This window comes from Quercus robur, chromosome 5, assembly GCF_932294415.1.
Source record: "Quercus robur chromosome 5, dhQueRobu3.1, whole genome shotgun sequence".
Lineage (NCBI taxonomy): Eukaryota > Viridiplantae > Streptophyta > Magnoliopsida > Fagales > Fagaceae > Quercus > Quercus robur.
The window spans coordinates 78,650,323-78,777,312 of record NC_065538.1 but is presented as its reverse complement, the minus strand read 5'-3'; the positions used below and the strand labels follow the sequence as shown (position 1 = coordinate 78,777,312).

The 126,990-nt window shown below is 33.8% G+C and overlaps 3 protein-coding genes across 21 annotated transcripts; all 3 read right to left on the bottom strand.

The window, feature by feature from the left end:
- Positions 1 to 13,527: 13,527 nt before the first annotated feature.
- LOC126727254 (cysteine-rich receptor-like protein kinase 44) lies at positions 13,528 to 90,601 on the bottom strand. Of its 19 annotated transcripts, none has more exons than XM_050432825.1 (8): positions 73,395 to 74,279; positions 18,660 to 18,702; positions 16,076 to 16,198; positions 15,221 to 15,342; positions 14,895 to 15,105; positions 14,533 to 14,770; positions 14,126 to 14,276; positions 13,528 to 13,995 (listed from the first exon to the last, which is right to left on the bottom strand). In XM_050432825.1, exons 1-8 carry the CDS (start codon positions 74,187 to 74,189, stop codon positions 13,690 to 13,692), a joined length of 1,989 nt encoding a protein of 662 aa, XP_050288782.1. In that variant the 5' UTR covers positions 74,190 to 74,279; the 3' UTR covers positions 13,528 to 13,689. The 19 variants fall into 19 exon arrangements, with proteins under 19 accessions (XP_050288782.1, XP_050288785.1, XP_050288780.1 ...); XM_050432828.1 differs by having other exon boundaries at positions 15,221 to 15,339; XM_050432823.1 differs by lacking the exons at positions 15,221 to 15,342; positions 16,076 to 16,198; positions 18,660 to 18,702; positions 73,395 to 74,279 and adding exons at positions 39,966 to 40,084; positions 88,292 to 88,414; positions 89,583 to 90,599.
- A 4,339-nt stretch (positions 90,602 to 94,940) lies between these two features.
- On the bottom strand, positions 94,941 to 95,866 carry LOC126728769 (uncharacterized). The gene is made up of 2 exons (XM_050434553.1): positions 95,567 to 95,866; positions 94,941 to 95,471 (listed from the first exon to the last, which is right to left on the bottom strand). Exons 1-2 carry the CDS (start codon positions 95,864 to 95,866, stop codon positions 94,941 to 94,943), a joined length of 831 nt encoding a protein of 276 aa, XP_050290510.1.
- Positions 95,867 to 98,939: 3,073 nt separating this feature from the next.
- Positions 98,940 to 99,943, bottom strand: LOC126728768 (uncharacterized). The gene is made up of 2 exons (XM_050434552.1): positions 99,521 to 99,943; positions 98,940 to 99,344 (listed from the first exon to the last, which is right to left on the bottom strand). The coding sequence occupies exons 1-2, from the start codon at positions 99,941 to 99,943 to the stop codon at positions 98,940 to 98,942; spliced, it is 828 nt and encodes a 275-aa protein (XP_050290509.1).
- Between the last annotated feature and the right edge of the window lie 27,047 nt (positions 99,944 to 126,990).

Genomic DNA, 126,990 nt, shown 5'->3' with positions numbered 1-126,990 from the left:
AAGTGCTTTTAGATTTTGTTGCATTATCTTTATTACTACACACTTGTGCCCTTGTTGGATCTTGTATCCTTGATGCAAATACTTCATGTATTTTGCATTGGTTGTGTGTTGGACATGTAATTGATTTTTGCGTTGCTCTTAATTGCATTGCGTGTCTAGACCATTTACTAGCTAAATGTTCATTGTAATCATCCTTTTATGACTGCTCTTGTTTGATCAAGCTATGCTTAAGTGTTTACATATTTTTTATTACCTTGATTGCACTTTACTTGCTCGTATACGTACCATGTATTCAACTTGTCATAAGCTTTTGTTTATGTGTGAATGTTTCAGGTTACAAGTGTATACGTGCAAGTGTTTCACAGCTTCTAGATTAGGTGTGAGTGAGTTTTTTCATTGTTCCCAAACTCACGTTTAAGTCTAGAGTCTATTTTAGGGGATTTGTCATGGAATAGCCAAAGGGTGAGATTGTAAAGTTGTGATTTACAACTAATTTGTGTTGGCTCTAATTCCATGCCAAATTTGATTGTAATTTTGGTCAATCTTTTGTATCCTGTATTTTATGTGGGATTTCATTGTAAGGGTTGTGTGTGAGAGAGAGTGTGAAGACTCAAAACTCATTGAAGATCAAAGGAGTTTTCACGGGTAGCTAGTGAGAAGCCTTCCCGCGAAGTGAAGTATGTGCTTAGCACATGACTGGAATGCAAAAAGTCATGACAGATGGTGATAGTTGGTTTTCGTGAGTGTCTTGCGGTTAAGGCCTTCCCACAAGATACTCACGAAACATTCTGTGATACACCAGGTTTCTACCCACACTATATATACCTACATTACCCACATTACCCACATATTGAGATGAGTACTTTTCAAAGAGAAAACTCTAGCCATTACCCTTGAAAGTGAGAGATTGCATTACCGACAATCTTCTACACAATCCATTATGGTTTTCCTCAACTCCTACCTCTCCATATCCAAATCCTTGAGAAGTTGATAGCCCAAACACTTACCACACCCATCCTAAGTGTAAAGTGAGGTTTTGGTACTACTAGGAAGCATTGGAAGAAGCAATTTGTTTGGTGGATGCAATTAGGCTTAATTGTGTGATCCGGAGAGCTTGGAGCTTGGAGGGCTCGAGTACATGAAGTAGACTAGGCTTGGAGGGTCTTTTGTTATTCATGTACTCCAACTTATTCTCTAGTGGATCGATTTACTACTTGGAGGGCAGCAATGAGGTTTTTCGCCGAATTCTTTAGTTTCCTCTTCGATAACACATCGATGTGTTATCTTGTGTTTGCATTCTTCTTCCCTACTCTTTTAACTTTCATTTTATTGTTGTGATTTGATGAATATGGCTTAGAGTAGTTATATTGTTTATCTACTCGCATTTACTCTATTCCACATTAAGTTTAAGTTAGAGTAAAATCAATTGAGCTGTAATTTTAATTTGGGGGTCTAAATAGTTCTTGTGTTTTCACACAAATTCAGGCTTTCAATATTCATTTCATATTCTATCTATCTATCTTTTAAGTTTTGTGAATTCAAGTTCAGGTTTTTTATTTATTGGATTTCTGCTGTATTTTCCACACATGCGTTTATGGTTTGTTTTTAGTGTTTCAAAAATTTACAGGTTAATTCTTTCAACAGTTACTGTCTATACTAGCAACTAATAGTTAGTAGTTGTGTTAGAATTGTATTAGGGTAATACCTTGTATTTGGGCTGATATTTGATTTAACCATCTCATTCTGTATGTTTGTTTTGTCACGGATTGCCAAAGGGGGAGATTGTTAGGTTCTAAAGATTTAGGATTAAATATTTAAAATCATATTTTATTTGTGTTGGCAAACCGAGAACAAAACATGTCTAGTTTACATGTTAGGCAATGCTTAAAGATGCAGGTTTCAAGCTTCAAGTTTGAGTTTACTGCAGAAAAGTGAAGTCACATTCTGCCAAACTCGATCGATCGAGAATTAGGCTCGACCGATCAAGAATCGCAGACATCAGATTCTACAGAATGTTTAAACAAGGCCTAAGCCCGTGAAAACATTAGAGTTTGATTCTAACTTGTCCACATATAAAAGGGAAACACTAGCTACGTTTTTGAGACTCTTGGAAGACTTGTGTGTTACTCTTTGTGAGATCTGAGAGGTTTTGTACCTTCTAACTACACAAGAATCTACTAGAGTAAGATCTACAATCAAGTGGTGGTAGAACATAGTTGCTGCTACAAGATCATTACTGATGGTGATCTAAAACCTTTGAGTGGGATTTTAAAGTCACAAATGTGGGTACTTGTGTTGCTATAAATCTAAGGAGAGAAGGAGTCCATGGATTTGGAGCTTGCACGTGATCATGTTAGTAAGTTACTACATGAGGTAGCAATAGATTTAAGGTTAAATCTGATTGTAAAAACTTCAATTATCTTGTAGTGGATTTGCTTTACCTTGAGGATAGTTAGGTCAAATCCTCCCTAGGTTTTTACCTTGAAATGGTTTGTTTCATTGGTTTTACTGGGTCATCATATTGTGGTGTTATTTACTTTTCCGTTACTGTGCATGATATGATATATGCTTGTTTAACCTAGATCTAAATAATAAACCTAATAATCAACTTGGTTAATAAATTAGGTTAAACAATCTGGTTTAAGGGGTCCAAATGAACAAACATGCTTGATTTTAAACCATGGGAGAACTTTGTAACTATCCTATATTTAAGGGAGGTGGGGGAGGGGGAGAAATTATGCAGTTCTCATGGAGGACCACATCAACAATACCTAGTAGTTCTCTACTCCACTAATATAATGTCATGTGTCCAATTTAATGAGTCATTATCTAATCACTCCCTTTCAAATAATAAATAAATAAAAACATCTCAATTATTTCCTGAGCCTCAAATATTCTGATCGGTCAACTTCAATCCATCGCATTCCTTCTATAATCGCCATGGCTATTTGGTACAATTTTTTATTATTATTTTTTTTATGGGAGGAATTATTTTGTATTAGTTCACTATATAAAAAAGTAAAAACTGAATACTTCTTCAGCTCAAGATACAGATAACAATAAGATAGGCCCTACGCACGTATGGCAAAAGGCTTTCTACCATGAACATATGTTTATGTTTATTTTTTATTTATTTTTTGATGAATAACGTATGGCTTCTATTTTGACTGATTATCCATAACACATAACGTGTTTGCAGGAAATTCTGGGCCGTGTGACAAGAAAAAATGAACAGCTTATAAACGATTTTGTTAACAAATATCTTAAGGGTATTCGTTTAGAAAATATTTTTAGAAACCTTTTATTGTAGTAAATAAAAATAAAAATAAAATAAATAAATAAATAAACTGATTTTTTTGACAATTTTTTTTATATTTCATAAAAGTTCTATAAATACCACCGCATACCCTTGGTGCAATGGTCATTCTACAAGTATAAATGTTTGTGGGGTGTGGGGGGAAAGGGTCGTGATTCAAGTCTCTAGAAGGGAACTTCACACATATACATACTTAGATTAAACTAGAGTAGAGATTCTATCTTGTATAAAAAAAAAAAAAAAAAAAAAAAGTTCTATAAATACTTCCCTAAAAATGTTCATTAAAAATATCTCAAGAGTACCTTTTAAATCGAACCCACTTGTAAAAGCCATAAGCTTTGTTGACTATAGATTTCCTTTTGTTTGCTATTGGCTTCCTTGCCTAAAGAGCCCTGGCCGTGCGTGCTAGCGTTATTATTAAATGGCAAGATAATTAAGTAACTTGGATGAAATTATTCAGTGCATAGCTTCCTCTACTTCACGTGTGAATCCTGTTTACATGAGATCTATATTTATGCTTTTGATAAATTGAAACTTTCGTTAACAGAACAAACTAAAAGCCCGTTTGGATAGATGTTTGTAGGGAGAAAATGCGTGTTTACAGAAGAAAAAACGAAACAATATGCGTTTGGCCTCGCATTTTCAAGGAAAATACGTTTTTCAAAATGGCAAGAAATTGTGTTTTAAAACTATTTCTCTGACTAGCTTTTTATGAGAACGCTAGTTCCAAGCTCATCACGTTTTTGCAACACAGATGTTTTAGAGGTTTCAATACCTAAAATACCCTTAGCCTATAAAATTCTCACTTGTGTATGATCTGACTCTCTAATGCCTACAACTTCTCGACACAAGCTGTTTTGTTGGAAAGAAGATCATGCAACACACACTAGAAGTTGCAAGAACGAGTACAATGGTGAACTCTACAAACTATTTGGTTGAAAAAGAGACCCATTTCTCTCTCTCTCTCTCTCTCTCTCTCTCTCTCTCTCTCTGATCTCTTCACTTTTTATCACGGTTTCGAAACTTAGACTGTTCAATGAACCGTAAAAGGGAGAGATTCAAGGTTTTTAAGGTTGGACTAGGGTTAAATCGAGGTCGAATTTTGATAACGTTATAATTATTTAGATTATAAATAAATATATTAAATTAGTAAAAATTGAAAATTTGACTAAAATAATCCAAAACAAATATAGATAGTATTTTTTAGAACATAACTTTCATAATACAAATAAGTGTTATTAAATTCTAAAAAAACATAAATAGCTATTGAGTTTCTAAATTATTTTTAAGTCAAGACAAAGCAAGTTTAGTACCCAATAATTTTCATTTATTTATTTATTTTATGAGACCCAGTAAAATAGTTAAGAGACAAATGAGTTTGTTTGCCCACGGCCAAGCCCATTTGACTACCGATCAATTTTTTCCCCAGCCCATTTGAATAGTCTATTGTTCACCATTTATTATGAATTAAAAAAAAAAAACAAAAAAAAAATCAAAAGCTAGAAGATTTGAATATGTCCGTGCATTTAAAAATTGATTAAAGTTAAATAAAGAACAAAACCCTAGAAGGAGGTGCTTGATAGCAAGCATTAAATGTTAGTAGTTGACAGCGAAGTAAATATCAGTGGTTGACAGTAAAGCAAGCAGCAGCAAAGAAGAAGACTTCATAAGCAGCGAAGAAGAAGACTGAATACTTTAGAGGCCAAAAATGCAGAAACAACATCAGCAAAAATGAAAAGTTCAGAGAGAGAAAGAGAACAAGCAAGACAGAGAATAAGAACAGAAAGATGGCGGTGTGATCTCATCTGATAGCATCTCATGTGGTTGAAGCTTCAGCCTTCAACAATGGCTGTAAATCTATAAGTATCCCAAAAAAACCTCTAACAGTCTGACTTGTGAAAACAGTTTACGGTTTTCAAACCCAGAAAGTTCAACCGCGGTCAGAACAATTCACTGACTTTCTCACGTAGGCCGGTTCTTGGGGTTTAGGAGTATTCTCAAATTTTTTTAAGTGTAAAAAACCATAAATTATTTATGCATAATAATTATTATTTTTTCCAGGTTAGGGTGGTCCTGTGACCACCCTGGCTTCAATGTGGAGTCGTCCCTAGGTCCATGGCCATGCACGATGATTTCAGCCTTTGTGGCCTAAACGCAGTCCCCCTCTGGATACACACCATTTCATGTTTAAATTGACACTTTGCTTATATGCAAACCCATAGTTACAGCATGTAATAAATTTACAGGTGCAATAAATGACAAAGTTTTAATAGCAGGCAAAAATGTTATCTTAGTAGGAGATGCAAATGAGACCTACTAATAACTTACAATTTAAGTTTTGTTGTGAAATTGTTGTGCTCATAGTACTACTCTTTTAACACTTTCACATGGGTTCACTAGGGATACTTGATCATGTTTTATTAAATTATGCACCAACCACAAATTAACTCTTAAGCAGTGTGTGGAATTAAGTGTAGAAAAAACTGTATCCCTAACATTGTTCAAACACATATTATTTTATTTTATTTCTAAATTGTACCAATCAAGTATTATTAATTAATTATGAATATCATATTGTCTAAATAAGTAGGAAAATGGAAATTTAAACTATGATTCTCACATATGAAAGTTCTACAATATCACTAAAATACAATATCACTATAATATCACTAAAATAAAATGCCTAAATATCTATATATTTCAATTTGTATGTGTTTGCTTACTCTGTTTCTTTTATTTTATTTGCTAACTGTTCTAACTAACAAAGTCAATAGTACTTTTTCTTTTGTTTTATTTGAGTTGATGTTTTTCTTTTTTCTTTTTTTAGAAGAAGGTTGTAAATTCATTAATTAAAAGTCAAATCGACTAGAATTGTAATAATGAAGTGTGGAGGAACATACTCTATCCACACCAAAAGAAAATCTAATAACAAAAAAAAGACTTTTACTAAAATTTTTGCTTTGTCGATCAAATGTCTAAAAGAAACAAAAGAAGATCATTCCTCTTTTATACAATTTATAATTACCTCCGAGTCACTTTTTTTTTTTTTCTTTTGAGTTTAAATTTTCGAATGAAATATGTTTGGTTCTAAATATTTAAGATTAAATGTTTAGGTTCTAATTGTATGTATGTTAGCAAACCAAGTACAAAAACATATTTAGTATAAGATATTTATGTCTTAGAACAGTTTTAGACATTACTTAAGTTTATTCAAGTCATGATTTAAGAACAATTAAGTTGCAGAAAGAAGAATTCAGAATCAGCCTTGCCTCGGCCGATCGAGAGAGAACTTCTCCCAATCATACTACGATTTCTACAGATTTTAAATAAAGCCTGAAAGCTTGCAAAACATTTAGGGTTTGTGTCCAAAACTGCTATGTATAAAAGCAAAACCCTAATACCTATTTTCAAAGATTTGTGAGTCACTCTTATGAGATCTGAGAGGTTCTGTAACTTTTTAACTCAACAAACATCTATATAAGATTAGATTGATATTGCTTGAACTAATGGAGATAAGTTGTAGCATGCAAGATCAACTACTGTTGATAATCTAAACCACTAAGTGGGATCTCAGAGTCACAAATTAGAGTGCTTGTGTGCAACAAATTCAAATAGAATAGTCCGTGGTTTCCACGTGTGGTCATGTGATTAAGTACTACAAGATGTAGCATTAGATTTAGGTGAAAAATCTATAGTAAACACTTTCGTTCTACTTAGTGAATTTGTTGCCTTACGAATTGTTTAAGTTAAATCCTCCCCAGATTTTTTACCTTAAAACTAGATGGTTTCATTAGTTATCCTAGATCATCGTATCGCTTATCTTCTTTACTTTTCCACTATTCTAATGTGATTGTTATTATTTAACCTAGATCTACATAATAAACCTAAGTAACAACTTGATCAATAAATTAGGTTAAACAACCCGAATTTATTGGGATCTAAATATAGAAACAAAATTTTAAAAGCTTGATTTTTTTTTTTAATTATATAGAAACACTGTATTAAATTATATTTTGTTTATACTTTTCTTAGAATGTTAGATATTCAAGTTAGACAAACAAATTAAACTGAGGCATTACATATATAAGGGAGTACAAGCGGCATATATAATTAATTGTGTACCCTTCAATGGTTAAAAAACGAACAAATTACTTTTGGAAAAATCAACCTCTTGATCTTCAAAATGTTTTTTTCTCCTTTTATGTAGTAAGCAAATGAAGACACTTTAGGGCCAGGGGGCCATGACCTGCCAGTATATTTTAAAATTTCTTACACAGAAATTGAATATATATATATATATATATATACATAATTTTATTAAATATTTATACTTATGGCCTCCAAAACCCAATTAAATTTTTATGTATCTATAAATAAATTATTTTGTTAAATTATATATTTTTATAAGAAATTATACGGTTTCTTGTTTTTCTTTTAGAATAGAGTTATTCCATTTATTTCTAGATAAGCAATAAAACATTAAATTGTTTTACAAGTACATTAAATTACTTATTTGACAGTAAATAAAATTTTCATATAAGTTAAAAAAAAAAAAAAAAAAACACTCATATAGATAACTAACTCAAGAAAGTTTAGTCAGTATCCAAGCTTGGGTGTGGTTGCAATTTTGAAAATGATCTAAAAAATATTTTTCTTCATTAATTTGACTCAAATGAAAAATGAAAAATCATTAATATTTCATGTATTTGCAATAGTGTCTAAGGTGGTGGTGGTGGTAATGATAATGCCATGAAGGTGGTGCCAGAGGTGGTGTGGCACTAGTAATAACAATGGTGCAATGGTAGTAACAAAGAAGTGGTGAACGGTGGTGACATTGTGACAAAGAAATTAAGGGGTTGACGACACTAAAATAGGGAAAACATTTTCCACCCCTTTTAGGTGTAAGCACAAACGGTACAATAATTAAACAAAACTAAAAATGTAGACCCACACGATGTGTGGGAATATATAATTATTTTGTGATAGTATAATGTATAATGTATTCTCTAAATTCTTTTGTAGATAATTTGTTCTTCCTAGGAATTAAACAGTTTCTGAAAGTAATTTTATCTCTCTATTTTGATGTTTTTGATTAATTTTATTCTTATTTGAAGTTTTCTATATTCTTCTAAATATGGTTATTACACACTATATTTTTCTAATTTCTTCTGGTATATTTAATTGATTACAACTAAAATTTTTAAGTTTCAAATTTCTTATTCTTCGAAGTGGATCAAAATAGACCAAATGAATCAACGTGGACTAAATGGACCCAATAGAACAAAATGGACCGAATCAGACTGAATAGACTGATTTAGATAGAAATAGACCAAATTGACTAAAATTAACTAAAATGGTACACTGATGTGGTTCTGTAAAAGCATATCAACACTATAATTTTTTGCATCTTTTAAAATTTATGACGAAGAATTGAAGAATTTGACCATAATTTAATACAATAAATGAATTAGGCGGAACTTATTGTGTGTGAATTTTCAAATTAGTTACAACATTTGAAGAGTGCGCACTTAATAGATTTACAAGTTCACCAGCAGAAAATTCTTTACTTTTTTTAATCTTAAATGATTTACGAGTTAATTTGCTATGTCGTACTAGTGTATAACTAGCTTGTAATCCCATGCATATGCATAGATACACTTAAATATATACAATAAGATGTATAATATAATTCTTTTATATATAATTTAAATATTATTGGTAGTCATTTTTATATTTTGTTAACTCTTTAAAAAATTTTGTAAGGATATTATTAGATATAAAATGTAAATTGTCCATATTTTTTTATTAAAAAAATTATTGTGAAGCATTTTTTTTTTTTATGATTCATTTATTCTAGATTCTTTAGTTTTTGTATTTAATAACTCACTTAGACTAATATTTATGACATGGTCCCACATTTTATTCTAAAATTAAGAAGTAAAATTCTTTAAGAATAAATGATTTAGGACACATAGCGCAAAATTAAAACTCTAATTTGGAATTCTAATTTAAGCTTTTCTCAGCTTCACCTATTATTATTACTAGTGTTTAGCCCGCGCAATGCGCGGGATCATTTTACATATTAATGATCTTTGCATCCAACATAAACTTAGTTCTCATAATTTAATATATTTAAGCATATAGTATCCAATATCCACTAAAATTTTTAAACATTACTCTCTTCAAATCACATCATGTATGTACTTCCATTCTCCAATAGACCACTTGGAGGAACATATAAAATGAGCAACCACTACTTGTATTACTTTCATTGCGTTCAAATGAGTTTGAATGAAGGAATTCTGTAGAGTGCTTCTCTATTTTGCATGCAAAAATGCAATATCTTCAAAACCATCCAATATCTTCAAAGCAATTAAAACTTGACTTACTTTGAGCAAGAATGACATAAAAATCTAAACTTGATGTACTTGTCGTAAACTTGGTGTACTTGTCATCAACTAACAGACATTATAACTTACTTAGAAATAAGAAGAAACAAATAATAACAATTTATTACAGTGGAAATCATTTAGAAAATAGTGCAAATATATCCAATGAATTGGTATAACATTGTTGTCTAAACATTTGGGACTAATCTTCAAAGTCGAGTTAGTACATTGAGGAGGATATTCATCAAGGGTTTGTTGTAAATGATAATTTGATGGGACATTTGTTCTTAATATCTGGGGGGCAATATCTAATAAGCTACCTACAAATTAAGCGAATTCAAAATATCACTGTAAGAAACAGATATAGCACCAAATTTGTCAAGAGTTTGATGAAACCTAACACAAAAAATGAACACAATAATTACATAATGGCAAGATAATAGGTCTATAACTTAGATAATATATAGACCATGAAGAAAATATATTAAAAGGCAACCTTTATAAAGAATAGTCCCTTTAACTCATCTTTATTCAGTATTAATAGTAACATTACAAACTCATATAATGTGTCCTCTCCTATAATTCCAATTCACATGAAAATTGCTCTAGGTATTATAAGTTCTATTGCAATTTGGTTACAAACCAATTTGGAAGCTGAATTATGGTGCCATGCATAACCGGTCGGCAAGTCCACATCAATTCACAACAAAAATGTACTCAATATCTAGTAGTATAGATAATTGTGAATTAAGTTCAATGCATAATTAACCATTATTCCTCACTAAAACAACCATAATAAAAAGGACCCAAAAAGATCTAACCTTGGCAGCTAAATCCAATACAATTGACACAAAAAAGTGTAGATAACATTAGATATCCATGCCCATCATTGTAAATTTAGTTCAATGTATAATTAAACAAACACCCATAAATCATTATTCCTCACATAAACAAACCCAACAAAATACAAAATACAAAAAAAAAAAAAAAAAAAAAAAAAAAAAAAAAACCCAAAAGCAGTACCAACTTCCCAAACTCCCCAAAAATTCAATACCTTTCACCTCAGTTCACCTTGGCCTCCTTCTTCCCAATCCCATTTGCTTCCACCTTCTCCCCTGAATATATTTTGATAGTTGATAATTTAAAAAAAAAAAAAATTAAAAGACCTTCACAAAACTTTTTTTTTTGTTTTTAAACAAAACAATAGTGGTATTTATTGAGAACTTATAAAACTTGTACATTAGTAGCTATTGAATCTGAAATACATTTACAAATCATTCAAATAATGGTTTTTGGTAGTAACAATTGTATCCTTCCAAGGTCCAATCCTAACCACATAGTTTTTCATGAAATCAAGATAACTATCTGAAGTAATATCATAGTATGTCTGCACAAAACATTTATTCAATCAAGAATGCAATTAGAAAAGTTACTGTATGGAACAGATAATTAAAAAAAAGTGACTGCATTAGAAGTACACTTTTGGAGTTAATAGATGATATGGAACAAAATTCTTTATTGTTCTGAAACTATATTGAAAAATATTTTCTATTATAGTACATATTAATGAATTTTGCATCTAACATAAACTTAGTGTATTTAAGCATATAGTGTCCAATATTCCCTAAAAATTTTAAAAATTAGTTTCTTCAAATCACTTCTTGTGTGTGCTTCCTTGCTATGAGAGACTAAAAACAAATTAGAATTTAAGCAATTAAAACTTACATGACAATTTCAAATAGCAAATCTGCTATTCCTAGGAATCCCAATAAATCACACCAGACTAAAACTTGCAAGACAATTTCAATTTTACTACCAAAATGTTTAAAAGGAAATAATGGCTACAGGTTTATGAAACCCATTCACCAAAACTAATGTCTAGAGTGAAGTTGCAATATCATAACCAACTAAAAATTTGTTTCTTCAAATCACTTCTTGTGTGTACTGCCCTGCTGTGAGAGACTAAAAAAAAAAATCTAACTTTAAGCAAGCAAAATTTACATGATAATTTCCAATAGCAAGTCAGAAAAATATTAGTAAAATAATAATGCATAATTAATAGTACTTGGGAATTTCAAATTGTAAAACCAAAGCAATACATAACCCTTAAAAGGGACATTGAATCCAACTTTTTAATCGTAAAAGAAAAAAAGAAAAAGCTGTAGTGAATTTAACGTTTATACCTATAGGCCATTGCAAACGTAGTAAATAAATCTTATATAGTAGAACTGTAGAAGGAATCAAGTTTGAGTAATATTACAATCAACCAAAAGCAACTATTATAGTTAAATAATTATAGTTCAATCAGGGCTAAACTCCAAATATAACAATTATGGACAAACATATATATATATATATATATATATATATATATAAGCCACCTTTGTAGAAAGTATTCACACAGTATATATAACTGCACTTCTGCAATATTGTTACTACAGTACACATCTGGCAATCAAAGAATTTTACACACTAAAAACTTTAAACTTAATAACGTTGTTACACCGAAACCCAATCACAACACTACCTAGTAATAGGAATCTTACCGATGCATTAGCCGCAACCATCATCAATATTAGCACTTACATCGGTTACCACAAACCGTAACAGGCAATACCATATTATCAGATATTAGTGTACTACTGCAAACATTAAAGTTCACATTACAATGCTAAGACGTTCATTCTATGTTGAACTTCATATTCCATTAAAGTTCAAAACCTAAATGCAATCCAATCCAATCGAATCAAAATACTCAGATCTAAATCATATTTAAACCCAGATTTAAAGAACCAAAAAACAGAGACTAACCAGTAGAGGATATGGATCTAATGGTGGCAGAGGCCTGACTTCTTCTCAGATTTTCTCTCTCTCTCTCTCTCTCTCTCTCTCTCTCTCTCTCTCTCTCTCCACTCTATGCTTGACCAAATCTCTCTCTATTGTTCTTTTTCTCCTCGTCTCTCTGTTTAATAATTCAACATTACATATCTCCTTGAAGGGCTGATTGAGGGCAAGATTCTCAAAATCCTTATAATGGTGTAATGATCGGGCTTTCAATCGGTGTATTAATCAAGCTTTTGGTTGGGTTTAACTAGAAACATGGCAGTTGTCAAAGTCCGGTGATGGAACAAACGGTGGTCTCTCTGTCATAATTTTTTTTTCCTCCTTCTCTATCTTAGTATTGTAGGTTTTTTATTTTCCTCCTATCGCAAGTTTTTCTCTTGGACCTTTCATTGTGACCCGTGGTGGTTCTCTCTATCTCCTCTGTATGGCATGCGTTTTTTCTTCTCCTTCCCCTTTTCTGTATTGCTAGGTTTTTTTTAGTTGCTAAGTCTTTTTTTTTAATATTTTATTTTATACACAACCACAATCAAACGGTGTTAACTTGGTAAAACAATATAATGTATCGCTTTTTAAAGTTACACATGTCTGAATTTTAAGTAGGGACTTTTCCTATTTGTCATTACCTCCTTAATTCTAGGAACTCATTTTCTCTCAGCTTCTGCTATTATATATATATAGATATAGATATAGATATAGATATAGATATATATTTAGATTATTACTATTTTTAGAATATGAATAATGCTTGATATAAAAAGTATTTTATAAAAAAATTTACAAACTGTTGATGTGGTGAGTGATTACTGGTAAATGATTATTAGTAAATGAAAAAGTGATATTAATGGTGGGTGTAAATGAAAACCAATAAGAGGTTAGCTACATCAACGTTTTGTAAAAATATTGTAAAATAGTTTGTGTCTGTAGTATATATTACTCTTAGAATATTTGGAGTATGTAAATCTTGAACACAATTGAATATACTCATCATAATGTGTTGCTGCATAACATCACGTAGTAGCAGCTCAGACCACCAAAAGAAAGGCTGGTAGTATAGGCCTCAAAATTATTCAACGTGGTTACTTCAATAAACAATCTTTTCTCAAAACTGATGTAAAGAACTCTAGTTACTTTGATCAAACCTTAGCGAGGATGTAATTCAGTAATTGAAGCATCATTTGTTGAGGCTAGCAGAAGAGATTGATCTGACTGCGAGTCTGGTTCAACGTTGCTGTGTATAAAAAATGCAGGTCGTGAAGGTACTGATAAGGTGATAGAGTTGCTATTAAGCATTAGAACGACTGAAGCCATGGTTAGTCTATCAGCAGCATTTTCTTGAACACATAATAATCCAATGTGAATGCATCGGATTATTTCGGTTGTTGAACCAACCCCCAATGTGGGGTCTATAATGTTTGAAGCTGTCATGTTCCTCCAATTTGTCCATGCCTGCAAAATGATTTAAATGCCACACACAAAAATACAGCATATAACTTCTTTTATTTTGTCAGTATCACTGTACAAGTAGAACCCAATCTAAGGTAAAAGGAAAATGTATATACGAAGATATTGTACTTACATAAGTAAGAAGATCCTCCCCATTTTCTTCGTTACGGAAGTAACCGTTTTTTTGTCCGCATATCATTTCAAGAACTAACACGCCAAAACTAAAGACATCAGATTTTACTGAGAAGTGTCCATGATATGCATACTCTGGAGCCATATACCCACTGCATGAGAAAATTAATGACATAACTTTATATACACACTGCATATGGAAATTAGTAACATTAGTCTAATTTAAATGACAACAGAGCTCTGAAGTCTTAACACTCATTTTTGAATAGTACTAATTTTCTCTAATTTATTGGAGATGGTTCAATATTTGTTGGGACTTGTTTTTACAATGCAACATAATTCTTGTAATTGACAATACAAACATGTAATATTACAGTAATTATAAATTTTACTTGCTAGGATACTTACTACGTCCCGACGATTCTATTTGTATTGATATGGGTCTGATCTAGTATAACCAATCTTGCCATGCCAAAATCTGCAATTTTGGGATTCATCTCATCATCTAGCAGAATGTTACTAGTTTTGAGATCACGATGAATGATGCGAAGTCGAGAATCTTCATGAAGATAAAGAAGACCTCGAGCAATGCCTTCTATGATTTTGTAACGCGTTTGCCAATCCAAGTATGCACGTTTTGTGGGATCTAGATTATTCATTTAAACTATGAGTCTATTGAAAAATGACATATCCAAGTGTATTTGAAAATACATGCAACTTATAAAATATTATGAATAAATCTAGAATTTACAGTAGAATTGCAACCATACCAAATATAACTTGATCGAGGCTTCCATTTGGCACAAACTCATAAATTAGTAGCCTTTCACATCCTTCCAAGCAGAAACCTCGTAGCTTAACTAAATTTCGATGTTGAAGCTTAGCAACTAACAATATCTCATTCTTAAATTCTAAATCACCTTGTCCAGAACCCGGGGATAGCCTTTTGACAGCTATTTCTTGTCCATTGGAGAGCCTACCCTATAGACACATTAAAATATTCAATATGCAACCCTTGATAATAATAATAAATTGTGAATTTAACTTGTTATGGCAGACAATTGATATACTTGACCATATGGAATTGTCAAATTACCTTATAAACAACACCAAATCCGCCTTGACCAAGTTTATTTGCAACAGAAAAGTTATCTGTAGCAACTCTAATTGTTGGAAAATCGAAATGCAAGGATTCAGTACTGCTAATTTCATCCACTGCTTCACATGTGGAACCAATCAATACATCAGGATTAGATAAGCAGTTTTTAAAAAAAAAAAAAAAGATTGATGCAATTTAAATTATGTGCATACGTCATTAATAGACTCGCAAACACTAATTACTGAAGTAATCGTAGAGAACTACTAATGCACAGATAAAGTTTTCCGGAGGAACTCTAGCTCTTTCAATAGCTTATCTTTCTAGAAAATTTGATTTAATGTTAAAACGATGGTAGCTTAATTCTGTTTTGTAAGTACCCCTATTTGTTTTTCTATTATAATAAGCCACACAAGTATCATGAACACACCACCTCATATTTTATCTTTCTCACAAAAGCAAAAGGTGTCATCTGTATTATTAAATCACCTCAGGATACGAAGATCAAGCCTATCTCTAAATCACAATCACAAAGCTACAAAGTAGGAGGAGATATAGATTGCAATCAGAATTGATATTGAATGTTAGTTTGAATGTTATTCTTTTCTGGTGATCCAATAATCTGAACTAGAACTCATTGAAAAATACCCCACATTATTTCATGTTCCGTTTTACCTAAAAATTTATAGGAAACATTTATGCCTTGAAAGTCAATTGTCACTAGTATTGCCTGTAAATAAAGCATCATATATGTATATATAAATACACACACGCTTATTGTCTGAATTTATTCTTATATTTTAAAGAAATTATATATTTAAAAAAAAAAGAACAACAAACCAATTTTCAACTTACTTTTAGCTTTCTTTCTTTTCTTCCTCACCCTTAAAGAGATGGAGATGCAGATGATTATTACAACGAGAATGACCACCACCACAACTATGGCGATGATAGTTTTAGATGAGTTACTCCCCTTTCCTGTAAAAATCAGATATCTGTACTCAATAAAACATTCCAAGCTTGAATTTGAAATTAACATTATTAGCGGGAAAAAGAAGTTAAAAATTGAAAACAAAAGTTGAAAGCATGAATAATTAATTAGAAATCAATAATCGATATACATTCATTTTTACACCACGTTGAGTTATCAACTTATGATGAAACACAGTTAAAAGTCTTGTAGCTCGAACAATATTACTTTCATATGGATTTATTACTGACACTTAACTTATTAGATATCAATTAGTTTAAGTGTGAAATAAAGCATGTGCTTGATTAAAAATATAAGAAACATTGGTGACCTAGAAATATAATAAATATTGTGAGGGGTGGAAAGATATCCCACTTGGACAAGTTGCCATGCTGCACAACTCATCACCATTCACCACATAACAACCCACTAAGACAAGTTGGGTGGGCTTTTTATTTTTTTATTATACTATCCTTCAGGTCATGGAAGTTAATCATTTTGGCTGCATATGAGCAAGCAGTCCTATCACAATCAACCAAAAGATTTTATATCCATATTAAGAACACTGCTGTGCAACAGACTCATAAACAAAACCTATCCACCAAATTTATACTACTTATAGACATATAGTCACACCAATGATCTGTCGTTATTTCTGATATATATATTTTTGGTTTGAAATTTCAGTCAAGAATAATGATCATTAATCTCAGTTTGAGATAACCAACTGGTTAAAAATTGGCAACCCATAGAACCTATAAGCAGAAGCATGTATTGACAACAAAAAATGTTAAAGCTACCGTAGAAATTAACGCCATTAATTATACTTTGGTGGCTATTAAATTTAAAGGTAAACACATGCTCGTAGATAGCAAAAAGCTTAAAGGCTTCCTTTGGTGCAGAGTTTGAGAAAGTGGGAGATGAAAAATATTTTGAGGATAGAAAGGTAGGAGGATAAATAAAATAATTCTAGAGACACAACTAATCATATGTCTAATTTCACAACTTACTTATGATTTGTGCTATTGTATGTTTGGTTGGGAGATTAAAAAAGTCGGATGGTGGAAAATAAATATAAATTTACTTTGTTTGGTGGAGAAGAAAATGATAATAATAAAAAATTAAAGTTTGTATAAATTTACAAATAAAGAAGAAGATTGGGATAGGACCAAAATGATAGTTGGTGGGTAGAAAATAAAAATAAAAAGGTAATGTAAAAGGACAATTAAGACATTTTGGCTTAACTATTCAATTTTAGTCAAATTTTCTCTCCCAATTTGGTGGCCCTGGTGAAAAACACTTTGGCTCCATCATTTTCCCTCTTGTTTTGAGTGTTTTTCCTCCTTCACCAAATAATGGAAAGCATTACTTTTTCCCCAATTTTTCCACCCAAAATTTCTATCCTCCTTATTTTCACCACAATCAAACGTAGCCTAAAGTGGAGAAAATCATGAATCAAAAACTGGAGTTATATGATAAATTATGATTTACCGTCCTCACACTCCCAGTACCTGTCCATGCAAGTAGTCCTATATTCTAATAAATCTACACTGTCGCTTGTATAGTAGCTAATTTCCTTCACTATAAACTAAAGCATGTGTTTTCGTACAGGCAGAACAACTTTGAAACTTTGATTAAATTACTTAAACATACAAAATTATATATACCCCACTTTTTATGAGTAAAAAAATACAGGATTTTTCTTATCTCCCCACTAATAAACAAAAGCATTTTTTTTATTTTTTTTATTTTTTTTTATTCTAGCTACTTAGGCCTCGTTTGGTAGAGTTGTTAAACAACTCATTTTCAGTTTTTAAATAAAATAAGACATATTTCTATACACTTTTTCACCCACGTGTATTTTAATAAATTACAAACAATATTACTCAAACTCTTCTACTTAACTTGCCCTTAATTTCTAAGTATTTTTTTCTTATGGAAACTTTCTAAGAATTTCTCTTATCTGTATTGTTTAAATTTTCTTCAATTGTAACATCTATAAAATTTAATTTAAAATCAATAGTACACAATGAGAGGTGACACAAAAGATGAGCAAATAACACTTTTCATAAGCAAATTTATCGAGTACCAATTATTACAAATAAAAATTTGTGAAGCTACATCAACTTAATGGGTCCTTGCTAATGTCTCCCATAATATTGGATTAGCTTATTCCATGAATTAAGTGTTTATTTAGAGAAAGAAATTACATAAGTCAGAAAAAAAAAAAAAACAAAAAACAAAAACAACTATACAATGCTGATATTTTTTTAAGTCATTTAACATATAGATACTTTTTTTTTTTAATTTAAGAAATAAATGTTTACATAAATAACGTCTCACACACTTCTAATAATTTTTTAAAAAAAAGTATGTGGTCCTATATTTTTTTCTAATAATTATCTAATGTATAAGATATTATACTTATATAGAAGAACAATTCAGAAGAAGTCCTTTTGGGAAACGTACCTTTTGTAGGCGGAGGAGGAAGAGGAGAAGGAGGAGATAATGATGGCGGCGATTCAACAAGAGTGCTGCCATAGAATTGTTCACGCTCTATTCTTAAGTTACAGCTGGGTGCAAGAATTCTCACTCCAGAATATTTACTACAGCAATCTTGAAAACTGCTTTGAGCTTCAACTAAGCAATTACTACAATCCATTTCTGACAAATCAGGACTACACTGCATAAGCCCGTAGATCGTATAGTTGTCACTTTTATAGTACGCAGTTCCAACTGCAATCTTGCGAAAAATACCTCCAGCTGAAGCTCTAAATCTCAGGTCACGAAATAAGGGTTTTAACACCGCGTTGAACTCAGTCAAGTTCGAGACAACACCACTTGTAAGAGCTCGAGTAGGTTTAGTTTCCATAACACCAAATATCGAGTTGTTTGAGTATCGAGCTGTACAATTCATGTACCACATGACACCCTCTTTCTGTGTTGGACACAACTGTAAGAGCTCGTGAGCTGACATGTTGACACAACTACGGCAATCAGTTGGTGAAAGATCAGCTCTACAAAGCCCAGTGGCGTAAACTTTGTTGGTGCCCTCTCCGGCAGTGAAATTGTAGAACCCATAATCGATTTGGGTGTTGGATGAAAGAGTGGAAATGAGGGTATTAAGGTTTTCTCTAAGGGTACTGTTACTAGTAACGTTACCAGTAGTTGAACACTCATGAAGCACGCGGGGATCTCTCTGCGCATTAATGGTGGGATTAACAAGGATTATGAGAATGGCATAGAAGAAGAAAAGTGATAATCTTGAAGTGCTCATTATTATTGTCACTCTGTATTTTTGCATTAATGGGAAGATTTAATATAGAATGAGAATTAATGATCAGTTAATGTGCAAGTAGTAAAGTAAACCAATAATAATGGAGTACATTTTATTGTAAAGTAATGATGAATATATGGGATTGATTTGACTGTATGAACTTCTAGCAGCAAGTGGTACAACTTGCTAGATGCAGCTAAATTCCAAGTAGGGAAAGTCTGTGGTTATCCTATGAAAACCCATGGTATTCAAATATTGCCAAATTTCATTAAATGTTTTAATAAGAGGGGCAAGTTGATAAATTTTTAATGAATATTCTTTTCCTTTTTTTGCTTTACTTTTATATTTTTATTATAAATCTAAGCAAGTGGATTTATATTAAGGTGGTTTAACCACAGATTTATATTAAGGTGGCGCCGTAAGAATTTTGATTGGCTAAATTAATTGATTTGGAAGATTTCATTAACTTTATAATCATTTGACTATTGTTTTCTCATTCTTCTGTTCAAATTAGTGATCTGTCAAAGAATTTCAAAGAGGACTTGCTCGTTAGGGTCAATTCATTGTGGACGTAAAATTAATTGATTTGGAAGATTTTTCATTAACTCTATATATAGAAAGTGTCAATGCCAAAAAAAAAACAATGAATTTCGTTTATTCTGTAAGGTTGAATTTATTCAACCATCTAATTGGTTTTATTCCGTACCAAATTTGCTTGTAATTCAGCATTTAGTAACCCTGTATTTAGGTGGGTTTGTTGTAAGGGTAGTGAGTGAGATAGAGTGAAGATTGCTCAAGAGTGTGCAAGAAAACAGAGAGTCGCGGCTGGGACTCGCGGGTGACTCGCGGCTGCAAACCGCCAGAAGCAGCACACGTGCCAAGCATGCTGGAAGATGAACAGTCATGCTAGCTGGAGCACTACAGGACAAAACAGGACAACTGGCCATACGGTTAACTCGCGACTGGATCTCGCGATTTAGTCAAGCTGCGAGGTCAAGCCGCGAGCCACCCCTGTTTTATAAAACCTGACGTTTCACATTCCTCTCCCACTCCAGTATAAATACCCCTTTTACCCACGATTGAAAGAGAGCTTCCAGAGAGAATTTTGAGAGAGAAACCCTAAAGAAAAATAAGATTGTTTCACCCACAATCTATACCTTAGAGTCTCTTCAAATTCCTCTACTCTCTTCTTCTCCATTGTCAAATCCTTGAGAGGCATTATACCAAACCTGGTTCTCACCATCATCATCACTGTGAGACAGTTGTTTGGATTTCTGGGAAGCAGTTAGGAAGAAACCAATCTTCATTGGTTGATGCTACGGTCTAGTAGCGGAATCCGGGAAGCTAGAAAAGAAAAAGGTTCGGCGCAACCTCGTTGGAGCAAGAAGCTTGGAGGGCTTAGGTGCACTGGGTAGATTAGGCTTGGAGGGTCTATTGCTGTCCTTGTATCCCAACTGTATTTTCTAGTGAATTGATTACCGCTTGGAGGGCGGCGGAGAGGTTTTACGCCGAGGACTTCGGTTTCCTCTTCGATAACACATCGCGTGTTGTCTTTGTGTTTGCATCTTCCTTCCTCTCTATCTTTGCCTTTTTATTATCTGCTGTGGTTTTATTTTGTTATAGCTTAGATAGTCTTTAACCAATTTCGTATTATAGCATGTGTTAAGTTTCCGCACACTAGTTGTTTGACATATTGCTTGTATTGGTTAAGTTGTAATTTGGGGGTCTAAACGTTCAAAGGTGTTTTGTACACGTTTTTGAACTTTCAATTGGTATCAGAGCGGTACACTTGTGGTTTTATTACCTAAGTGTGATCCTAGACCCCTGTGTTGTGATTGTTGTTTTGGTATATACCATGCTAAATTGTAGCTTAAGTGTTTGTGAAAATGACTCTATGCATATGTCTGAAAGGTGTCTTACTGATGATCTTGTAGAGTTGTTAAAAACTAAGAAACATGCTAGAGTATTTGTTCACATGCTGGAATATCTTGAAAATCAGAATCATGTCTTACACAGTAACATATCTGAATCTAAATCATTGATTAAGAAATATAAAAGAAAGAATAGAATGTTGTGTGAGATGATTGAGAATCTGAAAATGAAAAATCAATCTGAAAGAAGCATGAAAACTGATGATGAGTTTGTGTTTGAAGGGCAAGAATGTCTGTCACATGTGAATCTATTTGTGCATACCTCATTGAAGGTGTTTAATGCGTGTTTGTGGTATCTTGACAGTGGGTGTTCTCGCCATATGACAGGGAATAGGTCACTGTTTAAGACACTCAAAGAAAAGGTTGGTGACTACGTGACCTTTGGTGATGGAAGTCATGCTCAAGTTCTAGGCAAAGGAACCATTGAGATACCTGGTTTGCCTCTGTTGAAAGATGTGCTGTACATAAAAGGGCTGAAGGCGAATTTGCTGAGCATCACTCAAATTTGTGATGATGATTTCCTGGTACAATTCTCTAAGAAGGGATGTTTGATCATCAATGAAGAGGGGATTCAGGTTTTGGAAGGAAATCGGACTACAGATAACTGTTATGGAATAGTTCCCACGGCACCCATATCGTGTAGAAGTGCTCGTGTGGATATGTTGGAGCTGTGGCATCACAGATTTGGGCATGCCAACTTCAAACAAGTAGCAAAAGTCTCCAAACTTGAAGCAGTTGAGGGACTTCCTAAGTTTGGAAAAGTGAAGAAGACCGTTTGTGGTGCATGTCAAATGGGGAAGCAAACTAAGGCAAGTCATCACAAGGTGAATGTGATAGCCACCTCTCGGTGCTTAGAGTTACTTCATGTTGATCTAATGGGGCCTACCAGAACTGAAAGCCTAGGGGGGAAGAGATACATTATGGTCATTGTGGACGACTACTCAAGATACACTTGGGTTGAATTCCTTAGAGAAAAATCAGAAGCTTATGAGAGGTTGGAGATTCTGTGCAAGAAACTACAAAACGAAAAGGGGATTCCGATAGCCAAAGTTAGAAGTGATCATGGGAGGGAATTTAAGAATGCAAGATTCGAGTCCTTCTGTGAGAAGAATGGAATTAAAAGAGAATTTTCAGCTCCCAAAACTCCACAACAAAATGGAGTGGTAGAGAGAAAAAATAGTGTGATTCAGGAGATGGCGAGAGTCATGTTGCTTAACAAGCAAATACCTCAAAAATTTTGGGGAGAAGCTGTCAACACCTCGTGTCACATTGGCAATAGGATTTTCTTTCGAGTTGGTACAAAGAAGACTGCCTATGAGATATGGAATGGGAAGAAGCCTAAGGTGAAGTATTTCCGGGTGTTTGGAAGTAAATGCTATATCCTAAATGATCGAGAGAATCTTGGGAAGTTTGAAGCGAGAAGTGATGAGGGTATTTTTCTTGGCTACTCTACTACAAGTCGAGCGTATAGAGTGTTTAACAAGAGAACAAAGGTTGTGATGGAGTCCATAAATGTCAAGATTGATGATGCCTTACCTAAGGTGGAAATGATTGATGATGTAGAAGGGCCAAGCACCAAAGAGCCCAATGTTGAGGTAGAAGCTTTGGATATAGAAGGTGAAGAACCTATACCAGAAGTAGAATCGACTCCCATCAACCCAAGAATGGAAACGAGATCGATGTCTAGAACATCAAGTCCTCTTACTCCTCCAGAAGTTCATCCTCCTATCTCTCGTAGTGATGAAGTTTCCACTTCAAAAAGGCCATCTTCAAGAGTTATCAAGAATCATCCGGGAAGTAATATCATAGGATCTCTTGATGACGGTCTTCGCCTCAGGAAAGGAAACATTCTGCTAGCCAATCATGTAACATATCATTGTTATCTTGCACTTTGAACCAAAAAGGGTTGAAGAGGCTCTTCAAGATGAGAATTGGGTTGAGTCAATGCATGAGGAGCTGAATCAGTTTGTGAGGAATGATGTGTGGGAACTTGCTCCACAGCCTGAGAACGTTCATGTTATAGGCACAAAGTGGATTTTTAAAAACAAAACTGATGAAGATGGAGAGATAATTCGAAACAAATCTCGGTTAGTAGCTCAAGGATACACTCAAGTAGAAGGAGTGGATTTTGATGAATCATTCGCTCCGGTGGCAAGACTCGAATCCATTCGAATCCTCATGTCCATTGCGTGCACTTTGAATTTCAAACTTTATCAAATGGATGTAAAGTGCGCATTTCTGAATGGATATCTAAATGAAGAAGTATTTGTTGAGCAACCAAAAGGATTTGAGGATCCTTATTTTCCAGATCATGTATTAAGATTGAAGAAAGCCCTTTATGGCTTAAAACAAGCACCTAGAGCCTGGTACGATCGTCTTACACATTATCTTCTAGATAGAGGTTTCAAGAGAGGGTACGCCGATCGAACTCTGTTTTTCAAAAATGATGAAGATTATCTCCTTGTGGCACAAGTCTATGTTGATGACATAGTGTTTGGGGCAACTATCGAAGATCGTGCTACTGAATTTTCTGAGGAGATGAAGAAGGAGTTTGAGATGAGTATGGTAGGGGAGATCACATTCTTCTTGGGTCTTCAAGTCAAACAACAGAATGAGGGTATATTTGTATCTCAAGAGAAGTATGCCAGAAACATTGTCAAGAAGTTTGGACTAGACTCCAAAAAACATGCCTCCACTCCCATGAGCTCTTCCACTAAACTGAATGTGGATTCGTCGGGAGTTGAAGTAAGTCCTACATTGTATAGGAGCATCATAGGGAGTTTGCTCTACCTTACAGCCAGTAGACCGGACATTGCTTTCAGTGTGGGCGTTTGTGCCAGGTACCAAGCTAATCCGAAGGAATCTCATCTGACTGCTGCTAAGTGAATCATTCGATATGTGAATGGTACTGCAAACTATGGTCTGTGGTATTCAAAAGACTCGAATGCTTGTCTTGCTGGGTATTCAGATGCTGACTGGGCTGGCAGTGTAGACGATCGGAAAAGCACTTCAGGCGGCTGTTTTTATCTTGGTAACAATCTTGTCTCGTGGATGAGCAAGAAGCAGAATTCAGTGTCTCTTTCTACTGCAGAAGCAGAATACATCGCTGCTGGAAGTTGCTACACTCAGCTTCTTTGGATGAAGAAATTACTTCATGACTATGGAATTCCTCAAGAAACGATGTGTGTCTTCTGTGACAACACCAGTGCCATCAATCTTTCCAAGAATCCTGTCCAGCATTCAAAATCCAAACACATAGAGATTTGTTACCATTTCATTCGGGATTTGGTAGAGGAAAGAGTTGTGTGTCTTGAGTTCATACACACCGACAATCAAAAGGCGGATATCTTCACCAAGCCTCTCGATGGTCCACGGTTTGAATCACTCCGTAAGACCATTGGTGTTGGTACAATTCCTTGACTCTCTTGAGTGTTGTGTGCTTCACATATTTATAATATGATAAGTCTGTTTGTGTTGGGGCACACACCTCTTTGATTAGCTCTTTGTGCAACATGTTTATTGTTTGTTTGTCCATCTGTGAATACTGTTGTTTCTTTGTATGTTTGTTCAATCATTTTTTTTTTTTTTGTGTGTCAAAAATCCAAAAATCACATAAAAATTAGAAAATCAGAAAGCTTGATTGACATTGTTGAGTTTTTGTTTCAAAACTTGTTTTGCCTTGTACCTTTGTGCTAATGGCATTGTGCATTTTCGAGCATTGCTTGTTTCTTTGCACTCATATCTCTGTGGGAGAAATCTTGAAATCTTTGTGATTGTTGTAAATAGATCTTCAAACTTGTCATGAATGATTAGTGAATGGTTTTGCTGATCTTGAGACATGCATAGACTTGTGTCTATATATCTTCCCACTCTTTATTTTTGTTTTGCTATAAAGAGCTCACCAAATGTAAATCTCCAAATGAAAAGAGATATTGAGCTGCAAAAGCCTGTCGCACATTCTAGTATTTGACTAGGAAAAAGGGTAAGCGACCTTTTATTAAAGTGAATGTTTATTCAAAAAGGTCAAAGGCCTGTTCTTTAAAGTGAAATGTCATATATCACTCTCACAATGAGAGATGATTGCCTCAAAAGATCAAATGTTATGACTGAAAGTGGAGTCAAATGATAAGCTCCAAGTTATGTTATCAAGTTTTGTGGGAAGTCATATATACATATTTCTATAATTGAGATAGGTCACATGATCTAGTGCTAATTGTGTATGCCTTGGTTGAATCGATCATTGAAGCTTCACATTAGACGAAGGACTATCTCATTGGTGATATCCACACACAACACACAAGTTTATGTTCAACAAATGCCATATTCATTTGTGTGATTGTACTTGATGAAATGTGTTTTCACATACTCAATCTTTGTTATTTCAAGCACAAAAAGATTTTTGAGTGTTTTAGGTGTTTTTGGAAAGTATTTTGTTTGAAAAATCTGAAATTTCAAAAATCCTGTTTTGCCCTGTTTTGGCGGCTCAGTCGCGGGTATGTCAAGTCGCGAGACTCAGTCGCATCTTCGCTGGTCATTTTTGGCGACTTGTTCGCGAGTGGAAGGTCCAGTCGCGAGGTTCACTCAAAGATTTTCGCGGCTCAGCTCGCGACTCACTCGCGGGTAGACCTTCCAGTCGCGAAAAACACTTAGAAAAATTTTTCAAATTTTTGTTCTTGAGTGCTTTGGCGGCTTGAGCTGGCGACTGTGTGGCAACTCGTTTCAGTCGCGAAAATCGCGTGTTTTGGACATACAGGGGCAATTTTTAAACTTTTTGTTTTTCCCTCGATCTTTTTGTGACTGTTCATTGTCTTTCTCATCTGCTCTTACCCATTCACACCGTGCCTCCATTGTCGATCTCCATTATTTGCCTCTTTTCAGCTCAAAATCGTCGACTAACAGGTATGGTTTTTCTGTCTTGAACTCTTTTTTTTACTTGCTATTATGGTTTTCCCTCTGGATTATTCACACTTGATCGTGTTTTTGTGATGGGTTTTTAGCTCAACTATTACTCTTTGTCCATGCTTAGCTTATGGAAGCTTGTGTTTCTGTTTTTGAGCTAGTTTATTGTGGTGGTTGTGTTCTTCATCATGTGCTTAGTTAGGGTTAGCTATTTTTGTCTGATCTGCTGATTGATGTCGTGTTTCACTATGATCCTGTGTGGTATTCTATTGATGTATTGTTGTATGTGGGTCCTTTTTCAGCTGATTATGTGGTTCTATTTAGACTCCCTCTACTGTGTAGTTCAATTTGGGCCATTTGTGTCTCTCATTGCTATTTTCTGACCATTTTCATCCAGCTATTAGGGTTTCTTCATTGTCCCTAAATTTCCACTAACCCACTGCTAATATAGTCTGTTGGATTGTGTTCTGTCATTTCCCTTGTTCATAATGCAGACTGGTCATGTCACCATTCAAGAAAGCTGCTGTGAAAGGAGGTAGTTCCAAAGGGAAGGAACCAGTAATTGATGTTGATGAAGACCAACCTCAACCAAAAGGGACTCGCTCTTCATCAAAGAGATTCGATCCCAACAAGTTCAGATCATATGCAGCCTATCAATCTTATGAGAATTTCTTTCTACATGCCAAACCATTACTAGAAAGAGCTTTGGATCAGTCCTCACTTCATGACACTGACATTCCGAAATGGTTTGCTCACAAGGATTGGAATTACCTTCTCTCTAATCCGGATGACGTGTATGAAGAGTTGGTAAAAGAATTTTATGCTAACGCAATTGTGGAAGGAGATGAACTTAAGTGCTGGGTTCGGAAAAAGAGCTTTTCTGTCTCTCCTACATATCTGGCAGAAATTCTTCACATCAACAGACCCATTTTCCGACATTCACCGGTTTATGATGATCTCAGTCCTGATGAGGAGCTTCTCAAAGAAAGTCTTGGTCAAGACTTGGAGTTCTCATCCAATGGCAAATCCATCAGTGTTTCCTCTCTTTCTCCAAAACTGAGAGTGCTTACAATTGTGATGTTTCACAATTTGTACCCTTTATCAAGCACTGGGTATATGAACCTCGGACGTGCTTTGTTTCTTCATGATCTAATCTCTGATGTGGAAATAGACATCTGTGCTCATATCTTTCATGTTCTGCGCAAAACGGTTCTTCGAACAGAGTCTCGGATATGCGTTCCTTTCTGCAGTCTCATTTCACGGATCTTGAAGCTCAAGGGAATTTATCCAACGACTGATGAATCTCCTATCTCCAAACCAAGTCCAATCAACATGCGTACCTTCAATGCAAGCATTGGACATAGTCGGACGAGAGCCAAACCAGAAACTTCTGCATCTCACAGTGACTCTCAGTTTAGCACTCTCTCCCTAGATGAGAAACTTGATCGCATTGTATCCTCTGTCCACGAGTTGAATACAAAGATGTCTGGACTTACCGCTTCTCTACACCATCAAAGCACTCGATGGGATATGAAGTTTACTTCTCTTCAAACTCAATTGGATCAAATTCAGAGAAAGCTGGAAGAGGATGACTAGCCTATTCCATGACAAAAAGGGGGAGTGATAGGCATGATCAGAGGGGGAGGATATTACCTAAGGGGGAGTGTCATTACCTAAGGGGGAGTGTCTTTACATTCTTCTTCAGTTTCAATTTTCTCTTTAAGTTGATATATTGTGTTTTGTAAACTGTTATTCAGGATGTTTTTGTGTTTGTACCCATGTGCTTTTGTAAGCTTTTAGGGTTAATGTTTTATGCATAGTTTGTAGGCTTTATGGTATGTACCTTGCTTAATGCAGCCTTTATGCTATGTTGAAATCAGTACTTTAATCTAAATGTTCTGCATTTTGATTTATGTACTTTCACTCTTGTGCCCTTGTAGGATTGTTCCTAGATGCATATGTCTTGTGTGTTATGCATTGGTTGAGTGTTGAGCATACAAGTGTCTTGCCTTGTGCTTGTTATCTTGTATGTCCTTGTGTTCATTCCAAGTGTGAATGAGCACTGTGATCACTACCCTGTGGTGTTCACTTGGTTGATCAAGTCATGGTTTGTTTCTTAACTCCATCTTTGCTTGATCACATATTGCCTGTTTCATATGCATTTATAATTTTCTGCTTACAATGATCATGGTGTATTGTTGTGTTTCAGGAGTATTATGTTCATATGATTCAAGTGTTTCACAGCTTCTAGAGTTAGGTGTGAGTGAGTTTTGTTCAACTGTTCCCAACTCACGTGTTAAGTCTAGAGTCTGTTTTAGGGTTTTGTCACGGAATAGCCAAAGGGGGAGATTGTAAGGTTGAATTTATTCAACCATCTAATTGGCTTTATTCCGTGCCAAATTTGCTTGTAATTCAGCATTTAGTAGCCCTGTATTTAAATGGGTTTGTTGTAAGGGTAGTAAGTGAGATAGAGTGAAGATTGCTCAAGAGTGTGCAAGAAAACAGAGAGTTGCGGCTGGGACTCGCGGGTGACTCGCGGCTGCAAGCCGCCAGAAGCAGCACACGTGCCAAGCATGCTGGAAGATGAACAGTCATGCTAGCTGGAGCACTACAGGACAAAACAGGACAACTGGCCATACGGTTAACTCGCGACTGGATCTCGCGATTTAGTCAAGCCGCGAGGTCAAACCGCGAGCCACCCCTGTTTTGTAAAACCTGACGTTTCACATTCCTCTCCCACTCCAGTATAAATACCCCTTTTACCCACGATTGAAAGAGAGCTTCCAGAAAGAATTTTGAGAGAGAAACCCTAAAGAAAAACAAGATTGTTTCACCCACAATCTATACCTTAGAGTCTCTTCAAATTCCTCTACTCTCTTCCTCTCCATTGTCAAATCCTTGAGAGGCATTATACCAAACCTGGTTCTCACCATCATCATCACTGTGAGACAGTTGTTTGGATTTCTGGGAAGTAGTTAGGAAGGAACCAATCTTCATTGGTTGATGCTACGGTCTAGTAGCAGAATCCGGGAAGCTAGAAAAGAAAAAGGTTCGGCGCAACCTCGTTGGAGCAAGAAGCTTGGAGGGCTTAGGTGCACTGGGTAGATTAGGCTTGGAGGGTCTATTGCTGTCCTTGTATCCCAACTGTATTTTCTAGTGGATTGATTACCGCTTGGAGGGCGGCGGAGAGGTTTTACGCCGAGGACTTCGGTTTCCTCTTCGATAACACATCGCGTGTTGTCTTTGTGTTTGCATCTTCCTTCCTCTCTATCTTTGCCTTTTTATTATCTGCTGTGGTTTTATTTTGTTATGACTTAGATAGTCTTTAACCAATTTTGTATTATAGCATGTGTTAAGTTTCCGCACACTAGTTGTTTGACATATTGCTTGTATTGGTTAAGTTGTAATTTGGGGGTCTAAACGTTCAAAGGTGTTTTGTACACGTTTTTGAACTTTCATATTCAATTAGCACTCTTCCCGCTTTCACTTGCTTTGTTTTTTTTTTTTTTGGTGGTAAAATGGCCTATTGAACACGCTTTTATATTTTATTCTTTTATAAACATATGAGCAACTCTAAAAAAAATAAAATATTAACACAATAAATTGTTATAATATTTTTACAATTGTTAAGGTGTTAATTCTTTATAGGCCAAAATAAAATAATAAAATATCATATTGGAACTAATCACAACTAAAAATAAAGGTATTGTGAAAAAAAAAAAAAAAAAGTGTGACGTCCATAACATTTTTAACAACACTTTTATAATAAATTATAGGAGGTAAATTGTTATTGGTTCTAATTTAAACTTACCAATAAAATTACTTTTTTGTCCTCCAATAACAACCGTAACAACATACTACTTATGATTTGTTATGAAAATGTTGTGAATATAAAATTTCTCTTGTGAAAACATTAAGACAATTTGTTGTTGTCATAATATATTCGCAACTACTAAAGTAGCAATTCTTTATGAATCAAAATAAAATATTACAAAAATGATGTATCATTATATTGTGTTTCTAGATTTTTTTTTTTTTTTTTTTTTGGTTTAGTCAACTTTATTTAGCCAAAATTCACTATTTCACGTACAATTTTCTTAAATTGACTTTTTGTATTTTTCTTTAGGACAAGGTTTAGCAACAAAATTGATTGTAGGCTTAGACTACAACCTTACTCAATGTTTTTATATTGGAGGTGAATTTTGACAAATCTATCATTAGATTACATCTTACTCTTATATTCTCCATGCGTGCAAAACTTTAAGAAAATTAAAGATCAATAACTATGTCATCAATAAATTATTTAAATTGCAAGTTTTTGTAATTTAAAATTATGCATAAAATATATGCTTATAAATCATATGATAAATAATACCCAATTGACACAAAATTTGATATATGTATTAAAAGTGTAAAGAATATGTAATTCAACGATTAGATTTTCAAAATATATAGTAATATTTATTTTATTGAGCAATGTTATAACCTAAGGCTACAACTCACCTCCAATAAAAAAAGATATTTAGTAAGGTTGTAGCCAAAAGCTACAATTAATTTTGTAGCTAAATTTTGTCATTTTTTATTGTATTTTTATCTTTACGCACAATTTTAAGTAAAAACACATAGTTTTACACACACACGAAAAAAAATTAAATTAAAAAAAAGGATAAAAATGCATTTCATCCTTTATATTCGGGATAGTTCACAGTTCCTTCTTAAACTTTAAAATCATGCTATTATCCTCTTAGTATTTTTGGAAAAGAGCAAATATGTCATATTGTTATTTTCTCAGTTAAACCCTAACGAAAACTTATGATTCTTTAATACATTGTGTAATGTCTAAAATACTCCCACTAAATTTTAACATTCCAAAAATTTTCCTCATGTATTTTGAATTTTAGATGGAAAATTCAAGACACATGTCTTTTGTTATCTTTTTTTTGTTTTTTGTTTTTTTGTTTTTTTTTTTCTTGCCTAAAATGGGTGTTCATTAAAAACTAAGCTAGCTAAACATTGTACCTAGACTCATATAGAATGATTAAGAAGAAAGTATTAATGAAAAAATTTTTATTGTGTATGGTTGAAGGAATTTGATGAAAGGGTTTTATGGAGGGTTTGAGGACCAAGGAATCTCAGCCAAGGATTAATTTACCCAATCTGGGACAAGATGGGTAAGCAAACCCCGAGGACCCTGCTACTTGAGGAGAGAAAGAGAATCAGGACAACTGATATCCCTCAGAAGCCTAAGGATAGGAGAAAAGATGTAATTGGAACAAGGTTGTTAGGAGGAAGTTTCCTGAGGGAGACGCCTCCCACCTCCACATTCAATGTCCAGCACCAACCTCATCATTTGCATTAATGTGGAAATGACTCTTGAACAGTAACTTCACAGCTAGCAACTATTATTCCAATAGCGCTTGTCCGTTACTTTGGATTTTTCAGCCTTAGACTTATACTTAACCTACTATTGCATTTGAGTTAGTTACTTACTCTCTTAAAAATTCTATTGTTTGGGTTTGATTTGAGGGATAAGATACCACTAATCTAAGTGGGCTTGGGCCTTTATTTTCTGAGTCCCTACAGCTTTAATTGTAGCATATGACATCTTTCATTATGAAAATTTAAATATTGTGACAATGTTTTAGCAAAACTCAATTGCTTATTGTTGGAAGGTAATGATATTCGTTATCATTCTTAGAAGTTTTTAGTGAGTGGATATTGTCATTAACAAATAAGTACTAAGAAACTATTATAATAAAATAGATATTCATATTTTAAATAGCTACCCTAATTTTGTGTGTGACATACATTTTTTTTATGTATATAGTTTCATACTTCTTCAAATAAAAATTTTATTTTAATTTTCTCACTCAAGAAGCAGGACATGCCTTGCACGTGCCACCCTAACTAGTTATGTTTAAATGAGTGAGCCGTCAAAGAATTTAAAAGAGGATACCTCATTAGGGTCAATTCATTGTGGATATAAAATTTGTACAAAATTAATTACGAACATTTTTGGTACTTGCCGAAAGCAACCATAAAATAAATGTTGGGAAGTCTTTGTTGTACCACATCGACAAAACAAGCCTTTATAAGCCTTGTTTATTCCCTCTAACGATAGGCCCTTTTGATGGGATAATTATTGTAAGCTCTTGTGCGTCCTACTTTCCCCTCCCCTATGTGTTAACTTCTTCTAATCTAACTAAACTTTCTCAAAGCATCGACAAAACAAGAGCATCTAATGGCTGCTGTTGCCATTTTAAGGTCAAGTGTTTGTTGTGAACCTTTTTTTTTTTTGTAAGAGAGTTTCAACTTATGGCGTCCGCTCTGGTCTGATAGCTATCATCAGACCAAGATATCAATTAGTTTTTGGTGTAGGCAGGGATTAAACCTCAAATCTCTTATACAACCATCAGAGACTTTATTAGTTGAGCTAACTGATAAAAGCATAAGAAAATATTGTTAGGAGTATGATTGCCCTTATTTGGTTTGCATTGAGTTGTAATATTAAAAAAAAGGGGGGCTATTTCTTTATTGCTTGAATTCATAGAAATAATCATTTGGGAAAATTATGTTCACCCATCTAATAAATCCATAAATGACCGGGTTTAGGGTAGGTTTTCTCTATTCTTTTTTTGTTTGGGAAAATCATGTTCACTCATCTAATAAATGCAAAAATAATAGGGACTAGGGTAGGTTTTCCCTATTCTTTGTTTGGCCACACTGAGAATACCATAGAATTGCTTGAATGCTATGGTCTTGGACTAACTTGAGAAGAGATTAATTAAATCGAAGTATGAATTGAGAGAGCGTACATTGCCACATGTTAAAAAAATGTCTATATTCTAACTTTTATTAACTAGTGGTTAAATAATTAAATTTATCATTTCTTAGTAATTTAATCTTTTTAGTATTAGTATTAATTTATCACATATTAAAGTATGCGGTCTTTAGTTGGATTATTGTCCCATTCTGAGCGCCCATGTGAAGCGAAGAGTTAAAATAATGATTAAATAATTAAAAATTCATCCACCTCATTCCAATAGTGGAATGAATTCATATGTATATAAATCATTTCTCAAATTTTGATGATCCGTGTATACTCATAAGCCATGCCATTGAGTCTAGTGGCATACAATAATTTTCTCGATATGTTTCTTTCATGTGTAATGTTAGGAATACTATAAATTTTAGTTCATTGAACTTATAAAACTAATGTATCACAAATTATTAAAATATATTTTAAACATTTATTTGTTAGGTGGTTAAAATTCACAAATCACATGCATTACCAGTTACCACATCAGTATATAGTAAGTTATAATGCCATTAACATTTACCTTTTTCATCCACCTTACCTTCTTTCCTTATTTAGGAAATCACCTTTGATGTTCATCAAAATTAGAAATCACCTTTGACGACGGAGGTCCGTTATGGATGCTACTTTAATATGATAACGACTGCCAATTGATCCCTTTATGACTAAGCAAAACCTTAGTTAATTCAAAGTTGATGAAGAAATGAGTGAATGTGGAAAAACTTGAAATTGAATTGTAGTTCACGATAATGACAACTTCCTTTGTTCTTTTCAAACACAATAGTTCTAAGTTGATGTCTTTTTTTTTTTTCTTTTTCCTTTTTTGGTCTAAATTCGATGCCGCACGTTTTATTTACTTAAAAAAATGTATAGTTTAAGGCGTAACTATATAATACGCCTATATGGGATAGGTTTCTTTTTAGCTTAAAAATTAAGGGGAGCATGAGAACTAAAGATGAGTAAATTACGTGTGGGTAATCCGAGATGGCAAGAGCTGTTGAACTTTGACTTGAAGATGTAGAAAGTCTTTGTATATGGGGTCTGTTTTATTAAATAAAACTAGTTTAGTGTTTATTTAATCCGATAATACGTTGTAAAATATTTCGATAGTGCAAAAATTATTGTGGCTAATAAACAAATTAATTTAATAATAATAATAATTTTTTTTTTTTGGCACCATACCAAATATAACTTGGTCAAGACTTCCGTTTGGCACAAAGTCATAAATGAGAAGCCTTTCATTTCCTTCCAAACAGAAACCTCGAAGCTAAACTATATTCTGGTAGTGAAGCTTGGCCATTAACAAGATCTCATTCTTAAATTCTAGATCTCCTTGTCTAGAACCTATGGATAGTAGTTTAACAACCATCTCTTGTACATCAGAGAGCCTACCCTATAGATGCATCAAAATATTCAATATGAAACCCTTAATAATAAAAAAGTTCTAAATCTAACTTGTTATGACAGACAATTGAGATACTTGACTATAATGATATTGCCAAATTACCTTGTAGACAAATCCAAATCCTCCTTTCCCAACCTTATTTACATCAGAAAAGTTGTATGTAGTTACTCTAATTGTTGGAAAATTGAAATGCAATGATTGAATATTGCAAATTTCATCCACAATGTTGGGTTATAGATTGATCCCCGTTAATTAAATAAATTACCCAAGTAGATTAATTAGGTTAAATTATATGCAAATCATGGAGGTACACACAAATCACCAAAACAATTAAGTGTAGTAGAAATTTAATTGACACGGTGATTTGTTGAAAAATGGAAAAAACCTCTCACAATGCAAAAAATCTCATCGGGTGAATTTCAGATCACCACTCTCAAGAATCCACTATTCATGAACAAACGGTTATAAGTATAAGGAATCTTATCACCACCCTAGATTATGCCAAAATACCAACCTACAGTTGAATCTTTACTCCAATCCATAATTGGACTTAATCTTGTAGAGACTTCTTCTTGTATGCACAGATCCTAGTACTTGTTTGACTTCCCAATAACTTATTAATTGATTGTTGTCGAATGCAAAATTATTCACTTCAAAGTATGCTAAAGATCTGTAAGCATTTAGTTACAAAACCCTAAGGCACACAAGAACGTAGTAATTTCTCACAGTGTATGAGTTCTCTAAACTAAGTCTCTGTGTATTTTATGTCTTTAAAATTAAACTTTTAATTATATGTTCTAGAGGTTTAGTGAGAGAAACCTTAGCAATCCAAGTCATCATTGGCTGAAATTTTGATGTGATAATTTTAGATCTACGAAACTCAATAGATCGAGAGGTATCGAGCTTAGTGTTGAGAATTACTCATTAAGCCTCGATAGATGCTAGTGTCGAGACTAGTGTCAAGTTTCATTAAATCCGTTTTTCTTCACTTTTTTCTTGATTCAATCTTCATGCCTTTAATGATACCACTTACTTTGTCTTATCAACATTCTTTATGATATCCTAAACATATCTTCTTCTTCTTCTTCTTTTTTTTTTTTTTTTTTTTTTTTTTTTTTGAGACATTTCAAATTCAAATTCTCCTTCTCCCAACAATTGAATTATTATTATTTTTTTTTAAATTCCCTCTCACAAGTAAAATAGAAAGTACTTTTATAATAACTAGAAGTGCTAGCTGTTGACAAGGAGATTAAACTAAAGTGTAGCACATATGACGTTATCTCATATAATAAATAATTGTTTAAAATTTACAATCATTTATTTGACATTGTCCATGCAAAAATTATATGTTTAATGAAAGGTGGTATTCTAACTTAACTAGTTGACAAATTTTAGTATTTTTGACAGAGATTAAACTAAAGTGGAGCAACGTTATCGCATATAATGAATAATAGTTTAAAAATTTACAATCCTTTATTCAACGTTGTCCATGCAAATATTGTAATGGATTATACCTTCATGCAAGATCTATATGGTAGAGGAGAAGACTCTTGATAAAGGTCCTAAGGGTGAAGGAAAAGAAGAGTTAGGAGAGGAAAAGTGAGTCTCACTCAATACCTTAAGTCTTAGGAAGACCAAGATATGACAAGACTACTTAACTTCACTAAAATTTAAGAAAGGCGAAGAGAAGGGGTTTCTTGTTGTTTTTAGAATGAAGGAGGGGGGGGTTTATATAGTAGTAGTGGAGGAAATATGAATGGAAGAGCATTTAATAAGGGTTGACAGAGAATCATGAACCTAGACCTTATTTTAGTCTTGGGGGAAATTTGGTGCATTAAATGGAAAGATTGGTGGGAGTCAAAAGCAAGCCAAAATTCGGTTTTCTCATAGCTGTTTTAACAGCTTGTAAAGCCAACTTCGAATAATCATATCTGACTCAATTCTAATCGGAATTGTCTTGTTCTTATGCTCAAATTGAAGCACCGGATGTCTAGTTTCTAGGAAAATTAACCTTATTCATAGATTCAAAATATTCTGAGAGATATCAATGAAATGGTGAGCAGAGGTTATTTGTTAGAAAATGATTTCAGCACAATTAACATTAATAGGTCCCAAATTAGCTCCCAATTAACCTTAAATGGCTCTAATCACTCCCATTTCAGACATAATTGGTTCCAAATTTACCCTAATTAAAAAATAATTGCACAAATTACTCATTAAATAATTAATGTTTAACTATCTAGTTAATTAGGTATGTGCAACCCTACCATAAAATGTAATCCTAACCAATTAAATTATGACACATCATCGTTCTCAAATTAATTATACTTATAACCAATTAAAATCAATTGTTCATAATCACATATAGTCGGACTCAATTTGTGATAGAACATCTCGACCATTAGAATTTAATTTGATAATAACTTTCAATTTGATGGTTCGATTAAGGCTTATAACCAGTCGATTTAATCGTTATAATATCAAGATTATTTTGGTGAAATGAGATTAAGGATCTAGTAACCAGAATCAAGATGCATATTCCTAAGGTGAAATTACCCTTTTACCCTTCATGTAAGGTTAAATACGGGTTGCAAAATGGGTGTCAACACTAAGCATGTTTTTATAAGACTTTTCAAAGAGAGAAGAGTGTGTCTCCTTTGAATCTAAGGTTTTGTACCTAAAAAGCTCTCTCATATCTTCTACTGGTATTATTCCTTAAAGAATCTCAAGATCCAATATTGTAGAACTTGCTGCCTTCTCTAATCATCAAGAGTACCGATGATCTAAACCTTCAAAGATGGTCTTGGAGTCACAAATGGAGAGTTTGTGTTTTTTATCACAAGTGTGGGTGCTTGTGTTGCAAAAGCTTAATAGAGAAGGGTCTGTGGATTCAGAACTTGCACATGGTCATGTCAATAAGTTCTACATATGGTAGCAATTGGATGTTAGTGATTTAAATATTATTATAAACTTCGATTCTCTATAGTGGATTTGCTTTTTATCTTGAGGATAGTTAGGTTAAATCCTCCTCAGGTTTTTTACCGATTTAGTTTTCCTGAGTTATCATATCGTTTTGTTATTTATTTTTCCACTGCTTTACATAATATGACTGTTTTGTTTTAACTTAGATCTGAATAATAAACCTAAGTATTCATTTGATTAATTAATTAGGTTAAACAATCTAGTTTACAAGGTTCCAAAAACTAACAAGTGGTATCAGATCGGGTTAGCTCTTGATTTAGGTTATTATACCTAGAGTTGATCCTTGATCCCTGTTACCATGAATAATTTTAAGTATCTTACTTTTTTTTATTGTGATGTTTTGAATAAAAATGACACTATTGTTTCAGTTGATCTTTTTAAGGCTTGTGAAAGGAATTTGCAAGATTTCAGTCTTTCTCAGAATATTAGTATAATCCCTCAAATACACTCTACTTCACATGGATTTTCACCTACAAAGTTGAAGGCTCATGCTATATAGGTGAGAAAAGACTTGCTAAGGTGAGTGTTGTTTACTTGTTCTTAATTTAATTCTTTCAATTATTTGTAGACATGTTTACTTTTAGTTTTTGGTTGTTTTATTTTCTTAGGTTGTTTTGATTATTCAAAAATCCAAAAATATTGAAAATTTTCAAGAAGACAAATATATTTTATTTTGTGTCTAGATTTATTTTTCTTGAGGATTACATGAATTATGATATCTCTTTCTTGATTTAGAACATGCTTGATATTTTGGAGAAATATAAAAAGTATGTGTTATATAAGTGCTAAGCTATTTCTAATTTTGATCTAAAAATTGATTGATTAATTTTTGAGTTATGTACTTTTTAGTATATGTTATTTTTATATGTGAACTGCAGAAAATATTTTTCTTAAGAGATATGATGGATAATAATGTGCAAATATTTTCTCTACTTGATTTGAGTTCAAACACCTTCTGTTTATGGGTCACATAGTGTCAAGTTTGCATTTATTGAAAGAGAGAATATTTGTGTTCATGTGTATCCTTAGCTTATTTTTTTTGGTTAGGTTTTTGTCTTTTTACTTTTCCCCTCCTCCTAAATTTTCTCCAAAATTGTTATTTTCCAAAACTTGTTTTGTTTTTCCAATTTTTATAGGGGAGAAGCTTGTTTTTAACCTTTGTTGTTCATAGGGGGAGTTGTTGCTCTTCATAGGGGGAGTTGTTGCTCTTCAGAGGAGGAGTTGTCTCTATTTTTTATAGAGTTGAATTGTTTTTTGTTCCCTTAATTCTTTATTTTCTCTTACTCTCTGTTGCATATGTTTTCTGTCTATCTTTTGAGTAGGTTGTCTTTGTCAATACATGACAAAAAGGGGGAGAAATAGATGAAATGTGGGAATCTGTTTGTTTTGTTTAGGGGGAGATGAAATTGTTTTTGAAAGGAAGAGACAATAAAAGTTTTTGATGTATCTAACTTAGGGGGAGAGTTAGTTTACTTTTGTTTTTATATTTGTGTTTCATATTGATTATATGTCTTTCTTTCCACACATGCGGTAATGTGTTATTTTGAGTGTTTTCAGGAAAGACAGGTACATTCTGATCAAGACCTTCTACCTCTTATTGCAACTTCTAATTTAGGAGTCTTAGATTGGGATTTGTGATGTAATTGAGCATTTTATTGAAGATGGTTCAATATTTGTTGGGACTTGTTTTTACAACGCAACATAATTCTTGTAATTGACAATACAAACATGTAATATTATAGTAATTATAAATTTTACTTGCTAGGATACTTACTATGTTCTGACGATTTTATTTGTATTGATATGGGTTTGATCTAGTATAGCCAATCTTGCTAGGCCGAAATCTGCAATTTTGGGATTCATCTCATCATCTAACAGAATTTTACTAGTTTTGAGATCATGATGAATGATGCAAAGTCGAGAATCTTCATGAAGATAAAGAAGACCTTGAGCAATGCCTTCTATGATTTTGTAACACGTTTGCCAATCCAAATATGCACGTTTTGCGAGATCTAGATTATTCATTAAACTATGAGTCTATTGAAAAAGGACACATTCAAGTTTATTTGAGAATACATGCAACCTATAAAATATTATGAATAAATCTAGAATTTATGGAAGAATTGCAACCATACCAAATATAACTTGATCGAGGCTTCCATTCGGCACAAACTCATAAATCAAAAGCCTTTCACATCCTTCCAAGCAGAAACCTCGTAGCATAACTAAATTCTGATGTTGAAGCTTAGCAACTAACAATATCTCATTCTTAAATTCTAAATCACCTTGTCCAGAGCCCGGGGATAGCCTTTTGATAGCTATTTCTTGTCCATTGGAGAGCCTACCCTATAGACACATTAAAATATTCAATATGCAACCCTTGATACTAATAATAAAAAATTGTGAATTGAACTTGTTATGGCAAACAATTGATATACTTAACCATATGGAATTGTCAAATTACCTTATAAACAACACCAAATCCGCCTTGACCAAGTTTATTTGCATCAGAAAAGTTATCTGTAGCAACTCTAATTGTTGGAAAATGGAAATGCAAGGATTCAGTACTGCTAATTTCATCCACTGCTTCACATGTGGAACCAGTCAATACATCGGGATTAGATAAGCAGTTCTTTTTTTCTTTTTTCTTTTTCTGTTTAAAAAAGATTGATGCAATTTAAATTATGTGCATACGTCATTAATAGACTCGCAAACACTAATTACTGAAGTAATCGTAGAGAACTACTAATGCACAGATAATGTTTTCCAGAGGAACACTAGCTCTTTCAATAGCTTTTCTCTCTAGAAAATTTGATTTAATGTTAAAACGATGGTAGCTTAATTCTGTTTTGTAGGTGCCCCTATTTGTTTTTCTATTATAATAAGCCACACAAGTATCATGAACACACCACCTCATATTTCATCTCTCTCACAAAAGCAAAAGGTGTCATCTGTATTAAATCACCTCAGGATACGAAGATCGAGCCTATCTCTAAATCACGATCACCAAGCTAAAAAATAGGAGGAAATATAGATAGCAATCAGAATTGATATTGAATGTTAGTTTGAATGCTATTATTATCTGGTGATCCAATAATCTGAACTAGAACTCATTGAAAAATACCCCACATTACTTCATGTTCCGTTTTACCTATAAATTTGTAGGAAAAATTTATGCCTTGAAAGTCAATTGTCACTAGTATTGCCTATAAATAAAGCATCATATATGTATATATAAACACACACTTATTGTCTGAATTTATTCTTATATTTTAAAGAAATTATATATTTGAAAATAGGAACAACAAACCAAATTTCAACTTACTTTTAGCTTTCTTTCTTTGCTTCCTCACCCTTAAAGAGATGTAGATGCAGATGCAGGTGATTATTACAACGAGAATGATCACCACAACTATGGTGATGATAGTTTTAGATGAGTTACTCCCCTTTCCTGTAAAAATCAGATGTCTGTACTCAATAAAACATTCCAAGCTTAAATTTGAAATTAACATTATTAGTGGGAAAAAGAAGTTAAAAATTGAAAGCAAAAGTTGAAAGCATGAATAATTAATTATATATCAACAATCAATATACATTCATTTTAACACCATGTTGAGTTATCAACTTATGGTGAAACACAGTTAAAAGTCTCGTAACTTGAACAATATTACTTTTATGTGGATTTATTACTGACACTTAACTTATTAGACATCAATTAGTTTAAGTGTGAAATAAAGTATATGCTTGATTAAAAATATAAGAAACATTGGTGACCTAGAAATATGATAAATATTGTGAGGTGTGAAAAGATATCCCACTTGGACAAGTTGCCATGCTGCACAACTCATCACCATCGCCCACATAACAACCCACTAAGACAAGTGGGGTGGGCTTTTTATTATTTTATTATACTATTCTTCAGGTCATGGAAGTTGATCATTTTGGCTGCATATGAGCAAGCAGTCCTATCACAATTAACCACAAGATTTTATATCCATATTAAGGACACTGCAGTGTAATAAGAGACTCATAAAGAAAACCTATCCACCAAATTTATACTACTTATAGACATATAGTCACACTAATGATCTGTCGTTATTTCTGAAATGTATATTTTTGGTTTGAAATTTCAGTCAAGAATAATGATCATGAATCTCTGTTTGAGATAACAAACTGGTTAAAAATTGGCAATCCATAGAACCCATAAGCAGAAGCATGTATTCACAAGGAAAAATGCTAAAGCTACCGTAGAAATTAACGCCATTAGTTATACTTTGGTGGCTATTAATTTTAAAGGTAAACACATGCTCGTAGATAGCAAAAAGCTTCTAGGCTTCCTTTGGTGCTGAGTTTGAGAAAGTGGGAGATGAAAAATATTTTGAGGATAGAAAGGTAGGAGGATAAATAAAATAATTCTAGAGACACAACTAATCATATGTCTAATTTCACAACTTACTTATGATTTGTGCTATTGTATGTTTGGTTGGGAGATTAAAAAAGTCAGATGGTGGAAAATAAATATAAATTTGCTCTGTTTGGTGGAGAAGAAAATGAGAGCAATAAAAAATTAAAGTTTGTATAAATTTACAACTAAAGAAGAAGATTGGGATCGGACCAAAATGATAGTTGGTGGGTAGAAAATAAAAATAAAAAGGTAATGTAAAAGGACAATTAAGTCATTTTGACTTAACTATTCAATTTTAGTCAAATTTTCTCCCCCAATTTGGTGGGCCCAATGAAAAACACTTTTAACTCTATCATTTTTCCTCTTATTTTGAGTGTTTTTCCTCATTCATCAAATAATGGAAAGCATTACTTTTTCACCAACTTTTCCACCCAAAATTTCTATCCTCTTTATTTTCATCACAAGTTATGGCAAAAGTCGTGGTAGAAGTTGTAATCCTAACATTTTCCATAAAACATTTCCAAATTAATTTTTTAAATGGCAATTATTCGTAAATGAGAAGAAAAAAATGATCAAACTAATCAATACTTTTGGAGTGTTAAGAAATCATGGCCCTGCTTTTCCTCCAAGAAAAATTTGAAGGACAAAACAAAAGTTAAAACTTAAAAGCGTAAATAATTTAAAAGGCACAAAAATTACTTCTTCTTTTTTTTCTTTTCTTTTTATCAATTTTGTGGATAGCAGAGGAGTGGGAGTGATGCAGGTGCAGAAGCAATAAGAAACAAAACCCCATGTTAAAAGCTTCACAATAGTATACTAATTATAGAGGCAAATATCTCCATGAGTGGTGCTAAATCATTTAGCTTAATCAGAGGTGAGCGTAAATGAAAAATATATTATACATTAAAAGCTATAACCACTATGCAGAAAATAGGGACTGGAAGTATCGTTTGCAGTGGCAGCATGATTAGATGACGGGGAAGATTGTATTTTGGAAGCCATGGATGAGCATGTCTAGAAGAGAAATTCCCAAGAAAATTATGGGAATTCTATCTGCATACTTACTTTAATGTTCTACACTTATAAATACATTAACAGAGATAGAACTAATCAAACTCTGCAACAAATCCCAATCTAGCCATTATAAAGGAAAAAAAAAAAAGAATGTAAATAACTTATTTACAAATAGCCGATCAGATAACAATATGCGTAGCAAACTTAATATGGCACGTGCGGATGTGCCTCAGTGATCTTTTAAGTTAAAACATTATGAGCTGTAAGTGTTTGTATTTTGACTGATATACCGCATTAGTTTAATGTGAAAATTTTAGCTTTTATGCTATAATACACTTATTGATGTGAGTGCTTCTTCGACGTGCGTACGTTTGGAAACATACCTTTTGAAGGCACAAGAGGAGGAGATATTGATTTTGCAGGCGCAGGAGGAGGAGATATTGATTTTGCAGGCACAGGAGATAATAATGGCGGCGATTCAACCAGAGGGCTGCCATAGAATTGTTCACGCTCTATTCTTTAGTTACAGCTGGGTGCAAGAATTCTCACTCCAGCATTTTCACTACAGCAATCTTGAAAATAGCTTTGAGCGCCAACTAAGCAATTGCTACAATCACTCTCTGACAAATCAGGACTACATTGCATAAGCCCGTAGATCGTAGAGTTTTGACTTTTATAGTTCGCATTTCCAACTGCAACCTTGCCAAAATCACCTCCAGCTGAAGCTCCAACTCTCAGGTCATAAAATAAGGTTCTTGACACCTCGTTGGACTCAGTCAAGTTCGAGACACGACCAGCTACAAGAGCTCGAGTAGGTGTAAATTCAATAACACCAAATATTGAGTTGTTTGTGTTAATGTATATTATGTTAATGGGTTTTAGGCCCAGTTAGGTTACTTGTATAGTACACTTTACTTGTACCGCACACATATGCCTCCTATATAAAGGCACTGATGTATATTCTTTTATTCAAGAAATACAATACAATCATTCTGTATTTCTAACATGGTATCAGAGCCATTGCTCTGACCTTTTCTTAGCAGTCTTGTCTTCATTAGTGTGGCTTTCTTTTTAACAACGCTTCCGCCATCACACTGCCGCCGCAGCCTCTCGCCGTTGAACCTCCGACGTCATCCAGCCGTCGTCCTTGGGTTCCGGACCTGCAGCCGCCGTCGTTAAGGAGTTTCACACTACACAGACCACTGCTCTTTGCATCGCCGCTACAATTATTGCTCCGATTACGTTTTTGAAGGCACCACTGAGATCGTCCAGCGCCGATCTACACACTCATGGAAGCCTCGTCGCCATCGGAGACTGCACGCGCTCCCACGCGCCGTTCAAAGTTGCTGTTCCGCCGATCACGCGCCACAGCTTCGTTTCACGCGTCGACCACGCGCCTCACGTGCATCAACAGCCTCGTTGACGTCATTGCTGACGTCAGCCCTAACAGCTTGCTGACGTCACTGATTACGTCATCCGCTGACGTCACCTTCTGAATCTGGTTTTGACCGTTGACTTTCAGGTTGACCGTTGACTTTGACTGGCCGTTGACCATTGACCGTTGACTTTTCCGGGGTTGACTTTTTCAGTCCAGGTTCTCCTTACCCAGTTTTTCGCGTAGATTTCATTTTTGCTATCTGTTTTTGCATATTGTGTTTCTAAATGGATAAAAACGATATTTTTGTTCCTCGCCCCATCAATACTGTATTGGAGGGGAATAAAAATTACTTATCTTGGTCTCAAGCTATGCGCAGTTTTCTTAAGGGTCGCATGCTATGGCATTATTGTACTGGTGCAATGACTATTCCTGTCAAAGGAGCAAGTGAAGAAGATGCTGTTTTTCTTGGTCGCATGATTGAATGGGATAGTCATAACCACATGATCCTCACATGGATTCGGAACACTTCCATTCCCTCTATTTCCAATCTGTTGGGCAGTTTTGATGATGCAAAATCTGCATGGGATATGTTGGCCAAAAGGTACTCCACTACTCATGGATCCATGAAATATCAATTAGTGGTTGAATTGCATCAACTCAGGCAAGAACCAGGGCAATCCATCAATGACTATTATGATCAGCTTCGCTATATTTGGGACCAAATTGATCTTTCTAATCCAACTTGGGCATGCTCAAAGGATGCTCAGCAATATGCTTCGATCAGAGATGAATTTCGCCTCTATGAATTCCTGATGTCACTACACAAGGACTTTGAGCCCATTCGAGATCAGCTTCTAAATCGCAGTCCTGCTCCCTCTCTTGATACTACTGTGAATGAGTTAGTTAGAGAAGAAGCTCGTCTTGCAACCCTTCAAGCCCAGAATAAGCTCAATGTTTTGGCTATTACTCCATCTACTCCACTCATAGAGCAACCTCAGCAATCAAGTGATTCCTCTGGCTCTAACAATCGTCGCAAGCAGACCAACAAAAAAGTCTGCAACTATTGCAAGCGTTCTGGCCACACCATTGAGACTTGTTACCGTCGCAACAAATCTACTGCTGCTGTTGCTAATACTGAGCCTACTCCGCCAATGGCTTCCACCTCAGCTGAGTCCCAGTCTTCTGGATCCACTATCAACCTCTCCCCCACTAAACTACAGGAGATCATAGCTCCCCCACTGCCTTATCTGTTCTACCCAGTAAGTCTCAAACTTGGCTTTTTGATTCTGCCTGCTGCAATCACATGACACCTCACTCGTCCTTATTCTCCAAACTTGACCCTGCACCACATCCTCTAAACATTCATATAGCTGATGGTTCCACCATGCATGGAAATAGTTTAGGTTTTGTTTCAACCTCTAACCTTTCTGTTCCTGGAGTCTTCCATGTACCTGACCTATCCTATAATTTATGCTCTGTGGGACAATTAGCTGAATTAGGTTATCGCATTATTTTTTACTATTCTGGGTGTATTGTGCAGGATCCAAGGACGGGGCAGGAGCTTGGGACCGGTCCTAGAGTTGGGCGTATGTTTCCCGTGGACAATCTTCATCTTCCACCTGTTGCTCCTGTTTCTGTTGCTGCTGCAGCTGCTGCAGTTTCTTCCCTACCTTCTCTTGCACTTTGGCATTCTCGTCTTGGTCATGCACCATCTTCTCGGGTACAACAATTAGCGTCTAGGGGTCTGTTGGGTTCTGTGTCTAAAGACAATTTTGATTGTACTTCATGTCAGTTAGGAAAACAGCCAGCTTTGCCTTTTAATAACAGTGAATCCATTTCTAATAGTATTTTTGAATTAATTCATTCTGATGTTTGGGGACCTTCTCATGTTGTTAGTATTGGTGGATCTCGATATTTTGTTATTTTTATTGATGATTATTCTTGTTATAGTTGGATTTTTCCTATGAAATCTCGTTCTGAAATTTTACTAATATATAGCAATTTTGCAAAAATGGTTGAAACACAATTCTCCAAACGTATCAAAACTTTTCGATCTGACCATGCTCTTGAATATACTCAATATGCGTTTCAAGCTCTGTTACATTCCTATGGCACTGTACATCATCTAACTTGTCCAGGTACCTCTCAGCAAAATGGTCGAGCCGAAAGAAAACTTCGTCATATTCTTGACACTGTTCGTGCTCTTCTTCTTTCTGCCAAAGTTCCTGCCCCATTTTGGGGTGAAGCTGCTTTTCATGCTGTTCATGCAATTAATCACATTCCAAGTGCTGTCATCCATAATCAAACTCCATATGAGCGTCTTTTTGGGTCACCCCCTGACTATCATCACCTTCGCTCATTTGGATCTGCTTGTTTTGTTCTTCTTTAGCCTCATGAGCACAACAAACTTGAGCCTCGATCTAGACTTTGTTGTTTCCTTGGTTATGGCAAAACTCAAAAGGGGTATAGGTGTTATGATCCTGTCTCTCATCGTCTTCGTGTTTCTCGTAATGTTGTCTTTTGGGAACACCGATTGTTTGTTGAACTCTCTCACTTTCGTTCTTCCTTGACTAACTCCTCTGTTTTAGAAATCTTTCCAGATGAGTCTCTTGTTCCTTCTACAAATACTTTTCATCCTTCTTTGGACTTCTCTCCAGATATTTTTTATGCTTCTCCTAGACAGGTTGAAGATGAACAGGTTGATGACGAGCTACCCCACCTTGAGCCTGGGTCCCCTGCTCCTGATCTGCCTAAAGATCCTCCACAAGACATTCCACCTCGCCACTCAACCTGGATAAGATCCATTCCTCCACATTTACTTGACTATCATTGTTACACTGCCCTTGCTACACTTCACAAGCCTCAAACCTATCGTGAGGCCTCTCGCCGTTGAACCTCCGACGTCATCCAGCCGTCGTCCTTGGGTTCCGGACCTGCAGCCGCCGTCGTTAAGGAGTTTCACACTACACAGACCACTGCTCTTTGCATCGCCGCTACAATTATTGCTCCGATTACGTTTTTGAAGGCACCACTGAGATCGTCCAGCGCCGATCTACACACTCATGGAAGCCTCGTCGCCATCGGAGACTGCACGCGCTCCCACGCGCCGTTCAAAGTTGCTGTTCCGCCGATCACGCGCCACAGCTTCGTTTCACGCGTCGACCACGCGCCTCACGTGCATCAACAGCCTCGTTGACGTCATTGCTGACGTCAGCCCTAACAGCTTGCTGACGTCACTGATTACGTCATCCGCTGACGTCACCTTCTGAATCTGGTTTTGACCGTTGACTTTCAGGTTGACCGTTGACTTTGACTGGCCGTTGACCATTGACCGTTGACTTTTCCGGGGTTGACTTTTTCAGTCCAGGTTCTCCTTACCCAGTTTTTCGCGTAGATTTCATTTTTGCTATCTGTTTTTGCATATTGTGTTTCTAAATGGATAAAAACGATATTTTTGTTCCTCGCCCCATCAATACTGTATTGGAGGGGAATAAAAATTACTTATCTTGGTCTCAAGCTATGCGCAGTTTTCTTAAGGGTCGCATGCTATGGCATTATTGTACTGGTGCAATGACTATTCCTGTCAAAGGAGCAAGTGAAGAAGATGCTGTTTTTCTTGGTCGCATGATTGAATGGGATAGTCATAACCACATGATCCTCACATGGATTCGGAACACTTCCATTCCCTCTATTTCCAATCTGTTGGGCAGTTTTGATGATGCAAAATCTGCATGGGATATGTTGGCCAAAAGGTACTCCACTACTCATGGATCCATGAAATATCAATTAGTGGTTGAATTGCATCAACTCAGGCAAGAACCAGGGCAATCCATCAATGACTATTATGATCAGCTTCGCTATATTTGGGACCAAATTGATCTTTCTAATCCAACTTGGGCATGCTCAAAGGATGCTCAGCAATATGCTTCGATCAGAGATGAATTTCGCCTCTATGAATTCCTGATGTCACTACACAAGGACTTTGAGCCCATTCGAGATCAGCTTCTAAATCGCAGTCCTGCTCCCTCTCTTGATACTACTGTGAATGAGTTAGTTAGAGAAGAAGCTCGTCTTGCAACCCTTCAAGCCCAGAATAAGCTCAATGTTTTGGCTATTACTCCATCTACTCCACTCATAGAGCAACCTCAGCAATCAAGTGATTCCTCTGGCTCTAACAATCGTCGCAAGCAGACCAACAAAAAAGTCTGCAACTATTGCAAGCGTTCTGGCCACACCATTGAGACTTGTTACCGTCGCAACAAATCTACTGCTGCTGTTGCTAATACTGAGCCTACTCTGCCAATGGCTTCCACCTCAGCTGAGTCCCAGTCTTCTGGATCCACTATCAACCTCTCCCCCACTAAACTACAGGAGATCATAGCTCCCCCACTGCCTTATCTGTTCTACCCAGTAAGTCTCAAACTTGGCTTTTTGATTCTGCCTGCTGCAATCACATGACACCTCACTCGTCCTTATTCTCCAAACTTGACCCTGCACCACATCCTCTAAACATTCATATAGCTGATGGTTCCACCATGCATGGAAATAGTTTAGGTTTTGTTTCAACCTCTAACCTTTCTGTTCCTGGAGTCTTCCATGTACCTGACCTATCCTATAATTTATGCTCTGTGGGACAATTAGCTGAATTAGGTTATCGCATTATTTTTTACTATTCTGGGTGTATTGTGCAGGATCCAAGGACGGGGCAGGAGCTTGGGACCGGTCCTAGAGTTGGGCGTATGTTTCCCGTGGACAATCTTCATCTTCCACCTGTTGCTCCTGTTTCTGTTGCTGCTGCAGCTGCTGCAGTTTCTTCCCTACCTTCTCTTGCACTTTGGCATTCTCGTCTTGGTCATGCACCATCTTCTCGGGTACAACAATTAGCGTCTAGGGGTCTGTTGGGTTCTGTGTCTAAAGACAATTTTGATTGTACTTCATGTCAGTTAGGAAAACAGCCAGCTTTGCCTTTTAATAACAGTGAATCCATTTCTAATAGTATTTTTGAATTAATTCATTCTGATGTTTGGGGACCTTCTCATGTTGTTAGTATTGGTGGATCTCGATATTTTGTTATTTTTATTGATGATTATTCTTGTTATAGTTGGATTTTTCCTATGAAATCTCGTTCTGAAATTTTACTAATATATAGCAATTTTGCAAAAATGGTTGAAACACAATTCTCCAAACGTATCAAAACTTTTCGATCTGACCATGCTCTTGAATATACTCAATATGCGTTTCAAGCTCTGTTACATTCCTATGGCACTGTACATCATCTAACTTGTCCAGGTACCTCTCAGCAAAATGGTCGAGCCGAAAGAAAACTTCGTCATATTCTTGACACTGTTCGTGCTCTTCTTCTTTCTGCCAAAGTTCCTGCCCCATTTTGGGGTGAAGCTGCTTTTCATGCTGTTCATGCAATTAATCACATTCCAAGTGCTGTCATCCATAATCAAACTCCATATGAGCGTCTTTTTGGGTCACCCCCTGACTATCATCACCTTCGCTCATTTGGATCTGCTTGTTTTGTTCTTCTTTAGCCTCATGAGCACAACAAACTTGAGCCTCGATCTAGACTTTGTTGTTTCCTTGGTTATGGCAAAACTCAAAAGGGGTATAGGTGTTATGATCCTGTCTCTCATCGTCTTCGTGTTTCTCGTAATGTTGTCTTTTGGGAACACCGATTGTTTGTTGAACTCTCTCACTTTCGTTCTTCCTTGACTAACTCCTCTGTTTTAGAAATCTTTCCAGATGAGTCTCTTGTTCCTTCTACAAATACTTTTCATCCTTCTTTGGACTTCTCTCCAGATATTTTTTATGCTTCTCCTAGACAGGTTGAAGATGAACAGGTTGATGACGAGCTACCCCACCTTGAGCCTGGGTCCCCTGCTCCTGATCTGCCTAAAGATCCTCCACAAGACATTCCACCTCGCCACTCAACCTGGATAAGATCCATTCCTCCACATTTACTTGACTATCATTGTTACACTGCCCTTGCTACACTTCACAAGCCTCAAACCTATCGTGAGGCCTCTACTGACCCTTTATGGCAGATTGCAATGAAAGAGGAACTTGATGCATTAACCAAAAACAATACTTGGGATCTGGTTACTCTTCCTCCTGGACAGTCTGTGGTTGGTTGTAAGTGGATCTATAAGATCAAGACTCGCTCTGATGGATCCGTTGAGCGCTACAAGGCTCGTCTTGTTGCCAAAGGTTTTACACAGGAGTATGGGATTGATTATGAAGAGACTTTTGCTCCAGTTGCTCGTATCTCATCTGTTCGTGCTCTCTTAGCTGTTGCTGCTGCTAGTAAATGGAATCTTTTTCAGATGGATGTTAAAAATGCCTTCCTTAATGGGGATCTGAGTGAAGAAGTCTATATGCAACCTCCTCCTGGTTTCTCTGTTGAATCAAACAAGGTTTGTCATCTTCGACGTGCACTTTATGGTCTTAAACAAGCCCCACGAGCTTGGTTTGCCAAGTTCAGCTCCACTATCTTTCGCTTGGGTTACACTGCCAGTCCGTATGATTCTGCATTATTTTTTCGTCATACTGATAAAGGTACTATTTTGCTTCTTCTATATGTGGATGATATGATCATAACTGGTGATGACCTCAGTGGCATTCAAGAACTCAAGGATTTTCTCAGTCAGCAGTTTGAGATGAAAGATCTTGGACATCTCAGCTATTTCTTGGGTCTTGAAATTACTCATTCCACAGATGGTCTTTATATTACTCAAGCCAAGTATGCTTCTGACCTGTTGTCTCAAGTTGGACTCACTGACAGCAAGACTGTTAACACTCCAGTTGAACTTAATGCGCATCTGACACCCTCAGGGGGAAAACCATTGTCTAATCCTTCTCTTTATAGACGATTGGTTGGCAGCTTAGTTTATCTCACAGTTACTCGTCCAGACATCTCCTATGCTGTTCATCAGGTAAGCCAGTATTTGTCTGCTCCACGATCAACTCACTATGCTGCTGTTTTGCGCATTCTTTGATACCTGAAGGGTACCCTTTTTCGTGGCCTTTTCTACTCAGCTCAGTCTCCTCTTGTACTCCGTGCATTCTCTGATGCTGATTGGGCAGGAGATCCTACTGATCGCAGGTCCACTACAGGTTATTGCTTTTTCCTTGGTTCTTCTTTGATTTCTTGGCGAAGTAAGAAACAAACTTTTATGGCCCGCTCTAGTACTGAAGCAGAATATCGTGCCCTTGCTGATACCACATCTGAGCTCCTTTGGCTACGATAGCTTCTTAAGGATTTGGGTGTGTCCACCTCCTCTTCTACTCCCCTTTATTGTGACAACTAGAGTGCCATTCATATTGCTCACAATGATGTCTTTCATGAACGGACTAAACACATCGAGATTGATTGTCATTTTATCCGTTATCATCTTGTCCATGGTGCTCTTAAGCTCTTCTCCGTCTCCTCCAAAGATCAACTTGCAGATATCTTCACCAAGTCACTTCCTAAGAGACGCACTCATGATTTAGTTGACAACCTCAAGTTGGTCTCACATCCACCTTGAGTTTGAGGGGAGCTGTTAATGTATATTATGTTAATGGGCTTTAGGCCCAGTTAGGTTACTTGTATAGTACACTTTACTTGTACCGCACACATATGCCTCCTATATAAAGGCACTGATGTATATTCTTTTATTCAAGAAATACAATACAATCATTCTGTATTTCTAACAGTTTGAGTATCGAACTGTACAATTCATGTACCACATGATGCCCTCTTTCTCGTTTGGAAACAACTCTAAGAGCTCATGAGCTGAATTGCTGACACAGGTACCGCAATCAGTTGTTGTAAGGTCAGCTTTACTAAGCCCAATGGTGTACACTTTGTTGGTGCCCTCTCCGGCCGAGAAACTGTGGAACCCATAATTGATTTGGGTGTTGGAAGAGAGGTTGGAGATGAGGGTCTTGAGGTTCGCTCTGAAGGTACCGTTACTGCTCACATTACCACTAGTTGAACAATCATGGAGAACGTAGGGATCTCGCTGCAATACTAAGCTGTGACTAACAAGGGAACGAGTAGAATGGCATAAAAGAAAAGTGGTAATCTTGAAGTGCTCACCATTATTGTTCCTCTGTATTATGCATCAATGGGAAGTTTTTAACATAGAATGCTAAATGATTCGACGATAATTATACCGGGTGTAAAAAAATGAATACCTTTTATTGGAAAAATGAAGATGAATATTGAATAGATTATTAGCATGTGGTGTACTTATCACTTGACTTGGAATTTTTTTTTTTTTTTTTTTTTTTTTTGGGTTTTGACCCCTAAAATAAAATTTTAAACATTCTAACCCTAAATTTTGTTTAAACCCAATTGAAATAAACTTGAAATATAATCATATTAGTGCTATTTTCACAATATTTTTACAATAAAGGTTAAGTGACAAGTTATAATTGGTTTTTTATCTAAACTTGTAACTGACATAACTTTTTTACATACCTTTAACAGCTTGCTATCTAGATTTTATTGCGTAAATGTTTTGTCAGTAGCACTACTCTTAAAATTGCTCTTTTATTAAAAAATAAATAAACCTTCTCTCTAGACTCTGGCTTACTTTACCATTGATGGTAGAATAAAACTTTTTTTTTTTTTTTTTTTTGCATTTTTTTCTTCATCCACAAAAAAATTACACCACTTGTACAACCAATTGATCTATATTTACATCCCTTCTATATTTTCTTTCTAACTAATCAAGTAGTTGGATAAGTGTTCTACAGTTTTTCGAGTTCAAAAAGTCTTTTAGTGCTTGCTCCAATTCCAAGAGAATGACCACATGTGTGGTTAAAAATTCATACACTTCAAAAGAAAAATCTTATATAAGTTACTATTTGTTTTCCTTAGTTTAACGTTTACTCCCAACCACTCTTAGGTCTGTTACTATTCTTCGTTATCATATATTTTTATTTAATTGATATTACGTATGATTATAATAAATTATTATTAATTTAACAAATATTATGATTGATTATTTATTTATATTTATTTATGCATTCTATCGTTGTTTTCTTATTGATCTTTAAATTATTAATAATTTTTTTAGACTATTGTACGATATAGTTGTATTGTATACTATTTAGAATACTATGTTAAATTATTGTATGTAATATGACAATTATATATACAAATATATATATATATCATTTTATGTTTTACTCCCCACAACAAAATCCTAGCTCAAGACACTTTTGTATGGCTGTATACCTTTCACATTTAGTGTTTAAGTCAATGAAGTCAATAAGATTCTCAAAAGAAAAATATTTTGTACTAGAATCTATATTCAAATTGAAGTTGGGAAATTAAATATTTTGGCAATAATAAGGACTCGTGTACTATTTTAAGTTTACCGTTATTTTAAAAATACATATTTATACACTAATAAGTTTAAAAGTATTTACATTATTTGAAAAACATATAAATTTAAAGATTCTCTAAGGTGAGTGTTGCTAACTTGTTTCTGATTTAATTCTTTTAATTGTTTGTAGACATGTCTTGTTTCTGTTTTTGGTTGTTTTGTTTTGTTTGTTTTAGAATGTTTTTTTATTTAATAAAAAAAATCCAAAAACATTGAAAAATTTTCAAAAAGACAAAAATATTTTATTTTGAGTCTTGTTTTATTTTTCTTGAGGATTACATGAATTATGATATCTCTCTTGATTTAGAACATGCTTGACATTGTGGAGAAACCTGAATAGCATGTGTTATATAAGTGCTAAGCTTTTTCTGATTTTGTATGAGTATGTACTAGTTTGTACATGTACTTATAGGTTAATTAAGAAATTGATATTTCTTATTTGTGTACCCTCTATAACTTAGTTAAGCACTGTTATGCATTGCATTTGCATTGTTCATTTAGCATAATGTGTGCTTTTTGATTTTGGTCATAAATTTTTTTAAAACCAAAAAGATTTTTGTGTTTTGTATTTCACATCTTGGATTTATAATCAAGGTTTGGCTATATAATCTTTATATAACATGTTTATGTACCTTGTTTAGCTTGAATGAGCTTCTTTTATTGCACTTTACTAGTTTGAGCTTTGTAATGCATGTTGTGTGAGAGATGTTTATAGTTTTTGATCACTTTGTCCTAATCTTGAAGGCACATGTCTTTGACTATCAGACTTGAACTTTTTGAGAAAGGTATAAATAACCATCTCACCACTATTTACTAACCAATCATGAACACCTTAGTGCATATCGTATGATTTTATGCTCGAGAAAGTATAGCACATGCACAAAAAGAACATAAGGTGTAGCCTCGGTTTAAACAAATAAAATTGGTGTGTACATTATCCCGGCTATTTTAATAAGTTTCTGCTCAAATAAAATTAGTGTGTATATTATGAGGCAAATCAAGAAACTTACATGATTGCAAGCTTGTTTTCTAGGAGATGTGGGAGTTATATGATGCAACTCTTTTGGTGATAGTCTCTTTCAAATTCTATGTGATGAATTTTGTAGAAATTGTGATCGATTTCTATTTACATATCACCTCACATGTTTTTCAAGTTTTTGCTAGTTGCACACACTACATAAGTTACTCTTTGCTAAACTTGGTACATTATATTGTGTGTGATCTTGTTGTGGCCATCCAAGATTACATGTTCCTGGATTTTGATGCAAAATGTCTTTAATATTTGAGTTTTGGAGACAAATTGGTTGAAAAACTTTTTTTTGGAAGATCTGGGTTGAATTCAAGTGTATCTAACTTAGGGGGAGAGTTAGAATTTACTATTTTTTTTTATATTCTATTTCATATTATTGTTTATATGTCTTTCTTTCCACACATGCGGTGATGTGTTTATTGAGTGTTTCAGGAAAGACAGGTACATTCTAATTAAGACCTTCTACCTCTTATTGGCAACTTCTTGGTTAGGAGTCTTAGATTGGGATTTGTGATGTAATTGGGTATTTTATTGTATTGGGTTGTTCTTGTATTTGAGCATTCTATTTTTTATGAAAGTTTTGTCACGAATTATCAAAGGGGGAGATTGTTAAGTTCTAAAAGTTTAGAACAATTGGCAAATCGTGAACACAAACTTGTTTAAATATAGATTTTAGAGTCTATAGGTATTATTAGACAATGCTCAAGGTGATTCAAATCAAGATTCAAGAACATACAAGCTGTAGGAAGAAGATTTCATAATCTGTCTGGTTCAATCGATCGAAAGACAGGCTCGATCGATCGAAAGTTGTATTTGCAGAATTTTAATTAAGCCCAAACAGCAGTTCAAGCCTATTAAGGATTAGGGTTTCAGATCTACTTCTCCCAGTATATAAAGAAAACCCTAAGTACATTTTTATAAGGCTTTTTAGAGAGAGAAGAGAGTGCCTCTTTTGTATTTATGGTTTTGTTCCTTAAAAGCTCTCTTATGTCTTCTACCGGTGTTATTACTTGAAGAATCTCAAGATCCGGTATTGTAGAAGTTGCTACCTTCTCTAGTCATCAAAGGTGCTGATGATCTAAACCTTCAAGGGTGGTCTTGGAGTCACAAACAGGAGAGTTTGTGTTGCTAAACCTTTGAGTGGGATCTCAAAGTCACAAACGTGGGTGTTTGTGTTTTGTAAAGGCCAAAGAAAGAAGGAGTCCGTGGTCTCAGAGCTTGCACGTGGTCGTGTCAGTAAGTTTTTACTGATGGGTAGCAATAGGATATTAGTGGTCTAAGTCGCTATTGTAAAACTTCGATTCTTTCTAATGGATTTGCTTTTTACCTTGAGGATAACTAGGTTAAATCCTCCCCAAGTTTTTTACCGATTTGGTTTTTCTAAGTCATCATATCATTGTATTATTTATATTTCTGCTGCTATGCATGATATGATTGTTTGATTGTAATAACCTAGATCTGAAATTTGGACTAAGTAATAACTTGGCTAATTAACTAGGTTAATACAATTGTGTTTTAAGGGGTCTAAAAACATACACTTTTCAACTCCCAATAGAGCACTTGATTAACGTCACATCACCATGGTCATTCTCCACATGGGGAATTGATATATTGGGCCCTCTACCTCTTAGTAAGAAGCAGGTAAAGTTTAGGGTCGTCGTTATTGACTATTTCACGAAGTGGGTGGAAGCAAAGCCTTTAGCAATTATAACGAAGGCCAAAATACAACACTTCGTATGGAAAAACCTCATCTATTAGTTCAAGATTCCATTGATCATCATCTCTGACACCGGACAACAGTTTGACAGCCACAAGTTCAGAGATTTTTGCAAGGAGCTGGTGATAAGGAATCAATATTCCTCCCCTGGACATCCATAAGCAAACAGCTAGATCGAAGTTACAAATTGGACTTTGCTCAAACTAATCAAAACCCGACTTGAGAGGGCAAAAAGAGTATGGCCTGACGAGCTTCCAGGAGTTTTATGGGCCTACAGAATGACGATGAGGACACCAACAGGTTAGACACCCTTCAAGCTAGCGTTTGGAACTGAAGCAATAATTCTTGTGGAAGTTGGAGTGTCAAGTCTCAGAAGAACACGTTATGGCGAACACAGCAATGACAAGGGCCTCAAGCTAGCTCCGGATTGCTTACCCGAGATCAGAGACGATGCAACTCGAAGAATGGCCCTGTATTAGGAGAGGATGACGAGGTACTAAAATTAGAGGGTAAAGCTGAAGCGTTTCAATCCTGAAGATATGGTTTTGCGAAAGGTTTCACAAGCCACCAAAGATCCAAATGAAGGGAAGTTATGCCCCAACTGGGAAGGTCCATACAAGGTCATCCGTTATTCAAGAAGAGGGAGCTACTACTTGGAGGATCCAAATGGGAAACCCTTGCCCCATCCTTGGAATGCAGAGAACCTTAAAAAGTACTATCAGTAAAGGAACAAACCTTCAGCATTAATAAGTTCCAGAATTTGGAACATCTCATCTATTCATCTATAGATAAGCAGGATTTCAATTTCATTGTTTTTATACATTTGTTCTATGTTCAGTACTTTATTTTAGCACTTTCTGTGTTTTGGTGAAGTATTATCCTTGTAACCCCCTTTTTTATAAACAAGGATGAATAAAACAAACAAAACATCTGCTGAGCTAATTCTTTTCAAATGATTAGATGGCAAACACTCCATAGTGAAAATCTCCTTTAATCGAAAAGAAAAGTTCAAAGCACGACAATTATGATAAAAACTCCATCAACATCATAGATGAGTTTAAATCATAACTAAGTGATAAAAACTTTAAGTTTAAATCACGAGGATAAAACCTTCGCCAATATGAATGACAAAGTTAAAAATTCAAATCAATTGATAAAAACTTTAAGTTTAAATCACAAGAATAAAAGCTTTGCCAATATGAATGACGAAGTTAAAAATCCAAATCAAGTGAGACTTTTAGTTTAAATCACGAGGGTAAAAGTTTGTCAATATGAATGACAAAAACGCTTAGAGGAGCATTAACAAACATAACTACACCAACCCGAAGCAAACTATAAAAAGGGAATAGAACTTAGGTAAAAGGGACATGAAAAACTTGATATACACTTGTGAGAGAATTCTTTGAGAGCCATTTAGCTAACTTTAGCATCGGAGTATTCTCAATTGGCACCACGCCAGTGAAACCTCCATTGCCTTTCTTTTCTTGACAAGGTCAATTTTCGGCTTCATCAAAAATGTTCAAGGCCACGCCTGAAAAGGAACATACCATTCAAAGTGTGAATCAAAAATACCTAACATTGTCCATTGCAGTGTGAGAAACTCATAAACGAAACATATCCACCAAATTTTTGTACTACGTATAGACATAGTCAGACCAATGATCTGTTGTTATTTCTGTTTTCTTTTTTTTTTTTTTTCTTTTTTTTTTTTTTTGTGTTTAAAATTTCTGTCAAGACTAATGATCATGAATCTAAATGTGAGATAACGAACTGGTGAAAATTTGGCATAGCTTTAGAACCCTTGAGCGGAAGCATTTATTAACAGAGAAAATGCTAAAGCCACCGTAGAAACTAGAAAGGCCATTAATTACTTCTGTGGCTATTAAATTTGAAGGTAATCACATACTCGCAGATAACAAAAAAGCATTAGGGCTTTCTTTGGTGTTAAAGATGAAAAAGTGGAAATAAAAATGTTGTGAAGATAGAAATAGTAATCCCAGAGATCCAACCAATCACATATCTTTTTTTTTTTTTTTTTTTAATTTTAAGAATCAACATTGAGTACTCTTTATTTAAGTTCTAGAAAAATCAGCAACAACATAATTGAAATGTCTAGCGAAACAAATTCCATCCCGACTAAGAGAGGAGAAGAAAGTTTAGTTCTCCTAACTAAAGCATAGGCTATAACATTACTCTGCTGCCTAATATTATGAACGGTCTTGACACAAAAAGTGGTGAACGGTGGGTTCAAGATCGTGGGTTTGGCTTATAGGTAGTTGTATGTGAGTTTTGTTGTATTGGAAGGGGTGATTATTGTTCTGCCGATCTTGTTGTTGCAGCCCATGTTTTATGTTAATTTTCTTGGTTCTTGTCAATTATGTTCATTTTATGTGTTTGTGTTTTATGGGTTTTGAATTTTCTAGGATTTTGTTATTTGGATTTTGCAAAGTTTGTGGGTTGCTAAACTTTGTGGGAAGAACATTGTGCCTTCAGTAGCTAAGTTTGTTGTTCAAGGTGGGTTTGTTCAAAATGCGATCTACGTGTGTGCTTGTGTTTGAGATTGCAAAGTTGCCTTTGTGTGTGTATACTGGCCTTTTTTGATCCGGCTCATCCTGTTAGCTTTCCACCACCGTAAAAATTAAAAAGACCATTAATCAATCCATTTGTAATTGCCAAGACTCTTATAATTTAATTGGTTGACATGTTTTGGTGTTTTTAATAGAGATAATTAAATTTGAAATTTTCATTCTTCCAAAGATTGAATTATTAAAAAAAAAAAAAAAATCCCTTCACATGTAAAATAGAAAGTACTTTTATAGTAACTAGAAGTGCTAGCTGTTGACAAGGAGATTAAACTAAAGTTTAGCACATACAACGTATCGCATATAATAAATAATTGTTTAAAATTCTCAATCATTTATTTGACTTTGTTCATGCAAATATTATATGTGTTTAATGAAAGGTGGTATTCTAATTTAACTGGTTGACAAGTGTTAATATTTTTGACAAAAATATTCAAATTTCAAATCTTCTAATCTCCCAATAATTGGATTATTAAGAAACAAAATACCTTGGCAATTAAAATAGAAAGTACTTTTGTAGTAACTAGAAGTGCTATTGACAAGGAGGTTAAACTAAAGTGGCCGGCGCAACGTTATCGCATATAATAAAAAATTGTTTAAAAATTTGCAATCCTTTATTCAACGTTGTCCATGCAAATATTGCAATGTTTAATGAATGATGATATCCTAGCTTGGTCCTTGCACGAAAGTTTCTGCATTTGCGGCCTAAATGCGTAATAACTAGGGTTTGTTAGTACTAACCTGACGTGATAACTAGGCAGATTTTCCCACCTTATTACCTAAGCAGATTTACTAATTTTATAGATTTCTAGATTTCCCCACAGATTGAAACATATGGCAAAAAATAACGACTTGCTTCGATTTGTATATATATTCTAATTAATATATCATTTGAATGGTCTAATTAATATATAAACAAATTAAATGAATGCTCATGATCTTTATAGAGAAGTGTGGGGCTTTTAGCTTGTGCCTGGTGATTTTTCGAAGTCTAGGAAGCCCATGATCTCAAAAAATCTAATCTTGAATTGAAACAGTTAAGTTTCAATTCAACCTTATTATTTTTCTCTATTGTTTGCTTCTTCTTCTCTTCTTTTTAAGAATCACGCTTAAAGGATCATCAGCAGTATTTAGAAAACATTTGTTCCGAAGTTGTTCGGTGCAGGGCATATGAAAATAAAATATTAGCTGGGGGGTCAAGGATTGAGCTGAATCATGCACTTCAAATTAGACAAATGCTACTCACACGTCATTATTTTATAGTTTTTTAATTGAAAAAATCTTTGTAGATTCTTACATAGATCTTTCCTTAACAATTTTGTTTATTTTATGCGTAATGCTACCGTTACAAATTATTTTACAATATTTTTATAAACTGTTAATGAATCTGATTTTTAATAACTCTCATTTGAACTCAACAATAACATAATTTCTTTTCACTTACCAATAACAACTTACCACATTAATAATTTGTAAAGAATATTATAAAATAATTTGTATTTATAAAATTTTCCTTATTTTATTTTTTTATGATACTTAAAAATTTTGTGTTATCTTTTTTTTTTTTAATTGAAATTTTGTATTATCTATTATTAACAATTTATCATATCAATAGTTGTGAGAAAGGATGCAACTCTATAGTTATTGCTAAAAAATGTACTCTCTAAAAAATAAAATGGAGCATTATCTTATTTTTAAAATAAAAGACCCAGTTAACTACTTAGGAGAGTTTAGCATTGTAGTACTAGAAATTCCTAAACCAAACTTTATTTCCACCGAATTGATCTTGTGCATGGATCAATATCCATTAATAACTTTTTTAGGTTTTGTTTTAGAGTCTAAACTTTCGACTACCATTAAACACTGGTTAAGATTATTGACTGGTGAAGTGTTTAAAATACAAGTAAAACTTTGGTATAGCTCATTTGGTGAAGTACACTGAATTTTCTAATTAAATCCAAATACTTAATTGATTATATTTACAAACAAATCACAATCAATATTATCGTTTTCAAGTACAATTAAAATCAATGTAGTTATATATTTAAATTTAATTGGAGAATGTAATGTACTACACTTAAAATAATATACCTATACAATTTTAAGATTTCCCCTTAAAAACCCATCAAAGAAGCGTACTAGCTCATCCCATTTCAGTCCATCATTGTAAAAACTAAAAAGTGTAGTAGTCAATCCCTAGAAATTAATATAGAAACTATTTTTTTTTAGACGAAAACACCATTTTAGTTTCTACATTTTAGACTCAATTAATTTGGTCCTTATATTTTAGTAGCAGTCAATTTGGTCCCTCTTATTTTCAACTTACACTCAATTTAGTCCCTATTGTTAACTCACTAACGGAAAACGCTTACGTGACAAATGGTTTACATAGTTGACATACATAATATTAAAATATTAAGTGAGATTATGACATGTTTAAATTTTAGTGGTTGATGTGCCACATCAACGCTTAAATGGCAAATAAAGTCACGTTACCTTTTAAAAATATATATATATATTTTTTTTTTACCGATTTCTTTTTTTTTTCATTATCTTTAGTTTTTCACTTTTTCTTTTTCTTTTAGAAACCCACAGTATCATGATCCAAAAAAAGAAACCCACTGTATCATAAAAAAAAACGAATGAACTCTAAATCCCTTTTTCTTTTTCTTTTTTTTTCTTTCATCTCATCTTTTAAGCTCTCTCTCTCTCTCTCATTAATCATTTAATCTTTTATTCATGGCCAAAGAACCCATATCCCAAATTCAAACTAAACCCCAAACCTTACCCAAATCCACCAACCACTCATCTTAGATACATCCCTTTGCTGTTAAGCAAATCTTTGTGAAAACCTTAACCGGCAAGATCATCCCTCTGGCGGTGGAAAGCTCTGATATGGTCAAAAACATGAAGGCCATGAGATCCAAGACAAAAAAGTCATCCCTTCCGATCAACAACCTTTAATCTTCATCGGAAGGCAATTGGAAGACGGTCGTACTCTTGCCAATTACATCTGCAAAAAGTTGATAGACATGGCGGCAGCGATGCAGGGCTGGAATCTTATGGGTTGGGCTTGAGACGAGGAGATCTAGGTCAGAGGAGTCACGGTCAATCTGTGGCTACAGATCGGACTCCGCGGTGGGTCTGTGATGTTGGACGATTGGGTTTTGGTGAATCTGGGTTTGGGGATTTTGGCTAAAATTTATGGAGTTATTTTACCTTTCTTGACTGATATCATAAGCTTTTTTGTGATTGAAAGCCAAATTGACGGTTAGAAATAATGTGACTTGTGTTGATCTGCAATTTTTGGACTAGATTAGTGTTTGATTATCAAAAAAGGAATTGAATGAAATTCTGTTTGGTCAGCAAGAAATTGCAAGAAACAAAAAATAATAATGTTGAGAAAATAAAAATGAAATTCTAAATGAATAAAAAATTTGTAAGAATATTAAAAGAAGAAATAAGAAAAATGAAAAAAAGAAATCAGTAAAAAAAAAAAAAATCTAAGCTGACGTGTCTTTGTTTGCCATCTAAACACTGATGTGGCCAATTCAGCAGACATATTAGCATGCATTTTATATAATATTTTAATATTAGGTATGCCAACTGTGTAAATCATTTGCAATGTAAGCGTTTTCCGTTAGTTAGTTAACTGTAAGGACCAAATTGAGCGTAAGTTGAAAATAAGAATGACCAAATTAACTACAACTAAAATGTAGGGAACAAATTAATTATGAGCCCAAAATATAGGAACTAAAATGGTGTTTTTGCCTTCTTTTTTTTTTTTTTTTTTTTTCTATTAATATGTGAGATTAGGGATTCAAATGATAACCCACTAGTGACAACTTTTGTGGTGATCTATGTTTGTGAATTGTAGTTCAAACCCTACCTTTCTCTCTCTTCTCCCATGTACCTATCTAAAAAATGGTGAGATTGAAATATTAATCTGTTTGGGTTTTTTTTTTTTTTTTTTTTTTTCCTAAAACTCGTGGACCCGACTAGTATCATAGTTGTTTGGCCTGAGTTTTTAGCTATTTGTTTTTTTAAAACCTGAATCCAATTTTCACTGTGCAAAACGAAAACCAGGAAACAAGTTTTAGGTGGTTTCTGAAAACTCAGACTAAATTCCGTAACAATCTTGTAAATAAATTGGGATATTGTGAGACCCACAATTTGTGTTATTTTAATCAAACACAAGAAGTACACTTTTTCTCAAAACTGAAAATATCACCAAAACAACATTTTGTTGGTATTCTGTTCTTAAAAATATATTTTTTAGAAAGAGGAGCGATAAACAAATATCATGTCAAAATTATGTTTTGAAACTGGTTTCAAAATTAAAATGCAATTTTTAAAAAGCAGTTTTCTAAGTTTGGAAAACAAAAACCAAAGTTGGATAATATTGTTTAAAATACAAGTCTTTTAAAAAAATTATAAATGTAAATTCCGACGAGGTTAAAACAAAGGGGACCACATATAATGTTACCAAATATATTGGTTTAAAATTCAGGGAAAAAATAATTAGTTTAAGAATTTATGACCATTTCCTTTCTTCCACGTTGTACACGCATGTGTTGAACTTTGCATGCTTCAATATTTGTCCCTTGACAAGGGATTTCAATTTCACACACTTTGAAAACTCGTATAATATCCGAAAATATATAACGACGTAGTCTCTAAAATTATAACGATGTAGTCTCTAAATGTCGTTGATTGAAACAGAAGGAGAAGAAGACAAGCCACGATACTGAAAGAGTGAAAGGTGATTTCCTCGCTTGGTGCACACAGTGTCAGCTCCTAGAATTTTTTTTCTAGAGTAATCATTTTGGAACTTAAATTATTCAAAATCTAGTAAAAACAGAACTTTATATATTGACAAAAAAAAAAAAAAAAAATACACACGCATATACACAGTGGTGGAGCTAGGATTCGACTTTAGGGGGGGCAAAATTTATAACTAATATACATGTGTCTCTATAAACAAATACATATTGTGTATGTAGCATACAACATATGCATCATATATACACAATATTAACCAAACTTGACAATTAAATGCCAATAATATGAATAGTAAGTGATCATTCAATATTGTAAGATCCCCTAAAATTATTGCATATCATTATATTGTGTATAGTTTATTAGTGTTTTTTTTTTTTAAATATATAGCGAATAAAATAATCCCCTAATATATTTTATGGAATTTGTCATGTAATTGTTTCCAAATTTTATATCTTAATACTTTTGAAAGGAAACTTTTTTCTTGGGTGCTATTTTCGTCTCTTCAATTAAGACTTTTTCTTCTTTATTTAAGTTTATTTTTATAAATTTTGAACTTTACAAAATATTGATAAAGTAAAAAAAGATATGAAGATATATGATATATCAATTGAGTTTGACTTTTCAAAAAAATAGGGAGATATATATACCCACAAAGAAAAAAAAGGATGTATGTGGTTGTTTATTGTAGCTCTGCACTTTACAGTATTATTTTGAAACATGTAGCTGAAGAGATTTTCATTATAGCTCAATTACTCATGCACTACTTATCACAGTTTCAATTAAATCTCCACCTTTTACTATTACACACATAAAAAAAGAAAAATTTTGGGCAGGTCAGGGGGGGCAAGTGCCCCCTCTCGACCCCCCCTGACTCTGCCCCTGCATATACATAAAATCTTATAATTTTCTTCTATGAGTTTTTTTTTTTTTTTTTTTTTGAAATCGTTGCATGATAGTCTAATTATTAATTCTACAAATTACATCTCTTTCAAAATTCTTGTTCAATAAAAATTTTCTCGGACATTTCTTTTTTGTTTGTAAGGGCCTAATATATTGTTAAAGGAACCAAAATTCAATTACAAAGTTTGGTTATAAATTAAGTTGTAGCTTTAGGTTACAACTCTCATTAAACAAATTAACATGACTACATATTTTGAAAATCTAATCGTTGATGTGGGGCCCAAATAGTTTATGGGCCAGGCCCACCTACTCATGGAGAGTCCACAGGCCCGAACCGAAAAAGGTTAAGGCCCAAAGCTCAAAAATATAGGGCCGAGGATGGCCCAGATATGCAGCCGAGGACGGTTTAATCCTCGGCCAACCTAAAGCTCCCTTGAGAAAAGGGGTAAAGGAGAGCTATAAAAACAAATCCGTGAGAAGATCTAAAATATCTTGGGAAAGTTACCCTTACTACCCTTCCCAGATAAGGCTATACACCTAACAGAACCGGATTCTTAGGCTTTATCTACCTTCTCCAGCAATTCAGGGATTAGACTGACGGGACAAATGCCAGTCCTGAAAAAGTTGACCCTACACGTGGACGAAGGACAGCAAACGTGGGATAGTATAAAAGAAAACGTAAGATAACCAAGAAAAGATCCCATCTCACTTCCTGGAAAAAACTTCAAGGATGAGAATGCCCGGACAATATATGCGCACCGCCACGGAAAACCCACCGACGGGTAACCGGAGGAAAACATTAACGCTCCTCGAACATGATCCGAGGAGTCCAATCCCTCAAGTTACAAAGTTGTAGGGCTTGGATATCCAGGTTGAAGCCTTTTCTTATCTGGGTTTTCCTAAAGTCCGGTCTGGACCAACACCTTGTGACCAAACGCTAGCCTTTCAAGCTCATTCTCTACAAATCGTATTGTGAGGGATTTTCTACATGCGAGCCCAACGTCGTTGTTGGGCCGTTAAAGAATCGTGCCCTTACAGTTGAATTATATATTCTTTATATTTTTAAAACAATATCAAATTTTATGCCAATAAAATGTTATTTATTATTCAACCTATAAACTTATTTTTTATATATAATTTTAAATTACAAAAACTCGAAACTTAAACATTTGATTGATGATATTATTATTGATCTTTGATCTTATTGAAATTTTGCAAGCATGGAGGATATAAGAAGAAAATGTAATTCAATGATGGATTTATCAAAATTCACATCCAATAAATAAAAAATTAGGGGAGTTGTAAACTTAGTTTACAACCAAGTTTGTAGTCAAACTTTGTCCAAATTTAATTTATGTTGGGCCTAAAAAAAACCTTTAAGAGTAGTCTCAAATTTTTTTTAAGCATAAAAAAATCATAAAATTTTTAAATTTATAAGTAATCATTTTTTCCCCCCCAGATTAGGGTGGTCCTATGACAAGATCGAATAAATTTACAGGTGCAATAAGTGACAAAGTTTTAATAGCAGGCAAAAATGTTATCTTAGTAGTAGATGGAACTGAAACCTAGTAATAACTTACCATTTAAGTTTTGTTGTGAAATTGTTGTACTCATGATACTACTCTTTTAACACTTTCACATGGGTTCACTAGGGATACTTGATCATGTTGTATTAAATTATGCACCAACCACAAATTAACTCTTAAGCAGGGCGTGGAATTAAGTGTAGAAAAAACTGTATCCCTAACATTGTTCAAACACGTATTATTTTATTTCTAAATTGTATCAATCAAGTATTATTAATTAATTATGAATATTATATTGTCTAAATAAGTAGGAAAATGGAAATTTAAACTATGATTCTCACATATGAAAGCTCTACAATATCTCCAAAATACAATATCACTAAAATACAATGCCTAAATATCTATATGTTTCAATTTGTATGTGTTTACTTACTCTGTTTCTTTTATTTTATTTGCTAACTATTCTAACTGAAAAAGTCAATAGTACTTTTTCTTTTGTTTTATTTGAGTTGATGTTTTTCATTTTTGTTTTATTAGAAGAAGGTTGTAAATTCATTAATTAAAAGTCAAATCGACTAGAATTGCAGTAATAAAGTGTGGAGGAACATATTCTATTCATACCGAAAGAAAATCTAATAATAATAAAAAAAAAAAAGGGTTTTTGCTAAAATTTTTGCATTGTCAATCAAATGTCTAAAAGAAGCAAAAGAATATCATTCCTCTTTTAGATAATTTATAATTACCTCCGAGTCAACTTTTTGTTTTATCTGAGTTTAAATTTTGGAATGAAATATATTAGGTTCTAATGTTTAGGTTTTAATTTTATGTATGTTGGCAAACCAAGTATAAAAACATTTCTAGTATAAGATATTTATGTCTTAGAACAATTTTAGACATTGCTCAAGTTAATTCAAGTCAAGATTTAAGGATAAGTAAGCTGCAAAAAAAAGAATTCAGAATTTGCCTTGCTCGACCAATCGAGAGAGACCTTCGACCGATCGAACTGTGCGATTTCTATAGATTTTAAATAAAGCTTAAAAGCTTGCAAATTTTTAGAGTTTGAGTCCAACACTGCTAAGTATAAAAGCAAAACCCTAATACACATTTACAAAGACTTGTGAGTTACTTCTGTGAGATCTGAGAGGTTCTGTAACATTTTAAGTCAACAAACATCTTCCGAAGATTAGATTAATATTGCTTGAACTGGTGGAGATAAGTTGCAGCATAGAAGATCAACTACCATTGATGATCTAAACTTTTGAGTAGGATCTCAAAGTCACAAATTGGAGTGCCTATGTGCAACAAATTCAAATAGAATAGTTCGTGAATTCGGAGCTGCGTGTGGTCATGTGAGTAAGTACTACAAGAGGTAGCATTAGATTTAGGTAAAAAAATCTATTGTAAACACTTTCGTTCTATTTAGTGAATTTGTTGTCTTATGGATTGTTTAAGTTAAATCCTTCTCAAATTTTTTATCTTAAAACTGGACGGTTTCATTAGTTTTCCTAGGTCATCACATCGCTTGTCTTCTTTATTTTTCCGCTATTCTAATATGATTGTCATTATTTAACCTAGATCTGCATAATAAACCTAAATAACAACCTGATTAATAAATTAAGTTAAACAATCTAAATTTACAGGGGTCTAAATATACAAACAAAATATTATGAGCTCGATTTTTTATTTTTATTTTAAAATCTAGAAACACTGTATTAAATTATATTTTGTTTATACTTTTCTTAGAATGTTAGATTTTCAAGATGGACAAACAAATTAAAGTGAGGCAGTACATATATAAGGAAGTATAAGCAGCATATATAATTAATTGTGTATCCTTCAATGGTTAAAAAACGAACAAATTACTTTTGGAAAAATCAACCTCTTGATCTTCAAAATGTTTTTTTTTTTCTCCTTTTATGTAGTAAGCAAATGAAGACACTTTAGGGCTAGGGGACCATGACCTGCCAGAATATTTTAAAATTTCTTACACTGAAATTGATTATATAAATATATATATATATATATTTAATGTTATTAAATATTTATACTTATGGCCTCCAAAACCCAATTAAATTATTATGTATCTATAAATAAATAATTTTGTTAAATGAAAAAAATGATATTAATGGTGAGCCTAAATGAAAATCAATAAAAGGCTGGCTGCATCAACATTTTATAAAAATGTTGTAAAATAGTTTGTACTTGTAACATTACTTTTAGAATATTTGGAATAAGTAAAATCTTGAACACAATTGAATATAGTCATCATAATGTGTTGCTGCATAACATCACGAAGTAGCAACTCAGACCACCAAGAGAAAGGCTGGTAGTATAGTCCTCAAAATTATTCAACATGCTTACTTCAATAAATAATCTTTTCTCAAAACTGATATAAAGAACTCTAGTTACTTTGATCAAACCTTAGCGAGGATGTAATACAGTAATTGAAGCATCATTTGTTGAGGCTAGTAGAATAGATTGATCTGACTGCGAATCTGGTTCAACGTTGCTGTGTATAAAAAATGCAGGTCGTGAAGGTACTGATAAGCTGATAGAGTTGCTATTAAGCATTAGAACGACTGAAGCCATGGTTGGTCTATCAGCTGCATTTTCTTGAACACATAATAATCCAATGTGAATGCATCGGATTATCTCTGTTGTTGAACCAACCCCTAATGTGGGATCTATAATGTTTGAAGCTGTCATGTTCCTCCAATTTGTCCATGCCTGCAAAATGATTTAAATGGCACACACAAATATTCAGCATATAACTTCTTTTATTTTGTCAATATCACTGTAGAAGTAGAGCCCAATCTAGGGTAAAAGGAAAATGTATATGAAGATATTGTACTTACATAAGTAAGAAGATCCTCCCTATTTTCTTCATTAAGAAAGTAACCGTTTTTTTGTCCGCATATCATTTCAAGAACTAACACGCCAAAACTGAAGACATCAGACTTTACTGAGAAGTGTCCATGATATGCATACTCTGGAGCCATATATCCACTGCATGAGAAAATTAATAACATAACTTTATATACTCATGGCATATAGAAATTAGTAACATTAGTCTAATTTAAATGACAACAGAGCTCTTAAATCTTAGCACTCATTTTCAAATACTATTAATTTTCTCTAATTTATTGGAGATGGTTCAATATTTTTTGGGACTTGTTTTTACAACGCAACATAATTCTTGTAATTGACAATACAAACATGTAATATTACAGTAATCATAAATTTTACTTGTTAGGATATATACTTACTACGTCCCGACGATTCTATTTGTATTACTATGGGTTTGATCTAGTATAACCAATCTTGCCATGCCGAAATCTGCAATTTTGGGATTCATCTCATCATCTAGCAAAACATTACTAGTTTTGAGATCACGATGAATGATGCGAAGTCTAGAATCTTCATGAAGGTAAAGAAGACCTCGAGCAATGCCTTCTATGATTTTGTAACGCCTTTGCCAATCCAAATTTGCACGTTTTGTAGGATCTAGATATTCATTTAAACTATGAGTCTGTTGAAAAATGACACATACAGAATATTATGAATAAATCTAGAATTTATGGAAGAATTGCAACCATACCAAATATAACTTGATCAAGGCTTCCATTTGGCACAAACTCATAAATCAGAAGCCTTTCACATCCTTCCAAGCAGAAACCTCGTAGCTTAACTAAATTCCGATGTTGAAGCTTAGCAACTAGCAATATCTCATTCTTAAATTCTAAATCACCTTGTCCAGAACCCTGGGATAGCCTTTTGACAGCAATTTCTTGTCCATTGGAGAGCCTACCCTATAGACACATTAAAATATTCAATATGCAACCCTTGATAATAATAAACATTGGGAATTTAACTTGTTATGGCAAACAATTGATATACTTGACCATATGGAATTGTCAAATTACCTTATAAACAACACCAAATCCGCCTTGCCCAAGTTTATTTGCATCAGAAAAGTTATCTGTAGCAACTCTAATTGTTGGAAAATCGAAATGCAAGGATTCAGTACTGCTAATTTCATCCACTGCTTCACATGTGGAACCAGTCAATATATCAGGATTAGATAAGCAGTTAGATTGATGCAATTTAAATTACGTGCATACGTCATTAATAGACTCGCAAACACTAATTATTGAAGTAATCGTAGAGAACTACTAATGCACAGATAATGTTTTCCAGAGGAACACTAGCTCTTTCAATAGCTTATCTTTCTAGAAAATTTGATTTAATGTTAGTAGCTTAATTCTGTTTTGTAGGTACCCCTATTTGTTTTTCTATTATAATAAGCCACACAAGCATCATGAACACACCACCTCAAATTTTATCTATCTCACAAAAGCAAAATGTGTCATCTTTATTAAATCACCTCAGGATACGAAGATCAAGCCTATCTCTAAATCATGATCACCAAGCTACAAAATAGGAGGAGATATAGATAGCAATCAGAATTGATATTGAATGTTAGTTTGAATGTTATTATTATCTGGTGACCCAATAATCTGAACTAGAACTCATTGAAAAATACCCCACATTATTTCATGTTCCGTTTTACCTATAAATTTATAGGAAAAATATATCCCTTGAAAGTCAATTGTCACTAGTATTGCCTATAAATAGAGCATCATATATGCATATATAAACACACACACTATTGTCTGAATTTATTCTTATATTTTAAAGAAATTATATATATTTAAAAATAGGAACAACAAACCAATTTTCAACTTACTTTTAGCTTTCTTTCTTTGCTTCCTCACCCTTAAAGAGATGCAGATGCAGATGATTATTACAACGAGAATGACCACCACCACAACTATGGCGATGATAGTTTTAGATGAGTTACTCCCCTTTCCTGTAAAAATCAGATATCTATCCTCAATAAAACATTCCAAGCTTGAATTTGAAATTAAAATTATTAGTGGGAAAAAAAAGGTTAAAAATTGAAAACAAAAGTTGAAAGCATGAATAATTAATTAGAAATCAACAATCAATATAAATTCATTTCCACACCATGTTGAGTTATCAATTATGATTAAACACAATTAATAGTCTTGTAGCTCGAACAATATTACTTTCACATGGATTTATTATTGACACTTAACTTATTAGACATCAATTAGTTTAAGTGTGAAATAAAGTAAATGCGTGATTAAAAATATAAGAAACATTGGTGACCTAGAAATATGATAAATATTGTGAGGTGTGAAAAGAAATCCCATTTGGAGGACAAGTTGCCACGCTGCACAACTCATCACCATTCCCCACATAACAACCCACTTGGGGGCCCTTTTTATTTTCTTATTATACCATTCTTCAGGTCATGGAAGTTGATCATTTTGGCTGCATATGAGCAAGTAGTCCTATCACAATTAACCACAAGATTTTATATACATATTAAGGACACTGCAGTGTAAGAGACTCATAAACAAAACCTATCCACCAAATTTATACTACTTATAGACATATATATAGTCACACCAATGATCTATCGTTATTTCTGAGATATATATATATATATATATATATATATCTTTTTGGTTTGAAATTTCAGTCAAGAATAATGATCTTGAATCTCAGAAGTGTAAGCAGAAGCATCAAGCATGTATTCACAAGGAAAAATGCTAAAGCAACCTTAGACATTAACGCCATTAATTATACTTTGGTGGCTATTAAATTTAAAGGTAAACACATGCTCGTAGATAGCAAAAAGCTTAAAGGCTTCCTTTGGAGTAGTGGTTGGAAAAGTCTGAGATGAAAACTATTGTGAGAGATGGAAAAGTAGAAAGATAAATAGAATAATTCTAGAGACATAACAAATTACATGTCCAATTTTACAACTTTTTTTATGATTTTTGCTCTTGTATGTTTGGTTGGGAGATTAAAAAAATCAGATGGTGGAAAATAAATATAAATTTTCTTTGTTTGGTAGAGAAGAAAAATGAGAGCAATAAAAAATTAAAGTTTGTGTAAATTTACATTAGATAAAGAAGAAGATTGGGATAGGACCAAAATGATAGTTTTTTTTTTTTTTTTGGAGAAACAAACTCACACAGGAGGGAGGGAAAGTTATTTTGACTTAACTGTTCAATTTTAGTTAAATTTTCTCCCCCAATTTGGTGGGACCTGGTGAAAAACACTTTGACTCTATCAATTTTCCTCTTGTTTTGAGTGTTTTCCCTCGTTCATCAAATGATGAAAAACATTACTTTTTCACTAACTTTTCCACCCAAAATTTCTATCCTCTTTATTTTCACCGGGAGCCGGAGAAAATCATGAATCAAAATTGGAATTATATGATAAATTATGATTTATCGTTCCCACACTCCCAGGACTTGTCCATGCAAGTGGTCCTATATTCTAATAAATAAATCTACATTGTCGCTTGTATGGTAGCTAATTTCCGTCGCTATAAACTAAAGCATGTGTTTTCGTACAGGCAGAACGACTTTCAAACTTTGATTAAATTACTTGAACATACAAAATTATATACCCCACTTTTTATGAGTAAAAAAATACGGGATTTTTCTTATCTCCCTACTAATAAACAAAAGCATTTTTTTTTTTTTTTATTCAAGCTACTTAATTTCTAAGTATTTTTTCTTATGGAAACTTTCTAAGAATTTCTCTTATCTATATTGTTTAAATTATCTTCAATTGTAACATCTATAAAATTTAATTTAAAATCATTAGTACAAAATGAGAGGTGGCACAAAAGATGAGCAAATAACACTTTTCATGAGCAAATTTATCGAGTACCAATTATTTCAAATAAAAATTTATGAAGCTACAACAACTTAATGGGTCCTTGCTAATATCTCCCATAATATTGGATTAGCTTATTCCATGAATTAACTGTTTATTTAGTGAAAGAAATTACATAATTTGAAAAAAAAAAAAAAAAAACTATTCTATGCTAATAATTTTTTTTTTTTTTTTATAAATCATTTAGCATATAGATACCTTTTTTTATTTAAGAAACAAATGTTTTCGTAATTATCGTTTCTCACACTTCTAATAATTTTTTTTTTTAAATATGTGGTCCTAGATTTTTTTCTAATAATTATCTAATGTATAAGATATAATATTTATATAGAAGAACAATTCAGAAGATGTCCTTTTGGGAAACGTACCTTTTGAAGGCGGAGGAGATAATGACGGTGGAGATTGAACAAGAGTGCTGTCATAGAATTGTTCGGTCTCTATTCTTAAATTACAGCTTGGTGCAAGAATTCTCACTCCAGAATGGTTACTACAGCAAACTTGAAATCTGCTTTGAGCTGCAACTAAGCAATTACTACAATCCATTTCTAACAAATCAGGACTACACTGCATAAGCCCGTAGATCGTATAGTTGTCACTTTTATAGTACGCAGTTCCAACTGCAATCTTGCGAAAAATACCTCCAGCTGAAGCTCTAACTCTCAGGTCATAAAATAAGGGTTTTAACACCGCGTTGAACTCAGTCAAGTTCGAGACATCAGCACCTACAAGAGCTCCAGTAGGTTTAGTTTCCATAACACCAAATATCGAGTTGTTTGAGTATCGAGCTGTACAATTCATGTACCACATGACACCCTCTTTCTGTGTTGGACACAACTGTAAGAGCTCGTGAGCTGACATGTTGACACAACTACGGCAATCAGTTGGTGAAAGATCAACTCTACAAAGCCCAGTGGCGTAAACTTTGTTGGTGCCCTCTCCGGCAGTGAAATTGTAGAACCCATAATCGATTTGTGTGTTGGAAGAAAGAGTGGAGATGAGGGTATTAAGGTTTGCTCTAAAGGTACTGTTACTAGTAACGTTACCAGTAGTTGAACACTGGTGAAGCACGTAGGGATCTCTCTGCGCATTAATGGTGGGATTATTAACAAGGAAAATGAGAATGGCATAGAAGAAGAAAAGTGATAATCTTGAAGTGCTCATTATTATTGTCACTCTGTATTTTTGCATTAATGGGAAGATTTAATATAGAATGCTAGGTTCGGAACCTTCATGTCAAGGAGTAAAGTGAAGCAATAATAATGGGGTACGTTTTATTGTAAAATAATGATGAATATATGGGATTGATTTGACTGTATGAACTTTGAGCTGCAAGTGGTACAACTTGCTAGATGGTTATCCGGTGAAAGCCCATGGTATTCAAATATTGCCAAATTTCATTAAATGTTTTAATAAGACGGGCAAGTTGATAAATTTTTAATGAATATTCTTTTCTTTTTTTTGCTTTTCTTTTATATTTTTATTATAAATATAAGCAAGTGGATTTATATAAGGTGGTTAACCACAGATTTATATTAAGGTAGTGCCGTAGGAATATGATTGGCGAAATCAATTGATTTTGAAGACTTTTCATTAACTTTATAATCATTTGACTATTGTTTTGTCAATCTTCTATTCAAATTAGTGGCTGCACCAAAAAAATATTCAAATTAGTGATCCGTCAAAGAATTTCGAAGAGGATACCTCGTTAGGGTCAATTCATTGTGGACGTAAAATTTGTACAAAATTAATTACGAACATTTTCGGTACTTGCCGAAAGCAACCAAAAAAATATGTGGGGAAGTCTTTGTTGTACCACATTGACAAAACAAGAGCATCTAAGGCTGCTGTTGCCATTTTAAGGTCAAGTACTTGTTGTGAATTTATTTTTTTTTTTTTTTTTAAAAAGAGAGTTTCAATTTATGTCGTCCACTCCTGATGATAGCTATCATCAGATTAAGATATCAATTAGTTTTTTGTGTAGGCGGAGATTGCACCTCAAATCTCATATACAACTATTAGAGATTTTATCAGTTAAACTAACTGGTAAAAGCATAATAAAATATTGTTAGGAGTATGCTTGCCCTTATTTGGTTTGCATTGAGTTGTAATGTTCACTCATCCAATAAATGCATAAATGACGGGGTTTAGGGTAGGTTTTCTCCATTCTTTGTTTGTTTGGGAAAATCATGTTCACTTATCCAATAAGATAAAACTTAGGTACAGTATTTTAGGTACTATTTCTTAGATTTCCATTTTAAAATTTAGTCATGTGATTACTTAACTAAAAAATATACTTTCATCCAATGAGACAAAATCCACATGACAGAATTTTAAAATGGAAACTTAAAGAGCAGTACCTAAATACTGTACATAAATCTTACTCTATCCAATAATTGCATAAATAATAGAGACTAGGGTAGGTTTTCCCTATTCTTTGTTTGGCCACAGTGAGAATACCATAGAATTGCTTGAATGCTACTGTCATAGACTAAACCGAGAAGAAACTAATTAAATCCAAGTATGAATGTCTATATTCTTACTTTTAACTAATGGTTAAATATTTAAATTTAAGGTAAAGTACATGTTTAATTCCTATCATTTACCATATATTTTAATTTTATCCTTAATTTTTTAAATATATTAATTTAACCTCTAACCTTTTGATATTTTATCAAAATAGTCTCCACTATTAAATAATTAATAAAAAATTATTAACGTAACTACCAACCAAAATAAAATATAATTTCTTGACCGCATAGATTGCCACTTGAACTGCCCCGTGGCCTAAATTAATAAAAACCAAAAAAACAAAAACCAAAATGCACGTGTAAACGCATCCTTCAATCTATATTTTTCTTTTCGTACTTTCTCATCTTTCCTGGAAATTTTCCTTAGAAACAAACACATCCAAAAATAAATAAAAAATTTAACCAAATATTTAAGCTTCATCCACACCAAGAAAAAATGACATTTTCTTGGCATCCCAACAGCAACCAGGAATCAAATACTACCCATGCTCATTTCTCGAACTCCTCTCCGGTATTGACTCTTCACTACTTCCCTGAAATTCCAAACCCAGACTCTCTACTCCCCAGATATGGCACTCAAAGAACTACACTCCTTCACGGACTTGACCCACAGACCACCTATAAGATGAAGTTAGAATGATCCCAATACCACCCACATATCCCTCTCTCTCTACTTGTACTTCCCATCCTCCACCATTCCTGGGTTTTTGACATGATTTTTCTTGTTAACTTGATTTGGAAGGCCACATATATTTGGAAATGGAATGATTGATACATACTTTGAATAGATTTTTATTTCCTGCCATTTTGGAATATTGCTGAAAACTTGAATCATGCGCAAACATCAACATATGCGTGCTTGTAAATCTCATTGTTGAATAATTTTTTTTTGTCTGTATTTTTTTTAATTGTTGAATTTCTTTATCTGAACAAATGATTGAAATTGTTTTGTGCCATATTCCTTTCTCTTTCCCTTTAATTTTTTAATTTGGTGGTTTTATTTGAGGGGAGAGCCATTGACAAGCGGGGAGAGAGAGAGGGTAAGGTGGCCGCCTTTGATTGGGTCTTCTTTGGGTGATGAGGCTGAATAATAGGTTTTGAAATATTCGTGTCAGTTTGTTTCAGAGGAAACTGTAACGAAAGATGAGAGAGTGCAAAAACGGTAAGGAAAATTCTAGTGCCACAATTCTTTGCACAACTTTGTGCACAACTCGACCACGTGGCGAGTTGTGGTTGGTGGAGGGGTGACCCACCATCACCCCTCTACCAACCACAACTTGCCACATGGCCGAGTTGTGCACAAAATTGTGCACAAAGGTGTGGCACCAGAACTACTCAAAGGGTAATAGAATGAAGGCTACGTTTTCTTATTAAAAAAGAAAAAGGAAAAAAGAAAGATTGAAGGTTATGTTTGCGCGTGTTATTTAGTTGGATTATTGTCCGCATTCTGAGCACCCATGTGACGCGGAGAGTTAAAATAATGGTTAAATAATTAAAAGTTCATCTTCCTAATTTCAACAATGGAATGAATTCATATGTATATAAATCATTTCTCGATCCCTGTATAATCATAGGTCTTGTCATTGAGTTAAGGGCCGTACAATAATTTTCTCAATACATTTCTTTCATGGATAATGTTATGAATATTATAAATTTTAATACATTAAACTTATAAAACCAATATGTCACAAATTATTAAAATATATTTTAAGCATTTATTTATTACTTAATTAAAATTTACGAATTACATGTATTACCGGTTATCACATCAATATATAGTAAGTTATAGGAAAATTATTGTGTACTCCCGAAATATCATAAATGCGTACTCTTTCATTTCACATGAATGATGGGTCCTACAAGTTAAATTCATAATGAAACCCATAATTTATGTGAGAGTGAGAGTACGCATTTATGGTATTCCGAGATTATCTAATAATTTTCCGTAAATTATAATACCATTAACATTTCCCTTCTTCCATCTACCTTTCCTCCTTTCATCCACCTTTCCTTATTTAGGAAATCAACTTTGACCGTCGAGGTTCGTTATGGATGCTACTTTAATATGATAACGATTGCCAATTGATCCCTTTATGACTAAGCAAAACCTTATTTAATTCAAAGTCGATGAAGAAAAGAATGAATGTGGAAAAACTTGAAATTGAATTGTAGTTCACGATAATGACGACTCCCTTTGTTCTTTTCAAACACAATAGTTCTAAATCGATGTCTATTTTTTTTTTTTTCTTTTTTTCTTTTTGGTCTAAATTCGATGCCACACGTTTTATTTACTTAAAAAATGTATAGACTAAGGCATAACTATATAATACTCCTATATATTCAGCAAAAAAAAAAAAAAAAAAAATACTCCTATATGGGTTAGGTTTCTTTTTAGCTTAAAAATTAAGGGGAGCATGAGAACTAAAGGCGAGTAAATTACGTGTGGGGAATCCAAGATGGCGCGAGCTGTTGAACTCTAACTTGAAGATGTAGAAAGTCTTTGTATATGGGGCTTGTTTTATTAAATTAAACTAGTTTACTGTTTATTTAATCCGATAATACGTTGTAAAATATTTCGATAGTACAAAAATTATTGTGACTAATAAACAAATTAATTTAATATTTTTTTTGGCAACCATACCAAATATAACTTGGTCGAGACTTTTGATTGGCACAAAGTCATAAATGAGAAGCCTTTCATTTCCTTCCAAGCAGAAACCTTGAAGCTAAACTATATTCCAGTAGTGAAGCTTGGCCATTAACAAGATCTCATTCTTAAATTCTAAATCTTCTTGTCCAGAACTTATGGATAGTAGTTTAACATCTATCTCTTGTCCATCAGAGAGCCTACCCTACAAATGCATCAAAATATTCAATATGAAACCCTTAATAATAAAAAGTTCTGAATCTAACCTGTTATGACAGACAATTGAGATACTTGACTATATGATATTGCCAAATTACCTTGTAGACAGGAACCAAATCCTCCTTTCCTAACCTTATTTGCATTAGAAAAGTTGTATGTAGTTACTCTAATTGTTGGAAAATTGAACTCCATTGATTCAATATTGCAAATTTCATCCACAGTGTTGGGTTATAGATTGATCCTGGTTAATTAAATCAATTACCTAAGTTGATTAATTAGGTCAAATTATATGCAAATCATGGAGGTACACACAAATCACCAAATAAATTAAGTATAGTAGAAATTAAATTGACACGGTGATTTGTTGAAAAATGGAAAAAACCTCTTGAATGCAAAAAATCTCATTGGGTGAATTTCAAGTCATCATTCCCAAAAATCCATTAATCATGAACAAGCAATTACAAGTATAAAGAATCTTACCGCTACCTTGAACTATCTCAAAATACCAACATACAATTTAATCTTTACTCCAATTCATAATTGGACTTGATCTTGTAGAGACTTCTTCTTGTATGCACGGATCCTAGTGCGTGTTTGACTTCCTAGTAACTTATTGATTATTATTGGATGCAAAGTTCTTCACTTTAAAGCACGTTGAAGATCTGGAAGCACTTGGTTACAAAACCCTAAGACGCACAAGAACGCAGTAGCTTCTCATAGAGTGTATGAGTTCTCTAAACTGAGTCTATGTGTATTTTATGTCTTTAAAATAATACTTTTATATGTTATAGAGGTTTAGTGAACGAAACCTTAGCAATCCAAGTCATCATTGGCCAAAATTTCGATGTGATAATTCTGGATCTGCGGAACTCAATAGATCGAGAGGTATCGAGCTTAGTGTCAAGAATTACTTATTAAGCCTCGATAGATACTAGTGTCGAGACTAGTGTTGAGTTTCATTAAATCCGTTTTTCTTCACCTGTTTCTTGGTTCAATCTTCATGCCTTTAATGATACCACTTACTTTGTCTTATCAACATTCTTCATGATATCCTAAAAACATCTTAGATCTACCCAATTACAAATAAAATACATTTTGTTAAACAATATGCCAATACATTAAAAAAAAAAAAAAAAAATATGTCCCTAACACATAGCTTCACATGTGGAACAAGTCAATACAACTGGATTAGATAAGTCAATTGTTTAATGACAATTGATACAGTATTAAGTTATGTGCATGCCTCATTAATATGCTCACCAACACTAATTACTGAAGTAATCTTTCAAAACCACTAATGCTCAAAATGTGTATACCACCATAATGTCCTTTTATTTTTGTTGAAGTTATTTTTAAGCGAACACCCACTCCTTCAAAAATTTATCTTTCTAGATATTATGATGTAACGTTGAATTTGTGGTAGCCTAATCCTATTTTATAAAAGGAACTAGTTTGGATCAGGCAGTGCTCCTCTACACTAGATCCATTGGAATACAAACCCATGTCAAAAAAGTTAATTAATTTTTCTTTTCTTATAAAACATTTTTAAAACTATTTTTTAAATTAATTACCTTAAGATATTTATTAACTTTTCTAAAATTTTATTATACCATACCAACCACAAACCCATTAAATATGACAAGACTTATTCCCTTTGAGTGTAGGTCTAACAAATGTTCCCTCAAACCTCATGGATAATATGAAAGTTCAAATAGTGTGTAAAACACCTTGAACGTTTAGATCCCCAATTACAAAATAACTAGTTCAAGTTTTATGTCAAACAACTAGTGGGCGGAAAATGAATTATAAAACAAAATTGGTAAACAATCTAAGCCAATTTAAAATCACAACCCACAGCAGATAATAAAAAGCAAAGATAAAAGGGAAGGAAGATGCAAACACAAGGACAACACATGTGTTATCGAAGAGAAAACCGAAGCTCTCGGCGTAAAACCTCTCCGCCACCCTCCAAGCGGTAAGTAATCCACTAGAAAATATAGTTGGGATACATGGACAACAATAAACCCTCCAAGCTTAATCTACCCAGTGCACCTAAGCCCTTCAAGCTTCTTGCTCCAACGAGGTTGCGTTGAACTTATTTCTTTTCTAGCTTCCCGGATTCCGCTACTTGACCATAGCATCAACCAATGTAGATTGGTTCCTTCCTAACTGCTTCCCAGAACACCAAACAGCCCTCTCACAGTAATGGATATGGTGAGAAAAAGTTTTGGTAAAAGACCTTTCAAGGGTTTAACAATGGAGAGGAAGAGAGATGAGGAATTTGAAGAGACTCTTATGTAAAGATTGTAGATGAATCAATCTTGTTTTTCTCTAGGGTTTCTCTCTCAAAATTCTTTCTGGAAACTCTCTTTCTTATGTGGGTATAAGGGATATTTATACTGGGGTGAGAATAGAATGTGAAGAGTTAGGATTTTCATAAACAGGGGTGGCTCGCAGCTTGGCCTCTCGGCTTGAGTGAGTCGCGAGATCCAACCGCGCGATAACAGAACAGCTAGTTGTCCTATTTTGTCCTGTAGTACTCCAACTAGCATGACACTTCAACTTCTGACATGCTTAGCACGTGTGTTGCCTCTGGCGGCTTGAAGCCGCGAGTCACCCGCGAGATCAAGTCGCGAGCCTCTGTTTTCTTGCACACTCTTGAGCATTTCAACACTCTATCTCACTCACTACCCTTACAATAATCCCACCTAAATACAAGGTTACTATATGCTGAAATACAAGCAAATTTGACATGGAATAAAGTCAACAAGATGGTTGATTAAATTCAACCTTACGTAATATGCTACAAGCCTACCGATAGGTTTTAGGGACAATTTCCCACTAACTATGAGCGAGGAATGTCAAGGACTCACTTCTTTCTTATTTTATGAATACCTATATAATACCCTAAACACCCCTGTACAGGGGTATGCTTACAAGAGGACTTATTGTTATTTTGCAATTATATTTTCCCCAAACAGAAATGGGTAATTCTAGTATTACAAAAAAAGTAACAACTTTTACCACAGCTATCATATGTGGTTGATTGTGATTGGTTGCGTGACATTTTCGCATAAACTTACCACTTTTTTCTACAACTCACCATCTGCTATATGCTCTGTGGTTTAGAGTTGAGTTTTAAGATTTAGGGTTTAGGGTCTCACTTTCACATAAATTTACTATATATATATATTTTTTTTTTTTTGGCACCACTCACCACTGTATAAGAATTGTGAAGATTTATTACATGCTCTTTAAATTTCTGAACAAAAGTTGATTTACTCGCTTAATTTTCTGAGCCTCGACAGGTGGAGTGGGTTTGTCCAAGATGAGCTAAGGATTTACTATTAATATTATTAGAATGACATCAATCTGGACCAGAAGAGTAAAGACCAGTTCTAAGAGCATCCACAACAATGGATCTAAATTTTTAGCTTTTTAGCTATACAAAAAGTCACTTTATCTATTTTACCTTCTCACACCCTACAGCAGTGGAGCTATTTTACATTTTAACACAATAAAATAATATAAACACTACAATAAAATAATATTTCATTCAACCACCAACACACCATCACAACCACCACTAAACCCATAAAAATCACTGTACAATCACATCTCCACCGTGCCCATCAAAACCAGTGAAGAACAAAACAAAAACACAGGAAAGATCAACACAGCCAAACCAGTGAAGAAGAACAAAACAAAAACCCACAAACCCACACTATTCATCTTTATCTCTGTCTTCTCCCTCTCTTCCCTCTCTTCAACCCACAAACCCTCACGGCACCACCACCACTCACTGCTGTGACAAGCCAACCCAGCCACCAACTCACAACCAATCCATGGCAAAACCCACCATCGATCTGCCACCAGCCACGATCCACCACCACAAACCCACAAAACCCATGTTCTTCACCAATCAGCACACCGCCACTAATTACCAATCCAAACTGTCAAAAGCCAACACAAGCCAACTACAAACTCATCCACACTTGAACCCACCACAAAATCTAGCAACCCACGACCACGACCCACCCAAAGAGGGGAGGCACGGCAGCGATCTACCCAGCGGCACGGCGGCGATCTACCCAGCGGCACGACTCTATCCATCGCGGCATGACGGTGACCCATCAGTGGCGAGACGACGATCCATCCAGCGGTGACACAATGGCGATCCTTGGTGTGACGGTGACCCATCAGCGGCAAGACGGCAATGATTTAATCAGAGAGGCACGAGAGAGAGAAGCTCAATGAAGATCGGCGAACCAGAGAGTAGATGAGGGAGAGAAAAAAAAAATGAGAAGGAAAGAGGAAGAAAGAAGAGAAGTCGGAGAGAGAGAGAGAGAGAAAAAGAAAAAAAGAAAAAATGTTTTTTTAATGGAAGAGGAGAGAGAAACTTAATAAAATAATATATATTTTTTTAGCTCTCATGAACAGTGCACATCTATTTATAGATGTGCACTGTAGCAATGGAGCTAAAAAAAATAGATATAGCTCCACTGCTGGGTGCTGATTTTAGGGGTTGAGGAGCTAAAATATAGCAATATAGCTATATAGCACCACTGCTGTGAATGATCTAAGGGTACGTTTGGTACATTGAATGTGGATTACAACAGGAATGGTAATCTTTATTACTAGGAATAAAATATGTTGTAATTGAATAACTAAACATATTCATTAGTTTGGTTGTGAGTTGTAATATTAGAATAAAACTTATGATCTATTTTAGGAAATATCTCATTCATATAATTATATTTCCTAGAAAATATATATATATATATATATTTTTTTAAAAAAAATTTTAGAGAGATGAGTTATTTTTTGATGATTTTTTATTTCCATAATTGTTAGGTAGATATAGAAAGTTTATTTATTTGGAAATATATTAATGTTATAAATTATTATATTTACTAAGGAATAGCTATTACAACCCTTTTAGAGAAGAATAGTTATTCCTCATTTTAAAGAATAGCTATTCATAAGGAATTATCATTCCCTGTAATAAAAACATAACCAAACTATTGAATAGCTAAATCATAGGAATAACTGTTACATTACAGTGTTTATTACAGTCTACCAAACGTGCCCTAAGTTGAGTCTTTTCTCACTTTTCTCAAACTATCCGTGTAAACGCGTATGGCCAACCTTTTCTGCCTTCTACTTTCTATATTCAAAAAAGCATCTTTTTTTTTTTCTTTTTTCTTTTTTTGCTGTATCAGAAAAAAAAAAAAAAAAAAAAAAAAAAAAAAAAAAAAAAAAAAAAAAAAAAGCATCTTTAGTTTTGGTACGGATGCTAGTTTTCCGGATTTGACCTATTTATGACTAAGAAAAGCATTCGAAATTTAATTCAAAGTCGATTAAGAAATGAGTGGATGTCGACAAACTCGAAATAGAATGGAAGTTTCCTTTCATCAAATAAATAATGGTCGTTCCTCCCGATCATGTCAACCCCATTTGTTCTTTTCAGACACGTTCTTTCTAAATTGATGATTTTTTTCACTCTAATTTTTTTTTTTTTTTTTTTGAGAATCTTTTTCACTCTAAAGTTGATGTCACACATTTTATTTATTAAAAATTGATCGTTGCAAAGTATGTTAACAATTTTATTATTTAGTTTTTAATGGTACGATCAATTACTTTCAAAAATTCATTTGTCGTAATTTAAATTCTATCATTCATATTCATTATTTCTACGTTAAGTATAGTATTCAGAGTAACACCAATATAACATAAGTACTACCAACAAATAAAAAAATGGTAGAGGAAAGAACTTAATATACATGACACCTTTTCATTTTAAATTCGAAATTAAAAGATCTAACTCAAAGTTTTAATAAAAGTACACGGTTCTTTTTTTATTTTTTATCTTTTCTTGGTTTTAAGAAACTCTTCCTAGTTTGTTTTAAACTTTTTTTTTTTTTTTTTTTTTTTGTAAATATTTTGTAATTAATAGTGTTTTTTGAACTATCTGAAAGATACATGCATGATACATGTCCATATACCAAGCTGTAAACTCTACTCCGTGCATTGCTAAGCTTACAGTAGTGTATTAATCTCAACATTTGATATACTTTCGTAATAAAAGAGTTCAGGTGATAATATTATTGCAAAAGTGAATTAAGGAAAAGAAAAAAATAAATAAAGTTTTTGGTAATTTTGGTAATTTATTTGGATATTGTTAATTAAAAAATATAGTTTTTGGTAAATTTAATGCTAAAAGTGTGACAAAAAAACCTAAAAGCTAGATCATTCTAAAAAACTAATTATGTTAAATTTAAAAAAAAAAAAAAAAAAACTGAGATAAAAAGCTAAAAGGTTAACATTTTTTCCAAACACCTGTAGTTACTGTATTTGAAGAGTGCACTTAATACATTTACATTTTGTTTAGTAGTAGAAAATTCTAGACATATTTATTTTTAAATGATGCACAGGTTTTCTACTGCCTACTGGTGTAAATTGTTATTATTAGAATATTAGAGCAAGTAAATCTTGAACCATCATTGAATATACTCATCATAAGTGCTGCATAATACTAGGGAGACAAAAAATCGGAGGAACTCCAATTGAGAGATTAATATAATATATAAAATATATCCAGGCTTCAAAATTATTCAACGTGGTCACTTCCATAAAATCTTTTCTCAAGACTCATATAAAGAACTATAGTTACTTCAATCAAACCTTAGCGAGGATATAATTCAGTAATTGAAGACTCATTTGTTGAGGCTAGAAGAGATTGATTTGACTCCTTGTTTGGTTCAACATCATTGTGTATAAAAAATGCAGGTCGCGAAGGTACTAATAAGGTGATAGAGTTGCTATTAAGCATTTGAATGATTGAAGCCATGGTTGGTCTATCAGCTACATTTTCTTGAACACATAATAATCCAATGTGGATGCACCGAATTATTTCAGTTGTTGAACCAACTTCTAATATGGGGTCTATAATATTGGACGTTGTCATGTTCCTCCAATTTTTCCATGCCTGCAAAATGATTTAATGGTGCACACAAATTTTAGAATAAAATTTGATTTATTGTGCTAATATTTTTGTGCAAAAGTAGTACCATACTTTAAGTTAAATAGGAGATGTATACAAAGATATTGTACTTACATAATTAAGAAGATACTCCCCGCTATTACGGAAGTAACCGTTTTTCTCTCCGCATACAATTTCAAGAACTAACACACCAAAACTAAACACATCAGATTTTACTGAGAAATGTCCATAAGATGCATACTCTGGAGCCATATATCCACTACACGAAAAAAAAAAAAAAAATAGTAATATTACTTTATATACTTGTTAGAAGCATTAGTTTAATTTGAATGACAATAGAGCAATTAACCATAATTTTCAAAATATATTAACCTTCTCTTATTTATAGGAGATGGTTAAATATTTTTTTGGAACTGTTTTTATAATTTAATGCAATATAATTCTTGTAATTGACAATAAAAAAAATGTAATCCTATGATAATTATTAGCTAGCTAGGATACTTACTATGTCCCAACGATTCTATTTGTATTGCTCTGGGTTTGATTTAGTAGAACTAATCTTGCCAAGCCAAAATCAGCAATTTTGGGATTCATCTCAGCATCTAGCAAAATGTTACTAGGTTTGAGATCACGATGAATGATGCGAAGTCGAGAATCTTCGTGAAGGTAAAGAAGACCTCGAGCAATGCCTACTATAATTTCGTAACGCATTTGCCAATCCAAATTTGCACGCTTAGTTGTATCTACATTATTCATTCAAGCTATAAGTCCGATGGAAAAGATAAATCAAAATGTGTTCAAGCAAATATGAAACCTGAAAAATAGTATGAATAATATATCTTTTACTGTAGAATTGCAACCGTACCAAATATAAATTGATCGAGGCTTCCATTTGGCACAAAATCATAAATGAGAAGCCTTTCAATTCCCTCAAAGCAAAAACCTCGAAGTTTAACTAAATTCCGGTGCTGAAGTTTAGCCACAATCAAGATCTCATTCTTAAATTCTAAATCACCCTGTCCAGAATTCCTAGATAGTCTTTTTACAGCTATTTCTTGTCCATCGGAGAGTCTACCCTATATATGCATCAGAATATTCAATATGCAATCCTTAATAATAAAAAAGTTATGAATCTAAGTTGTTATGATAAACAGTTGATATACTTGACCAAACGGTATTGTCAAATTGTTCATAAAAAAAAAAAAAAAACGGTATTGTCAAATTACCTGGTAGACAAAACCAAATCCTCCTTTTCCAAGCTTATTTGCATCAGAAAAGTTATCTGTAGCAACTCTAATTGTTGAGAAATTGAATTGCAACGATTCGGTCTTGCTAATTTCATCCACTGCTTTACATGTGGAACAAGTCAATACATCGGGATTAGATAAGTCAATTGCTTAAAGAAGATTGGTTCAATTTTAAGTTACGCGCATACCTCATTAATGGGCTCACCAAAACGAATTACCGAAGCTATCTTACAGAATCACTAATGCAAAGAAAATGTGTATGCTACTCTCTCTCTCTCTCTCTCTCTCTCTCTCTCTCTCTCTCTCTCTCTATATATATATATATATATATATATATGCTCAAAAACTCTTTTATTTTTTTAGCTAAAGATTAATAATTTTGCATCTATTCTAATTTAGAAATATATATTTTTTAATTTTTAAACAAATAAAAATAATAAGCTTTAAAGATAAGTAATAACTGTAATTTCTTTTTTGAACATAAAGGGAAAAAATTCTAAATTTTAGGAATTCTCTTTTTGAATTCAAAATGAAATTTATTATTTGACATTTATGACCCTATTTCTAAATGAAGTTACCCTTATTAATAAGGTTATTTTTGAACCACATAAAAGTCTAGTTAAAAAAGGGAAATCCATATATATATAAAATATAGGGATATTTGATAAAATGTCGCATTCTGCGGCAACAACCTTGGAGATTTGAAACTTAACGATAACCGGGGGACTAATGCCATTCCATGATAGGAATTAGGGAGAAATAATATTTAGAGAAACGATATGTCTACAATATTTTTATAACATTTTTACAACAAATTTTAAGTGATAGGTTGTTATTATTATGACAAAAGAGTAATTTTAATATTAGTTTCAAATTTGAACCAATAACAACTAACCACTGTGATTTGTTGTAAAAATGTTGTAGACGTAGCATTTTTTTAATATTTAGGAGGCCAGCCTATCCAAAAGATTACTTTCCTCACTTAATGTTAAATTGCCAGCCATGCACAAGTCCTGCGGAAGTTATTCTCGTATGTTCAGCGGAATTATCTAGAAGTTTGTAGTAGATCCAGATCAATGATGATGTCTATCTTCATCATTGATAGACAGACAGACAAGTTGTTATATTTGAAGATCACACAGACAAGTTGTGTGATCTTCGACGGAAGATCACACAGACAAGTTGGAAAGCAGTAAATCACATCCTTAATTGATTTGCTTTTATATTTTTCCCTTATTAGTATTTTAGTTGACTTAGGAGTCTTATTTATATTTGAATTTGAATTAGGATTTAGATTTATTTTCTTTCCTAGTTTATCTCTATCTTTATTATGTTTCCTACTTTGGTTAGGAATCCTAGTCGTAAGGTAGTAAGGTTCTATTCTAAAAAGGTGTAAGGGGACCTTGGAAAGAAAAGGCTGATTATTATCAAATTGATTATTATAATCAAGAGTTGCAGTAACACTCTTTTATCTCTTCTTTTCATCTTGATCATGGCTTGACAAACCATAGATCGAAGTAGAGTTTTATAATTTTTCTTATTTCCCGTATATTTTCATTGTTTGGTTTGGTCCCACATCAATATATATATGGTATTTATTCTTATACTTTATAGAAATGAAATCCTTAAGAACAGGAACAGCTTACTTTGTACATTCTTCCTTTGCTTCTTCACCCTTAAACTGACGCAAATGCAGATGATTAGCATCGTGAAAACAACCACGGCCACAACGATAATGATGATAGCTTTAGATGAGTTACTCTTCTTTTCTGTAATAAATCATAAATCGTTCTCAATTAAATATTAAAAGCTTGAAGTTTGGAATTAACATCACCAAACACACACAAAAACTATAATAATTAAAAAAGAAGAAGTTAAATTTGTTCACAATCAAACATGAGTAATACTAAGACCACATCTTCCACCATAACTTTTGTCACAACTTACTCACATGACAAGTCTTGAGTGATGAAATTGTGGACCCACAAATTTTACTCCGCTACTCACGACTTGTCACGTTAACAAGTTGTGGCAAAAGTTATGGCGGAAGTTGCAATCCTAACATTTTCCATAAAACATTTCGAAGTTAATTTTTTAAATGGCAATTATTAGTAAATGAGAAGAAAAAAATGATCAAACTAATCAATAGTTTTGGAGTCTTAAGAAATCATGGCCCGGCTTTTCCTCCTAGAAAAATTTGAAGGACAAGACAAAAGTTAAAACTTAAAAGCGTAAATAATTTAAAAGGCACAAAAATTACTTTTTTTTTTTTTTTAAATTTTTGTAGATAGCAGAGGTGTGGGAGTGATGCAGGTGCAGAAGCGATACGAGACAAAGCACCATGTTAAAAGCTTCATAATAGTTACTAATTATAGAGGCAAATATCTCCATGAGTGATGCTAAATCATTTAGCTCAATCAGAGGTGTGCATAAATGGAAAATATATTTTACATTAAAAGCTATAACCACTATGCAGAAAATAGGGACTGGAAGCATCGTTTGCAGTGGCAGCATGATTAGATGACGGGGAAGATTGTATTTTGGAAGCCATGGATGAGAATGATTAGAAGAGAAATTCCCAAGAAAATTATGGGAATTCTATATGCATACTTACTTTAATGTTCTATACTTATAAATACATTAACAGAGAGAGAACTAATCAAACTCTGCAACTAATCCCAATCTAGCCATTATAAAGGAAAAAAAAATAAGAATGTAAATAACTTATTTACAAATAGCCGATCAGATAACAATATGCGTAGCAAACTTAATATGGCATGTGCGGATGTGCCTCAGTGATCTTTTAAGTTAAAACATTACGAGCTGTAAGTGTTTGTGTTTTGACTGATAGTTTAATGTGAAAATTTTAGCTTTTATGCTATTATACACTTATTGATGTGAGTGCTTCTTCCACATGCGTACGTTTGGGAAACATACCTTTTGAAGGCACAAGAGGAGGAGGAGATATTGATTTTGCAGGCGCAGGAGGAGGAGATATTGATTTTGCAGGCGCAGGAGGAGGAGATATTGATTTTGCAGGCGAAGGAGGAGATAATGATGTCGGCGATTCACCAAGAGTGCTGTCATAGAATTGTTCACTCTCTATTCTTAAGTTACAGCTGGGTGCAAGAATTCTCACTCCAACACTTTCACTACAGCAAGCTTGAAAATAGCTTTGAGCGCCAACTAAGCAATTGCTACAATCATTCTCTGACAAATCAGGACTACATTGCATAAGCCCGTAGATCGTATCCGTAGAGTTTCGAATGTTATAGTTCGCAATTCCAACTGCAACCTTGCCAAAAATACTTCCAGCTGAAGCTCTAACTCTCAGGTCATCAAATAATACGGCTTTTAACGCCTCGTTGACCTTAGTCAAAAGGACAAGACCAGATACAAGAGCTCGAGTAGGTTTCAATTCAACAACACCAAATATCGAGTTGTTTGAGTATCGAGCTGTACAATTCATGTACCACATGACACCCTCTTTCTGTGTTGGACACAACTGTAAGAGCTCGTGAGCTGACATGTTGACACAACTACGGCAATCAGTTGGTGAAAGATCAGCTCTACAAAGCCCAGTGGCGTAAACTTTGTTGGTGCCCTCTCCGGCAGTGAAATTGTAGAACCCATAATCGATTTGTGTGTTGGAAGAAAGAGTGGAGATGAGGGTATTAAGGTTTGCTCTAAAGGTACTGTTACTAGTAACGTTACCAGTAGTTGAACACTGGTGAAGCACGTAGGGATCTCTCTGCGCATTAATGGTGGGATTATTAACAAGGAAAATGAGAATGGCATAGAAGAAGAAAAGTGATAATCTTGAAGTGCTCATTATTATTGTCACTCTGTATTTTTGCATTAATGGGAAGATTTAATATAGAATGCTAGGTTCGGAACCTTCATGTCAAGGAGTAAAGTGAAGCAATAATAATGGGGTACGTTTTATTGTAAAGTAATGATGAATATATGGGATTGATTTGACTGTATGAACTTTGAGCTGCAAGTGGTACAACTTGCTAGATGGTTATCCGGTGAAAGCCCATGGTATTCAAATATTGCCAAATTTCATTAAATGTTTTAATAAGACGGGCAAGTTGATAACTTTTTAATGAATATTCTTTTCTTTTTTTTGCTTTTCTTTTATATTTTTATTATAAATATAAGCAAGTGGATTTATATTAAGGTAGTGCCGTAGGAATATGATTGGCGAAATCAATTGATTTTGAAGACTTTTCATTAACTTTATAATCATTTGACTATTGTTTTGTCAATCTTCTATTCAAATTAGTGGCTGCACCAAAAAAATATTCAAATTAGTGATCCTTCAAAGAATTTCGAAGAGGATACCTCGTTAGGGTCAATTCATTGTGGACGTAAAATTTGTACAAAATTAATTACGAACATTTTCGGTACTTGCCGAAAGCAACCAAAAAAGTATGTGGGGAAGTCTTTGTTGTACCACATTGACAAAACAAAAGCATCTAAGGCTGCTGTTGCCATTTTAAGGTCAAGTACTTGTTGTGAATTTATTTTTTATTTAAAAAAAAAAAAGAGTTATAATTTATATCATCCACTCCTATGATAGCTATCATCAAATCAAGACATCAATTAGTTTTTTGTGTTGGCAGAGATTGCACCTCAAATCTCATATACAACTATTAGAGACTTTATCAGTTAAACTAATTGGTAAAAGCATAATAAAATATTGTTAGGAGTATGCTTGCCCTTATTTGGTTTGCATTGAGTTGTAATGTTCACTCATCCAATAAATGCATAAATGACAGGGTTTAGGGTAAGTTTTCTCTATTCTTTGCTTTTTTGGGAAAATCATGTTCACTTATTCAATAGGATAAAACTTAGGTACAGTACTTTAAGTACTATTCCTTAAATTTTCCTTTTAAGATTCAGTCATGTGACTACTTAATTAAAAAATATACTTTCATCCCATGAGACAAAATCCTCATCCCATGAGACAAAATCCACATGACAGAATTTTAAAATGGGAATTTAAAGAGTAATACATAAGTACTGTACATAAATCTTGCTCAATCCAACAATTGCATAAATAATAGAGACTAGGGTAGGTTTTCCCTATTCTTTGTTTGGCCACACTAAGAGTACCATAGAATTGCTTGAATGCTACGGTCATAGACTAAACCGAGAAGAAACTAATTAAATCCAAGTATAAATGTCTATATTCTTCCTTTTAAGTAATGGTTAACTATTTATATTTAAGGTAAAATACATGTTTAGTTTCTATCCTTTACAATATATTTCAATTTTATCCTTAATTTTTTAAACATTTTAATTTAGCCTCTAACTTTTTGATATTGTATTAAAATGGTCTCCACTATTAAATAATTGATAAAATATATTATCATAACTAACAACCAAAATAAAGTATAATTTCTTGACCGCATAGAATGCCACTTGAACTGCCCTGTGGCCTAAATCAATAAAAAGCAAAAAAACAAAAACCAAAATGCACGTGTAAACGCATCCTTCAATCTATATTTTTCTTTTTGCACTTTCTCATCTTTCCTGGAAGTTTTCCTTAGAAACAAACACATCCAAAAAAAAAAGAAAAAATTAACCAAAGATTTAAGCTTCATCCACCAAGAAAAAATGACATTTTCTTGGCATCCCAACAGTAACCAGGAATCAAATACTACCCATGCTCATTTCTCGAACTCCTCTCCGGTATTGACTCTTCACTACTTCCCCGAAATTCCAAACCCAGACTCTCTACTCCCCAGATATGGCACTCATAGAACCACACTCCTTCACGGACTTGACCCACAGACCACCTATAAGATGAACTTAGAATGATCCCAATACCACCCACATATCCCTCTCTCTCTACTTGTACTTCCCATCCTCCACCATTCCTGGGTTTTTGACATGATTTGTTAACTTGATTTGGAAGGCCACATATATTTGGAAATGGAATGATTGATACATACTTTGATTAGATTTTTATTTCCTGCCATTTTGGAATATGGCTGAAAACTTGAATCATGCGCAAACATCAACATATGCGTGCTTGTAAATCTCAGTGTTGAATAATTTTTTTTTGTCTGTATTTTTTTTAATTGTTGAATTTCTTTATCTGAACAAATGTCTAAAATTGTTTTGTGCCATATTCCTTTCTCTTTCCCTTTAATTTTTTAATTTGGTGGTTTTATTTTGAGGGGAGAGCCATTGACAAGCGGGGAGAGAGAGGGTAAGGTGGCCGCCTTTGATTGGGTCTTCTTTGGGTGATGAGGCTGAATAATTGGTTTTGAAATATTTGTGTCAGTTTGTTTCAGAGGAAAGTGTAACGAAAGATGAGAGAAAGTGCAAAAAGGGAAATAGATTGAAGGCTACGTTTTCTTATTAAAAAAGAAAAAAGAAAGATTGAAGGTTATGTTTACGCGTGGTCTTTAGTTGGATTATCGTCTGCATTCTGAGCACCCATGTGACGCGGAGAGTTAAAATAATGGTTAAATAATTAAAAATTCTTCCTCCTAATTTCAATAATAGAATGAATTCATATGTATATAAATCATTTCTCGATCCGTGTATACTCATAGGCCTTGTCATTGAGTCTAGTGCCGTACAATAATTTTCTCAATACATTTCTTTCATGTATAATGTTATAAATATTATAAATTTTAATACATTAAACTTATAAAACTAATGTGTCACAAATTATTAAAATATATTCTAAGCATTTATTTATTACGTAATTAAAATTCACGAATTACATGCATTACCAGTTACCACATCAGTATATAGGAAGTTATAATACCATTAACGTTTACCTTCTTCCATCTACCTTTCCTCCTTTCATCCACCTTTCCTTATTTAGGAAATCACCTTTGACAGTTGAAGTTCGTTATGGATGCCACTTTAATATGATAACAACTGCCAATTGATCCCTTTATGACTAAGCAAAACCTTATTTAATTCAAAGTCGATGAAGAAATGAATGAATGGGGAAAAACTAGAAATTGAATTGTAGTTCACGATAATGACGACTCCCTCTGTTCTTTTCAAACACAATAGTTCTAAATCGATGTCTATTTTTTTTCCTTTTTCTCTTTTTGGTCTAAATTCGATGCCACATGTTTTATTTACTTAAAAAATGTATAGACTAAGGCGTAACTATATAATCCGTAGCAGCCGTTGTAAATATTATGCCATTTTACCACATCAAAAGCCTACTTTATTATTTTACCACATCATTTTACAACATCTCATTTATCAGATGTTCTATATCTTTACCACTTCATTTAAATATTATATTTTAATTCTTATTTTATCCTTTCTTTATTATTTGCTCCAACGGTAACATTTCCATTCTCTTTCAAATTTCAATGGTAACATTTCAAACAAAACTCTTAATTCTTTTTTTTTTTTTTTTGGTAGAAACCGGCCAGCTTGCCTGGGCTTCAAACAAAACTGTTAATTTTTTTTTTTTTTTTTAAGAAATCGGCCAGCCTGCTTGGGCTTCAAGCAATACTCTTCAATCTTTTTTTTTTTTTTTTTAAGAATCCGGCCAGCCTGCCTGGGCTTCAAACAATATTGTTAATTTTTTTTTTTTTTAAAGAAACCGGCCAGCCTGCTGGGCTTGAAACAATACTCTTAATTCTTTTTTTTTTTTTTAGAAACCAGCCAGCCTGGACTTTATTGAGAGAACCTCAATGGGCAGCAAATGAAACTAGAGGTGCAATGTCAGCTGGGATTTAATCCAGCCACACCTACTGCCCTGTACAAAGTTTGGCCAATTCTGAGCATCAGCCACAGTATTACATGCATAACAAAATTCTGAAAACTGAAAATACTCTTAATTCAACTATCATATTTTTAACTCAAATACTTAGAACCTGTCATATCCAATAACTCAAATAACTCAGAACCTGTCATATCCAATAACTCAAACAACTCATATCTAATAACATTTTAACTCAAATACTTAGAACCTGTCATATCCAATAACTCAAATAACTCATATCTAATAACATTAACTCACACAAATAACTTACACAAATAACTCATATCCAATAACATTAACTCACACAAAACCCATTGAATTAAACATAATTGAGCTTGTCACTTCCTTGATGACAAATAGTACTTAAATTTAACACAACAAAACAATTGGCTAATACTAAACTTAACATAACAAAACAACATAGCCAATGAGTTTTAATGGTAGCTTCATAAAAACAAAATGAAACAAATAAACCAAATCAAAAGTTTTAATGGCAACTCCATAAAGAAAATGAGACAAATAAACAAAACCAAAAGTTTTCATGACTCTCCTTGTAATTGCCATAAATGCTCAACGAGATTCATTTGGAGTTGAGAATGAGCTTCTCGATCCCTAATGCATTGATGAACTTGAATGAATTCCGTAAATTCATTTGTTGGCTCACGTGACATTGGTGTACATGAAATCTCATCAATTTGTTCATAATCTAAGTCCACTGCTTCAGCTTCATCTCCCTCATCTTCAATAATCATGTTATGAAGAATTATGCACGCTTTCATAATGTCATGTAGTGTTTCATGATAGAAAAACCGTGCAGGTCCACGTACAATAGCAAATCGTGCTTGAAGCACTCCAAATGCACGCTCTACATCCTTCCTATATGCCTCCTGAGCTTTTGCAAATAATTTTCTTTTTGCTAATAATGGCCTTGGGATTGTCTTCACAAATGTTGACCATTGTGGATATATGCCATCGGCAAGATAATATCCCATTGTGTAATCATCATCATTAATTGAGTAATTAACTGCAGGAGCACGTCCTTGTGCAAGTTCAGAAAATACATGAGACCGCTCCAACACATTAATATCATTGTTTGATCCAGGTAACCCAAAAAATGAGTGTCATATCCAAAGATCATATGAAGCCACTGCTTCCAAAATAATACTTGGCTCACGAATATGACCACAATACATCCCTTTCCATGCAGTTGGACAATTTTTCCATTTCCAATGCATGCAATCAATACTTCCCAACATGCCTGAAATCCACGGTTTTGGCCATGGGCTAACAATCTAGCGATGTCTTCATTGTTTGGTGACCTCAAGTATTCCTCTGAAAAAATAGCAACCACTGCTGCAACAAATTTTTTCAAACTAGTTATTGCAGTGGTTTCTGCTATTCTCACATATTCATCCATAAAATCAGCCGCTACTCCATAAGCAAGTATCCTAAGTGCAGCGGTCATCTTTTGAAGGGGAGATAGACCAAGCTTTTTGGCAGCATTTCTTTTTTGGGTAAAGTAAGGTTCATGAGCTTCTACCCTAGATAAGATTCGGAGAAAAAGAGAACGTCTCATTCGAAATCTCCTTCGAAATAAGTTGGGAGGATATACAGGTTCTTCGGCAAAGTAGTCATCATAAAGCCTTCTATGGCCTGCCAAATGATTACGTTCGATATACCGACGATGCTTACGTTGTGGTGTCGAACCCGTGAGAAGTTTTGTAATTATCTCATCTTCATCTGAGTCATCATCAAGCAATTTACGAAAAAAAAAAACGACCCATGGAGATAAACTATAAGAAAACATTAGAAAGCAATTATCAATATAGATGCCATATATTTTGTAGGAATGTAAACAAAACAAGTTAGTATTAAAAATTTAGGAATATTCATTTAAATTTATTTCGAACATAAGTTGAGTTCAAATCATTAACAAATTCAATTATATGTTAAACGTTGGTTTATTTTCTTATCAAACAAGCTCAACTAGTAAAACTTGTTCATGAGCAACTAGTAAAACTTTTTCTTTTGCCATATATAGTAAACACCATCACTAAAAATAGAAATCCCATTAAAGATGCCAGGAAGTCCTTGGCCATTTAAATCATTTTCTTCGTAGAAGACCGTAAAGTAATAAGCTAAAAATTAAGCAAGCATCTCAACGCAGCTATAGAATTAAATGGAAAACCAAACATAAAACACTTATTAGCTCTCTTTACTGATAAAACCTTATCTTGATGTAACTAATAATAACTTTTCTTATTGTGCTTTATAGCAACTTAGTGGTATTTTACTGTATGGCACAGTTCTACCAATCAAGCAATAGGTACCAGATACTCTGAAAGTGACATATGCAGCCAATGATATTTTCCCTAAGCGTTGAAATGTGTAAGCATTACATTTTATCAGCTTAGTTGCACACTTTCACAATGCTCTATATTGCTTACTTTTGACTATCAAGAAAAGGAAAGAAAACAATTTTGTGTTCAAGGAGAATACACCAAAAAGAACCCAAAAAAAGAAAAGAAAAAGAGGACCTCTATTACATAAAAATCTGTGCACTTCTCATTCAAACTCGCACAAATTATTTCAGAGACATAGAGTATATTTCCAAAATTATAGTTGTTTAGAAAACTAGCCCCCATATAAATTTGATTCATTTTATCTTTTGACTATTGTTTTGTAGAGACCTATAGTAGCTCAACTAGTGGGGAGTTCAGAAAGTGAGGTTATCTAACATTAGCTCATGAAATTTCTCTCTTATAGTATATGTGAGTTCTACATATATAAATCCACAATGCTATGAGAGGTTATCTAACATTAGCAACATGTTGCAAAAAACTACTCATAACACAGGTCACCAACTTCCCTTTTCATCAAGCACATGTCCAAAACAACGTCCCAAATCCTTTTAATAATAAAAATATTAAAAAAAAAAAAAAAAACATGCACAACACAATAGGTCAAATCTGGTAGCCAAATCTAATCTCAATATGAAAGCTTGAACCTGGTATGTCTATCACAGCACATCAGTTTCACTCACTCTAACCTCCCTAGACATTGAATCCTAGTTTTCAAAGTTGTTCTAGGGATATGATTCATAATCAATGGCCATTAGAACAACTACCAGAAACACACTCTCCAATCCCTCAAACTAACATAATTTATTTTCAAAATGTACATATTTCTGCTCTAACATACAATCCAAAATATCACTAGAGAGGTAATATTAATAAGAGCCAGCTCTCCAGAGCTCCAATCATAAATAAACAAACATCAAGTCTAGACATTATCACACAAAGAACAACAAATCTAGATAGAATTATGTATAAGAACAAGCTTTGATACAAAAACTGATGTAGCACCACTTCAACAAGAGAAGAAAATAAAACAAACTCAGGAATCAATACCTAGGCTTGCTTGGAGTCAACACCAAGTAAGAGAGAACAAAACCTGTGACTTGTCACCTAGAGTTAACTGAAATCAGCATTTAGAAGAAAATTCCAATAGAAATTTTATTACTAAAGTTAGCAAACAGTAAGACAATACGGAACTCCAGGTTCTTTAAATCAAGTCCTAGATTTTTTTTTTTTTTTTTAATAGATTTAAATAGAGTACAGACTTATTATCTTAGTAAGATTCCCTTATTTAGGTCCATTCCAGGCATTACAGTCCAAATCCAGTACATAAAATGGTCAAACTTATTTATAATTTAAAAAAAATAATAATAATTTAAGGACTAGGCTGTCACGTGGGCTGTAGTTCAAACCTAATTCTTTATTCTTTCTTTATCAAGCAACTAGGTAGAAAGTATTTTCAATTCCACATGGGATGGGGTCCAATTTGGTGTTCTTCTGGAAAACTCTAAAAGGCATGCTGACAGTAACATCCATTCTTTTATTAGTTTTGTTTAACAATATGAAACACAAATGTTTTTTTTGGTAAAACATTATCATACTTCTAATTTTATTTTTCCTTCTTTTTGTGTTCTCAAACAGAACCATGAACCATGAACCATGAACAGGTTGTGTTGAATCGAGTGGTTACTTTTTTTTTTTTTCTTTTCTTTTTTAGGTTTTCTTTCAGATTTTCAGGTGAAAATCTGAAAATCTAATTAGGGGAAAAAGGGAGATTTACCACTGCTTAGTTTTTAGAAGTTAAAAATAAATAAATAAAACTGAATCAATCTCATATTCTTTTACGACCTTTTGCAACTTACCAATTGACAATAAAAAAACCATAAACTAATAATAATAAGTCAATAGCAGAAATTCCATGGCAAATACTCAAACCATAACAAAATGGAAAATACATAACATTTTATATAAGCTAAAATGTTAGGATTACTTACATGACAGTGGCCTACTAGAATTTTCAACAAAATTACATAATAAAAGAGTCATGACCTTTTGGTAAGATCACAAAATACATATCAAGGCCTAAAGTCAGCTACAACCAAAAAATGCCACAAAATACATATCACGGCCTAGAATTAGTTACTACCAAAATAAGGTTGGAACAAGATATCACCAACATCATTAACCCAACAAATGACTTGATCTTTGTTTTGCAAGGATTTCCTTTTTGAGTCCATCATAAAAAGCTTTTTGGTCTTCATTCATGCCACTTGTGTCTAGCATCATAATTCTTTCATTCTCTTTCAACTCTTGCAAGCGAACCTTTTCCGCTTTGATACGTATTCTCTCTTTTTTGGCTACACAACCTTCTTCAAGAACTTTCATTTTCTTTTTCAAATATTGCGTTGCAATATCTTTCCCATCATCTTTTCTTTTTCGATTAGCCTTTTCAGCTTTTCTACCTATTGGCCTCTCGAAATCCATAATGCCATCAACCCCCACTCCTTGATCTATTAAATCTGGAGTTTGAGGCATTTCTTTTCTTGAATATCCCCTAGGCATAGTAGATGCCCACTTTGGATAATCCTTCAAGATTAGCCAACAATGTTCAAATTGAAAAACGAAACCGTGAATTTCTTTAAACAATTCCTTTGCTTTCTCAATCTAAAAAAAATTAAATAAATATAATATAATTAGTTTCTTCAAACAATTCATTTGTGTTGTAAACCTAAAAAAATTAAAGACCATTGCAAAATTTATACCTTGTCATGAGCCGTGGTTCCACTTTCATTCTTTGCTTCAATTTTAGCTAAGGACCTAACAAATTTAACTGCTTCCCTATTAATTGTTCCCCATCGGGTTGTTAGGGATGCAACACTACGTGTAGAATCAGTCTTTTGGTCCATAAAGTATTTGGAAACTTTACCATAAAATGTTTTATGTTGCTCATTACCATACACAGGATCAACACTGGTATTGAGCCATGCTGCTACAAGCAGCTTATCTTCCTCAACACTGAAGTTGACACCACGTGCTTGTTTTTTCTTAGAAGTGGCAGCTTCATCATTCACTGGAGAATCTTCGACTAACAGGGGACTACTTTCAGATACATCGAAAATTTCATCCTCAAGATTAATATTCCCCCGTACGAGATCAATGAATGATGAATAATTCCTTGAGTCCATGCTCTAAATAGATATGGAGACTGCTTGTTCTGGTTTGTTAATTACAACAAAATATATCATTACTAAACTTTGTCAATGTATCTCTCTAGCAAATTTGCCAAACTCAAAATGTGAGCCCTCATCAAACACATGCACATGAAGTAATAAGAAATAATTCCCACAGCATGGACTCAAAATGTATCTCAAAAAATTCTTTTTCCTAAACATGAAGTAATTCCCACAGCATATAATAAGAAATTCTTGTTTTGACTTGTCCTGGCCAGAGCAACAGAGAAGATTGTCGGATAGAGTAATTCCCACAGCCTAATATTTTCATTTGTTTTGTTTTGTTTTTAAGAATAAGTAGACTATATTAAGGTTAAAGACAAGAGCAACAGAGAAGATTGTCGGATAGATTAATTTAGGCAGAACAAATTCATAACACAGCAAACAGCACATATGAACAGAATATAGAGAGAATCAAAACTAGACATTGAAATACCGAGAGAATCACAAAGAAGACGGATGAAATACCTGTACGGTGAGCTATTCCTGTCGTGATTCTCGTGCACAGATTTCACCAAGGCCTCTTTCACGAAACCGGAAGTCCACTCACAAAGTTGTTGCGCCAAGAATTGATTCAAAGAGCAGACCGACAACCAGACCCACAACCAGACCCACAATCAGAAATCGCAACCAAAACGGAGACAAAAACAACCAGAGGACGCCGATAGAACAGAGAGGAAGCGAACCAAAAGGGGAAAAAAAACCAGACCCACAACCTAAAGGCCTACGCCCACGCCGATCACAATCGGAAAATAAAATCAGACCCACAACCAGACCCACAATCGGAAATCACGATCCATAGTACCTGCAGCCCCACCGACTTCATATTCATCATTTTTGAAAGCAGGGGGAGGGGATCTCTTTTCTGCAACGGAAAAAAACGGAGCAGATTTTACTCGGCACAACCTAACGATGCATCGCTTGGTGGACGAGTCGTTGGAATCAAGCTCTGTTTTGGCTCCATTGGAATCAACCTTTTGGCTCCGTTTCGCTTTTGAGTCATTTTTCATCAAGCTCCAGCTGGACTGAAAGTTCCTTCGAGATCAATGTGCTGTTGGAATCTTCGGCGGAAGCACAGACATCCCTTTCAAATTTGCGAGCAATCACAACCAAAACGGAGACTCAGAACCAGACCGACGCCGGTAGAACAGAGGACAGAGCGAACCAAAAGGGGAAAAAACAAACCGGATTTATGTGGTTAGATCAGTGATGGTAGAAACAAAACTGATGGTGAGTTGAAGGAGATGGAGCAACGGGGAAGAGGGAAGAAGAAAAAGAATGGGAGAGTGGAGATGGAGATGGAGGCGGTGAGCTGAAGGAGAAATGAAAGAGAAATGAGGGTTGAAAGAGAAATAAAAAATAATAAACCAATATACCACAGCCGGTCCGTACAGTTGTATATTTGTGATTTTACTGTAGCACGTTGTAAAAAATTTAACATATACAACATCTCATAATTGGGCTTAAAATGGGTTTGGTGTGCTAAATGTGCCAAAAATTTAGCATTTGGCACATTTAGCACATCTGCTGTGGGTGCTCTAATACTCCTATATGGGTTAGGTTTCTTTTTAGCTTAAAAATTAAGGGGAGCATGAGAACTAAAGGCGAGTAAATTACGTGTGGGGAATCCAAGATGGTGAGAGCTGTTGAACTCTAACTTGAAGATGTAGAAAGCCTTTGTATATGGGGCTTGTTTTATTAGATTAAACTAGTTTAGTGTTTATTTAATCCGATAATACGCTGTAAAATATTTCGATGGTACAAAAATTATTGTGGCTAATAAACAAATTAATTTAAAATTTTTTTTTGGCAACCATACCAAATATAACTTGGTTGAGACTTTTGTTTGGCACAAAGTCATAAATGAGAAGCCTTTCATTTCCTTCCAAGCAGAAACCTTGAAGCTAAACTATATTCCAGTGGTGAAGCTTGGCCATTAACAAGATCTCATTCTTAAATTCTAAATCTTCTTGTCCATCAGAGAGCCTACCCTACAGATGCATCAAAATATTCAATATGAAACCCTTAATAATAAAAAAGTTCTAAATCTAACCTGTTATGACAGACAATTGAGATACTTGACTATATGATATTGCCAAATTACCTTCTAGACAGGAACCGAATTTTCCTTTCCCAACCTTATTTACATTAGAAAAGTTGTATGTAGTTACTCTAATTGTTGGAAAATTGAACTCCATTGATTCAATATTGTAAATTTCATCCACAGTGTTGGGTTACAGATCGATCCCAGTTAATTAAATCAATTACCTAAGTTGATTAATTAGGTTAAATTATATGCAAATCATGGAGGTACACACAAATCACCAAATAAATTAAGTGTAGTAGAAATTAAATTGACACGGTGATTTGTTGAAAAATGGAAAAAAAAAACCTCTTGAATGCGAAAAATCTCATCGGGTGAATTTCAGGTCATCATTCCCAAGAATCCATTAATCATGAACAAGTGGTTACAAGTATAAAGAATCTTACCACTACCCTGAACTATCTCAAAATACCAACCTACAATTTAATCTTTACTCCAATTCCTAATTATATTTGATCTTGTAGAGACTTCTTCTTGTATGTACGGATCCTAGTACATGTCTGACTTCCCAGTAACTTATTTATTATTATCGGATGCAAAGCTCTTCACTTCAAAGCACATTTAAAATCTGGAAGCACTTGGTTACAAAACCCTAAGGCGCACAAGAATGCAGTAGCTTTTCACAGAGTGTATGAGTTCTCTAAACTGAGTCTTTATGTATTTTATGTCTTTAAAATAATAATTTTATATGTTCTAGAGGTTTAGTAAATGAAACCTTAGCAATTCAAGTCATCATTGGCCGAAATTTTGATGTGATAATTTTGGATCTGCGGAACTCAATAGATCAAGAGGTATCGAGTTTAGTGTCGAGAATTACTCATTAAGCCTCGATAGATGCTAGTGTCGAGACTAGTGTTGAGTTTCATTAAATCCGTTTTTCTTCATGCCTTTAATGATACCACTTATTTTGTCTTATCAACATTCTTCATGATATCCTAAAAACATCTTAGATCTATCCAATTACAAGTAAAATACATTTTGTTAAACAATATGCCAATATATATATATATATATTTTTTTTTAAATGTCCCTAACACATAGCTTCACATGTGGAACAAGTCAATACAACTGGATTAGATAAGTCAATTGTTTAATGACAATTGATACAGTATTAAGTTATGTGCATGCCTCATTAATATGCTCACCAACACTAATTACTGAAGTAATCTTACAAAACCACTAATGCTCAAAATGTGTATACCACTATAATATCCTTTTATTTTTGTTGAAGTTATTTTTAAGCGAACACTCACTCCTTCAAAAATTTATCTTTCTAGATATTATGATGTAACATTGAATTCGTGGTAGCCTAATCTTATTTTATAAAAGGAACTAGTTTGGATCAGGTAGTGCTCTTTTACACTAGATCCATTGGAATATAAACCCATGTCAAAAAAGTTAATTAATTTTTCTTTTCTCATAAAGCATTTTTAAAACTATTTTTTAAATTAATTACCTTAAGATATTTATTAACTTTTCTAAAATTTTATTATACCATACCAACCACAAACCCATTAAATGTGACAAGACTTATTCCCTTTGAGTGTAGGTCTAATAAATGTTCCCCCAAATCTCATGGATAAGGGAAATTATTGTGTACTTCCGAAATATCATAAATGCATATTTCTTCATCTCACATGAATGGTGGGTCCCACTAATTAAATTCATGGTGGGTCCCACCATTCATTTGAGAGGAGGGAGTATGCATTTATTAATGGGACCTACTACCATTCATGTGAGAGGAATGAGTATGCATTTATGATATTCCAAGAGTACGTAATAATTTTTTCATGGATAATATGCTACAAGCCTACCGATAGGTTTTAGGGAGGATTTCCCACTAACTATGAGCGAGGAATGTCAAGGACTCACTTCTTTCTTATTTTATGAATACCTATATAATACCCTAAACACCCCTGTAAAGGGGGTATGCTTACAAGAGGACTCATTGTTATTTTGCAATTATGTCTTCCCTAAACAAAAATGAGTAATTCTAGTATTACATAAAAAGTAACAACTTTTACCACAACTATCATATGTGGTTGATTGTGATTGGTTGCATGTCATTTTCGCATAAACTTACCACTTTTTTCTACCACTCACCATCTGTTATATGCTTTGTGGTTTAGAGTTAAGTTTTAGGATTTAGGGTTTAGGATCTCACTTTCGCATAAACTTATCACTTTTTTTACCATTGCGTAAGAATTGTGATTTATTACATGCTCTTTAAATTTTTAAACAAAAGTTGATTTACTCACTTAATTTTCTGAGCCTCGACAGGTGGAGTGCGTCTGTCCAAGATGAGCTAAGGATTTACTATTAATATTATTAGAATGACATCAATCTGGACCAGAAGAGTAAAGACCAGTTCTAAGTGGAGTCTTTTCTCACTTTTCTCAAACTATCCGTGTAAACGCGTTTGGCCAACCTTTTCTGTCTTCTACTTTCCATATTCAAAAAAGCATCTTTGGTTTTGGTACAGATGCTACTTTTATATGCTAACAACTTTCCGGATTTGACCTCTCTATGACTAAGAAAAGCCGTCGAAATTTAATACAAAGTCGATCAAGAAATGAGTGGATGTCGACAAACTCGAAATAGAATGGAAGTTTCCTTTCATCGAATAAATAATGGTCGTTCCTCCCGATCATGCCAACGCCATTTGTTCTTTTCAGACACGTTCTTTCTAAATTGATGATTTTTTTCACACTATTTTTTTTTTTTTTTTTTTTTTTGAGAATCTTTTTCACTCTAAATTTGATGTCACACATTTTATTTATTAAAAATTGATCGTTGCAAAGTATGTTAAAAATTTTATTATTTAGTTTTTAATGGTACGATAAATTACAAAAAAGAAAAAAAAAGTAATTCAAAAATTCATTTGTCATAATTTAAAAACTATCATTCATATTCATTATTTCTACGTTAAGTATAGTATTCAAGGTAACACCAATATAACATAAGTACTACCAACAAATAAAAAAATGGTAAGAGGAAAGAACTTAATATGCATGACACCCTTTCATTTTAAATTCGAAATTAAAAGATCTAACACAAATTTTTAATAAAAGTACACAGTTCTTTTTTTATGTTTTTATCTTTTCTTGGTTTTAAGAAACTCTTCCTAGTTTGTTTTAAACACTTTTTTTTTTTTGTTTTTTGTAAATATTTTTCTCAGAAGCTTTTTCTGAATTAATTAATAGTTTTTTTCTTTTTTGAACTATCTGAAAGATACATGCATGATACATGTCCATACACCAAGCTGTAAACTCTACTCCGTGCATTGCTAAGCTTACAGTAGTGTATTAATCTCAACATTTGATATACTTTCGTAATAAAAGAGTTCAGGTGATAATATTATTGCAAAAGTGAATTAAGGAAAAGAAAAAAATAAATAAAGTTTTTGGTAATTTTGGTAATTTATTTGGACAGTGTTAATTAAAAAATATAGTTTTTGGTAACTTTAATGCTAAAAGTGTGACAAAAAAACCTAAAAGCTAGATCATTCTAAAAAACTAATTATGTTAAATTAAATAATAAAAATAAAAAATAAAAAAAAACAAGTGAGATAAAAAGCTAAAAGGTTAACATTTTTTCCAAACACCTGTAGTGACTGTATTTGAAGAGTGCACTTAATACATTTACATTTTGTTTAGTAGTAGAAAATTCTAGACGTTTATATTTTTAAATGATGCACAAGTTTTCTACTGCCTACTGGTGTAAATTGTTATTATTAGAATATTAGAGCAAGTATTCTAAGTCATTAGTTAGTTACATTGCTTGGGTAGAATCTTCCTCGAGCCATATTGAGCGGGCCTGTGCTCAGGATATTGATGTAGCTACTATTTCTTAACTCTTGAATACAAGTTCAGTACTTCTTATCAAAAAAAAAAAAAAAAAAAAAAAAAAGGAATATTAGAGCAAGTAAATCTTGAACCATCGTTGAATATACTCATCGGAAGTGCTGCATAACACTAGGGAGATAACAAATCTGAGAAACTCCAGTTGAGAGATTAATATAATATATAAAAGATATCCAAAAAAATAATCTTGGGATTTAGAGCTTCTACTATTTTACAACAAACATCACATAGCAGCAGCCCAGACTGCTAAGAGAAACGTGGGTAGCCCAGGCTTCAAAATTATTCAACGTGGTTACTTCCATAAAATCTTTTCTCAAGACTCATATAAAGAACTGTAGTTACTTCAATCAACCCTTAGCGAGGATATAATTCAGTAATTGAAGCCTCATTTGTTGAGGCTATAAGAGATTGATTTGACTCCATGTTTGGTTCAACATCATTGTGTATAAAAAATGCAGATTGCGAAGGTACTAATAAGGTGATAGAGTTGCTATTAAGCATTAGAATGACTGAAGTCATGGTTGGTCTATCAGCTTCATTTTCTTGAACACATAATAATCCAATGTGGATGCACCGGATTATTTCAGTTGTTGAACCAACTCCTAATATGGGGTCTATAATATTGGAAGTTGTCACGTTCCTCCAATTTTTCCATGCCTGCAAAATGATTTAAGTTGTGCACACAAATTTTAGAGTAAAATTTGATTTATTTTGCCAATATTACGTGCAAAAGTAGTACCATACTTTAAGTTAAACATGAAATGTATACAAAGATATTGTACTTACATAATTAAGAAGATACTCCCCGCTATTATGGAAGTAACCGTTTTCTATTTGCATACCATTTCAAGAACTAACACACCAAGACTAAACACCAAAGTTTTGAAACCCGGTGTTAAATATTAGCAACGCGATGTGTTATACCATGTTGTGTATGCTAGAGTGGATGCGGAAGAGGAAGCATAGAAGAGGAACATTGAGAACACGAGGGTTACGTGGTTCAGCCTTACGGCCTACATCCACGGAGGAATCCCTTAAGGGCTACATCTTTATTGTATGAGAGTGTAGTACAATAATGTCCTGTGTTATAATGAACCCTAACATGAGTATATATAGGTGACTAAACCCTAGACTAATAGACTTCTAGTACAAGTAGGAGACTTGACTTGCACACAAAGTAGAATTAGGGTTGGGCCTATTACATTGGGCTAATATGTCTAATATATATCTCTAACACCCTCCCTCAAACTCAAGGCGGAAGCTCGATGAAGGCTTGAGGTTGGATAAGTATGAGAAGATCACTTGGAGATGCCTTGAAGAATGCCTTCGAAGAAACCACAATGAAGAATGTGCCAAATGTCCAATTTCGGAGCTTCAAATGAAGAAACGGAGGCCAAAATTGGAATCTAAGCGAAAAACTGAGCAAGATAGGCCCTTTTGGGAATTTTTGACTTTTGGTCAAAAGTCAACGCAAAAGTCAACTGGTCCAGGTCAAAGTCAACAGTCAAAGTGCTCACGGGTCAGATCCGGGTGGTCCGGGTCGGGTCGGTCCGGGTCAACGACGTGGTGCTGACGAGACGACGCTGCTGACGTGGCTGATGACGTGTCGCTGACGTGTACTAGGGCTTATGTGGAGGTGCTTGCATGGCTGCTGACGTGGAGTGATGACGTCATCCAGTGACGCCAGATGACATCAGCAGTAGTTTTCCGACATTGGCAGGAGCGTGCGATGTTCACCGGCGCGTGGAGGAGAGGCCAAAAACCCAAGTAGCGCGTCGAGGCGCGTGCAACATCGATTGAAAGCCAAATTTCTTCCATAGGCAGATCGGTGGTCGACATGGCCGATAGGACGGCGTGTGTGGCTAACGGATGAACTACACAATCGGAAATCGTGACGGTGCGTGTGACCTCGTATGAATACCAAATTCTCAGGCCAAGTGGATCGGTGGACGACAAGGTTGTCTTGGCGGCGCGTGTGACTGAGATCCAAGCTGGGACTCGAGAATCTTCGGCGGCACGTGTGAGAGTTCCAGGAGCCATTGGTCGCGCGTGGTGGCGCGTGCGGTTGCCGTTGGAGGTTGGGTTTCTAGGTTTTGGTCGCGATATGCCGTGGAGCACGTATGTCTTGTTAGTTTCATCAGGTGAAGGCTTGATGTGCACAGATCTGATAGGGAGAGGCACGTGAGAATCTTCTTTGCTTGCTAGAGATGTTTGTTTGATGCCAAGAACGAAGTTTGACTCTGATACCATGTAAAATATATTAGCATAGAGATGTATTATACCATGTTGTGTATGCTAGAGTGGATGCGGAAGAGGAAGCATAGAAGAGGAACATTGAGAACACGAGGGTTACGTGGTTCAGCCTTACGGCCTACATCCACGGAGGAATCCCTTAAGGGCTACATCTTTATTGTATGAGAGTGTAGTACAATAATGTCCTGTGTTATAATGAACCCTAACATGAGTATATATAGGTGACTAAACCCTAGACTAATAGACTTCTAGTACAAGTAGGAGACTTGACTTGCACACAAAGTAGAATTAGGGTTGGGCCTATTACATTGGGCTAATATGTCTAATATATATCTCTAACACCCGGATCGTTTATTGAACCGTAAAAGAGAGAGGTTTAAAATTTTTTAGGTCGAACCGAGGTTGAACCAGGGTCGAACCATGATAACGTCATAATTAATTTAATAATTATTCTATCTTTCAAATGTATTTTCTATATCATAACTTTAAGAAATATTAAATCCTAGTTTTATAATAATAAAATAATTATCTTTGTTAGGTTATATTTTAATTTTGAGTTGATTTGAATAGACCAAAAGCTATGCTTAAACCCAAACCCAACTAAAAGTTAAGCTTAAGCCCAAATCCAAAACAAAATTTTTCCCTCTTTTTATTTCATCCTGTATTCCCTCCCCCATACCTGCCAATTGTCACATCAACTTCTCATCAAAGCCAAACAATCTTTTTTTTATTTACATTTTCTTCTCTCTCTCCAAACTCCCACCGCACATTCATTCACTCTTTATTTTTACTTCTTCCTTTTGTTTGTTTCCTTCTTCCTTCTGCAGCACTGTAACTCCCACCAGTTGTTATCACCTTCGATTTGCCCTTCTCAGTTCTCAAGCCTACGTTTCCTATTGCATATCCAGGTTCATAGTTTCCTTTTTATCAATTTTTTCTTTTATTTTTTTCTCACATCTCCTTCTTCCCCAAGATTTCACTCTCAAGGTATGAAAAATTTTCAGCATTCACATTTCGGCCTGGCTGGAACGGAACTATATTCAAAACATTGGTCCACCCACTAGAAAAGCTGAAACAAAAAGAAATCATTCGAACCTCAAAAACCGGTCACGGTTCTCAGAACTGTACAGTCCGACCACGGTTCGCACAGGTCCTTACTTTTTCTCATAGAACGGTTCTTGAAGCTAAAAAAACTGCAAAACTGAGAAGTTCGCAGTTTTCTTGGTCGGACCCTATGGTCCGGTTCGGGTTTCAAAACCTTGCTAAACACATGGATTTTACTGAGAAATGTCCATAAGATGCATACTTTGGAGCCATATATCCGCTGCGCGAAAAAAAAAATAGTAATATTACTTTATATACTTACAACACATGAAATTAGAAGCATTAGTTTAATTTGAATGATAATAGAGCAATTAACCATAATTTTCAAAATATATTAATTTTCTCTAATTTATAGGAGATGGTTAAATATTTGTTAGGAACTGTTTTTACAATTTAATGCAATATAATTCTTGTAATTGACAATAAGAAAAATAAAAATGTAATCCTATGATAATTATTAGCTAGCTAGGATACTTACTATGTCCCAGCGATTCTATTTGTATTGCTCTGTGTTTGATTTAGTAAAACTAATTTTGCTAGACCAAAATCAGCAATCTTGGGATTCATCTCAGCATCTAGCAAAATGTTACCAGGTTTGAGATCATGATGAATGATGCGATGTCGAGAATCTTCGTGAAGATAAAGAAAACCTCGAGCAATGCCAACTATAATTTTGTAACGCATTTGCCAATCCAAATTTGCACGCTTAGTTGGATCTACATTATTCATTCATGCTATCAGTCCCAATGCAAAAGATAAATCAAAGTATGTTCAAGCAAATATGAAACCTGAAAAATATTATGAATAATATATCTTTTACTGTAGAATTGCAATCGTACCAAATCTAACTTGATTGAGGCTTCCATTTGGCACAAACTCATAAATGAGAAGCCTTTCAATTCCCTTAAAGCAAAAATCTCAGAGCTTAACTAAATTTCGGTGTTGAAGTTTAGCCACTATTGAGATCTCATTCTTAAATTCTAAATCACCCTGTCCAGAATTCATAGATAATCTTTTTACAGCTATTTCTTGTCCATCGGAGAGTCTGCCCTATAGATGCATCAGAATATTCAATGTGCAACCCTTAATAATAAAAAAGTAATGAATCTAAGTTGTTATTACAAACAATTGATATACTTGACCAAACAGTATTGTCAAATTACCTTGTAGACAAAACCAAATCCTCCTTTTCCAAGCTTATTTGCATCAGAAAAGTTATCTGTAGCAACTCTAATTGTTGGAAAATCAAATTGCAATGATTCGGTCTTGCTAATTTCACCCATTGCTTTACATGTGGAACAAGTCAATAAATCGGGATTAGATAAGTCAATTGCTTAAAGAAGATTGGTTTCATTTTCAGCTACGCGCATACCTCATTAATGGGCTCACCAAAACGAATTACTGAAGCTATCTTACAAATCACTAATGCACGGAAAATGTGTATGCTAGTACGATATCCTTTTGTTTTAATTAGTTGAAGTTATTTTTAAGCTGAACACTCACTCTTTCAATAGTTTACATTTCTAGAAATTGTGATGTATCGTTGAATTCATGGTAGCTTAATCCTATTTCATAAATATCCTTAACTTCTTTTATTGCTAATTACAAAAAGAATCCATTGAACCATGAAAAAGTTGAACACTAGACTTGAAATTCCACATTTCTCTTAGGAAAGTAAAATTTGGCAACTGAATTAAGGAGAATTATTGTGCAATCCCATACTGTACTACCCTCTCTCATAGAGGGGTAGGTCCAAGGGCTCACCAAAACGAATTACAAATGCCATATTACAAAATCACTAATGCAAAAAATTGTGTATGCCATCATAATATCCTTTTGTTTTATTTAGTTGAAGTTATTTTTAAGTGGAACACTTTCTCTTTCAATAGTTTATATTACTAGAAATTATGATGTAACGTTGAATTCATGGTAGCTTAATCCTATTTCATAAATACCCTTAACTTCTTTTATTGCTAATTACAAAAGAATCCAATGAATCAAGAACAGTTGAACACATGACTTGATATTCCACATTTCTCTTATTAAAGCAAAAATTGGCATCTAGAATAGAGAATATTATTGTATAGTCTCGGATTATATGTGCGCCTTCCCTCTCATAGAGGAGTGGGTCCCATGGTGGGTGAGACCCACTCCTTTGTGAAAGAAAGGGAGTATAGTTTGGGACTACACAATAACGGCTCCTAGATTAGACAGCTAGACCTCATTGACAAATATGCAACCCATATCATAGATCTTTTACCTCTTAACTTTTTATAGGCAAAAAATATGCATCAAAAGTCAATATCTTATTGTCATCAGTATTGCCTTGAAAGTCTTGAGTACTTTTTTTTTTTTCAATATTTCACAATTAAATAATGTTTTATTAGCTTAACATTTTAAAAATCTCACTATTAATATATATGCGAAGTAATGCTCTTTCTATTCGTAAGATGTACGCCGAGTTTTATACATACATACATATATATATATATATATAGTATTAATTCTTATACTTTATAGAAATGAAATCCTTAAAGATAGGATCATAGGAACAACTTACTTTCTACTTTCTTCCTTTGCTTCTTCCCCCTTAAAGAGACGCAGATGCAGATGATAAGCGTCATGAAAACAACCACCGCCACAACGATAATGATGATAGTTTTAGATGAGTTGCTCCTCTTTTCAGTAATAAATCAGAGATCGTTCTCAATTAAATATTCAAAGTTTGAAGTTTGGAATTAACATCACCAAACTAACACAAAAACCCAAATAACTAAAAAAGAAGTTAAATTTGTTCTCAATAAAACATTTTGAGGTCAATTTTCGGAATGGAAATTATTAATTAGTAAATGCGGAGAAAACAAAGATCAAATAATCAACACTTTGGAGTCTAAGCAATCATGGCCCGGCCTTTCCTCCTAGAAATATTTAATGGACAAAACAAAAGTAAAAAGGCGTGAATAATTTAAAAGCCTCAAAAGTTACTGTCTTTCTCATTTTTTTTCATTTTTTTTTTTAAAGTAGATAGCATAGGAGTGGGAGTGATGCAGGTGATCTAGTAAGTTTGGACACTTTATTTGGGGAACTATACCCGGGTATAATTATGTTATATTGACTAATTATAAAGGCAAACATCACTGAGTGATGCTAAAAATCAAGGATTCGCTAATGGTCCACGATTTTAGCTTAATCAGAGGTGAGCATATGTGAAAAATATATCATACATTAAAAGCTATAACCACGTACTAGGCAGAGAATAGGGCTTGGGAGCATCGTTTGCCATACTAGTTGCAGTTACAGCTTGATTCGAAGATGGGGGAAGATTGTGGGTTGTGTACATTTTTAGAACCCTTAAAACACAAGTTGTTTAACCTAGTTATTTAACTAAGTGAATGCTTAGGTTTATTGTTCAGATCTAGGTTAACACAAGTAAATCATATCAAGTTACGAAAAATAAAGAACACAATGATATGATAACCTAGGAAAATCAAACCGGTAAAAAACTTGCGAATAACCTAGCTATCCTCAAGGTAAAATAGATCAACTATGAAAGAATTGAAGTTTTACAATAGCGACTTAAACCACTAACATCTTATTTATTGTTACCTCGAGTAGAAAATTTATTACCATGACCACGTGATAGCTCCGAGTCCACAGACTACTTCTTTTCTTGATCCACAGCAACCACAAGTACACTCACTTGTATTTTTCTTTAAGCTCTTTATGCAGAGCGATCACCAAGCTCTTGACATCAATCTTGATTTTGATAACCCTAAGTGTGTATGAAGGAAAATATCTCTATATCTCACAAGAGATTCACACACACTGCATATCAACAACCTCTAAAACGTGGCTAAGATTTTTCCTTTTATATTTAAGGCAAAATATAAAACCTTACACGTCATATGGGCTTGGGCTGAGTTGGAAATTCTGCAGAAAAACATTTTGTACAAGGTTCGATCGATCAAGTCTAATTTTCGATCGATTGAACCTTGTAGAAAGTGAACAATAATTTTTTGCAATTACTTGATTCCAACTTTACAATAAACATACTTTGAGCAGCCTAAATCTAGACTCTAAGTTTTGATCATGGTTTGCCAACATTACGCATTGAAGTTCTAAACATTTAGATCCTAAATCCTTAGAACCTAACAAACTCCCCCTTTGGAAATCTGTGACAAAACACATAATAAAACAAAATGCTCAAAGTTATAAAACAATCCATTACAATAAGATGCCCAAAATTAATTCAACCTAACTACTATCTATTAATTGCAAGTGTAGACAGAAGCACGACTGAATCAACCTGTATATTCTTGAAACACTTAACAAACACATAAACGCATGTGTGGAAAAATACAAGTAAAAAAAATAAATTCTTGATTTCACAAAACAGAAAATAAAAAACATATATCATGAATAACCTCATAATATAAATCAATAATCAATGTAGCACATGTCAACAAGAAACAATAAAAGAGATTAAAAAAAAAAACATAATGTCTTCCTCTAACATATACATCCCATAACAAATAAATACACCAAGATAAATGCATTGTGAGCCAAAAAATAAATACATGATGAAGCACCTAGATACAATCTAAAGCTCCACAACTCCAAAAAGTAAAACACTCCCCCTATCTCCATTCATATGTACTTCCCCTTTTTGTGACAAATTGCCAAAGGACAATCAAGACTCATCATCAAAAGAAGGTGGTGGAGGAGACCGCCGAATGCTTGTCAAATCCGCATGCAAGGCCTGAAGCTCCGTGAGTACATCCACCAAAAGCTGACCATAAGCTGCCTGAACGGTCATGACAGTGTCCAACATACTCCGAATGCTAGAATCACCCGAAGTAGAAGGTAGAGGATCAACTGTGGCGGTGGGATCAACATACTCCTTAGCTGTGGGATCACCTGAAGAAGGAGGAGGAGGAGGAGGAGGTGTAGCAACAGAGGAAGATTCTACTCTAAGGTATTTAAAGCTAGCTTTCATTTGAGCTACTCTCTGCCTAAGGAAAGTGGCACCTATGGGAGCTATAATGTATACGGGTTCAGATGCAGGAAAATCCTCTAATCCTAAATGTAACAAAATTCGATGTATAAAAACAGGGAAGAAAAGACCATGTGCTATAGAACTACTCCTATGAACCTCAATCAAGGATCGAATAAAAAGAGTAGGAAAACTCATAGGAGCATCAATTACAAGGGCATACAAAAATGCATATCTCTCAATAGGAATGATGTGCAAGTGAGAGATGGGCCAAATAGAATGACACGAAATCCGAAAAAACAAGTAATGAATCTCGGTAAACTCATGGGAGGTAATCCGAGGATCAGTAACCCACTAAATGGAAGTACCAGGAGATATGACATAATGTCATCAAGAGAAGGGGTCTCATCATAAGGGTAGACCGGCTGCTATACCCTAGGTATCCCAAAAGCAAAGGCCACTACTAAAGGAGTAATGACATACTCTTCACCCTGTATCCAACTCATCACATACTAAATGTTGGAATCATTAGAGTGGACAGAGAGGTTTAAGTAGAACACTCTAATCAAGGTAGCCGGAGGAGGATGATTGATATCCAACAAAGGAAGCCAACCCCTATGCTCAAAGTTCCTCCTAATCTCCGGTTCTAGCTCATCTAACACTACCTTCCTTTCAGCCCAAACTGATCTAAAGATGTTCAGCTTCTCATAGGTCTCTTGGTTTTTCTTAGTTCAAAACCTATCATTGTCAAAGGTTGGAGTAGAGGTGGAGGTGGTTATCCTATTAGCTCTAGTCTTCCTAACCATGATGCTAAGGGTTGGAAAGGATAGACAGAAAAGAAACCAAAGAAAACCAAGGGCAAACTGCATCAGATAAGGTTAGAGAGAAAATAACAATTAAAAATATCAATCTATATGATGCATGAACATAATTAACAAATGATGCATGCTCTAATGCATTGAGCATAGAGTTTAGAACAAAAACCCCAAATTTTGAAAAACCCACTTTCAAAAATTTAACCAAATTGAGTAATTAATCATTACACTAGATAGAAATCATTATGAAATAACATAATCAATCAATTTCACAAGTCAATTTTACTAATTACAGTCCAATTGAACAAAATTCCCAATTTCAAGTAGTTTCAAGCCCCCAGAATTTCAAATTGTTCTCAACTCACCAAATTAATCAAATTAAAGCAAGGGAAACATGTTTGTATCATCTTAGAACAAAAACCCAACGATCAATTTGGAAAGAAACCAACTCAAAAATAAAATAAAATAAAATAACCCAAATTCTTATAGGTCCGAAAGTATCCCTTAAAATGCATGAAAAATGCATGAAATATGTGAATAAAACAAAAAAGAAGGGGTAAAAATGTCTTACCGGCACAAGAAGACAAAAACTTTGAGAAAAATTTGGAAGAAAATGACAAAAAATTACTTGGACTGGACCAGTCGAAGAGAGAGAGAAAAAAGCCTTTTTAAAAAGTTTGAATCAAGTGAAGAACACGTGAGAAAAGCTTATTTTAAAAAAATCTCTGACCAATTTTTGATCGGTCAAAAATTAGATTCGATCGATTGAAAATCACATTCGATCTATCCAACATCAATCGAGCAGCGATTGAGCTAGGCAGATTCAAACCAAATTTTTTATCGCAATTTCGATCGGTTGAGCAACATGTTCGATCAATCGAAAATCTAGAAAAATAAATGTTTTGAAAAACAAAGCAGTTTAATTTAGAAACTCCCCAAAAAACAATATTTTATGAATAGAATGCATGAGTATGAGATGAAAAGTGTTTCAAAAACCCTTAAATTCAACCCAAATCTTCCAAAAACAAAATTTTCAATCAATTTGTCCTCAAAGCTCCAACATTAAACACATTTTGCATTAAAATCAAAGAACTTTTAATCTTGGATGGTCACAACAAAATCACACACAATATCATGTACTAAGTTTAGCAAAGAATAACTTGTGTAGTGTGTGTAACTAGCAATAGCTTGAAATATATGTGAGGTGATATGTAAATAATAATCAATCGCAATTTCTACAAAATTCATCACATAAGTTTGAAAGAGACTATCACCTAAAGAGTTACATCATATAACTCTCACATCTCCTAGAAAACAAGTTTGTAATCATGTAAGTTTCTTGATTTACCTCATAATGTACACACCAATTTTATTTGATTTGAAACTAATTAAAATAGCAAAGATAATATAGACACCAATTTTATTTGATTGTGAATTAATTATAGCCCAATAATGTACACACCAATTTTAGTATTAATTTGAGACTGCACCTTATGTTCTTTTTGTGCATGTGCTACACTTTCTTAAACACAAAATCTTATGATATGCATTAAGGTGTTCATGATTGGTTAGTAAACAGTGGTGAGATGGTTATTTATGTCTTTCTCATTAAGTTCAAGTCCAACAATAAAAGGCATGTGACCTCAAGATCAAGATCAAGTGATTAAAAACTATAAATAACTCCCACACAACATGCACTACAAAGCTAAAACTAGCAAGGTGTGATAAAATAAACTCATCCAAGCTAAGCAAGGTACATAAACATGTTATGTAAAGATAATATGGCCAACCTTGATTTCAAATCTAAGAAAAATAATGCAAAACACATTTTTCCTTCCTTTTCCTCTTTTTTTTTTTTTTTTTTTTTTTGCGAAGTGCCTCAAACTTACTTCTATCAAGAGGTTTGGTAAAGATGTTAGCATTTTGACGTTCAGTAGGGATATATTCAAGAGCCATAATCTTTCTTTCTACCATATCCCTAATAAAGTGACATCTAATCTATATGTGCTTAGTCTTAGAGTGTTGAACAGGGTTTTTAGAGATATCAATAGCACTTGAATTATCACAATAGACAACCATGGTATCTTGTGATATCGATAGCACTAGAATTATCACTCAAAAGCTTTTTCATCCAAAAGAACTATGAACAGCAACTTCCAACAGCAATATATTTTGGTTCTATAGTAGAAAGAGAAATATAATTTTTCTTTTTACTCATCTAAACAACAAGATTGGTTCTTACATAAAAACAACCACCAGTGGTGTTTTTTCTATTATCGGCATTGTCGGCCCAATCTGAATCAGTGAATCCAACAAAAGACAGATTTGATTCTTTGCTATAAAACAATCCATAATCACAAGTTTCACTAACATATTTTATGATTCTTTTGACAAAATTCAAATGTGAAATTTTAGGATTAGATTGAAATCTAGAACATTCACCAACATTGAAGGCAATATCAGGACAACTTGCAGTTAAATACAAAAGACAACCAATCATGCTTCTATATAATGTAACATCAACAGACTCACTCGATTGATCATTGGTTAACTTTGCATTTGTAGCCATTGGTGTTCTAGCATGTGCGGCTTTGTCAAGTCCAAATCTCTTGACTAAATTTCTAGCACACTTGGCTTGGTTGATGTAAATTCCAGAATCTGTTTACTTCACCTGCAATCCCAAGAAATAAGTTAGTTCACCAACCATACTCATCTCAAACATCTTCATTTCATCTGCAAATGATTGAGCAAGAGAATCATTAGTAGTACCATAAACAATATCATCAACATAAATTTGAGTTACTACAAAATAATTCTTATCCTTTTGTATGAAGAGAGTAGTATTTGCAAATCCTCTTTTGAATCCATACTCAGTGAGATGTGCAGTTAACCTATCATACCATGCCCTGGGAGCTTATTTCAAATCATAAAGAGCTCTCTTCAACTTGTAGCCATAGTCCGGTTTGTGAGGATCAACAAAACCCTTTAGTTGTTCAACGTACACCTCTTCTTGCAACATCCCATTCAAGAATGCACTTTTGACACCCATTTGATACAACTTGAAATTCAAATGACTAGCTATGGCCAAATCCTAATGGATTTCATTCTTGCTACTGATGCAAAAATCTCATCAAAGTCAATCCCTTCCACTTGTGTGTATCCTTGAGCAACAAGTCTTGATTTGTTTCTAATAATAGTACCATGTTCATTTGACTTGTTCTTAAAAATCCATTTAGTTTCAATCACATTTACTTCCTTTGATCTAGAAACTAATTCCCACACATCATTCTGAACAAATTGATGAAGTTCTTCATGCATAGAATTAACCCAATTAGCATCTTGAAGTGCTTCATCCACCTTTTTTGATTCAAATTGGGATAGATAGCATGAGTAAGTAATTACATTCAAGGCTTTGGATCTCAATCTCATGTTATCATTCAAATTACCCAATATGTTTGTCGCAGGGTGATTTAACTTTACACTAGAAGATGAACCTTTAACTAGAGATGTGGAGGTACCTTTTTGTTTTGATGAAGGACTAGGCTCACTTTCTTCTTGTTGAGTTTCATGAACTAGTGTGGATGGTTCTTGTACTAAAACAGCATCATTCGACAATAGTAGCTCTTCATCACTATGCTTCCCAACATAATCATCAGGAATAGAATCATCAACCTCCACAGTCTTTTCTCGAACCGGAGGAGTGTTTTCTAAATGAGTTTCTAAACACAATTCATCATTGATCACCACATTTGAAGATTTCATGACTATTTTAGTTCTCAGGTTGTATACTCTATATGCTCTACTAGTGGAGAAGTATCCCAAAAAGTATCCCTTGTCCCTCTTTGCATCAAACTTTTCTAGGTTCTCTCTATCACGCAGAATGTAACAGTTACTGCAAAATATCTAGAAGTATTTGACAACAGACTTCTTTCCTCTCTAGAATTCATAAGGAGTTTTCTTGGAGTCAGGTTTGAAATACACCCGGTTTAGTGTATGGCAAGCAGTGTTAACTACTTCTCCCCAGAAGGACTTGGACATCTTTTTGTTGTGTAGCATGACACGAGCTATCTCTTGAACAACCCTATTCTTCCATTCCACTATTTCATTCTGTTGTGGTGTCTTAGGTGAAGAGAACTCTTGGTGTGTGCCTTGATCATTGTAGAAGGTAGTCAATTTTGTGTTTTCGAATTCTTTTCCATGATCACTTCTAATTTTGGCTATCACAGTACCTTTCTCAACTTGCAATTTCTTGCATAAGTGTATCATTTTTTCAAGAGTTTCAGCTTTATCTCTCAAAAGCACAACCCAAGTATATCTATTAAAATCATTTATAATAACTAGAATATACTCTTTCCACCTAAACTTTGAACTTTGGCAGGACCCATGAGATCAATGTGCAACAACTCTAGAGGTCTTGAAGTTTGAACTTCAGTTACAGAAAGAGGTTTGGACTTCACTTGTTTACCCATTTGACATGGTCCACATATGCACTTTTCTATCTTTTCAAACTTGGGCAAACCAAGAACTGCATCACACTTGGAAATCTTCTCTAATTGCTTGTGACTCGCATGTCCCAACCGTTGATACCATAAGTCTATTTGATTGATCTTTACATTGAAACACTTGTTGCTTATACTAGGTGTTATACCATAATAGTTGTCAGCTGTCCTCACACCAATACACATACAATCACATCTTCTATCAAGTATCTCACATTCATATTTGGTGAAGAGAACATTCAGTTCATTGTCATAAATTTGACTAATGCTGAGTAAGTTAACCTTTACGCTCTGTTTGTTTCACCGGAAAACTATTTATATAGATAGTTTTCCACATTTTCCAGTGTTTGGTAGCATAAAAGAAAATTAGTCAACGGAAAACTATCTTTAGTCAATGGAAAACCCTAATAAAAATAAGGCTTACTTTCTATGGGATGTTTTCCAAATTTTTTTTTTGGAAAACAATCTCTCTCTCACGCATCACATCTCCTATAAATATTATTTTTTTCTTTACCCTCTGTAGCTGCAGGAAACAACTATTTTGGCGCCTCTGTCTCACAATCTCATGGTAAGCTCTTAGTTTTCTCCCTTCTCTTTGCTTTTTCTCTCCTCTCATATTCTCACTGTCTCTCCCCCTCTGGTCTCTCCTCTTTTCAATTTTCACAGATCTCTCTCTATTTGTCTCTCACGGTTAACAACTCTTCCTTGCAGTATTCCCACGGTAAGGTTCTTGATTTCAATTATGCTCACACGGTTTACTATCCAGATCTTCAATGGTAGCCATTATTCAATTATACGTCACTGTAATTATTGTCAAACGTTTTGTATACAAAAACATCAGAAATCACGTTGGAAATAAACCTGTGATTTAATGACTATTTGGCTATTGGCACGTATCTTTTCTATATATTCAGGCCTATGTGTCCGGCCATGATAGAGATATAGAAGAGGAGGTTTTATCCATATATATTTTTAGTCATATTAGAATCCTCTCTCAATGTCTAGGAAATTAAAATTATTAAAGAGTTTTTTTTTTTTTTTTTGTTGTTGTTGTTGTCGTTGTCGTTGTCGTTGTTGTTGTTGTTGTTGTTTTCGTTAGGAGCAATGCTCTGTTTCTCGGTCCAGAAACAGAGTGTTTGTAAGCCAGTCAAAACGTGGTCCAGAAATAGAGTGTTTTTAAGGGCAAACGTCCCTCCTTCACCATCTATTACCTTGTCAATTTTTAGCCTCTAATAACAAACTCAATAGTTATTGTTTCTACTAGCAGGGGCGGCTGCACATACATTTCAGGGGGTTTAAATGAACCCCCTGACCTGAAAAAAAAATGTATATATATATAATATATTGCTTTACTAATTTAATACTTTTAAAAATATTTTTGCACACTTTGTTTTAAATCTTACACACTCTGATCACATATCAATTTATCTCACAATCAAACAACAACTTATTGTATTATTTATGGAAGGATGAGTGTGGTTGTGTGAGTTAATAGTTATACAGTGCAAGTGGAATTGAGTTTTTTTTATTTATTTATTTAGTTTAAAATATTTTTATAAAAAAATGACAAATATATAACCACAATTGCATAAAAACAAAAATATTATACAAATTTAACAAAATAAAATGGTCATACTTATATTGACAATAGATAATGAGAATTGATAATAAACTATCATGAGACGATTTCAAAATATGAAAACTCGTAGAAAAAAATTGTAAAAGTTATCTGCTGAGAAAACTATCTGCTACAAAGGTGTGGGATGGTAAAAGTTAAGCACTTCTTGCCACTATGCATATTTCTATTCACTTGGTATTGACGCTTAGAGTTCCAGAGCCACACAAATTACAGTGGTATAGCTACAATGAGATAGTTTTCTAAAAAAATAAGATAGTTTTCCAAAAAAATAAGATAGTTTTCCAAAAAATGTTTGTACATACCAAACACTAGAAAACATTCTCAAGCACATTTTCAAGGTCGTTACCAAACACTGGAAAATGAGATAGTTTTCCAAAAAATGTTCTCTGGAAAATGACCTATTTTCTAGAAAACATTAATGCTGAAACAAACAGAGCCTTAGCCCATCAACATACTAGACATCTTCAAAAACCGGCAAGCTTGAAATGTCCACAATTCCAATGCCTCTGATCACATATTTTCTTCCATCTCCAAATGTGACTGTCCCAATTTTTCCTTCAAAGAGTGTCTTGAATAAAGAATTATTTCCTGTCATATGCTTGGAACAACCACTATCCAAATATCAAAGACAAGAATCACGTGCCTTTAAGGTGGTTAAAGCAGTGTAGCACACATAATTATCATCACATGTGATTATACCAAGATACTCAAAGGAATACTTAACAAAAGCAGCAAGAGACACAAACCAAAAGTAGACAAGTTGGAATTTTAGCAATAAGAACTTCCAAGAATCCATGACAACAAGGGTCAATGATCAACTCTTAAATTAAAGGATCTAAATACTAGAACTAACCCACTTTGATATCACTTGTACGTTTTTAGACCCTTTAAAACACAAGTTACTTAACCAAGTGAATACTTAGGTTTATTATTCAGATTTAGGTTAACACAAGTAAATCATATCAAGTAAACAATGAGGAAAATAAAGAACACAACGATATGATAACCCAGAAAAACCAAACCGGTAAAAAACCTGGGGAGAATTTAACCTAGCTATCTTCAAGGTAAAACAGATCCATTATAAAAGAATTGAAGTTTTCCAATAGCGACTTAGATCACTACATCCTATTGCTACCTCGAGTAGAAAACCTACTACCACGATCACATGACAGCTCTGAGTCCACGAATTACTTCTTTCCTTGATCCATAGTAACCACAAATACACCTACTTGTATGTTTATTTAAGCTCTTTATGCAACAACTAAAGTGATCACCAAGCTCTCGACATCAATCTTGATCTTGATAACTCTAAGTGTGTATGAAGGCAAAACACCTTTAGATCTCACAAGAGATTTACACACATAGCATATCAACAACTTCTAAAATGTGGTTAGGGTTTTTTCCTTTTATACTTAAGATAAAACATAAAACCTTACACGTCATATGAGCTTGGGCTGAGTTAGAAATTTTGCAGAAAAACATTCTACACGAAGTTCAATCGATTGAGTCTAATTTTCAATCGATCGGTTGCAGAAAGTGAACAATAATTTTTTGCAATTACTCGATTCCAACTTTACAATAAATATACTTTGAGCAGCCTAAATCTAGACTCTAAGTTTTGATTATGGTTTGCCAACATTACACATTGAAGTTCTAAAACATTTAAATCCTAAATTCTTAGAACCTAACAGGTTGGAAGCACAAACAGGCTTTTTTTTTTTTTTTTTTTTGTTTAATACAAGATAAAAATTCTACTCTACCCTAAATGTAAATACATATGTATGTGAAACATTTTCCTAGAAACATAATCCCTGTCCCTTGCCTCCACACCCCACAAGAACTTTGTAGTTGTGAAGTGACTATTAAGGCAAAGTGGTAGCACAAATAGAGCTCTAATACCATGCTAAAAGAGAAACTCTCGATAAATTGATAGGAATTCTATTGGTATACTTACTTTAATTAGAATTAACAAAGAGAGAACTAATCTAACTCTCTCTGTAACTAATCCAAATCTAGCCGCTATACAAGAAAAACAGAATGTAAATAGCTAATTTACAAATAGCCAAATGAGATAAAAACACATGTAGCTAGCACACTTAATCTGACATGTGCCTTTTACGTGAACTTTTAACATTACCCGCTATAGCTGTTGTGTTTTGACTGATGTACGTACGACTTGCAGTTTAGATAGATGCAAGCTGTAGCTGCAGCAAACTCTTACTTCTTCTTAACAAATTCAGAAGATGTGCGTTTGGGAAACATACCTTTTGCAGGCAGAGGAGGAGGAGCTAATGGTGGTGCAGGCACAGTTCCAAATGGCCGCGATTCAATAAAAGTGCTATCATAGAATATACCGGGCTCCATTCTTAAGTTACAGCTGGGAAAAAGAATTCTCATTCCAAGCCTGTCTCTGCAACAATCTTGAATGTAGTTGTGAGCATTAACTAAGCAACTGCTACAATTAATCTCTGACAAATCAGTACTACACTGCATAAGGACATGCATCGTAAAGTTTTGATTGTTCTTCTTTCCAACAGCAAACCTGCGAAAACCACCTCCAGCTGATGCGTTATCTCTTAGATCTTTAAATGATGAGTTTAGTGCCTCATTGTTGTACTCAGTCACGTTCGAGACACCACTACTTACAAGAGCTTGATAAATGATAGGGTGTAGATTCCATAACACCAAATAAAGAGTTGTTGGAGTATCGAACTGTACAATTCATGTACCACACGATACCCTCTTTCTCGTTTGGACAAAACTGTAAGAGCTGCTGACCTGAAAAGTTGATACAGATACGGCAATCAGTTGCTGTAAGGTCAGCTCTACAAAGCCCAGTGGCGTAAACTTTGTCGGTGCCCTCTCCGGCAGATAAATTGTAGAACCCATTTTCGATTGTGGTGTTGGAAGAGAGAATGGAGATAAGGTTTTTAAGGTTATATCTGAAGATACTATTACTGCCCACATTACCACTAGTTGAACAATCATGGACAACGTAGTCATCTCGCTGCAATATTATTACGCCGTGACTAAAAAGGGGGACGAGGAGGATCGCATAAAAGAATGGTAATCCGGAAGTGCTCATTATTATTGTTCCTCTGAATTTTCTGTATTTTGCAATGAATGGGAAGATTTTAATATAAGGTAATGAATAGGGATTGAGTAGACTATATCAACGCATGGGGTGTACTTATGACTTGACTTGACTCCGTGACAGGACTAAAGTGAAAGCATTAAATGAATAGATTCTTTTTAAGGTGGCGTTCCTTTCCCACTTTCCCTATGTTTCACTTGAGACTTGAGAGAAGAAAATAGAAGAGAAGAGAAAAAGAATAAGGAGAAAGGAAAAATGTGAATTCAATGATAGTTTTTTTCATCAAATTTAGCTTTCTTTCTATTTTTTTTTTTTTTTTTTTCCTTTAATGCTATCCTAACAGTGGAAAGTATTTAATTTCTCTTCCTCTCCCTCTTCTTCATCTCAAATCAAACATAATGTTAATGTTTAAGTCAATGAAGTCAATAAGATTCTCACAATAACAACAAAAAGTCAATGAAGTCAATATTGTACCACAAGCTATTTCAATTTAAGTTGGGAAATGAAACATTTTGATACTAATAATTAAGTCCTATTGTACCATTTTGAGATTATGACTATTTAAAAAAAACATATATTTATATATTAATAAATTTAAATATATATATATATATATATATTATTTGCAAATATATAAATGTAATTATTTGATAAAAATTCATATGAATTGCCATGAATTTTTGCGAATGAAAGTTACAAGTTCATACATAATCAAATATACCTCATCCTATTTAATAATTTTTAAAAAAGCCCCGGGCCAGTTATAACCCAAATTTTATTTATGTGATCAGATAATATATTTTTTTTTTTTTTTTTTTTTTTTGAGAAGAAGATTAGACAAGTTAAAGCATACTAGTTGCCAACACGTTGGTTGGTTCAGTGGTAAGGAGTTCGTGGCCCTGCTTGTCAGGCTTGGGTTCGAATCACCTCCACAGCCAATTGTTGGTGGGTATCCTTGGTGGGTTGACCTCTCACACAGTCTGGTAAGAATGGCTGGAGCTTATGTCAAAACGGCGCCCTGCCCAAGGATATAATATAGCCATAAAGGCTCTCATTTTTGCTTACCCAAAAAAAAAAAAAAAAGCATACTAGTTCAAAAAAATTGAGAACCACTAAACTAAAGAGGAAGTAACGTGGGAGGTGGGGGAAGTAACGTGGTAAAAAGATGTATTAAACCATTAAAAAACTGATTGAGCGTGGGTGATAAAAGTAAAGACAGCCGCCCTTTATAAATTTCTTCGACTTCCAACTTATTTTATTTCAATTTCTCGATCACAACTCACGAGTCACGACTTCCAACATTTCTTTTCTTAGCCCATTTTATAGTTTTTTTATAAAAAAAAAAAAAAGTTAATGGAAGCTTTAATAATATAAATTTAGGAAATATTTTGAAAAATATTTTATGAAAGAGTAAAAAAATAACTTAATTTTTTGAAAATTTTTATATTTCTTATAGGTTAAAATTTTTCTAAAATAGTTTATTAATAAATCTCTTAAGAACACCAATTAACAGGATTCTAAAAACAATATAAAAAAAATATTAGACATTTCTTTATTATTATGTATATCATTAAACAAGTTAAAGCTTACAAGGAAAAGAAAAAGAACCACTTACATCATTTCTTTTCCCAACTTGCGTATTTTATTTCAAATTTGGTAGTTGGTAAAAAGAAGTATTAAACCATTAAAAACCCGATTACGTTATTTATTTCAATTTCTTCCAAGTTGCAACATTTTTTTTCCAGTTTTTTCTACTTTTGGCTTTGGACCGATGACTGAGCTCTCTCTATGAGAATTTTACTACCATATAAAAAATGAAAAATGCTAACAAGTACTTTTAGGGCACTGATTAAGAATTCAGTTAAAGAAAGTTTTTATGAGAAAAAAATAAATAAATAATGTTTTGACAGTTTTTTTCATTTCCCATAAAAGTAATGTCAAAACTTTCCTAAAATGAATTGTTAGGACACTCGTTAGCATGACCCATAAAAAATTACCTTTTTTGTTATAATTATCTTACGTGATAAACCGTAATTGACTACTGTAGGGACTGAAATCGTATTGATCCCAAAACCGGATTGGGCTCAAACGTTAACGACCCCAAATAATAAATTTGTAGAGTGTGGATTGAAGAACTAGATTTATCCCAGAAAAAAAAGATTAAATTTAACGATTCAGGACGATATGACACAGACAAGATTATCTAATTTTGTGCTCAGGACCAACTAGGTTATTTTTTGTTCTATCGTTTTCTTCAAGAAGTCTATTGTATCCCGGTTCCAATCCTTCTGTCAGTGCATTCTTCCAGGTTTTATACTGCAATCTTAGTGTCATCCTTACCACACACGTGTATGCTAGATTAGTGGGATTCCTTCCTGTCCCATCCAACACTTCCTAGAACCATCAACTAGTAGCTGTAAGGCTGATTAATTACTGTTCAGGCATCACTTCCATATTAATGCGGCCAGAGAGTTGGTTGAGAGACAATTAATACGGAGGTCGCAGCAGCCTTTGAAGATATTTGTCTGCCTTTTTATCCTTATCCCTGATCCAATGTCCCACTCTCAACTGTGACGTAGTCCCAAAGTAAGTTCGTGAGGATAAGGTACTCAAATTCATCTCGGATACATTTTGCCGA

Coding starts and splice junctions, on each gene's coding strand:
- LOC126728769 (XM_050434553.1), bottom strand. CDS start 95,866: ATGACCGCTGCACTTAGGATACTTGCTTATGGAGTAGCGGCTGATTTT. Junction 95,472..95,566: donor TGGTCATATTCGTGAGCCAA/GTATTATTTTGG, acceptor AATGTGTTGGAG/CGGTCTCATGTATTTTCTGA.
- LOC126727254 (XM_050432823.1), bottom strand. CDS start 90,504: ATGCAAAAATACAGAGTGACAATAATAATGAGCACTTCAAGATTATCA. Junction 88,415..89,582: donor TCCTCTTGTGCCTTCAAAAG/GTATGTTTCCCA, acceptor GATTTATTACAG/AAAAGAAGAGTAACTCATCT. Junction 15,106..39,965: donor GATTTGGTGTTGTTTATAAG/GTAATTTGACAA, acceptor ATGTGTCTATAG/GGTAGGCTCTCCAATGGACA.
- LOC126728768 (XM_050434552.1), bottom strand. CDS start 99,943: ATGGACTCAAGGAATTATTCATCATTCATTGATCTCGTACGGGGGAAT. Junction 99,345..99,520: donor GAACCACGGCTCATGACAAG/GTATAAATTTTG, acceptor CTAATCTTGAAG/GATTATCCAAAGTGGGCATC.